Genomic DNA, 144,179 nt, shown 5'->3' with positions numbered 1-144,179 from the left:
TTTATTTCGGATCCGGAATCCCTCAACTGAAGCTAGCCAGCTAACTACCAGCTATCAGTCAGCAAACCATTGCCAGCGGTCATCAGCTAACCTTCAGCTCGTAAAGCTCTCGCCAGTTCGAACAACGTGACTCTAACCAGAGCATAACGGACCTGTTATTTTTGTCCCCGGATTCCTACCGCAAACTGAACATTTTCATCTGGATCTTCACAACTAGCTAACCGCAATCCCGGATGACTACTCCTGGCTAGCGTTTCCATCCCAGAGCAAGCACCAATTAGCTTGAAGCTAGCCCGGCCAGGGCTCCTGTGCTACCACTGAAGCATACTCCTGGGCTACAATATCGGCCTGCTAGCTACCTAGAGCTACTTGGAACCCTACTAATTCCACGGCTGGTCTATCGACGCCACCGCACGAAGAGGCAAAAACAGACTTACCCCCATCGCGACGTCCCCCCAATGGCTAACTTTCTAGCTCCTGCTATCTGCTTGCTTGCACCCAGTATGCTAACTGCTAAATTGCCGGGCCCTGGTCTGCTAACTGCTAGCTTGCCTGCCTGGTCTGCTAACTGCTAGCCCTTGCTAACTGCTTGCTTTCTAACCCGGTCTGCTAACTGCTAGCTCCTGCTAACTGCTTGATAACCCGGCCTGCTAACGGCTAGCCCATGCTAACTGCTTTCTTGCTAACCCGGCCTTCTAACTGCTAGCTTGCTTAGCTCCGGCCTACTAACTGTTTGAATCGCCGTGTTCCCAGCCAGCCCAACCACTCACTGGACCCATATGTTCACTTGGCTACGCATGTCTCTCTATAATATCAATATGCCTTGTCCATTACTGTCCTGGTTAGTGATTACTGTCTTATTTCACTGTAGAGCCTCTAGCCCTGCTCAATATGCCTTAAACAATGGGACTTTATATAATGTTTAATACCCTGAGTTACTGTTATGAAATTTATGAATAATGTCTAAATGATGTATACATTAGCGTAGAACTATAATTAACAGAATACCACCCTGTCACTGTATGATTGTATGAAACTTATTAGAATCCATAAAAGTCCACCTGATGTGTGTAGTTTTAGTCAAGAATTAGAACAAGGACTTTCTGTTACTTTTTAGTATGTAAGCAGGGTGCAAGTGTGAAATGGAGCTATCGTCAGACATGCTGGACTACTGTGTTCCTTACAGGACATTCTGTCCCCACCCAGGGAGGGGAGAGCCCTTGGGCTTGTAGTATATTGTTTAACAGGTGGTAGACAATGTATGAGTAGGAGAAGACTTGTGAACTATGTTGCCATTGTATCTGAGAGGAGGAGGGACATTAATGACGAAATGTGAGTTATATAGACCAATGTACCGGAAATTATAAGCAGAGCTCTCGAGAATAAATGATGTTGACTAAGTAGACTGGTCTCTGTCTGTTTCATTTCAATAAGAACCTTTCAAATTCTTAGTAACAGACAAAGTATTTTAATTTAATTGGTTAATGAACATGAGAACAAAATTCTCTTGACAGTTACTCATCTCATATGTATATACTGTGCTCTATACCATTACTGCATCTTGCCTATGCCGTTCAGCCATCGCTCATCCATATATTTATATGTACATATTCTTATTCATTCCTTTACACTTGTGTGTACAAGGTAGTTGTTGTGAAATTGTTAGATTACTTGTAAGATATTACTGCATGGTCGGAACTAGAAGTACAAGCATTTTGCTACACTCGCATTAACATCTGCTAACCATGTGTATGTGACTCATACAATTTGATTTGATTTGATTTGTGGTAACATTGTTGGGACACAAGATAGGTTCCCAAAACACTAAATCTGTCCAGTTCCTACAATGTATCAGGGTGCAGAAAAACTCTCAATGTTCTTTGAATGTGTCACGCCCTGGCCTTAGTTATCTTTGTTTTCTTTATTATTTTGGTTAGGCCGGGGTGTGACATGGGTGATTTATTGTGTTTCATCTTGTCTAGGGGTTTATTAGATTAATGGGGTTGTGTTCAGTTCAGGTTCTCAATCAGAGGCAGGTGTTTATCGTTGTCTCTGATTGGGAACCATATTTAGGCAGCCATATTCTTTGGGTAATTTGTTGTCTGTTTCCTGTCTTTGTGTTTTATTCACCAGTTAGGACTGTTACGGTTATCACGTTTATTGTTTTGTAGTTTGTTCATGTTTGAGGTTTCTTACTAAAGTACCATGAACTATAACCACCCTGCAATTTGGTCCGCCTCTCCTTCCCAGGAAGAAAGCCGTGACAGAATGCTATTCCTATATTCTCAGAATGATGAGAGAAAAAAAGAAACATGCACACTGCTCTTGCTTTTGTGAGTGTTCATAATTTTCACCCTTCTGTAGACATTGTTCCACCCACATCCGTTCAATACATCGAATGGGGTTGTAATCAAGGGGAAAATAATCAAGTCTTACCAAATATAACAATGTGCTTTTCATAAGTATTCTAATAAAGTGTGTACATAAAGGACATAGATTTATCAAGTACGTTTTCATAAATCATTGGGTACAGTGAAGAAAAAAGACAGAGTAATCTCAAATCGTGGCATTAATTCACATTTACAACATAACATGCTGTACATAACAACATTATTAAGACCTTTTGGGAATAATGTCTGGAGGGTGAAAATCTCTCTTTTGCTCAGAGGATTATTTATATCACCTCCTCTGTCTGATATCTTGACTTTCTCTGTTACAAAATCTAATGGTAGAAATGTCATGTTTTTGGTCATTAAAATGTACTGCGACTGGATAATCCCTGTTACTCCTGATTGAACTTTTATCTTCACTAATTCTCTGTTTGAGAGAACGAGAGGTTTTACCTACATAACACAGCCCATATGCACATTTAATCATGTATATAACATGGGCTGTGGAGCACATAATAATGTAATATATTTAGAACCGTGTTTATGTATGTGGATGGTAGAAATATTTGAACTTCATCATATTATTGCACTGTGCGCAACCTCTGCATTTATAGCTACCATTCGGAAGAGGGCTGGCAGTTGGCATGGACAAATTGGTCGCGTAATTTGCGAAATCTTCTATAAACAATAAGTGATGGGTTCTTAAAACCTCTTTGGGCTGAGATCCCGCTAACGGGATCGATATGACAACAGCCAGTAAAAGTGCAGGGCACCAAATTCAAAACAACAGAAATCCCATAATTAAAATTCCTCAAACATAAAAGTATTTTACACCATTTTAAAGATACACTTCTTGTTAATCCCACCACAGTGTTCGATTTCAAAAAGGCTTTACGATGAAAGCAAACCAAATGATTATGTTAGGTGAGTGCCTAGTCACAGAAAAACACAGCCATTTTTCCAGCCAAAGAGAGGAGTCACAAAAAGCAGAAATAGAGATAAATTATTCACTAACCTTTGATAATCTTCATCAGATGACACTCATAGGACTTCATGTTACACAATACATGTATGTATTGTTTGATAAAGTTAATATTTATATAAAATAATCTCAGGATACATTGGTGCGTTATGTTCAGTAGTTCCAAAACATCCGGTGATTTTGCAGAGAGCAACATCAATTTACAGAAATACTCATAATAAACATTGATAAAAGATACAACTATTATGCATGGAATTATAGATACACTTCTCCTTAATGCAACCGCTGTGTCAGATTTCAAAAAAGCTTTACCGAAAAAGCACACCATGCAATAATCTGAGTACAGAGCTCAGAGACCAAAACAACCCAAACTGATATCCGCCAGATATACGCCAACGTAACGGAACTTTTTTACTTTTCGTCTGGACCTAGTAATTGTGCGTCATGAATTTAGATTACTGGGATTCCTGGGAGTGCATTCTGATAAAGATCATCAAAGGTCCGTAGAAACATGTCAAACGATGTATAGAATCAATCTTTAGGATGTTTTTAACATAAATCTTCAATAATGTTCCAACCGGAGAATTCCTTTTTCTTCAGAAATGCAATGGAACTCAAGCTAATTCACGTGAACGTGCCTGTTCAGCTCGTGGCTCTCTGGCATACCTCTGACTAATTCCCCTCTCATTCGCCCCCACCTCACAGTAGAAGCATCAAACAAGGTTCTAAAGACTGTTGACATCTAGTGGAAGCCTCAGGGAGTGCAATTTGACCCATATACACTGTGCATTCGATAGGGAATGAGTTGAAAAACTACAAACCTCAGATTTCCCACTTCCTGGTTGGATTTTTTTTCTCAGGTTTTTGCCTGCCATATGAGTTCGGTTATACTCACAGACATCATTCAAACTTCAGCGTGTTTTCTATCCAAATCTACTATTAATATGCATATATTAGCAACTGGGACTGAGTAGCAGACAGTTTACTCTGGGCACCTTGTTCATCCAAGCTACTCAATACTGCCCCCAGCCATAACAAGTTACTTCAGCTGGCAAAGCTGGGTGATAAAACATGCCAGTGTTTCTTGACAGCCTCTCCCACTTTTGCGCAAATTCAAAGTATATGTGGTGGTGAACATTACAGAGTGTTCTTTCAATTTGAAAGTATTTTTTATTGTTATTTAATTTAAGAGCATAAAGATATTGATGAAGAGATACTGTGTAAAACTTTAGAGTACCTACACATTACATTGCAAGTTGGGGGGATTTTCACACCTACAGCAGCCGTGCTATTCGACTAATCGTTGGATAACAGATCGGCTCTCGGAACTCATTAACACGTGTTACTTTGTAGATATCTGTTTCGATCCTCTCTCATGCACACACACACACTTGCTGTCTTGACCTCTAAATGCTCGGCTATGAAAAGCCAAATGACATTTACTCCCATGGTGCACCCTCTATAATCACTGTTTATATTATTTGACCCTGCTGGTCATCTATGAATATTTGAACAGCTTGAAAAATGATCTAGCCTTTATGGCCATGTACTCCTGTAATCTCCAACCAGTTCGAATTTAAGTATAACTTTTGTACGACTGACAACTTTAGTGAGAGGTCTAATGCTGTAATATTTCATAATTTCTGCCCTCCGATTTCCTATTCATAATATAAATAGGAGCATGTGCACCTTCATCAGATGAACCGTAACATGTCGGCTAAAGCGATTTAATTCATGAATGCATTTGAAAGTTTTTAGTATTGTGACCGAACGATTATTATTATTATTATTATTAACCCTGCATTGTAATTATATAAAACCCCTTACATATTCAGTTTTAATTTACAGTAGTGATGGACAGCTGGAGGCATTTTGTTTATCACAAGCGTTAGAGTTCTTATGCATCGAATACATTGCAAGTTTGCCCATTTTGGCCTTGAGGCTACACTTTACAATAGGACAAATATTTTATTGAATTCGATTTAAAAAACAGTTTAAAATTAATATGTTTATGAAATAGCCTTGCTTGTCTCAGAGCAGCGTGAAACAGTGCTGAAATAGTTGACCACACACGGGTAGGCTATTGCTTCAAATTCTATTATAACAATTAGATGACTTTGGGTGTTCCAGTAAGCAACAATTTGCCTACTTTATCCCAATATTTCTGCCATTCAGTGATATTTATTCCCATAGAATTCATTATGGATCCATCCAGTTGTGGTTGGAAAACAATGCATTTGGTGGACTCGGTCAGATGGACTCACTGATGGTTGAAGATGATGAGCAATCACTCTAATCACAGTCAGAAGAAACTGTTGAGGAAACGTATTATTTTTTTTCATTTTTTTCCTGAACATTAATTATGTGTGTTCTCTTGTTTTGTACTGTTCTGTAGTTGCGACCCAGTGATTTGTCTGAACAAACAAAGCATTTTGCATCCTGCAGGCCCAGGCATAGATCAAAGCTGGCAAGACATTCCATGTCAGAGAGGTGTCTTTGGGACCACATTGTGTCTATTGTCCTGATAATATCCCTTGTGAAAAACAAGTGTTTGTAAACATGTTTTTAAAATGCCTCCAGGGCCGAAAGAGAAGTTCCTTATTTTTCCCCTTTCCACTGGCTTTTTCCATTTATTCCAATAGTAATTTGTTATGGATCCATTAATATATTTAAAGTCCCTAAACTCGGCAAGAGTCTATTGTCCTGCTGATAGTTGAAATAAACATCTGCATTTTGAAAGAGTATTTCTTTATCACTATTTTATATAACGAAAGCATACAGATGTTGATGATGTGACATGGAATCGGTACATCTTAAAAATCTTTCTGTCACACCTGCTCACGCTCACCCGCTCTGGCGCTCGAGGGCCCCAGGCTGCCCATAATTACACATACCTGTCAGCATCATTACATGTATCAGTGCTTATTGAACTTCCCTGGACTACTTCACTTTGTTGATTGCACCTCTATATCTGTATGTTGCTCAGTTGGTTTGCCATATCAGCATTATTGTCGTAATGTCGTTTTGCTCCCTCTGTCCAGACGCTGTTATTGTTTTGTTATATGTCCGTTGTTTCATTAAATGTTCACTCCCTGTACTCGCTCCTTTCCCCCTGCATCTGTCCTTACAGAATGCTGAGACCACAATTTGAAGCATGGAGTTGTTGTTTTTTGGGGTTGATGTCGGATCCAGGTGGCGCCACTGACACCACAATTTGAAGCAAAAGGGAGTTTGTGTTTTTTGGTGTTGACGTTGGATCTGGGTGCCACCACATCCCAGGTCAATGGAACCGGCGGTGCCTCGGCTGGCTCATCGGGCTTCCATGCTTTAGCTGGCTCGAGAGGTTTCCTTGCCTCGGTTGGTTCGGCAGGCTCCTATCCCACGTCATGCCTCAGCCCGGTTCATTAGGCTCCCACACCTCAGCCGGCTCATCAGGCTCACATCCCACGTCATGCCTCAGCATGATCGTCGGGCTCCCACGCCTTGACTGGCTCGTCGGGCTCCCACGCCTCAGCCGGCTCATCGGGCTTCCACGCCTCGGCCAGCTTGTCCAGCGCCCATGCCTTGGACGATCCATCAGGCTCACCCAGGTGGGATGCCAGGTGTCACCCCTAGAGTGAGGGGTACTGTCACACCTGCACCCGCAATGGCGCTCGAGGGTGCCAGACTGCCCATCATAGTCATGCTGGAGGGTTATGAAAGGATGAGCCTGCAGGAAGGGTACCACATGAGAGAGGAGGATGTCTTCCCTGTAATGCACAGCGTTGAGATTGCCTGCAATGAAAACAAGCTCAGTCCGATGTTGCTGTGACACACCGCCCCCAGACCATGACGGAACCATCACCTTCAAATCAATCCCACTCCAGAGTACAGGCCTTGGTGTAATATTCATTCCTTCAACGATAAACGCAAATCCGACCATCACCCCTGGTGAAACAAAACCGCGACTCGTCAGTGAAGAGCACTTTTTGCCAGTCCTGTCTGGTCCAGCCACGATGGGTTTGTGCCCATAGGTGGTGATGTTGCCAGTGATGTCCGGTGAGGACCTGCCTTACAACAGGCCTACAAGCCCTCAGTCCAGCCTCTCTCAGCCTTTTGCGGACAGTCTGAGCACTGATGGAGGGATTGTGCGTTCCTGGTGTAACTCGGGCAGTTGTTGTTGCCATCCTATACCTGTCCCGCAGGTGTGATGATCGGCTGTACCGATCCTGTGCAGGTGTTGTTATACGTGGTCTGCCACTATGAGGACAATCAGCTGTCTGTCCTGTCTCCCTGTAGCACTGTCTTAGGCGTCTCACAGTACAGACATTGCAATTTATTGCCCTGGCTACATCTGCAGTCCTCATGCTTCCTTGCAGCATGCCTAAGGCACAGTCTCATTCCTTGCCTACCAACTGTAAGCTCTTAGTGTCTTAACGACCGTTCCACAGGTGCATGTTCATTAATTGTTTATGACTCATGGAAAAAGCATGGGAAACAGTATTTAAACTCTTTACAATGAAGATCTGTGAAGTTATTTGGATTTCTGCTAATTATCTCTTTGAAAGACAGGGTCCTGAAAAATGGACGTTTCTTTTTTTGCTGAGTTTATATCACCAACAATGATACAAATGATCAGTTCACTTGAGACCAAACTAACTTCAGACACAAAAGTGAAATCTCTGCCTCTACTGTCCGAAACAATAGTATTTGAAAAGGTGTTGCGTGAAGGCTATCCTCATCAAAGGGATATCGAGATGACAATAAATTATAATGATCGGGCAGCACTGGAAAAATAATAAATTGGTCTATTACATGTCATTTTTTATTATTTTGTCTGCCATTGTCGGGGAAGGAGAGAGAACAGGTAGAATCCTGCAGATGTGTCTAATTGTGTGTGTGTGTGTGTGTCTGCGTGTGTGCATTCCACTCCAGCAGAGATTACAGGCCACATACAAAGAGCAATCATGCCTCCATTCAGCTGTTCCATTAGCAGAACCAGGAAGAGGAAGGAAGGGACAAACCCTGAAGAGGAGAGTGAAAGCTGGTGAATGGAATGACAGAGGGATGGAAAGGAGGAGAACCCAGAGGTAGAGAAAAAAGGTGGAGAGGTGGAAGAGGGTAGTTAATTATGATTATGCAGCTGGTTGAGACAGTACACACATGGGACGACTTCCAAAACATCCACTGTCCTGATAACTAAAGTCCATGTGTGTTTCTCAATATGCATACTCCCGTGCACCGAGTGCATTCTTCGAGGATTTTCTCTTAAGTACGTTTTATTAGGTTGAGAGTTTGTAGAAAGTATACATTTTTACATTTGAGAAGCACTACACAATCACATGCTACTGCTTTGCCTTTGACATTTGAGTAAATTGCATCATCAACATGTCAGCTGCTCATCTATGCTGGACTTTCCTGGATCCCGATTACCCTCTGTAACTACATATCAAGTATGATGTTTGACAGTTAAAGTTTGTAGAGCTGAACATCAGATGTTTGTAAAAATATTGCATTATTGTCAGTAAAGCAGTTGACTGTTAAGCCGTTGTGTTTTGTATTATATAGCTACATAGGAATTTGCTTAATGAAAGTAGCTACCTAGCTAGCTAAACTTGTTAACTTTAGCAAGAGACTTCTCATTTTTAACATTATATTCATTAGCTGGCTACTGTACCACAGATCATTATAATAGATCATGACCCTACTTGTCTACTAGCAAAGAGTAACTTGCTAGTGCTGTAGCTATAGGTTATCACATGGTCTAGCTACTAGCTACACACCCACCCTCGGTCAACCCTGTGAAAACATGCCAATATAACCTGATACTGACTAGCTACACTGCAAATAAATATTCTTTAACAACACATCCCTGACTTGCCCAATCTCGTTTGTGAAATAATTGAGTGTAAAAAGTCGCTAAATGCTATCAAAACGATAGAAACAGTTGGGGACAAAACTCCCCAAAGGTAGCCTGAAAAGAGGTCGAATTTGTCGCCAACCTCTTTTACCAATAAAGTTGCTCAATTAGAAACACTGGGCGGTAGTCGGGGAGACGACAGATGTGCGTGCCTCACAGTCACTTCAGCACAACTATGCCCTGTTACTTATCTAGGGTCAGAGGGAATTAGTGAGGAAGTTTCCTTCTTGGCAATATTATTTACAGCACTGTCCACATATTTAATTTCAGACCTTCGCCATTTGTGAAACCTATTGTATTTCTGGCTTCATAAACATCCCCTTTGGAGACATGAAAGAGATGCTGTCCCCGTAGCTTTTGTCTCGCCTTAGCTAGATGACTAGTTAATAAACAGAACTCTTGCAGTCACATACCCAGTTCTCCGTTCTCGATGACCTTGAATGTGGTCCACAGGTTTGTGACCACGTTCCTCATGCCCAGCGTGGACTCTGCCAGCTCGTCTAACCGCATGGTGGGAGAAACCTACTGCAACACAACCACAAAGATGTTAGAGAGAGGATCAACTTGGTAAACCCAGAACTAAAGTCTTGCGTAATTGGTGAGATGCTTGATTAAATTCCAGGTCCATAGATGTTAAGAGAAGGAAATAAGTGATGCTATAACGAGGAGCAGAACTGGATCAAGGAGCTCCGCCGCCTTTCTTTGCAAGTTACCGTCAAGTCTATCGATCTATTTTCCCCTCCCCTTCCGAAATTTGAAAGATGCTAACACCTGAGAAATGTAGATTTGTCAGGCGAATGGCTAAACAGACGACACAAGATAACTACATCAATAAACTTTTAACTTCATAATGATCAGCTAGCTATATGTGAATTGTAATAAATATAGCAAGCCAGCTAGTTTAACAGGCAAAAACAACCTACAATTAATGTTATGCAAGTTAAATAACTAGTTTTAATTTATCTCTGGCTAACTAGCTAACAATTCATCATGGCTAGCTATTAGTTTATTAACTTAAGGTATAGGGGGCAGCATTTTCACAGTTGGATAAATAACGTGCCCAATTTTAACTTCCTGCTACTCATGCCAAGAATATAAGATATGCATATTATTAGTAGATTTGGATCGAAAACACTCAGAAGTTTCTAAAACTGTTTGAATCATGTCTGTGAGTATAAAATAACTTATGTAGCAGGCAAAACCCCGAGGACTAACCATTCAGAATAGTTTTTTTCAGGTCTCTGTCTGTTCAGTGATTTCTCATTGGGAAACAATATTTTTTAGGAACTGATTTCAGTTCCTACCGCTTCCACTGGATGTCACCAGTCTTTGGAGTTTGGTTGAGGTTATTCCTTTGTGCAATGAAGAAGTACGGCCATCTAGGAATTGCGTAACACTGTTGAGAGTTGCGCAAGACTTGAAAAGTAACTTGGTTTGTTGTCTTCCTGTATTGAACACAGATAGACCCGTCTTCAATTTGATCGATTATTAATGCTTAAAAATACCTAAAATTGTATTACAAAATTAGTTTAAAATGTTTTGCCAAAGTTTACAGGCAACTTTTGAAATATTTTGTAGTGACGTTGAGCAATTTGGAAGCTGTTTTTTTTCCGGATCAGACGCGCGGACATTTTGGATATATATGGACGGAATTAATCGAACAAAAGGACCAATTGTGATGTTTAAGGGACATATTGGAGTGCCATCAAAATAAGCTTGTCAAAGGTAAGGAATGTTTTATATCTTATTTTTGCATTTTGTGTAGCGCCTGCAGGGTTGAAATATGTTACCCTCTTTGTTTACTGTTGTGCTATCATCAGATAATAGCTTTAAGCCTTTTCAAAATCTGACATGTTGGATTCACAACGAGTGTAGCTTTAATTTAGTATCTTACATGTGTGATTTAATTAAAGTTTGATTTTTATATCATTTTGTTTGAATTTGCCACGCTGCATTTTCTCTGGCTTTCGGCCAGGTGGGACGCAAGCGTCTCCTATACCATAAGAAGTTAAGGGGTTGCGATCCCATTTCCTTTTCCCTTTAGATCTATGCACACTACAGTGGCTATTGTAGGCAGGTAAACATGCCAAAATTAGCACATTATGTATTTCTTAATGTATAAGATAAAATATTATAGTCAGGCAACACATGAGATGTGAATGGGCAACATTTAATTCAGAAGTAGAACTTTTTTTCTTCTTTCGCTTCCACCCAAATAATGGCCACCAATAGATTTCAATACATTTTGCATATTTTTTCAAATCTGGTTGCATCATATTTCTGTGCATACTTCCGTTGAAACTTGCATCGATACATGCTTTGAACTGTGTTCAAGCAGAGTACGCATCCGAGAAGTGCCCAACGTGCTTCATTTCGCACACTTTGATTTAGACTCATACTCCAACTGATGCACGCTCCAATTTGCATGCTCAAAGCATGGTAGCATATTGAGAAACACCCCATTGTGGCGGCACTTTTGAAATGCTGATTTATGGCCCCCAGTTAAAGCACACTTCACTTAGTCTTGACAATAATCACTCTCAGCATTGGAAACGAGAAGGGCAGAGAAAGGTATTGAGGAATTTCTGTGCATTATGGTATTTATTTATCACTCTCTACAGGAAACTAGAAGGTCACAGCAGATTGAAGTATATCATAATGCATGGGCAGGGTTCACCTCTGACTTACTGTTCTTCAAAGAATTCAGAAAAATTACAGTGCTTGAATTCAATGTACCATAAGCTGTGATTGTGGTAATTTCAGTTATTCTTTTAGCCGGCGGCCAATGTTGTTGCACATCTCTCTTTCTTTTCCAAGTTAACAAATAAAATAAAGAGGGTTATTTTGCTTGTGCCCTCACACCAACTTAAAGTGCTTCAGATGCCGCATCGAGGGGAGTAGAATTGAAAGAAAAGATGTTTATCAAAAGATAACGAGGAAAAGAGGGAGAGGAAAAAAAACAAATGACGGCACTTAGTTTGTGTGGGCGTTTGTCCAAAGCTGGCAGGTGTGTGTGTATGTGTACTCCATGTTGCTCTTTGTGTGTTTCTGTGTGTGTCTGTGTCACTCTGTGTGTGCTTGTGTGCTTACATCTGTGTGTTTCTCCACCCTGTGAGTACCGCTGCAAAGTGAGGGTCTAATAGTTACCTCAACTGTGAGATACCGGTGCTACGCTAGGCACTAGTCTAATCACACTCCTACACAACAAGCCACTAACAAGGTCTAATGAAACAATGCCACATGGCAGACCTAGCCTTCGTTTCTGAGAGGCCCATTATTTACTAAAAGCTTTAAATGTAATATCTGACACTTCTCTTTTCCTCTTAACTTTGGTCTCTCTATCATGTTACCAGGTTACTAAAATCCTTCACTTTTTGTCCGCAACATCTTTGTCTAGCTCTCTTTCATACCTTAAGGGAACATTTTGACGATTGCCATATGGTTAGTGAGAATGTCCATATTGCGTGCGGCAGGGCTGGATCTTCCAGGAAGTCATCAAACAAACTCGCTCGGACATTCGGTTTCCGTTTGATAAAATATTCAAATTTTGGTCATTTTTCCGCTGTCCCGGGAAATTCCACAAGAGGGCGAATGGAATCGTATTGCAAATGTACAAAACATCACGAATCACGACGTGGCCTTATCTCCTAAACAAAGAAGAAACTTGGTGAGCATAGGTGTGGCATAATGGGCAGTTGGCCCCGAACAAGATGGTGTCTAGGCCTCAACAGTTTTTGAGTTATGGCCATTTTCTGGGATTGAAGGTCCAAAATGAAAATAGAGCAATAATTTTTCCGCTTCACGTCAAAGTAAAGGAACCTACGGTGTCAATAAAACTAATAGAACCAGCCATTTTATCTATCGTCATTTTTAAGAGAAATCGTACAATATCAAATTGGTGATGTTCAAAAATAGTTTTTTTTAAACAGATCCAGTTGCAGCGTGTACATACGAATCTTTTTAAAGTGTGCTTCGGAGCTCTGTGAGATTTCTGTGATTTTCTGAAATAACACACACGCACTAAACCCTCCTTAAATAAGTCAGTTCTTAACATAAAGACTTAAAACTCTAAATTCTATAATTGCCTACCCCAAGGAGGATATGTGTTCACTTTCAGCTTCCTGTGTAAACAGGAAGCGCCTTAAAATGGTGTCATAGGTGCTGTTTCAAAGGGTTAAAAAGGTCAGATCTTTTCAAAACTTCATATGTGTGATTAGGCAACCCCCATGAACTGTAAGTCAGTCATTTCTGCCAACAGATGTCTCCCAATCTGTGCAAGCCTAACCTTGACGGTGTGGCATTAACCCTTAACAGTAAAACAGGGTTTTTTGATCTCACAGATTACAATGACATCTCTCCCCATAGGAATACATTGCCTGCTCCTCTAAATTCAACCTGGAGCCTATGTGGGTTAATAATGCCTTATGAACCTGTCTTCAATGCTAATCCATCAGGCCACTATGATGTCTACCTGGGTCGATCCTAAGCTTCCTGAAGCAACCGTGGTGGTTAAATTCACACAAAAGGTATTTTGATGTACATAACCTGCAATGTGAAAATAACTGCATTCAACCCTGTGTAGATCAGTCAATTCTTAACATAAAGTCTTTAAACTCAGGATTCTGTAAGAGCATACACCAAGCAAGATATGTGCTTACTTATAGCTTTCTGTGCCAACTGGAGGTGCCTTTAATTGGGTCACAGTGTCTGTTTCGAAGGGTTAAAAAAGTCACATCTTTCCAAAACTTCATATGTTTGACTAGGTAACCCTCATGAACTGTAAATCAGTCACTTTCTCCCACCAGATATCAAAGAAAAGCTCTCACACACAACAAGGATGGAGTGACAAAGTGCTGTGCTTAAAGACACAGAGAGCAGGCAATGGCATTACCATAATCTCTAGGCCGTGCCGAGTTCAACGAGATATCCCGCTTGACCATAGCTCGCTCGGTCTAAGCGCAGCGACCATGAGAAAAAGTAGGCCCAAAATTGAGCCTGCCACTCAACGTAGTTTGCTTTTGGGTGACAGTGAGAGAACCGTTAGGGTGAGAAGCACAATTCGACCTCAGGTACGTTCCTGAGGTCCTCCCAATCTGTGCAAGCCTAACCTTGACTGTGTGGCATTAACCCTTAATAGTTAAAAGAAGGTGTTTACATCAAACAGTTTGCATTGACTTCTCTCCCCATAGGAATACATTGCCTGCACCCCTAAAAATTCAACCTGAAGCCTATGTGGGTTATGAATGCCGTATGAACCTGTCTTCGATGACAATCCATCAGGTCACTATGAGGTCTACCGTGTTGATTCTAAGCTTCCTGAATCAACCGGAAGTGATTAAATTCACCCTAAAAGAGTTTTTATACCCATAACCTGCAATTATGAAAATCACTGCATTCAACCCTGTGTAGATCAGTCAATTCTTAACATAAAGACTTAAAACTCAGGATTCTGTAAGAGCCTACCTCAATCAAGACATATGTTTACTTATAGCTTCCTGTGCTAACCGGAAGTGCCTTAAAGGGTGTCATAGGTGCTGTTTCGAAGGGTTAAAAAGGTCCGATCTTTTTAAAACTTCATATGTGTGATTAAGCAACCCTCATGAACTGTAAATCAGTCATTTTTCCCAACAGATGTCATTCAACAGTGAAAAAACATCACCAAATGGACATGATGAAATCAACACAACGAGTGATGGAGCGGAACCACTATCACTGCTCGGCCATCCCGAGTTCATCAGGCCAGTCAATTTTGCATTTCTGCAGTATTTTTGAGCATGTCAAATTCGTGATGGTACATGGCAAATGGACATAACATCCTGATTTTGCATTTTCAAATCTTTCATATTGCATCTGGACATTTCTTATGGCATTTGGCCAAAAAAAGTGACTTTTGACATTGACTTTTGACTTCCTATGAAATCATATGGCAAATGGACAAAACATATGCCTATGCACAAGTTATTAAAAAATATATATAATAATGATAATAAAATTTGACTAAAGTATGTTGATAAAGTTCTTATACATGTGTAATTGACACAAAAATCGAAAGTATTTCGAAAAAACGGTTCAGAAAGCACTTTTTTAAAGGTGTGATAAGGTTATTCAAAACTTTTGACTTCCTAGGAAATAATTTAGCAAATGGACAAAACATATGCCTTATGCACAAGTTAAAAACATTTTTTTTTTAAGAAAATGATAATAAAATATGACTAAAGTATATTCATACAGTTCTTAAACATGTGTAATTGACAAAAAAATCGAAATAAAAAAAATCTAACTTTTTTAAGATTTTACTTTTGGATGTTGACTTGTGTTACATTTGCAATATGAAAAACCACGGTGGAGCGCACTCGCCATCTGTTGGATTTTTAAATGCCAAGTTACACTTGGCATTTGCCATATGGCATTTGCAATCAACTTTGAAAGAAATGACGCCGAATTGAGTGGTATTCGTACATTTCAGGGGGGTGTTCCCTTATATATTTTAGTGAGGGAGATGTTTATTGGTTGGGGGTCTATAATGGAATTGACTGACAATTGTGTTAAAAAGGTAGAAAAAAACTACCACTTCCAACACTTTAACCACTTTTCAACCTCAGCAAGCTGCATAAGCTGGATTTAGGTGGATTTATTTGTTTTCCAGCTTATCTGAACAAACTGTTCATGAAGGTTAACAGGCATACAAACCCTCTCATCACCTTTTGTCTTTGTCCAACACCTTGCCTCCCTGGATCATTTCATAACTAGAAGATACACACACACACACACACACACACACACACACACACACACACACACACACACACACACACACACACACACACACACACACACACACACACACACACACACACACACACACACACACACACACACACACACAGAGACACAGACACAGACAGACATATATGAATGCATACATGTGCACACACACACACACACACAAGCGCACGCACACACACGCACAACGTTCCAGAGATCTTATTGTGTTTGTCAGTAGAGCTAAACAGGTTGACTGCTGTGGGGACTTTCTTGTAATTCCATCATGTGATGAAACTGTTCTCTGCTTGACTTGGTACTCATTGACACCTTGTTTTTATGTGCTGGCTCCTGTTACAATGATTCGGACTCTCCAGTACTACTGTAAATCGTGGTGAATCCTGTCGACAACGCCAAGTGTGACGTTCTGAATAAACAGAAATTCACGGACCATTAGAAAAAGTATAAACAAAGTTAATTCACCCACTGGGTCATACAGCTGAGAAGACAAACACATGTTCACACAAGCACATATATTTATACCGTCCTACTAGGCGGAGTCAACTCCTTGCACATCTAGACAACCAAAACATCTCTGTTGCTAGTCAGGAACTTAATTGGTTCTTCTTACTGGTGTAGTTATGGCCCTGCTTCATGCTAGAACCTTTGTGGCCGTGGAAGTATATGTCTGTAAGACAGGACTGCTCCTTCCCACTTCATCTGACCTGATCTCAGACTGAATCCTTCGCTCCTTCCTAATCCACGACTGTCCTCCCTTATCAGTGACTAAAACCAGACTGTTGCCCATGGCCTGGCCAGTCTTCAACTTCTTCACTCGAAGAGAGTTTCAGAGGGTCTTACCATTTTCTGGTCTGGTATTTTTAACCATTTCCAGGCGTGTAGCCACCTTTCTACCCTGTCTGGTCTATAGAGATTTAACTTATTTGGGATAGGGGGCAGCATTTCACTTTTGGATGAAGAGCGTGCCCAGAGTAAACTGCCTCCTACTGAGTCCCAGATGCTAATATATGCATATTAGTATTAGTATTGGATGGAAAACACTCAGACGTTTCTAAAACTGTTTGAATGATGTCTGTGAGTATAACAGAACTCATTTGGCAGTCAACCTAAGAAAAAATCCAAACAGGAAGTGGGAAATCTGAGGTTTGTAGTTTTTAAACTCAGCCCCTATTGAAGTTACAGTGGGATATTGGTTATGTGGTACTTCCTTAGGCTTCCACTAGATGTCAACCGTCTTTAGAAACTTGTTTGAGGCTTCTACTGTGAAGCGGGGCCGAATGAGAGGGGAATGAGTCAGAGGTCTGCCAGCAGCCTCGATCTCAGTCATGCGCATTTCACGTGAGCGGTAGCTCTCGTTCCATTGCTTTTCTACAGACAATGGAATTCTCTGAACATTATTGAACATTTATGATAAAAACTTCCTAAAGATTGATTCTATACATAGTCTGATATGTTTCTACAACCAGTAATATAACTTTTTGGAACTCCGCTGGAAGTTGCACGCTCGTTTCGATTTGTTTACCAAACGTCCTAACAAAAGGAGGTATATGGACATAAATGATGAACTTTATCGAACAAATCAAACATTTATTGTGGAACTGGGATTCCTGAGAGTGCATTCTGATGAAGATCATCAAAGGTAAGTGAATATTTATAATGCTATAGTTTGTAGAAACATGTCAAATGTTTTTTATAATCGATCCTCAGGTTGTTTTTACAATAAATAATCCATAATATTTCAACCGGACAGTAGCTTTTTCAATAGGAGTGAGAGAGAAAAGTGTCTGCTCCAAGCTGCTCGCGCATGCACAACTCTGCTGGCACCCAGCCATCCACTGACGCGAAGTTATCTTTCTCGCTAATTTTTCAAAATAAAAGCCTTAAACTATGTCTAAAGACTGTTCACACCATGTGGAAGCCATAGGAAAAGGAATCTGGTTGATATCCCTTTAAATGGAGGGAAGGCATAAAATGGAACAGGGAACTTTCAAAATAGAAGGCACTTCCTCTTTGGATTTTTGTTTATGAATAATGACTAAACAATATCTACATTTTAAAGAGAACTATAACTAATTAAAACTATATCTGATTAATAATATTAATTCATAAGGTAGGGATTGTGGAGCATGAAACGGGGTAATTAAATAAAATAAATACCATTCCAGCCAGGTTGGAAAGGACTGGAATTGTGGGTTTTAACAAAAGGCTAAGGTTTGAATATATTTCACTTGTGATTTCATGAATATGAATATTTTCTAGTAAGATTTTTTGTCCGTTGCGTTATGCTACTTAGTGTCAGTTGATGACAATTCTCCCGGATCCGGGATGGGTAGTTACAAGATTAACCTGTCTGGGAATGGATTAACAGCCAGTGAAATTGCAGGGCGCCAAATACAAATCAACAGAAATCTCATAAATCAAATTTCTCAAACATACAAGTATTAGGCCCCATTTTAAAGATAACATTCTCCTTAATCCAGCCACAGTGTCTGATTTCAAAAATGCTTTACAGCGAAAGCTCCACAAACAACTACGTTAGGTAACCACCACAGAAAAAGAGAGTCATGACACAGCCCAAACAAATGCTTCACAGAGACTTCTCAACGTCAACTGTTCAGAGTAGACTGCATGAATCAGGCCTTCATGGTCAAATTGCTGCAAGGAAACCACTACTAAAGGAAACCTATAAGAACAAGAGACTTGCTTGGGCCAAGAAACACAAGCAATGGACATTAGACTGGTGGAAATCTGTCCTTTGGTCTGATGAGTCAAAACAAATGTATTTTTGTTTCCAACCGTCAGGTGTTTGTGAGATGCAGAGTAGGTGAACAGATGATCTCTCTGTGTGTGGTTCCCACTGTGAAGCATGGAGGAGGAAGTGTGATGGTGTGGGGATGCTTAGCTGGTGACACTGTCAGTGATTTATTTTGAGTTCAAGGCACACTTAACAAGCATGGCTACCACTGCATTCTGCAGCAATACACCATCCCAGCTGGTTTACACTTAGTGTGTTTGCGGTTTTGTTTTTCAACAGGAAAATGGCCCAACACACCTCCAGACTGTGTAAGGGCTATTCGACCTGGAAGGAGAGTGCTGCATCAGATGACCTGGCCTCCACAGTCATAAGACCTCAACCAAATTGAGATGGTTTAGGATGACTCAGACCGCAGAGTGAAGGAAAAGCAGCCAACAAGTGCTCATGATATGTGGGAAGTCCTTCAAGACTGTTCAAAAAGCATTTCAGGTGAAGCTGGTTTAGAAGAATACCAAGAGTATGCAAAGTTTTCATCAAGGCAAAGGGTGGCTACTTTGAAGAATCTCAAATATAAAATATATTTTTAGTTGTTTAACACTTTTTTTGGTTATTACATGATTCCATATGTGATATTTCATGGTTTTGACGTGTTCACTATTATTCTACAATGTAGAAAATAGTAAAAAATTAAGATAAACACTTGAATGATTAGGTGTGTCCAAACTTTTGACTGGTAATGTGCATGTACAGTAATCAATAAATTCTAGTCTGGTAACATTAATAAATATATTTCAAGCTAGATTCCAACAGTACATAATAGATTATGTTATTTTGAAAATATAAACTCAATGCCATTTCATTTGATAGAGCCACACAATGTGCAATTACAGTTCTGTCCAGGAACTTCAACTCTAAATGATGCTAAATGGATGAACGTGAAACTATGGCAATGGTGTCTCTCCATAGTCTAGAAGTGGGTCTTATTTCTGAGGCTTTCTCAAGTTTCCTAAACTCATTTAGAAGTGGAGAGGTAAGTTCAGTTGGATTGTTCAGCGGATGGCTCACTACCAACTGAATAAATGGCTCGAACATACTTCCTTTTCAAAGCGTCAAAGCATTGTGGGGAACATAACCCCCCCACCCACTTTTTCCGCTATAATTTTCAGAGAACAATTTGCTTTGTGAGGGCTATGCATTGCAAAGAAGATTGGAGAAGAGAGAGAAAAGACACACGCAAACGTGCTTGCGCACACACACACACATAGTGTGTTTGGGTCTGATAAAAGGCCCTAGAGGCACAGAATGGCATTCCTAAATAGCCCAAACATCTCACTCATTTTATGTCACAGTGGTTGCGTGTCTATTCACTGGGCCCTCATTGGTTCGTCTTCATGGCTATTTGTCATGTGAACAACAGTGGCGTTTCTGAAACTGATTTGGAGGGAATGGAAGGAATGATCCTCCTGCTAGACGTTCCTGGGAGAATTAACATTCCCAACTGTTCCAAATCCCATTAGCCAGGCAGTGCTTCAAGTTCTACATTGATATCATTCCCCCAACCCGGTCTACACACTCCCGCTGCTTTTTATTCAAGTTGCGTAGTAGATTCAGAGGTGCAGCTTTTGGGTGTTTCAGGTCGGACACTATTAACGCTCCACTGGTAGTATGAGTACACTCAATGTTTTAAGTTCAAGACACTCACTGTATCAAGTTTATGACAAGTAGATGTAACTTACCCCAAACAGTTGTATATAGTTGTTGATGAGGTTTTGGATCACTCTGATCTCTGGTGTGTTCTGTACCTCAGTTTGGATCAGGCAGGAGGAGAACTCACAGGGCAGGTCTCACCTCTGGACCCCACACAATATAGAGAAACACACTTTTTAAAACACATGTAGTTCACACAGCTTCATACGCATACAAATGCATGTACTGTATGCACTTACACACACACACAAACTCCCTCCCCAGCAGCATGAGCATGTGTAAGAGGAACTAGTGCGAATGATTGGAGGAGATATGTAGCTAACCAGTGGAGGCTCCTCAGAGGAGGAAAGGAAGGACCATCCTCCTCAGTGAATTTCATTTTTTTTTTTATAGTGAGATATAAAACTACACTAAATGTGTTCTCACGTCACCAAGTAATTGATTAAAACATACTCTTTTGCAATGAATGTCTACAGTAGCCTCAACAGCACTCTGTAGGATAGCACAATGGTGTAGTCGAGGGACATCTAGGAGGCTCCTGGTTCACACCCTCTTCTGAAGGACGTCCTCCAACCTATCAGAGCTCTTGCTCTGAACTGACATGTTGTCCACCCAATCAAAGGATCAGAGAATGAATCTAATACTGAAAGAATACACTACAGCTAGCTAGTCCTGCAGTGCATAACATGTGGTGAGTTGTTTTGCCCATCTTAATCTTTTCTTTTTATTGGCCAGTCTGAGATATGTTTTTTTCTTTGCAACTCTGCCTAGAAGGCCAGCATCCCAGAGTCACCTCTTCACTGTTGATGTTGAGAATGGTGGTTTGTGGATACTATTTAATACAGGTGCCAGTTGAGGACTTGTGAGGCGTCTGTTTCTCAAACTAGACATTCTAATGTACTTGTCCTCTTGCTCAATTGTGCACCGGGGCCTCCCACTCCTCTTTCTATTCTGGTTAGGGCCAGATTGTGCTGTTCTGTGGAGTGAGTAGTACACGGTGACCCCAGAACATTTGAACGGTAGTGTATGTTGACTATGATGTTACGTTAGCTACTGTAATATGGTGACAACGGTGTAGGCTGTGTGTAGCAGTTATGATACGGTTTGGCTTGGAAAGGTTTTTTCACCTGGTCACATACTGCTGATGTGTTGTGCATTGAAGTCCACAAGCGAAGGGAAAAGGTGAGAGGAGTAGAGACGTAAATGCAAGAAGGAATACAATTTGGCTGGTATGAAAGTGAACTGTGTTTACGTTCGATCAGGGGTATATTCATTCTGTTGAAAACAAATCCTTAAAATGAAAGCAAACATAACGAAACGGGTATAAACACACCTGAATTTGTCCAAAAGGAAACTCTCTCTTGCAACTGTTTGACTAATGATAACACCATAGAAAAGCTTTGATGCAGGCAAAAGTGTGCAAGGCGAAATTGAATGTGTCACTGTTTGTCCATGTGTCACCGTCTGTCACCTCAAATGTATCTCTCGACCTGTGTGCACATACATTATAAACTTTAATTCATAGGCTAGGTCATAGCATCCTCATAACGGGTATAGGGATAATATGAGGATCATGCAGTAGCCTAAACCTATTGATGTTACATGGAACTGGGTGACTGGAATATGAATGACAGTCATCCAATGTGCTGTAATAGAAATAAGATGTAAAAAAAAAAATGTATCTTCCTCCCTCATTTTAAATGGCACCGACTGTGACTGAGCTAGAACACAATCCAAATACCAGAAAAATGCCCAATTAAGTCCCAAAATAATCTGCCTCATTACCATAATTACCATAGTAATAATCAAATGTATACACTGCGGCTTTGGAGGGGAACATCAGTCTTATAAGTGTCAGTGAGCAAGACATTATCAGGCCAGATCTTTTAATACCACTAGTAGTAGTTGTCACGTTCTGACCTTAGTTCTTGTGTGTTTTCCTTGTTTTAGTGTTGGTCAGGACGTGAGCCAGGTGGGCATTCTATGTTGTGTGTCTAGTGTGTCTATTTCTATGTTTGGCCTGATATGGTTCTCAATCAGAGGCAGGTGTTAGTCATTGTCTCTGATTGGGAACCATATTTAGGTAGCCTGTTTTGTGTTGGGTTTTGTGGGTGGTTGTTTCCTCTCTTTGTGTTTTCTGCACCAGTTAGGACTGTTTCGGTTTTGCCACGTTTCTTGTTTTGTAGTTGTGTTCATGTTGAGTTTTCCTATTAAAACCTTGGACACTTAGCACGCTGCATTTTGGTCCGCCTCTCCTTCGACAGAAGAATCACGTTATGGAACCACCTACCACAACAGGACCAAGCGGCGTGGTGAAAAGCAGCAACAGCAAGAGGCAGAACTATTTGGAAAAATGGAGTTGGGAGGAGATCCTAGACGGGAAAGGACCCTGGGCACAGCCAGGAGAATATTACCACGCTGCATTTTGGTCCGCCTCTCCTTCGACGGAAGAATCACATTACAGTAGTGAAATACAACTATTTTGTTTTTATATAATAGAACAAGATGTAGAAATATGTTGTATCTATGTCCAGATCTACTTTACTAGAAGACATGGGTGGGATAAAGTGGGAACAGCTGAATGCCAAACTATACATGTTTTCAGGGTGATTTTCTTTTCAATTTCACCATATCTGGTAACCACTGGACATCAGTCTGGTGCAAAACACATCCAAATTATTTGTTTTCCACTGTAGTGGCGCTGAAAGAAGTGGCACCCTGTGCCGACACAGCTTGGTATTATTCACACCCAGGGGAGGGTGTGTACTGTGCAGAGTGGTGTTATGGGTAGATGGAGTGACTTTTGCAGAGCAAGGGATTGTGTGTTAGAAGTGGCAATAAGAACAGGTGGCATTGCTATGCCAACATGCCTTTGTCTCTGTTGTCTCACTCACCGCCCACACACAGTTCAATGTGTGTGTCTGACACGTGCTTCTCTTTTATCTGATATTATGCCTTTCATCTGAAGTTGCTATTCAGGCTGTGAAAAATGTGTCTTTAAGGTATTTCAATTACATTTGAAGACATTTCCAAGTAAGTATATGGATTACTTTTTACTTAAACACAAATAGACTATTGGAATGTATTTGGAAAAACATTAGGAAAGTATTGACATGTATAAGAAAATACAAATAAACAAATTTGAACGCAGGTCTGTTTGGCAGCCACATTACTAGAAAATACTCAAATACACAGAAAATAAATATTTAAATAATATAATCAAATACACATGTATTTGAACCCAGGTGTGATAGGGTAGAATTAACTAGAGGGTATTTTGCAGTGCCACACTGCAGTCTTAATCTGCCCTGAACCTTCATTTGTAAAGTTGCTGCAGCAGGCCAGTCAGGGTCGTTCTGTTGATCTTGGGGACCACATTTTTACTCAGCTGATGGTTGCCTTGCGCCCTGATGTCCGTGCCAGTGAACAATTGCATCGCAGAATGCCGCAGCATAAATTCCACTTTGTTGAAACCATCGATGTACACAGTTCTGAAATATATGAATCAGTGGTATGACATTTTATTCCCTTTAACCTCTCTGGCACCAGTCGGACGGTAGCGTCCCACCTGGCCAATAGCCAGTGAAATTGCAGTGCGCTAAAATTCTAAATACACCATTCGTAATATTAAACATTCTTGTAAACACATGTGTCTTAAATCATTTCAAAGCTTAACCTCTTGAAGCTAGGGGGCACTATTTTTATGTTTGGAAAAATAATGTTCCCAAAGTAAACAGCCTATTTCTCATGACCAGATGCTAGAATATGCATATACTTGACAGATTAGGATAGAAACACTCGAATGGTTCCAAAACTGTAAAAATATTGTCTGTGAGTATAACAGAACTGATATTGCAGGCGAAAGCCTGAGGATAATCCAATCAGGAAGTGCCTCTTATTTTGAAACCTCTGTGTTCCTATGCAGGACTGTCCTCCATTTAAAGGGATATCAACCAGATTCCTTTTTCTGTGGCTTCCCTAAGGTGTCTAGTCTTTAGACATAGTTTCAGGCTTTTATTTAGAAAAATGAGCGTGAAGGATCACATTGCGTAAGTGGAGAGGTGGGGGCTCTCAGAGTGAGTTGGTGCACAATTGAGTAAACCGGCCATTGTTCCTCCCGCTGTTATGGAAAAACTACACACTTGGTTGATATATTATCAAATATATATTTTAAAAACTACCTGAGGAATAATAAGTTAAAAACATAAGAGGGCAACAGTACTTGTGCAAAGTTTCAGAATGATAACTTCCAAAATGAGTGTGCTACATGACATTTAACATGAAGTCACCCAGGTGTCCCACACAAGTAGCCCAAATGTACCCAAGTGGCCAAATTGGTGAAGTTATACATTTTGAATCGAATGACTATATGCAAAATACCAAAATGGTATTCTAACACACACCCCTCAAAAATGGAGAAAAAACATGAAAAAAAAGACATTTACAAAATAACACTTTCAATATTTGGAAGGCCCTCAGTCCTCTGCACAATATTGTGCTGCTGATGCCAGGTGCCATAGCAGTCTCTTTCTGCTGTAAAGCAGAGAGTCACCAAGCATGTGGTGTAGGTGATGGGGGACTTCATTTTGCAAAGAACACAGCGACGCATCCATGCGGTGCGCTTTTGGCCCTGAGGCACATGCAGAAATACATTTGGGCAGATGAACACCACTTGTGGCAGGAGCTGGATGAACCAGCTTCAGTGGGGGATGGACACCTTGGCACTGGGGGCTCCCATTCGGAGTCAGTATCACTGTGAAAGAAAATGTTCAGTTAGATGTTAGTTAGATGTTCAGTTGGTCTTCGAAATCCAAGTCAACAAACAGATTACCGACCATTTCGAATCTCACCATACCTTCTCTGCTATGCAATCTGGTTTCAGAGCTGGTCATGGGTGCACCTCAGCCACGCTCAAGGTCCTAAACGATATCTTAACCGCCATCGACTAAAGACAGTACTGTGCAGCCGTCTTCATCGACCTGGCCAAAGCTTTCGACTCTGTCAATCACCATATTCTTATCGGCAGACTCAGTAGCCTCGGTTTTTCCAATGACTGCCTTGCCTGGTTCACCAACTACTTTGCATCGGAGGGCATGTTGTCCGGTCCTCTGGCAGTCTCTATGGGGGTGCCACAGGGTTCAATTCTCGGGCCGACTCTTTTGTCTGTATATATCAATGATGTTGCTCTTGCTGCGGGCGATTCCCTGATCCACTTCTACGCAGACGACACCATTCTGTATACTTCCGACCCTTCCTTGGACACTGTGCTATCTAACCTCCAAACGAGCTTCAATGCCATACAACACTCCTTCTGTGGCCTCCAACTGCTCTTAAACGCTAGTAAAACCAAATGCATGCTTTTCAACCGTTCGCTGTCTGAACCCGCAAGCCCGACTAGCATCACCACCCTGGATGGTTACGACCTAGAATATGTGGACATCTATAAGTACCTAGGTGTCTGGCTATACTGTAAACTCTCCTTTCAGACTCATATCAAACATCTCCAATCTAAAATCAAATCTAGAGTCGGCTTTTTTTCCACAACAAAGCCTCCTTCACTCACGCCGCCAAACTTACCCTAGTAAAACTGACTATCCTACCGATACTCGACTTCGGCGATGTCATCTACAAAATAGCTTCCAATACTCTACTCAGCAAACTGGATGCAGTTTATCACAGTGCCATCCGTTTTGTTACTAAAGCACCTTATACCACCCACCACTGCGACCTGTATGCTCTTGTCGGCTGGCCCTCGCTACATATATCCCACCAGACCCACTGGCTCCAGGTCATCTACAAGTCCATGCTAGGTAAAGCTCCGCCTTATCTCAGTTCACTGGTCACGATGGCAACACCCACCCGTAGCACGCGCTCCAGCAGGTGTATCTCACTGATCATCCCTAAAGCCAACACCTCATTTGGCCGCCTTTCGTTCCAGTTCTCTGCTGCCTGTGACTGGAACGAATTGCAAAAATCGCTGAAGTTGGAGACTTATCTCCCTCACCAACTTCAAACATCTGCTATCTGAGCAGCTAACCGATCGCTGCAGCTGTACATAGTCTATCGGTAAATAGCCCACCCAATTTTACCTACCTTTACCTACCTCATCCCCATACTGTTTATATCCATTTACTTTTCTGCTCTTTTGCACACCAGTATCTCTACCTGTACATGACCATCTGATCATTTCCAGTGTTAATCTGCAAAATTGTAATTATTTGCCTACCTCCTCATGCCGTTTGCACACAATGTATATAGACTCTTTTTTTTCTACTGTGTTATTGACTTGTTAATTGTTTACTCCATGTGTAACTCTGTGTTGTCTGTTCACACTGCTATGCTTTATCTTGGCCAGGTCGCAGTTGTAAATGAGAACTTGTTCTCAACTAGCCTACCTGGTTAAATAAAGGTGAAAATACATAACAACAGGGCACATTGTCACAGAGCAATTCTCTGAATTAAACCCCCTGAAATCAGCTGTAACTCTGCCTGAAACGCTGCCTTACTTACTCAACGATTTGAATTATTCTATTATTTTCCTTAATGTGCTGTGCTGTAGAGAGAGAGTGCCAAAGCAAGAGAGATATAGTTCATGTTTTGCTAATTGATAAGATTGAATTTATGTTTGAAAGACAAGGGGTTGGTCTTTTTTACAAAACGCCTGGCACACTCCAATTTCCATTACTGTAGTCTTTCTCATTGGCCAGTGATCTTATCCTAGGAATAGCTTTGATTGGCTTTGATCGTAATGTTCTTAGGTTTTCTACAATGTATCAAATCAAATGTTATTTGTCACATGCGCCGAATACAACAAGTGTAACGGCGGTCGTCGGAAGGAGTGGACCAAAGCGCAGTGTGAAAAGTGTTCATGATTTCTTTTACTATCAACAAACACTCAAGCAAAGTAACAAAACGAAAGCGAACAGTTCTGTCAGGTAACAGAGACTAAACCGAAAATAACTACCCACAAACACAGGTGGGAAAAGGCTGCCTAAGTATGATTCCCAATTAGAGACAACGATAGACGGCTGCCTCTGATTGGGAACCACACTCAGCCAAAACAAAGAAATAGACAACATAGAATGCCCACGCCAAATTACACCAGGGCGTGAAACGCTTACTTAAAGCCTGTAACCAACAATGCAGTCCAAGAAATAGATATTCAATATTTAAATAAATATTTACTAAATAAACTAAAGTGAATAGAAAATCTATCAAATCAAAAAGTAACACAAGAAAATTACAATAACAAGGCTGTATACAATGGGTACCGGAACCGAGTCAGTGTGCAGTGGTACAGGTTAGTCAAGCTAAGGGGGAGGGGTGTCAATGTAAATAGTTAACTTCGCTTTCTTGGGCACAGGGACTTTGATGGTCTGCTTGAAACGTTTAGGTATTACAGACTCGGTCAGGGAGAGTTTGAAAATATCAGTTCTCCCACTTAAAAAGATGAAAGAGGCCTGTAATTTTCATCTTAGGTACACTTCAGCTATGACAGACAAAATGAGAACAAAAAATCCAGAAAATCACATTGTAGGATTTTTAATGAATGTATTTGCAAACTACTGGTAAACTTAAAACACAATTACTTTTTCACGTTGTTAAACTCAATCTAACTAACATTATCTCATCCATGTTCTTTGCTGTTGGCCATGAGCTGATCGCCTAGTCATTTATCACGGCTTGTTGTGCTCGTAAGTCCCACCCTTCTTCTTCTGATTTCAGCAATATGATCTACTGACTTGCATTGGATCTGCAAACAGTCCATTGGTTTCAGCGAATAGCAGATTGCTACATAGCTAGCCATTTGTGGGTCAACAAAATGTTGCAGTTGCAACATCAATTCATTAGCTAGCTAATTACCTGAATGACTAGCCATTGTCACTGGAACCTGCACATCTTCCTTCCTCAGCTGTCACAAATCCTGGTGTGCCCCAGGCTCTAGCAACTTTGATGTTGTAAAATTATTTTTGATTCCGTTTTGTTTTAAGATGTTTGTGTTTTGGCAAGTTGTTGGTATTATAATATATATTTTCTATATCTTGATGTGGTCCATTGTGTACAATTCAGTGTGTGTGGTTGTCTCAATAAAAAATAAAAACATCTTGCTCCTATTTGCCCATGTTTCTAGGAGATCCTTTGAACGGTAAAGTTTTGTGATTCTCAACTCACTCAATGCGCATTAATAACTGTTTTTTAACACCTCAAATGAATGTCACTTTAGTTAAGGTGTCTGTGTACACTCTTTAATGACATGAGACATGGTTATGATGCCACCATTCCATTAAATGTAATAATGTGATACAGAGGTTGGTAAATTACAAAACACACTGTAATGTCGTCTCATATGTAGACTTTTATGAAGCATGTAATAACAAATGACAGAAGTTGTCATGCAGACTGTGTAATAGCAATTGTTATTAACAGTTGACATAAGTGCATTTGACCACAGGATGAACAGTCATCGATAACACCCATTGTATGACAGCTTTTGGCAAATGTTATAATGTGTTAAATAGCTGTTGATTGCATGTTGGTTGAGCATCCGGTGGCAGACTAAATCTTGATTGGACATGACAAAATGCAAACATACAGATCAACATATGAGAATTCAACTTTTAACAACTTTGAATGAGTTCATTCATTTATGTAGTGTGTTTTCCTCATTCATCAGATTGCTTCCTAGTCCCTTTCTGTTCAGTTATTGTGTAATTGATGACTTTATTGCTCCATTGAAGACTTGTTTATCCCAATTAATCTTGCCATTGTGAATACATACACCATTCAGAATATTTGACAACAAAAAAAGACTCTAAATTACACATATTTAGTCCCATATCCATCCCATCCACATTCTTCTGTAAACCTCTAATGTGACACGTGAGCTAATTGGTCAGATGAAGGCATCAGGTGGAAGCTGTTTTTATTTTGGGCTGCTGCACTAGCTTCAGTAGGCTACATTATGCTTTCTCTGGAGGTTGGCAGTGACCCCCGTGAGGCCCGACATGGTCATGTGGCTCATCGTGTGCCTGTGTATGTACATGCACCTTGGCGTGTATGTGCATGGGGTAGAACAGCTGCCTGATTATATATCAGCTTGGCATTGTTCCCCCTAGCGTACTAGCACTGTGCAGGAGCTAGAGTAGCGCAGAGCCACCTGCTAACAGTCAATGTGGAGCCTGCTGGCTGGAAACAAAAAGAGAAAAGCACAGATATATACTTACTTGGGTGAATGGTGATGATGGGGAGTGTAGTGTGGGTGGCAGTGGGTTTGGGGTGACATCAGTTCCTGTCAGAAGCCCTCTCTCAGGCTGTCTATATATGAAAAGGGCCAATCCATGCATTACTGCCCCCCCCTACCTGTTTTTCTACCTATCTTTCTCACCATTCCTCTTCCAACTGCAGATTATGCCCCTGGAAGTTCTCTATCTCTCTGTTCTCTTTCTCTATCCTCTCCCCTCTTCTACACCCTCTCAACCTATTTTTCTTTCCCCCTCTCCCCTCCTCTCTCCTCTCCTCAGCATGAAGGCCCTACACTAGTCGTTTTATCTGTGGACTTGCTGGGCCAGTAATGGGATGCAGTCCCAGTTTGCAATACTTGTTCTAATTTTCTGTTTAAACTAATAATAGGTGTCTCTCACCTTACATGCACCAGGAGGTTTCATTAGTGTTATAACCGATAATATACAATTTGACTGTTCACATGCCCACTTTAATCTAGGTGTAGGATCCAAATTTGATCACCCTGGTGCAGGAGAACACTACTGCAATGCAGGACATTTTAATCTTGTAGTGTATTTCACTTTTAAAAAGGCTTCTGAAGTTTGTAATTTACACATTAATTAACATTTTCTATTGCTGCGGTATTGGCTCAAATTAACCTCTTGAGTGTATGGGGCACTATTTTGATGTTTGGATAAAAACGTACCCAAATGAAACTGACTATTTCTCAGGCCCAGAATCTAGAATATGCATATAATTGTCAGATTAGGATAGAAAACACTCAAAAGTTTCCAAAACTGTCAAAATATTGTCTTTGAGTATAACAGAACTGATATTGCAGGTGAAAACCTGAGGAAAATCCAACCAGGAAGTGCCTAAGAGAAACGAATCTCCCTGTTCCATTGCATGCCTATCCTCCATTTAAATGGATATCAACCAGATTCCTTTTCCTATGGATTCCACATGATGTGAACAGTCTTTAGACATAGTTTCAGGCTTTTGTTTTGAAAAATGCGCGAGAAAGATCACTTTGCATCATTGGCGCAGCATCGTCCGGGTTTGGCCGGAGTAGGCCGTCAATTTAAAAACTATTTGTTCTTAATTAACTGACTTGCCTAGTTAAATAAAGGTTCAATAAAATACAACATATACAAATATATAAATAGAGTAATCCCTTCATCCGTGTTTCCATGTTCCCATTCTTCTCACTCTGCAAAACTGCCTTTTGGGATTCCTGCAGATATAAGCTCAGCAAAACAAGGTATACAGTTTGTGCCCAAAAGCAACTTGACTGCATTTTAATTCGATCAGGCTTTCTCATTGCATATGGTGTTTTTCGTCTCGTATCCTACCAACGGCACATTAAAAACTGTAATATCTTATGTTTCACCAAGTGGCTGAACGAAAACACGGATAATATAGAACTGGCGGTATTTTCCATGCACCGGCAGAACAGAGAAGCTACGTCTGGTAAGATGAGGGGTGGGGGTGTGTGTCTATTTGTCAATAACTGCTGGTGTGCGATGTCTAATTAAAGAAGTCTCGAGGTATTGCTCGCCTGAGGTAGAGTACCTTATGATAAGCTGTAGACCACACTATCTGCCAAGAGCGTTCTCATCTATATTATTCATAGCCATCTATTTAGCACCACAGACCGATACTGGCACTAAGACCGCACTCAACCAACTCTATAAGACCTTAAGGAAACAAGAAAATGCTCATCCAGAATCTGCACTCTAGACCACTTTTACTGCACACACAGAGATGCATTCAAGCTCTCCCCCACCCTCTATTTTTCAAATCTGACAATAATTATATCCTCCTGATTCCTGCTTAAAAGCAAAAACTAACCAGTGCCAGTGACTCGCTCAATACGGAAGTGGTCAGATGACATGGATGCTACGCTACAGAACTGTTTTGCTAGCACAGACTTGCATAGGCTCCATCAATAAGTGCATCAACGATGTCATCCCCACAGTGACCGTACGTACATATCCCAACCAGAAGCCATGGATTACATGCAGCATCTGCATCGAGAGATCAGAGCTGCCGCTTTCAAGGAGCGGGACACTAATCCGGATGCTTATAAGAAATCCCGCTATGCCCTCAGAAAATCATCAAACAATCAAAGCGGCAGTACAGGATTACGATTGAATTGTACTACACAGGCTCTGAGGATCGTCGGATGTGGCATGGCTTAAACTATTAAAGACGAAGGGAAACCCAGATGCGAGCTGCCCAGTGATGTGAGCCTTCCAGATGAGCTAAATGCCTTTTATGCAAGCAACACTGAAGCATGCACGAGAGCACCAGCTATTCTGGATGACTGTGTGATAACGCTCTCTGTAGCCGATGTGAGCAAGACCTTTAAACAGATCAACATTCACAAAGCCGCGGGGCCAGACGGATTACCAGGACGTGTAATCAAAGCATGCGAGGACAAACTTCTCCTCGAGTCTGTAATACCTACATGCCTCAAGCAGACCACCATAGTCCCTGTGCCCAAGGAAGTGAAGGTAACCTGCCTAAATAATTACCGCCCCGTAGCACTCACGTTGGAAGTCATGCAGTTCTTTGAAAGGCTGGTCATGGCTCACATCAACAGCATCCTCCCGGATACCCTAGACCCAGTCCAAATTGCATACTGCCCCAACAGATCCACAGATGAGGCAATCACACTCCACACTGCCCTTTCCCACCTGGACAAAAGGAGAACCTATGTAAAAAGGTTGTTCATTGACTACAGCTCAGCGTTCAACACCATAGTGTCCATCAAGCGCATCACTAAGCTAAGGACCCTGGGACTAAACATCTCCCTCTGCAACTGGATCCTGGACTTCCTGACGGGCCGCCCCCAGATGGTAAGGGTAGGCAACAACATGTCTGCATGCTGATCCTCAACACATTTGGGCCCGTCAGGGGTGTGTACTTAGTCCCCTACTGTACTCACTGTTCACCCAGAACTGTGTGGCCAAACATGGTTCCAACACCATCATTAAGTTTGCTGACAAACAACAGTGGTAGGCCTGTTCACCGACAATGATGAAACGGTCTATAGGGAGGAGGTCAGAGACCTGGCACTGTGGTGCCAAGACAGCAACCTTTCCCTCATTGTGAGCAAGACAAAGGAGCTGATTGTCAACTACAGGAAAAGCTGGGCTGAAAAGGCCCCCATTAACATCGGGGGTCCCCAGATCCTCAAAAAGGTTAGACAGCTGCATCATCGAGAGCAATGGAGCACTGGTTGCATCACCGCCTGGTATGGCAACTGCTCGGCATCTGACCGTAAGACGCTACAGAGTGTAGTGTGTACGGCCCAGTACATCACTGGGGCAAAGCTTCCTGCCGTCCAGGACCTATATAATAGGTGGTGTCAGAGGAAAGCCCAAATAATTGTTTGAGACTCCAGTCACCCAGGTCATAGACTGCTTTCTCTGCTACTGCACGGCAAGTGGTACCGTAGCGTCAAGTCCAGGACCAAAAGGCTCCTTAACAGCTTCTACCTCCAAGCAATAAGACTGCTGAACAATTAATCAAATGGCCACAGGACTATTTACATTGACACACCCCCTCTATTTGTTTTGTACACTGCTGCTTCTCGCTGTTTATTATCTATGCATAGTCACTTCACCCTTACCTACATGTACAAATTACCTCGACTAACCTGTACCCCCGCACATTGACTCGGTACTGGTACCTCCTGTATATTGCCACGTTATTGTTATTTTTTATTGTTTTACATTTTGTTATTGTTTAGTTTATTTGGTAAATAATTTCTTAACTCTTGAACTGCTTGTAAAGTAAGCATTTCGCGGTAAGGTCGACACTTGTTGTATTCGACGCATGTGACAAATAAAGTTGGATTTGATTTGACTTTGGTAAGTTATTAGTGGAATGTTGTCCACACCATCTCTCACTCGGAGAGGGGGATGAGAGAGCGAGAAACAGGAAGAGAACCTTTTCTCCTTTCTTTTTTTATGCCACTCACACCTCTTTGTATTTAAATGGCAGTGCTCGTAACCTCGTCGTTCATTTATTAGCACTATATTTTCTGTATCTTCAAATGCATCACACACTGATTGACAAAGGAATCAATAATTTGCATATTCCTGAGATGAAGTGAGTCAAAAACTTTGGTGTCAAAACAGCGGTGGGTGTTTGTGTGTGTGTGTTTGCGCTTGCTTGTGAGCGTGTCTGTTGGTGGCGGAACAAAAAGGCAGATGGTAACGGTGACTTTGAAATCCAAAATTAGATGTGTTTTCATGAACTTCATGATTGTTAAGTATGTAAATCCTCTAAGTCAGACAATCATGAAAGACAGTTGTGTTCTTTCCACAGATCAACTCTGTCTCAGTTGATAGAAACCTGCTGTTTTTACGTTCATATACGTGTGTGTTTATATACATTGGCAGCTGCATTTGTGAATACAGTGCCTTGCAAAAGTATTCATCCCCCATGGCGTTTTACCTATTTTGTTGCATTACAACCTGTAATTTAAATAGATTTTTATTTGTATTTCATGTAATGGACACACACAAAATAGTCCAAATTGGTGAAGTGAAGCTAATTTGAGTTAGCCTGCACTGTAGCTAGATGTTTTTTACATTTTCGAAATGTATTTACTTTACCTTTATTTAACTAGGCAAGTAAGTTATGAACACATTCTTATTTTCAATGACAGCCTAGGAACAGTGGGAACTCTCTGTTCAGGGGCATAACGACAGATTTACTAGTCCAACGCTCTAACCACTAGGCTACCCTGCCGCCACTTACTTGAATAGGTTCTCCCAGCCATGGGGACGATTGGAAACAGAGCAGCAAAGTTTGTTATTCACCAGAGCGTTTTAGAGCATATTACTATTGAACTATTTACCCATTTATTAATAACCCACACAAGTGGCTCAGGTAGTGCAGCTCATCCAGGATGGCACATCAATGCGAGCTGTGGCAAGAAGGTTTGCTGTGTCTGTCAGCGTAGTGTCCAGAGCATGGAGGCGCTACCAGGAGACAGGCCAGTACATCAGGAGACGTGGAGGAGGCCGTAGGAGGGCAACAACCCAGCAGCAGGACCGCTACCTCCGCCTTTGTGCAAGGAGGAGCAGGAGGAGCACTACCAGAGCCCTGCAAAATGACCTCCAGCAGGCCACAAATGTGCATGTGTCTGCTCAAACGGTCCGAAACAGACTCCATGAGGGTGGTATGAGGGCCCGACGTCCACAGGGGGGTTGTGCTTACAGCCCAACACTGTGCAGGATGTTAAGATAGATTCCATCTTTTAGTTCTTGAGCTGTGTACACTGTGAACAGTTCCACTATTGTTTCAGTTGTACCTTCCTCTTCTTGTGCTGCGTCTGACACTTTGTGCGCTCTTGCTGTGCGTTTCGAGGCTTTACACACTCTCTGTAAATGTCCAACCTTTCCACAATTGTGCCACTTTTCAATATGGAATCGACATTCACTGTGCTGATGATTATCTCCCCCACATCTGTAGCAACTTGGCTTAGACCTTTGAGATGTGGGCTGCTTTGTTCTTGTGTAACCTTGAGGACGGGACTGAAAAAAGTGTGACCTTTGTGAGCTTTTTCCACCACGTGCATCACTGACCTTGTGAACACCTTTCTGACGTTCTGCATGTCCCGATAGCTCAATAGTATCCCTGTGGGCAAGCTCGAGTCCAAGTGCTATATCACAGGCTTTCTTAAAGGTCAGGTCCTTCTCTGACAGGAGCCTTCTGTGAGATGCTTCACCTGTGAGACCACATACAAACTTGTCTCGGAGAGCATCATCAAGAAATCGTGCAAACTCACATGTACTTGCCAGCCTTTTCAAAGCAAGGATGAAGTCAGCCACGGTTTCCCTTTGACTCTGGTGACGTTGGTAAAATCTGAAACGTTCTGCAATGAGAATCGGCTTAGGCTTGAAATACCTTGCAAGAGATTCAGTCAATTCTGCATAGTTCAACTCCACTGCTTTCATTGGTTCAATGAGACCTTTCAGCAATCCATACGCAGTTGGACCCAAAACACTGAGAAATACGTCTGCTTTCTTTCCATCTTTGATTTCATTTGCAGCCAGCCAACGCTCAAAATGCTCCAAATAGGAATCAAAATCCTCTTTTGTAGCCTCAAACTCTGGTACTCGACCAATGGTTGCCATTTTCACAGTTAATTGCTCAGTTTCCTTATATTCCTTAATTTTCTTAATTTTCATCTAATTCTTCACTTCAGAAGTTTCTGCAATTACTTCATTCACTGCACTCATTTGTATTAATGTACACACCGCGTTACGTTCCTTCTTCCTTTTTTCTTTCTTCTTGCCAATATTTCTCCACTGAGATCGCCTAATTTCAATTGGTTCATTGACAGTTTTTTATTTATTTAACCACCAGAGGGCAGTGTCGCTATTCTGGACTCCAATAGTCTTGCTACTTGGCAGCTCCTGAATACTATACTAGCAGTGCTAGCAGTGGTTAGCCTTCTATATTGGTGAAAGAAAAAAAAAATAACTGACGAATTACATAATTATTTTGAGTTTCATTACTCACGCAACATTCTTCCCTTCAAGCAATGTCCGTTTATGTAGTTTAATCGTCGTCGCCACTGTAATATTTGTGTTGTGGAGAAATGACCAGGCAGGAGACGGGAGTACAGTTAGTTTTTGTTTAGTCAAAACCCCTCGTGCTCTACAGTTCGCGGCACCCCAGTGCGCATGTGCATTTCCTATTAGGTGTAGTAACGTAACACTGCCGTAATGCATTACTGCTTAGTAACAGCACAGTAACTAATATAAACAGATGTAGATCCCAGATTCTACAGTATGATGAAATGATTCCCATAGCACAATTGTCCCAGCATCGTCCGGGTTGGGCCAGTGTAGGCCGTCATTGTAAATAAGAATTTGTACTTATCTGACTTGCCAAGTTAAATAAAGGTTTAAAAAAAAAACAGTGGAGCTCAACAAATAGAAGGTAAAGCTACCACTCAGTCTACACCGTGAAAGGAAACTATCCACCATTGCTTGGACTCACATGGTTGCAAAAGAGGACAAACCTACAAGGGATATTGAGGAAACAAACGGATGTGTTCAAAGGAGAACTTGGCAGTATGAAGGACATAACAGTTAAGCTGACCGTGAAACCAGACAGCAAGCCAAAATGCTTCAAAGCTAGATCTGTTCCATACGCCATAAAACCAAAAGTTAAAACTGAGCTAAACAGACTAGTCGAGATGGGAGTATTGGATCCAGTGAATGTTAGTGAATGGGCTACACCTGTCATTCCAGTCATAAAGGACGGATCACTCAGATTCTGTGGTGAGTTCAAAGTTACCATTAACCTAATCTTGATTGCTGAAAAATATCCACTACCCCTCATTGACGACCACTTTTCTGGTTTAACTGGAGGACAGAAATTCAGAAAGATAGGCCACCATCAAAGGTGAAGGCCATCGGGGATGCTCCATCCCCACAGAACGTCATTCAGCTGAGATCATTCTTAGGACTACTGCCGTACTACGCAAAGTTCGGGTCAAACCTTGCTAACATGTTTAACTTCTACAGAATCGGTGTTCCTATACCGGGGCAGTTGTTGCTAACGTGCGATAATATGACTAGAATAACATATGTATGTCTTATGTGCAGAAAGCTTACATTCTTGGTAATCTAACTGCACTGTCCAATTTACAGTAGCTATTACAGTGAAAAAATACCAAGCTATTGTTTGGAGGAGCGTGCACAACATCAAAAATCTTTTGTCACGGCAACTGGTTTGATACATTCACCTCTGAAGGTAAATAATGTACTTGCCATTCAGGAATCTTGCTCTGATTCGTCATCCTGAGGGTTCTAGAGATAAAAATGTAGGATAGTTTAGTTTGATAAAATGAAATTTTATATTAAAATGTAGGAACTGGGTTCTACAGTTTGAGCCCCTGCTGTTTCTGGTCGCACACCCAACCGGTCATCTAGATGTGTCAAGGTTAGTGTCTTCTCTGTAGGGTGTCACGTTCTGACCATAGTTCTGTTGTGTTTTCCTTGTTTTAGTGTTGGTCAGGACGTGAGCTGGGTGGGCATTCTATGTTGTGTGTCTAGTTTGTCCGTTTCTATGTATGGCCTGATATGGTTCTCAGAGGCAGATGTTAGTCATTGTCTCTGATTGGGAACCATATTTAGGTAGCTTGTTTTGTGTCGGGGTTTGTGGGTGGTTGTTTCCTTTCTTTGTGTTCGCTGCACCAGATAGGACTGTTTCAGGTTTTGCCACGTTTGTTGTTTTGTAATTGTGTTCATGTTTAGTTTCTCTTATTAAAAAACCATGAACTCTAACCACGCTGCATTTTGGTCCTCCTCTCCTTCCCAGGAAGGAATCCGTTACATAGGGAAGCTAATGATCCATCATGTATGACCTTCCTGGGAGTGTATAAATGTACATTTTGTATTACCATATCATGTTTGTATGTTCTCTACAGCTATGTACTTGAAAATGTATCAATTGACCAGTTTCGGCACATCTGTCCAGACTTGATTCAAAATGTTGTGCAGTAATATAATGCTTCATTCGATCAGTTTTAAACTTTGCATACACATTGCTCTCATCTAGTGGCCAAAATCTAAATTGCACCTAAACTCCTATGTCATTTATGGCCTTTCTCTTGCATTTCAAAGATGATGGAGCAAAAAATAAAATAGAAAATGCATGTTTTGTTTGTATTATATTTACCAGATCTACAGTGCCTTGCGAAAGTATGCGGCCCCCTTGAACTTTGCGACCTTTTGCCACATTTCAGGCTTCAAACATAAAGATATAAAACTGGATTTTTTTGTGAAGAATCAACAACAAGTGGGACACAATCATGAAGTGGAACGACATTTATTGGATATTTCAAACTTTTTTAACAAATCAAAAACTGAAAAATTGGGCGTGCTAAATTATTCAGCCCCTTTACTTTCAGTGCAGCAAACTCTCTCCAGAAGTTCAGTGAGGATCTCTGAATGATCCAATGTTGACCTAAATGACTAATGATGATAAATACAATCCACCTGTGTGTAATCAAGTCTCTGTATAAATGCACCTGCACTGTGATAGTCTCAGAGGTCCGTTAAAAGCACAGAGAGCATCATGAAGAACAAGGAACACACCAGGCAGGTCCGAGATACTGTTGTGAAGAAGATTAAAGCTGGATTTGGATACAAAAAGATTTCCCAAGCTTTAAACATCCCAAGGAGCACTGTGCAAGCGATAATATTGAAATGGAAGGAGTATCAGACCACTGCAAATCTACCAAGACCTGGCCGTCCCTCTAAACTTTCAGCTCATACAAGGAGAAGACTGATCAGAGATGCAGCCAAGAGGCCCATGATCACTCTGGATGAACTGCAGAGATCTACAGCTGAGGTGGGAGACTCTGTCCATAGGACAACAATCAGTCGTATATTGCACAAATCTGGCTTTATGGAAGAGTGGCAAGAAGATAGCCATTTCTTAAAGATATCCATAAAAAGTGTCATTTAAAGTTTGCCACAAGCCACCTGCGAGACACACCAAACATGTGGAAGAAGGTGCTCTGGTCAGATGAAACCAAAATGGAACTTTTTGGCATCAATGCAAAACGTAATGTTTGGCATAAAAGCAACACAGCTCATCACCCTGAACAAACCATCCCCACTGTCAAACATGGTGGTGGCAGCATCATGTTTTGGGCCTGCTTTTCTTCAGCAGGGACAGGGAAGATGGTTCAAATTGATGGGAAGATGGATGGAGCCAAATACAGGGCCATTCTGGAAGAAAACCTGATGGAGTCTGCAAAAGACCTGAGACTGGGACGGAGATTTGTCTTCCAACAAGACAATGATCCAAAACATAAAGCAAAATCTACAATGGAATGGTTCAAAAATAAACATATCCAGGTGTTAGAATGGCCAAGTCAAAGTCCAGACCTGAATCCAATCGAGAATCTGTGGAAAAAACTGAAAACTGCTGTTCACAAATGCTCTCCATCCAACCTCTCTGAGCTCGAGCTGTTTTGCAAGGAGGAATGGGAAAAAATGTCAGTCTCTCGATGTGCAAAACTGATAGACACATACCCCAAGCGACTTACAGCTGTAATCGCAGCAAAAGGTGGCGCTACAAAGTACTAACTTAAGGGGGCTGAATAATTTTGCACGCCCAATTGTTCAGTTTTTGATTTGTTAAAAAGGTTTGAAATATCCAATAAATGTCGTTCCACTTCACTTGTTGTTGATTCTTCACAAAAAAATACAGTTTAATATCTTTATGTTTGAAGCCTGAAATGTGGCAAAAGGTCGCAAAGTTCAAGGGCGCCGAATACTTTCGCAAGGCACTGTAATGTGTTATTCTCCTACATTAATTTCATATTTCCACAAATGTCCAAGTGTTTCCCTTCAAAAGGTATCAAGAATATGCAAATCCTTGCTTCAGGTTCTGAACTACAGGCAGTTACTTCCGGCGCCGACAGAGATGGCCGCCTCGCTTCGCATTCCTAGGAAACTATGCAGTTTTTTGTTTTTTTTACGTGTTATTTCTTACATTAGTACCCCAGGTCATCTTAGGTTTCATTACATACAGTCGAGAAGAACTACTGAATATAAGATCAGCGTCAACTCACCATCAGTACGACCAAGAATATGTTTTTCGCGACGCGGATCCTGTGTTCTGCCTTACAAACAGGACAACGGAGTGGATCCCATGCAGCGACCCAAAAAAACTACTCCGAAAAAGAGGGAAACGAGGCGGTCTTCTGGTCAGACTCCGGAGACGGGCACACCGTGCACCACTCCCTAGCATTCTTCTTGCCAATGTCCAGTCTCTTGACAACAAGGTTGATGAAATCCGAGCAAGGGTAGCATTCCAGAGGGACATCAGAGACTGTAACGTTCTTTGCTTCACGGAAACATGGCTCACTGGAGAGACGCTATCCGAGGCGGTGCAGCCAACGGGTTTCTCCACGCATCGCGCGGACAGAAACAAACATCTTTCTGGTAAGAAGAGGGGCGGGGGCGTATGCCTTATGGCTAACGTGACATGGTGTGATGAAAGAAACATACAGGAACTCAAATCCTTCTGTTCACCTGATTTAGAATTCCTCACAATCAAATGTAGACCGCATTATCTACCAAGAGAATTGACTTCGATTATAATCACAGCCCTATATATCCCCCCCCAAGCAGACACATCCATGGCTCTGAACGAACTTTATTTAACTCTCTGCAAACTGGAAACAATTTATCCGGAGGCTGCATTCATTGTAGCTGGGGATTTTAACAAGGGTAATCTGAAAACAAGACTCCCTAAATTTTATCAGCATATCGATTGCGCAACCAGGGGTGGAAAGACCTTGGATCATTGTTACTCTAACTTCCGCAACGCATATAAGGCCCTGCCCCACCCCCCTTTCGGAAAAGCTGACCACGACTCCATTTTGTTGATCCCTGCCTACAGACAGAAACTAAAACAAGAGGCTCCCACGCTGAGGTCTGTCCAACGCTGGTCCGACCAAGCTGACTCCACACTCCAAGACTGCTTCCATCACGTGGACTGGGACATGTTTCGTATTGCGTCAGATAACAATATTGACGAATACGCTGATTCGGTGTGCGAGTTCATTAGAACGTGCGTTGAATATGTCGTTCCCATAGCAACGATTAAAACATTCCCTAACCAGAAACCGTGGATTGATGGCAGCATTCGTGTGAAACTGAAAGCGCGAACCACTGCTTTTAATCAGGGCAAGATGTCTGGTAACATGACCCAATACAAACAGTGCAGCTATTCCCTCCGCAAGGCTATCAAACAAGCTAAGCGTCAGTACAGAGACAAAGTAGAATCTCAATTCAACGGCTCAGACACAAGAGGCATGTGGCAGGGTCTACAGTCAATCACGGACTACAGGAAGAAATCCAGCCCAGTCACGGACCAGGATGTCTTGCTCCCAGGCAGACTAAATAACTTTTTTACCCGCTTTGAGGACAATACAGTGCCACTGACACGGCCTGCAACAAAAACATGCGGTCTCTCCTTCACTGCAGCCGAGGTGAGTAAGACATTTAAACGTGTCAACCCTCGCAAGGCTGCAGGCCCACACGGCATCCCCAGCCGCGCCCTCAGCGCAGGCGCAGACCAGCTGGCCGGTGTGTTTACGGACATATTCAATCAATCCCTATACCAGTCTGCTGTTCCCACATGCTTCAAGAGGGCCACCATTGTTCCTGTTCCCAAGAAAGCTAAGGTAACTGAGCTAAACGACTACTGCCCCGTAGCACTCACATCCGTCATCATGAAGTGCTTTGAGAGACTAGTCAAGGACCATATCACCTCCACCCTACCTGACACCCTAGACCCACTCCAATTTGCTTACCGCCCAAATAGGTCCATAGACGATGCAATCTCAACCACACTGCACACTGCCCTAACCCATCTGGACAAGAGGAATACCTATGTGAGAATGCTGTTCATCGACTACAGCTCGGCATTCAACACCATAGTACCCTCCAAGCTCGTCATCAAGCTCGAGACCCTGGGTCTCGACCCCGCCCTGTGCAACTGGGTACTAGACTTCCTGACGGGCCGCCCCCAGGTGGTGAGGGTAGGCAACAACATCTCCTCCCCGCTGATCCTCAACACTGGGGCCCCACAAGGGTGCGTTCTGAGCCCTCTCCTGTACTCCCTGTTCACCCACGACTGCGTGGCCACGCACGCCTCCAACTCAATCATCAAGTTTGCGGACGACACAACAGTGGTAGGCTTGATTACCAACAACGACGAGACGGCCTACAGGGATGAGGTGAGGGACCTCGGAGTGTGGTATCAGGAAAATAACCTCACACTCAACGTCAACAAAACTAAGGAGATGATTGTGGACTTCAGGAAACAGCAGAGGGAACACCCCCCTATCCACATCGATGGAACAGTAGTGGAGAGGGTAGCAAGTTTTAAGTTCCTCGGCATACACATCACAGACAAACTGAATTGGTCCACTCACACAGACAGCATCGTGAAGAAGGCGCAGCAGCGCCTCTTCAACCTCAGGAGGCTGAAGAAATTCGGCTTGTCACCAAAAGCACTCACAAACTTCTACAGATGCACAATCGAGAGCATCCTGGCGGGCTGTATCACCGCCTGGTATGGCAACTGCTCCGCCCTCAACCGTAAGGCTCTCCAGAGGGTAGTGAGGTCTGCACAACGCATCACCGGGGGCAAACTACCTGCCCTCCAGGACACCTACACCACCCGATGTTACAGGAAGGCCATAAAGATCATCAAGGACATCAACCACCCGAGCCACTGCCTGTTCACCCCGCTATCATCCAGAAGGCGTGGTCAGTACAGGTGCATCAAAGCTGGGACCGAGAGACTGAAAAACAGCTTCTATCTCAAGGCCATCAGACTGTTAAACAGCCACCACTAATATTGAGTGGCTGCTGCCAACACACTGACAATGACACTGACTCAACTCCAGCCACTTTAATAATGGGAATTGATGGGAAATGATGTAAATATATCACTAGCCACTTTAAACTACTTGGCACCACACGTCCCGCTAGGGCACCTCCCCCCACTGCTCAACTGACACAGTAGCACACAGAACGCAAAAAATATTCTTAGAAATATTTAACCTCCACACATTAACAAGTCCAATAGCTCAAATGAAAGATAAACACCTTGTTCATCTAGCCACCAAGTCAGATTTCTAAAATGTTTTACGGCGAAAACATAGCAAATATTTATGTCAAACCACCACCAAAGATAGGAAAATTTACATAGCCATTTTGTAGAACAATAGATGCAATCACAAAAGCAGGATTAAAAGTAAAATAATTCAATAACCTTTTGAAAATCTTCATCAGATGACAGGAATAGGACATGTTATACAGTACATTTATGTTTTTTTCAATAATATGCTAATTATATCCATAAATCACGGTTTACATAGAAGGTCATGGCTAAAAAATGCTACAACAATGCCTGGAGAAATTATGGTAACTCTGCCAGATAACAGAAATACACATCATAAACATTGACTAAATATACATGTTCTACATATACTTAGAAAGATACACTTCTTCTTAATAAAACAGCTGTGTTACATTTATTTTTAACTTTACAGATTTCGTTCACTAGGCTATAATGTGAGTCGGCGCTCAGGAATTAGCATTTTGGCTCCTCCACAGAAACCCAAATTTAACACATAAATGTTCCCTTACCTTTGCTGTTCTTCCATCAGAAGACCTGGAAGGGTTTATACTTACCAAAAACAGCTTTAGTTTTGAAGTCTGTGTCTTTCGGTTATCAAACACGACATATTTCGGTTGAAATGCAGCCAAAAAGTAAAGTTAGTTCGCACCAAAACGTCGAAATTACATATTATATGTCGACTAAACTTGTCAAACTTGGTTCAGAACACAGCGTTAGCATGCTATATAGCTTCACCGCAATTCTCAGGACAACGAGAAACACACGCATCGTTTAATCAATCTTGAAAGAAAGACACCACAGGCGCAGAATGCGCGTGAGATCTTGCGCGACCGAAAGGATTCGGCCCGTCATTACTCTCGTGAGCGCGCGGGATTCACACAATGAGAAGCCCCATTGAAAGCGGACACCGCGCTGAAGGCATAGGAACTGTTCCCAGGACTGTAGGTGCTTGGGAAGGGTGGGGGCGATGACGTCAAAGTTGGGCCAACTTTTTGGATGACAAGAGAGAGTTTGGGAGAATGAGTGCCCTGAGAGTTCTGCTTTACTTACAGACATAATTTAAACAGTTTTAGAAGCTTTAGAGTGTTTTCTATTCAATAATATTTATTATATGCATATATTAGCAATTAAAAAAAAATGTTTTTGTCCCCCAACGGGGGCAGTATTCTGCCCTAGCCTTAACAGGTTTTAAACAATGCTACCTTATATAATGTTACTTACCCTACATTATTCATCTCATATGCATACGTATATACTGTACTCTATATCATTGACTGCATCCTTATGTAATACATGTATCACTAGCCACTTTAACTATGCCACTTTGTTTACATACTCATCTCATATGTATATACTGTACTCGATATCATCTACTGTATCTTGTCTATGCTGCTCTGTACCATCACTCATTCATATATCCTTATGTACATATTCTTTATCCCCTTACACTGTGCATAAGACAGTCGTTTTGGAATTGTTAGTTAGATTACTTGTTGGTTATTACTGCATTGTCGGAACTAGAAGCACAAGCATTTCGCTACACTCGCATTAACATCTGCTAACCATGTGTATGTGACAAATACAATTTGATTTGATTTGATTTGAGTTAGATTTGGGTATGTCATTTTAGGCGAAAATTGAAAAAATGGTCCGGTCCTTAAGAGGCCAGTCCATGAACAATGCCAAACAGTGGAAGTGGACAGACAGATGTGAGGAGGCCTTCAAGAAAGTGAAAACAGCCTTTACAGCCATTACAGTTGGCATGCGATGCATTGCCTTATGGCGTTGGTGCTGTTGTCTCATACATAATGCCATCAGGTGAAGAAAGTCCAATTGCTTTTGCATCACGGACTTTAAGTAAAACCGAGAGCAATTATGCAATTACGCACAGAGCATGAAGCGCTCACCATCGTGTTTAAAGTCAATTTAATCAGTTTCTGTTTGGCCGACGATTCACACTGCTGATTGACCATAGACCCCTCACCTCCATCTTTGGTACCAACACCGGCATTCCGTCACTCGCAGCCAGCCGCATGCAGCGACAGGCATTACTGTTATCTGCTCACCAGCACGATATCAAGTACAGAAGGTCAGAGCAGCATTGCAATGCAGGCGGCCTCTCAAGGCTTCTCTTACTTGTCACACACACTGAGCACTCTTAGGCTGAAATCTTCTACTTCAAGGAGCTGAAAAACACCCCAGTTACGTCTGTCCAAGTGAAACGATTCACCCACACTGATCCAGTCATGTCTGAGATCGTGGACATTGTCACTCGTGGGAAAGGAGGAGAGCTATTACCTATTAAGGAGAAACAAGCTCACAGTAAAGTCTGGATGCTTGCTATGGGGCTTTCGAGTCATCATACCGCCACACTGAGAAGACAGGTCTCCATGCAGGGTACTGTGGCGTGGAGCAAATGAAGGCAATTGCATGCAGCTACTTTTGGTGGCCAGGTTTGGATGCAGCTATCAAAGATAAGGCCAAATCATGTTCTGCATGTCAAAAGATGAGAAACATACCTCATGACGCTACACCCATGACACTTCCCAGATGAGCCTTGGCAGCAAGTCCACAGACTATGCAGGCCCACTCGAGGATTGTTTGTTCTGAGACGTAGTTGATGCACACAGCAAATGGCCTGACGTCAAGGTGATGAAGAGCACCTCAGCGGAGAGAACGATTGAAGTGCTACGCTCAATCTTCACGTCGCTTTGGATTGCCAATGCAATTTTTTTGCGATAATGTCCCCCATCTAGTATTTGAAGAGTTCCAGTCATTCATGGAAGCAAATGGATTTCAGCATATCAATTCAGCGGCATATCTCCCTGCAACTAACGGCCTCGCTGAAAGACTTGTCCAGACGATGAAGCCAGCTTTAAAAACAACACTCAATAGGAGCCTAACCACCTTCCTGTTGACCTACACAAACACCCTCCATGCTACAACCAAAGTGGCACCCGCATCAGCCATGATGAAAAGACAGCTTCGCACATGACTTGACCTCCTGGGGCCTCCATAGTACAGACACAACAGAGAGTACAAGTAGAGAGACGGAGTAAAGCTGGAAAGAGAGTTCTTGCTCTGAACTACTGCAAAGGTCCAAAGTGGATACCAGCAACATTGGTCACACAAACAGGGCCTGTGTCGTACACAGTTCACACACCGGAGAACATCATCTGGAGGAGACACATGAATCAACTGTTGCCAGGAACCAACCTCAGAGATTATTCAAGTGACAAACCAAGATCAGCTACTGGAGACATACCATGACTACGAGCCATCACCTGAACATCCACTGCAGAACCCTACAAATGTGGAAAGTGCTCCAGACTGAACCAGCCAGAGTGCCAACTCAGGGAAGAGTTGCACCCCAGTCTGGGCATACACCATCACCACTCAGAGACCTGTAGAATGACCTGTACGTCATCATTACCCTGCAAGAGAAAGACAACCACTTGAAAGGTTGAATATTTAGTTCAGACTAACCTCCAACATTGCAGCAGAATACACCCCAGGGTTAAGTCTGGGAACTGAGGCATTGTTGGGTATTGATATTCTAGTTTGTCCCTTTAGGGCACCTGTAACACCCACCCACTTATGTACATTTTAATGCTTGGAATGTTTTGTTCTGTGAAATGCATTAAACAATGCCCACGTTAGTTTCTACTCCCATCTCGTGTCCTGTCCTTATATTAGTTGTATAAGTAATACAGTGTGCTGTACAACAGAGTCTTCACTTTTTGTTTGTTAATGTACGTGGCTATACAATCAGGGATTGTGTCCTTCAATTGCTCTACCATAATCAGATCACACAGACCGTGGAAAGTCGTAACCACAGAGGCGGAACACCAGCGATTAAACTGTGAAGATAACTCTCGCGTAAACTCAACATGATTCGGTTTATCAGCCTTTTTTAAAGTTTTAAATTGTTGGTCCTAAGCCTTAGGAATCAATTTGTCAATCTGTAACACAGCCATTTTAACCGTATCATAGCTGACACTGTCGTCTACACCAAGAGTTGAATATGCTTCCTGCGCTTTACCAGTCAACACACACTGCAACATTAGAAACTTCTTGCGGATCAGTGGGACGCTACCGTCCCACCTGGCCAACATCCGGTGAAATTGCAGAGCGCCAAATTCAAATTAAATTAATATCAATATTCAACTTTCATGAAATCACAAGTGCAATACATAAAAATAAAGCTTAACTTGTTGTTAATCCAGCCACCGTGTCAGATTTCAAAAAGGCTTTATGGCGAAAGGAAACCATGAGATTATCTGAGGACAGCGCCCATGCACACAAATGCATAACAAATCATTTTCAACCAGGGAGTTGCGACACGAAAATCAGAAATAGCTATATAATATACGCCTTACCGTTGAAGATCTTCTGTTTGCACTCCAAAATGTCCTCGAAACAAATGACCCTTTTGTTCGATAAATGTATTCTTTATATCCCCAAAATGTCCATTTATTTGGCTCATTTGATTCAGAAATACATTGCTTCCAACTCGCCCAACATGACTAGAAAGTATCTAATAACTTACCTGTAAAACTTGGTCCAAACATTTCACACAACGTTCCTAAACCAATGTTATGTATCCTAAAATGTAAATAATCGATCAAATTAAAGACGGGATAAACTGTGTTCAATACCGGACGAAAACAAAGTGAAGCGCGTTCCTGGGTCCAAAAGACTTGAGTCCCTTTGTGTGACAAATGGAAAGGAAGGGAATACTTATTAATTTCTCAAAAGGAAAAACATCAACCAATTTCTAAAGATTGTTGACGTCTGCAAGCATATTTCTATTAAAAAGGGATTACCATAGAAAACTAATGGAAAACACATTGAGCTAAAAAAAACGTTTTCCCTGGATGGATTGTGCTCAGGGTTTCGCCTGCCAAATCAGTTCTGTTATACTCACAGACATTATTCAAACAGTTTTAGAAACGTCAGAGTGGTTTCTATCCAAATCTACTAATAATATGCATATCCTAGCTTCTGGACCTGAGTTGCAGGCAGTTTACTTTGGGCACGCTTTTCATCCGGAAGTGAAAATACTGCCCCCAAGCCCAAAGAGGTTTTAAGACAGAGAATCGTTATTGTCTTTACCGGTGAAAAATACCAAAGAACGCGCTCTCATTCACGCGCTTGGAAACACTACAGCCAAAATGGGAGCTACCTAGAAAAACGTCAACTTCTGGCGAATTTTTTCAAACACCAGCCTGAAACTCTTTCTAAAGATGGTTGACATCTAGTGGAAGCCCTGGGAACTGCAGTCGGGCACGATTTCACCCTGTTATAAAAGTGCCAGCCATTGAAATCAGTGGTAGGATGATTTTTTTTTTTAGGACGGTTTGTTCTCAGGGTTACACCTGCCATTTCAGTTCTGTTATACTCACCGACATTATTTTAACCGTTTAAAAAACTTTAGAGTGTTTTCTATCAAAATCTTCTGGGCCTGAGTAGCAGGCAGTTTACTTTGGGCACACTTTTCATCCGGAGGTGAAAATACCGCCCCCTATCCCAAAGAAGTTTTAAAGTGTGATCAGAATCAGGCCAAATATTAGTACCAACAACACGCTCAAACAACGAAAATAACGTCTCAGGGTCCTTACGGCAACAGCCGTAAGTTTCCAACAATATCAAATGTCTCCAGGGCATGACCGAGAGAGGAGCAACCCTAGTACAATCAGGGTCACTTTTCCAAAGCAAACTCTCCCCTGAGAGCTTTCCTTCCCTAATCAGTTCTAGCCGCTCTTGTTGCAGCTTGATGAAAGCACGCTCCAAATCCTGTTTAAATTCTGATTCCTATTCATACATAACTTCTTATGGCTGCAGGGGCAGTATTGAGTAGCTTGGATGAAAGGTGCCCATATCAAACGGCCTGCTCCTCAGTCATAGGTGCTAATATTTGCATATTATTATTAGTACTGGATAGAAAACAATCTGCAGTTTCTAAAACTGTTTGAATGATGTCTGCGAGTATAACAGAACCCATATTGGCAGGCAAAATCCTGAGTTGAAATCAAAACAGGAAGTCAGATCTGAGCTTGTCCCCAATGAAATCCCCTTGTGATATGAATGATGTTGCACTACCTAGGGGTTCCACTAGATGTCAACCATCAATAGAAATTATAATGAGGCTTCTATGTTGTTGTGAGAGTAAATGAGAGCAGAATATATCAGCTGTCCATCAAGCAGCCATTTTGTGATCCCACAAGATGGAAAACTCCGGTTGGAACTTTATTGAAGCTATATGTTAAAAACATCCTAATGATTGATTCTGTACTTAGTTTGAAATGTTTCTTCTTAACACGATCATGCTCTAGCTTAACACAATCATGCACCAGTTTAGCTTGTTCCAATGCTCACTCCCGAACCCGCTAATGCTCTAGTTTAGCTTGCTCCTGCTCTATTTGTAAAATAAGTAGTTCTTTCTGCTGTTCAAAAGAAAGCCTACTAAGTCTAACAGACGGAGGGGTCATTGTAGTGAAACGGGGAGACAAAATAACCATGCCTAACGTATTCCAAACATGTCGCTAAGCCTAACAGGGAAAAAGAGTCTAAAATAGTATAAAATATATTTAGATGTGGTTAACACTTTGTTGGTTAGTACATGAATCCACATGTGCTATTCCATAGTTGATTTCTTCACTATTATTCTACAATGTAGAAAACAGTAAAAATAAAGAGAAACCCCTGAATGAGTAGATATGCTGTATATATTTCCTTTATTATAATTTTTGGTGTAACATTTATTTATATATTTTTTGCTTCCTCATGTGCCACCCATGGGCCTGGGCCCAGGGGATTCAGCCCCAGTAAGTCCCTGCATTAATCTGGCCCTGATGTTTGCATGTGTATGTGTGTGCTCGTTGGTATATTTGTGTGTGCCTGTGTGTTGGTTTGAAGGCTACAGGATTATTCATAAATGGTGTAATTACAACAGTCCCTGTTGTCCAGTGGGAGAGTAGCAAGTAGCTACATTAACTGTACATCACAGTACCATAGTTTAAACCAGTCCAAGCATGTGTCTGTATTATGCAGAATGCCTCACCTCTGTCTCTCTATGGCTCATACATATTAACGTATGCAGAATAGATGCTCCACAACTGGCCTTACTCTGCATCTCCCTGCATGGCTCTGCACTACAGAAGCATGTGGGTGTCACTTTACATTAAATACACTGCTTGGATAATTTCATCTGGTATGGGACCTGCAAATCACAATGTCCACTGAGCATATTACCAGCTCGTCGGCTCACCTTTTTGAAATATTATATGCAAAATATGCACATAGATTTTGATGGAGGGAAAATTGTGCATCTGCTAGATGAAGTGGGTGGTTTGGAGTAGTTTCGGGTGAAGTTGGAGTTTGAATCTGTAGTGTTGACTAAGGGCATTGGATTGGGTTAGTTAGATGTTCTTCAAACCTAAACTTCTATTTTTAAATCTCTCTCTCTTTGTTGTTCTTATCATTTTTTGTTTTTGTTGACATTGTCAACTCAAGCATACATTGGTAACTTTTTTTCTCTCTATTTTGGCATGGAAAATAGAGGCCATGAGTAACTTAGTCATAAAGAATGACCCTGATTGGCCTATAGGTGACGTTGTTATAAGCAGTCTCACGTAAACCCTCATATCTGCCACCCCATTTGACCTAGCGACTTGAAACTGTGTATGTAGGTGTTACAGGAGGCTGACAAGGGGTGGGCGGCTCATAGTAATTGTCAGAATGGAGTCAATGGAATGGAAACCTCCAGCCTACCACTAGCTCGTCCTCCCCAATTAAGGTGCCAACAACCTCCTGTGGTAGGCGTCTTTCCTAATACTGAACACATTTGCGTGAAGGACCCATAAGGTTCGTCAGGATAGATTTTCCTCCACCTTGGACATTTTTGAAAAACCTTCAAACAATTCTTCCCATGAACCATAATATCACCAAATTCGGAATGTACTGTAGGCCCATGGTAGTGCTCTTACTTAGTTTCAGAAAAGTCAAGGGATTGGTTACAAGATGACTGAGTTGTTGATACATCAGGAACTCTGATTTTACATTTCAATTTAAATCCTTTGAAAATCCACTACAATCCACTACAAAAGGGTATTTCAGGCTTACTAGCCAGCGACAGTGTCTGAGGCTTAGCAAGACTGCTTCTAGACTTGGGAGCTCATGGGGGCTTCAGGAGCCAGTGGGTAAGATGATTCCACCTTGATGGCATAGCTCATCTGGGACTCATCAATGTGAACTGGACAGGACACAATGTCCTAAGCATGTTGAACAGAAGGAAGACAACAACAGAGGACTTCCCACTGGGCACACAATGTCATTTCAACGTGGACATGTGAGTCATTTCGGGGTTGAGACATTGATCAATGAGATTTCAACCTTTATTCACTTACTCAAAAAGACAGGCAGAGGTTTGTTGAATTCCATAATGTGTTAAGACTATGCTTTTAACCATCTAAAAGTCAAATGGAAAAACTGTCAGATTTATGCTTAATTTGTCATCTAAATGTGTTATCACTGCACTTTCAACCATTTAAAAGCACAAGAAAGTTCAAATGGGAAAACAATGTCAGTGTCACGTTCTGACATTAGTCATTTTATTATGACTTTGTTTTAGTATGGTCAGGGTGTGAGTTGGGTGGGTTGTCTATGTTCTGTTTTCTATGTTGTGTTTGCGTTTGGCCTGGTATGGTTCTCAATCAGAGGCAGGTGTCGTTAGTTGTCTCTGATTGAGAATCATACTTAGCTAGCCTTTTCCCACTTGTGTTTCGTGGGTGTTTATTTTCTGTGTGTTCCACAAGGAACTGTTTCGGTTTGTTATTTCACGTTTCGTTTATTGTTTCAGTGTTCGCTTGTTTAAATAAAGAGCATGAACACGTACCACGCTGCGCATAGGTCCTCCGATCCTTACTACTCCTCCTCGTCAACCGTTACAGTCAGATATTTTGTATTTATACAACCATTTAATGTTATCACTGTGCTTCATCTAACAGCACAACTAAATAACCTGAATTGTAGTTGAGATTACATTAAAAGTACATAGTGCAAGGGATCAAAGCTGTTTGCGATTCTGTCGATATATCTTGAACATGCACACTTTCTATGATTACATAATATGACTTTATTAGTTACAACATCTTCAAAATGTGGCTATGGATGAGTTACTCATTTTAAAGTAGAATAACAACTGTAACATTAGTTAGTAGGATAGCCTTAATAACTTTAGGCTATTTACTGTTTTACAAAAGTCATACTGAATTGTGTTAAGCTGACAACACAATCAAATATCAACAATTAAAGGAGATGTGTCTAATGCTTGGATATTTTCATTTTGGCCACTGGCTAAATCCTATTCAAAGATAAGAATAGGATTTAATCTAAACAAACTTTAAATGCATTTGAAATAAAGTTTTATTTTATTTAGTCATTAAAACTAGTTTTTCAACCACTCCACACATTTCTTGTTAACAAACTATTGTTTCGTCAAGTCGATTAGGTCATCTACTTTGTGCATGACACAAGTAATTTTTCCAACAAAGTTTACATACACTAAATTGACTGTGCCTTTAAACAGCTTAGAAAATTACAGAAAATGATGTCATGGCTTTAGAAGCTTCTGATGGGCTAATTGGCATCATTTGAGTCAATTGGATGTGTACCTGCGGATATATTTCAAGGCCTACCTTCAAACTCAGTGCCTCTTTGCTTGACATCATGGGAAAATCAAAAGAAATCAGCCAAAAAATTGTAGACCTCCACAAGTCTGGTTCATCCTTGGGAGCAATTTCCAAACGTCTGAAGTTACCATGTTAATCTGTACGAACAATAGTACGCAGGTATAAACACCATGGGACCACACAGCCGTCATTCCGTCTCAGGAAGGAGACAGGTTCTGTCTCCTAGAGATGAACGTACTTTGGTGCAAAAAGTGCAAATCAATCCCAGAACAACAGCAAATGACCTTGTGAAGATGCTGGAGGAAACCGGTACAAAAGTATCTATATCCACAGTAAAATTAGTCCTAGATCGACATAACCTGAAAGGATGCTCAGCAATGAAGAAGCCACTGCTCCAAATCTGCCATGAAAAAGTCAGACTACGGTTTGCAACTGCAAATGGGGACAAAGTTGCACTTTTTGGAGAAATGGTCTCTGGTCTGATGAAACAAAAATAGAACTGTTTGGCCATAATGACCATAGTTACAGTGGGGTAAAAAAGTATTTAGTCAGCCACCAATTGTGCAAGTTCTCCCACTTAAAAATATTAGAGAGTCCTGTAATTTTCATCATAGGTACACTTCAACTATGACTGACAAAATGAAAAAAAATCCAGAAAATCACATTGTAGGATTTTTAATGAATTTATTTGCGAATTATGGTGGAAAATAAGTGTTTGGTCACCTACAAACAAGCAAGATTTCTGGCTCTCACAGACCTGTAACTTCTTCTTTAAGAGGCACCTCTGTCCTCCACTCCACCTGTATTAATGGCACCTGTTTGAACTTGTTATCAGTATAAAATACACCTGTCCACAACCTCAAACAGTCACACTCCAAACTCCACTATGGCCAAGACCAAAGAGCTGTCAAAGGACACCAGAAACAAAATTGTAGACCTGCACCAGGCTGGGAAGACTGAATCTGCAATAGGTAAGCAGCTTGGTTTGAAGAAATCAACTGTGGGAGCAATTATTAAGAAATGGAAGACATACAAAACCACTGATAATCTCCCTCGATCTGGGGCTCCACGCAATATCTCACCCCGTGGGGTCAAAATGATCACAAGAACGGTGAGCAAAAATCCCAGAGACACACAGGGGGACCTAGTGAATGACGTGCAGAGAGCTGTGACCAAAGTAACAAAGCCTACCATCAGTAACACACTACGCCTCCAGGGACTCAAATCCTGCAGTGCCAGACGTGTCCCCCTGCTTAAGCCAGTACATGTCCAGGCCTGTCTGAAGTTTGCTAGAGAGCATTTGGATGATCCAGAGGAAGATTGGGAGAATGTCATATGGTCAGATGAAACCAAAATATAACTTTTTGGTAAAAACTCAACTCGTCGTGTTAGGAGGACAAAGAATGCTGAGTTGCATCCAAAGAACACCATACCTACTGTGAAGCATGGGGGTGGAAACATCATGCTTTGGGGCTGTTTTTCTGCAAAGGGACCAGGACGACTGAACCGTGTAAAGGAAAGAATGAATGGGGCCGTGTATCATGAGATTTTGAGTGAAAACCTCCTTCCATCAGCAAGGGCATTGAAGATTAAACGTGGCTGGGTCTTTCAGCATGACAATGATCCCAAACACACCGCCCGGGCAACGAAGGAGTGGCTTCGTAAGAAGCATTTCAAGGTCATGGAGTGGCCTAGCCACTCTCCAGATCTCAACCCCGTAGAAAATCTTTGGAGGGAGTTGAACGTCCGTGTTGCCCAGCAACAGCCCCAAAACATCACTGATCTAGAGGAGATCTGCATGGAGGAATGGGCCAAAATACCAGCAACAGTGTGTGAAAACCTTGTGAAGGCTTACTGTCATTGCCAACAAAGGGTATATAACAAAGTATTGAGATGCACTTTTGTTATTGAACAAATACTTATTTTCCACCATAATTTGCAAATAAATTAATAAAAAATCCTACAATGTGATTTTCTGGATTTTTTTCTCATTTTGTCTGTCATAGTTGAAGTGTACCTATGATGAAAATTACAGGCCTCTCATCTTTTTAAGTGGGAGAACATGCACAATTGGTGGCTGACTATATACTTTTTTTGCCCCACTGTATGTTAGGAGGAAAAAGGGGGAGGTTTGCAAGCCGAAGAACACCATCCCAACCGTGAAGCACGGGGATGGCAGCATCATGTTGTGGGGGTGCTTTGCTGCAGGGGGGACTGGTGCTCTTCACTAAATAGATGGCATCATGAGGGAGGAAAATTACGTGGATACATTGAAGCAACATCTCAAGACATCAGTCATGAAGATAAAGCTTGGTCGCAAATGGGTCTTCCAAATGGACAATAACCCCAAGCATACTTCCAAAGTTGTGGCATAATGGCTTAAAGACAACAAAGTCAAGGTATTGGAGTGGGCATCACAAAGCTCTTACCTCAATCCTATAGAAAATGTGTGGGCAGAACTGAAAAACTGTGTGTGAGCAAGGAGGCCTACAAACCTGACTCAGTTACACCAGCTTTGTCAGGAGGAAAGGGCCAAAATTCAACCAACTTATTGTGGGAAGCTTGTGGAAGGCTTCCTGAAACATTTGACCCAAGTAAAAAAATGTAAAGGCAATGCTACCATAACTCAAAATTGAGTTATGTAAACTTCTGACCCACTGGGAATGTGATGAAATAAATAAGTGCTGAAATGAATCATTCTCTCTACTATTATTCTGACATTTCACGTTCTTAAAATAAAGTGGTGATCCTTACTGACCTAAAACAGGGAATTTTTAATTGGATTAAATGTCAGGAATTGTGAAAAACTGAGTTTAAATGTAGTTAGCTAAGGTGTATGTAAACTTTCGACTTCAAATGTACATGTGCAACACCAGGCCATACACCTCAGCTTTCAATGCCCTGAATTCCAAGTATGGACAGCCCTGCCAGTTCATGCAGAGAGAAATTGGCAATGTCCTCAATGCGCCACATCTGAGGGTAGGAGATCACACAGCCTTCCAAGAATTAGCTTTCTCCATCCAATCCTGTTAGGCATGCTGTGGACATTGGAAGATGACCAGGGTGTTGAGTTCAAGTGTGGTTCACATGGACAGGTTTCTGGGTTTTTGAAAGAAAATCCATTTTTTGTACATTTAAAAAACATCAAATTGATCAGAAATACAGTGTAGTCATTGTTAATGTTGTAAATGACTACTGTAGCTGGAAACGGCTGATTTTTTATGGAATATCTACATAGGCATACAGAGGCCCATTATCAGCAACCATCACTCCTCTGGTCCAATGGCACATTGTGTTAGCTAATCCAAGTTTATCATTTTAAAAGGCTAATTGATCATTAGAAAACCATTTTGCAATTATGTTAGCACAGCTGAAAACTGTCGTGCTGATTATAGAAGCAATAAAACGGGCCTTCTTTTGACTAGTTGAGTATCTGGAGCATCAGCATTTGTGAGTCCAATTACAGGCTCAAAATGGCCAGAATCAAAAACCTTTCTTTTGAAACTCAGTTTTTTGAAAGAGTTTTTACTTGTTCTGAGAAATTAAGGCTATTTCATGCGAGAAATGTCCAAGAAGCTGAAGATCTCATACAATGCTGTGTACTAATCCCTTCACAGAACAACGCAAACTGTCTTTAACCAGAGTAAAAAGAGGAGTGGGAGGCTCCTGTGCACAACTGAGCAAGAGGACAAGTACATTCAAGTGTCTTGTTTGAGAAACAGACACCTCGCAAGTCCTCAACTGGCAGCTTCATTAAATAGTATCCGCAAAACGCCAGTCTTAATTTCAACATTGAGGAGGCGACTCCGGGATGCTGGCCTTCTACTTTTACTGAAGAATGGCAATTAGGTACTATTTTCACCACAGTGTTCATGTCCTGGGTTCAAGCAGCTGTCAAGGGAAAAGGTTAGGGAGTGGATCTCAGTTCAAGGTCGCTGCTGGAAGTGTGCGAGGAAAATCCCCAAAGGACTGCACCATCAACAAACCATGCAACACCTGCAAGGAGTTACACCTCATATTGCTACATGGGGTGAAACCACTCGTCCTTATGGTCATTACCTCATCCTATAGTGACAGGGGGGTCAGAGCCTCACAGTGTTGTTCTGATGGATGGCAAACCATACACCTTCCTCCGATTGCCATTTAGGCACGCCGCCCTCCTCTAGAACTGCCATCCATGGTGCTTTATTGGGCAGCAGAGCCACTTGCCTTCATCATCCTCCTACCTGACCCGGACCCAGTCACTCCCAACTTCCTCTTTATCGACAGCTTTCTGCCTCAAGCTTTCTATGCTGACAGTGTTCTCGTTGGTCAAGGCGCCATAGCCAAATCATGGCTGACCATATCTGGGAAAACTTCAACCCCACCTCAGACCAGTGGCCTGTCTGATTCCCTTCCCAGAGGTCAAGGATGACCCAAATTAAACCAGGCCACTTAGGACTAAGAGCAAAACCAGAAGAGACAGCTTATGGAGCAAATGCTCATTTTTCTTATACATTTTAGTAAACTGTCCCTTTTACTGCAGGCAACCTCTGAGCCATAGAGATGCATAGTGATCTCAATGTACCAATCCTCAATGGTGCGGCCCATGTTAGAGGCTTTTGGGAACTAGAGACCTCTATACATCTCTATGCTTTGAGTGCACCTACAATCAATTTCACTTGTTAAATACCTGTGTTCCTTTGTCTTTCAGTTCAGTGGCAAATAATCCATGCCTTGGAAGAACTCTCCAGCATTTATCCCTTTTATTTCCTTTATCTCTGTGTCCAATATCCAACGTGCATAACCCAACATATTGTTAAAAATTTTCCTTTGTTTTGTGTCAGTCAATCTTCATCTAAAGATGCACTGTTGGAAATAGTAGTAGAATGTTTGTATGGATAGTAATATTGGATATACTTTGAAATTAATATATTTTGTAAATGCTTTAGAGGAAATGTACGGTTTAAGAATTATAAGTTATATGTAATATGATTGTGTGAATTTATTTTATAATAAAAAATGTAAAAAATGGACCTTTATTTAACCAGGTAGGCCAGTTGAGAACAAGTTCAACTGTAGTAGCCTGCTCATCTTCCTTTTTTCACAGCTGTCACAAATAATTGCTTCTATTTATTTTTAACATATATTTTTTAAATATATATATATTTTTTTTATCTGGACGTGGTCCAATTTCTACAACTCAGAGCAGTTTGTCTCATCCAAATCAAGAAATCCTAAGTACATCTGTGCTCCCATTTGCCCATGTTTTTTTTAAATACTTTGAATGTTAAAATGTTGTGATACTATCAAACCATCCTGTGGGATAAGCACATTCATATTTTTTTATTTCACCGTTATTTAGCTAAAAAAGTTTTAACCTTTGTTATGTTGCAGTAGAAAATCGGTCACCTTTCACCATTCAACATGCTATGTATGATGTGATTGTTTGGTTCATCTGGACTTTGACCTTTGCTAACAGTGTGTCAGGTGGGCCCAGCATACCTGTGCCCTTGGTTGGAGTGCTCTCTGAGACACTGCGGCAGGCAGCGACCGGGAGTAAAGAGAAACACTCGAGGAAAAGACAAATTAATCAGAAATTAGGTGTGTTGTTTCACTCATGCTTTCAGGCAGTTTACTTCCCCCCTTGCACGGTCCTTCCTCCCTTCTTCTACCCTGACGACCTGAATGGGAGTAGAGGAGACGGAGTCATTCACCCATCTGCTCAAGACTCTGTAGCGCTCCAGGGGACTGGGTTTCTTGTCTATCCCTATACTGAATTAATCACAATGATAAAGGTTGTTATGTGTTTTGTTCACACTTATACTTAACACTTAGGAGCTACCTGTAAACATATTACATTGAACACAATCAACCCACCAATCACCAACAAATGAAGGAAAGGGATTCAAGGCATATTATGTCTCATATTCACTTTCCAAAAGTGTCTTCTACTGTCACTGAAAAACTTGACTGTAAAACACCATAGCATTTCCATTAACAAAGAGAAGCTCCAAAGTATGTCTCTGGCAAAACCTAATCCATATGTCCACAAATTGTATCTCCAAATAAATCAATCTCCACCCTATGTCTGCTCAATATAGCTCACATCAATGAGAGGGAGGCAAGGAGGCTACCAATTGGAGATGATGTCTCGATGAGAGGAGAATCAACTAGAAGATATTCTGCTTAAAGTCGTTCCTACCGCTACACGCTGTGCTTTTATTAAACCACCATCAGTGCCTTATGCATTATTAAGAGCTGTGGTGTAGCTATAGACCACCAAGCCATTAGCGTGGATGTGTATACACGTGTGCATGTGTGTGTATATAAGTCTGTGTGCATATGAGTGTGTTTGTGCATGTGTGTCTCTATTAGATTATCAACCCATTAACCAGAGAACCTCGAAATGCATCCAGGAGTACAAAACAGTACAAAACACTCAAAAATATCTTCTCTCCCTGCTCTTACAAGACCCATGCAGGCAGTATTTCCTCTTTTTGAGTTGAGAAGTTAAATGCGTCATTCAAGCCACCTCTGATTTTTTTAAACAGCCTCAACACACTCCAATAACGCACAAAGACAAATTTGTTAGGGTAATATATAGATGAAATATCAAAGTATTTATCGGTATTCATTCGTGTGACTGCATGGCCCTTGCTATCGGGAAGATGCATGAATGTGTGAGCTTTTAAACGAATCAAGCGACATAGTTAATTTGGAAGAAAGACCTCTCAAGTGCTGGAAAACAGATATCAGTCTCCACTAGTAAAGACCACAATTGAATGGTTGTGTACATTTGTCAGTCTCAATCTCACTCTCCACTTAATCAGTGTTCTTCACAAAGAAACAGACAGAGTAGCTGTATAAGGCTAACTAAATAGTTTATATTGTAACAAAAGTAAATTGAATATGTAGTAAGATTGCTCACGACGCAAAGCTGTTAGCTACTACAGCTTCCTATTCCACTAACTGAACCCCATCAGTATAAAGCAGAACACAGTATGAAGCTCACTGTTTGAACACCAAATCGTTGATTCATCAAATCAAAGACCCTCCACCGGTGCAAATCTACACAACGGCTCACTCTCCCCTCCCCACTCAGCCCTGTTCATTAGCCAGATACAACAACCACCAGAAAGCCAGAGAGGAGGTAGCTGGATACCTTGCTGTCTCTGCCTGGCCGGTTCCCCTCTTTCCACTGGGATTCTCTGCCTCTAACCCTATTACAGGGGCTGAGTCACTGGCTTACTGGGGCTCTCTCATGCCGTCCCTGGAAGGGGTGCGTCACCTGAGTGGGTTGATTCACTGATGTGGTCATCCTGTCTGGGTTGGCGCCCCCCCTTGGGTTGTGCCATGGCGGAGATCTTTGTGGGCTATACTCGGCCCTGTCTCAGGATGGTAAGTTGGTGGTTGAAGATATCCCTCTAGTGGTGTGGGGGCTGTGCTTTGGCAAAGTGGGTGGGGTTATATCCTTCCTGTTTGGCCCTGTCCGGGTGTGTCCTCGGATGGGTCCACAGTGTCTCCTGACCCCTCCTGTCTCAGCCTCCAGTATTTATGCTGCAGTAGTTTATGTGTCGGGGGGCTAGGGTCAGTTTGTTATATCTGGAGTACCTCTCCTGTCCTATTCGGTGTCCTGTGTGAATCTAAGTGTGCGTTCTCTAATTCTCTCCTTCTCTCTTTCTTTCTCTCTCTCAGAGGACCTGAGCCCTAGGACCATGCCCCAGGATTACCTGACATGATGACTCCTTGCTGTCCCCAGTCCATCTGACCGTGCTGCTGCTCCAGTTTCAACTGTTCTGCCTTATTATTATACGACCATGCTGGTCATTTATGAACATTTCAACATCTTGCCCATGTTCTGTTATAATCTCCACCCGGCACAGCCAGAAGAGGACTGGCCACCCCACATAGCCTGGTTCCTCTCTAGGTTTCTTCCTAGGTTTTGGCCTTTCTAGGGAGTTTTTCCTAGCCACCGTGCTTCTACACCTGCATTGCATGCTGTTTGGGGTTTTAGGCTGGGTTTCTGTACAGCACTTTGAGATATCAGCTGATGTACGAAGGGCTATATAAATAAATCTGATTTGATTTGATTTGATACAAGAGAGGCTTGTGAGGGAAGGAAGAGGGGGAGAAACTCCGGAGGATGGAGATGTAGTCCATTTTAGATTAGCGCCATCTACTGGAGTTTTGATGATTGTCTTTGATACATGAAGGTTTCTCAATCACACTGTCTAGTCTCAACAAGGACCTTGCTATTAGAGGGCTTCGGGTAAAAGCTAGATGCAGCCTACAAAGAACTCTCTCTCTCTTTGTGTCAACTGATTATTTAAGGACCCAACAAAGAGTACGTTTGACTGGATAATTTATTTGTTTCGAGAGGCTGTTTAATTATAGATGGATTGATTGTCAATTTGACAGATTGATTGACTGACTGACTTGACATCAAGTGATCGATTGCTGTGGTTTCACCGACTACACATTTGACGAACTGGATGTTGGCATTAGTAACTAACTGACTGATTGATTAGCTGACTGAGGATCAATGTTGCATCGGTCGACTCACCATCTTTGCCTCTCCTGTCCAGGGTGGCCTTGGCTAGGCCGGCAGAGCAGTATAAGAAGCCGTCCATGAAAGACGGAGCATCAGACGGAGAACTGGTCTCTGAGGTCAACTCCAGCTTGGGGAAATCAACACAGAGACATGGAGAAAGACAGTGAGTCTATACTGTAAGTGCAACATCACACAGACTCAACATAGATGAACATTAAGACCGTGAGTATATGTACACTACCAGCCAAAAGTTTGGACACACCTACTAATTCCAGGTTTTTCTTTATTTTTACTATTTTCTACATTGTAGCATAATAGTGAAGACATCAAAACTATGAAATAACACATATGGAATCATATAGTAACCAAAAACGTGTTAAACATATCAAAATATATTTATATTTGAGATTTTTCAAAGTAGCCACCCTTTGCCTTGATGACAGCTTTGCACACGCTTCGGATTGTCTCAAACAGCTTCATGAGGTAGTCACTCGGAATGCATTTCAAATAACAAGTGTGCCTTGTTAAAAGTTAATTTGTGCAATTTCTTTCCCTCTTAATGCGTTTGAGCCAATCAGTTGTGTTGTGACAAGGTAGGGGTGGTAAAGATAAGATAGCCCTATATTGTAAAGGTCCAAGTCCATATTATGGCAAGAACAACTCAAATAATCAAAGAGAAATTACAGTCTTTAACTGCCATGTTCAGGGGAAGAACAACAGATTTTTACCTTGTCAGTTCAGAGATTTGATCTTGCAACCTTTCAGTTACTAGTCCAACACTCTAACCACTAGGCTATCTGCCGCCCACCATATAAAGGTACCACAGATGACAGTCCCCCCCAGTTCTCTCTTTGCTGAAGCCATGAGTGCACATTTCAGTGCCCAAACAGGTCGAAAATCAGATTTTTTTCAGATGACCAGGAGGAACAAGAGAACAATGATTTAGAAGAGGAGAAGGTATCTGAAGGAGAAGATGGGGAAGAATGCAACCCAGAGCACGATGCATCATCTTCAGATGAAGAAGCAATCCCCCAAGCTGAAAGAGGGACATTTTTGTCAAAGAACAGCAAAATAACATGGTCCTTGTCACCATATGACAACCAGGGCAGGATGGCAGCACAAAATGTAGGATGACCCCAGTGCCCACAAGACATGCAGTTGCCCATGCCCAGGACATCGCCTCAACATTCTAGATGTTCATCACACCAGCCATCGAAAAAATTATCCTGAAGGGTTTCCCTAAATATGGAGACAACTGGAAAAGGATGGATGAGATTGACCTTCGTGCCTACATAGGGCTACTAATCTTAGCGGGTGTGTATAGGTCACAAGGCGAGGCTACATGTAGTATCTGGTATGCAGAGAGTGGAAGGGCGATTTTCTGAAAGACTGAAAGTCTTTCAAGCTTTCTCAAGAATGCAAAGATTGGATAACAGTGAGTCAAAACCTGAAAAAGTGTGAGAGACAAACTGGCGGCCATAAGAGAGGTCTGGGAGAAGTGGGTGGAGCGTCTGCCTTACCTCTACAACCCTGGGACTGAAGTAACAGTGGATGAGCAACTGGTTCCATTCAGAGGTACAGTTTAATTTTCATATCTGTAATGTAGGTGATTTTCACTGTTAATTTTATTATGTATTGCTGTAATATCTTTGATTTATGTGATTGTTTTCTGTGACACTGATACTAATTACTAATAGTAATCTCTTTGTCAAAAGGTTGCTGTCCTTTCCGGCAGTATATGCCCAGCAAGCCAGCAAAGTATGGAATCAAGATATGGGTGGCCTGTGAAGCACAATCCAGCTACGCTGGAGGCCTGGAGAAGAAGCAGGGGATGCAGGTTGCGCTTGATGTGACAAATGGACTGAGGGGTCGCAATGTCACGTGTGATAATTTCTTCGCCTCTTATGAACTGAGCCAGCACCTCCTGAAGAAAGAACAAGCCTGAGCTCCTCCCTACACTGAGAAGCCTTCTCATCAAAGTTTGCCTTCACCCCCATCACCACTCTAGTTTCTTACCTCCCAAAGAGGAACAAGAATGTGGTCTTCCTGAGCACACTGCACAAAACGGATGAGATCAGTGATCATGAGGACAGGAAACCAGCCATCATCCTGGACTACAACCACAACAAAGGAGGCATGGACAACCTAGACAAAGTGATTGGAATGTACAGCTGCAAGAGGATGACTGCATCATCTTCCATAACATCATTGATGTGTCCTCATACAATGCCTTTATGCGATGGAACAAGATCAACCCTACCTGGATGCCTGATAAGTGGAAATAGAGGTGTGGGTGTTCCTGGAGCAGTTGGGAAAGGAACTTGTAACGCCACACATTCAAAGAAGGGAGCACCCCCTCCCCCCGCACAGCAGCCTCTGCAGAGCTTGTGAAAGCTGTTCAGGGGGCTGAATCTTGTCCTGATCCACTTGAGGCTGCAGCTGGTACAGGCAAGAGGAGGAGTTGCCAATTCTGGCCCCCAAAGAAGGATTGTAAAACAAATACTTTGTGCTGCACATGTGAGAAATACATCTACAAAGTCCATGCACACACACGAGCATACTGTCCTACATTTGCTAATTAGAGTTTATTGATTTATGTTCTTCACTTTTTTGTTTTGTATCTATTATCTTATTTGTATTTATTGTTGTTGTTTATACACCTTCTGGGGGAGGCCAATGGTTAAAACATGGGCGAAGACTAGTATTTTGTAGTTGATCTCCTCATTGTACAGTATATAAGAATATATCACTATGTTGCCAAAGACTGTTATTGTTTCCCTTCAATAAAATGCATTCAAATGTCACGTTCTGACCTTTATTTCCTTTGTTTTGTATTTATTTAGTATGGTCAGGGCGTGAGTTGGGTGGGCAGTCTATGTTTGATTTTCTATGATTTGGGATTTCTATGTTTCGGCCTAGTATGGTTCTCAATCAGAGGCAGGTGTCATTAGTTGTCTCTGATTGAGAATCATACTTAGGTAGCCTGGGTTGCACTGTTTGTTTGTGGGTGATTGTCTATGTTGATGGCTTGTTTCAGCGCCGCTCGCATTAGCGTCACTTTTGTTTACTGTTTTTGTATAGTGTTTCAGTGTTCAGGTCTTTCTTTAATTAAACATTCAACATGAACACATATCACAACGCATTTTGGTCCTCCGATTCATCTCGCCTCTCCTCTTCAGAAGAAGAGGAGGACGACCGTGACAACTACTTTTCTGCACATTTTTGCCACTTTCTTATGCTATACTAGTGCATTTTAAAACATTTATGTTTACACCTATGCAGTACCTTTAGCAATAATAGTAATAAACCTCAACTTTAGTAAAGAAAACAATTATGACAGCTGTGTTGAAATAAAAATGAGTGGTGTCCACTGATCAAATGCTGTCTTTCTGCATTGTGAAGAGGGAAACCCCAGATATTCACAAAGTTTGGGATGAATAACAGGTTGTTTCTTCATGCAAAATAGATTTGTGTTTTAAAATTCAATTAAGCTGCTTTATTTTAGGGGTTTAGTGAAGGCAGGTAATGTTTTACCTTTATGACAAGGGGAGTTAAGACTATACAAGATTTAAGACATATTTCAGTCAGGCCAATCACATCAATATGATGATAAGTGATTAGTTAATTGACTAACTGCCTTGAAAGTGAGGGATCTAACATTAAGTAGCCCTATTTTAACATTTGAGATCACAATATATTTCAATGATGCCAGGAATGGAGGAGGTCTTCATTCCTAGATCGAGGCACAGACATGGTCTCAATGGGGATAGCTGAGCTGACTACACTGACTGTGCTAGTGGCAGACTCCACTAAGCAGGCAGGCTGGCTATCTCATTGTGGAGCTAGAGGCGTTAGAGCCCTGTCTATGTTCATAGATAAGATGAGAGCACCCCTCCAGCTAGGATGGAGTCCGTCACTCCTCAGCAGGCCAGGCTTGGTCCTGTTTATGGGTTAGTCCCAGAAAGAGGGCCAATTATCTACACATAATATATTTTGGGAGGAGCAGAAACCAGTTTTTAACCAGCAATTGAGTTGTGTTGTGCTGTAGAGCTCACCACTCCCCCTAACTGGGAAGGGGCCAGAGAAATTACTCGATGCCGACAAATCTTTATAGCTGATTTACACACTGAAGCTATTTTGTGCTTGGTGACCTCTGACTGTCTCATCCCAACATCGTCAGTTCCGACGTGGATAACAATATCCCTATACTCTCTACACTCGCCAGTTTTAGCCTTAGCCAGTACCATCTTCAGATTAGCTTTTACGTCAGTAACCCTGCCCCCTGGTAAACAGTGTATGATCGCTGGATGATTATTTTTTAAGTCTAATAATGGAGTCACAAATGACTAGGGTTTTCAATTTGTCAGAGCAAATGGTGGGAGGCTTTGGCAGCTCAGAAGCCGTAATGGGTGGAGGAGAGACCAGAGAAGGTTCGGCCTCTGACTCTGACTATTTGCTAAATGGGGAGAACCGGTTGAAAGTTTTGTCGGCTCAATGAGCGACACCAGTTACGCATTCCGACAGCATTTCCTTCCAGAAGCCATGAGAAAAAGCTGCAGGGAATTTATACTACCTGTATGCATTGGTGGCACAGACACTGTTTCATCCTTTCTTACACTTAAATTAACCTTGCCTAACGATTACGTATGAAGCTGGGCTTGTAGCACGGCTATCCTAAGGCGATAGTTCTCCTGTGTATTAGAAGTACAGCGACTGCAATTAGATAATTTGAATAATGTTAATGATACTACTTCGGCTGGTGGAAGCCTGTAGAACCATGTCCAGATTAAGCATCCGGGGTGACAAAGTTTAAAGAAAAAAGTTAAGTGAGGGAAAAATAAAAGTATAAAATGGTTATAAAAAACTGGAAAGTAAAAACCATAAAGTTGGCAGGTAGCAAAGTAATGTTAGCAACAAAGTAGCAACAAACTGCACATCAGCACATAAACATGTCCACAAGTTGTGACAGTCACATCTCAACATCAACTGTTCAGAGTAGACTGTATGAACAGGCCTTCATAGTTGAATTGCTGCAAAGAAACCACTACTAAAGGACAACAATAATAAGAAGAGACTTGCTTGGTCCAAGAAACACGAGCAATGGACATTAGACCAGTTGAAATCTGACCTTTGGTCTGATGAGTCTAAATTTGAGATTTTTGGTTCCAACCGCCGTGTCTTTGTGAGATGCAGAGTAGGTAAACGAATGAATGCATGTGTGGTTCCCACTGTGAAGCATGGAGGAGGTGGTATGATGTGTGGGGGTTGTTTGCTGGTGACACTGTCTGTGATTTTATTTAGAATTCAAGGCACACTTAACCAGCATGGGTGCCACAGTATTCGTCAGAAATAAGCCATCCCATCTGGTTTCCGCTTAGTGGGAGTATCATTTGTTTTTCAACAGGACAATGACCCAAAACACACCTCCAGGCTGTGTAAGAGCAATTTGACCAAGAAGGAGAATGAGTAGAGTGCTGCATCAGATGACCTGGCCTCCACAATCGCCCAACCTCAACCCAATTGAGATGGTTTAGGATGAGTTGGACCGCAGAGTGTAAAAATGTTTTGGATTACTACATGATTCTATATGTGTTATTTCATAGTTTTGATGTCTTCACTATTATTGTACAATGTAGAAAATAGTTTTAAAAAATTAAAACCCCTGGAATTAGTAGGTGGGAAGGGAAGGAAGACTATTGATAAAGATGAACAAACCAAAAATAACTCACCCATCATTGTTTTATTGGATTGCATCCAACTTTATTTCAATACTTCTGCTTATTGGTATTTTCTTTATGGGCGTACTGTTCCTGCAAAGCACCTTGGGATGCTTTTGAGTCCCTCCTCAGGAGCCTATTGATAACAATAATCCCAGCTGTGCTTCTCTATTTAAATATCTACCTTTTTATTTCTAAATTTATTTTTTGGCGCACTTATTTATTCATATATTTATTCCTGTCGCTCCGTCATGTAGTCCCAAGGTTTTTCGCACAAGATGTTTCATTAAAGTTTGGAGGCAGAGTGAAAACTATCGAGCCTCTTGAAAAATGAGAAGTGTTCCTCAATTCCGCATCTTTCTCTCTCTCTTTCACTCTCACTCCTTTTATTTTCTCATTCTCTCTCACTGTCTCTCGTTACTTTTAAGAGCTCCCCGTGTTCCTCTGTATCTTTCTCAAATTCAATTAGCTCCAATGCTTGGGTTAAATTTTGTTTTCACTGTAGATTCCGAGTCTCCATTGACTACTCACTGATGTGTATCTCACACAGGCATTGTCCAAATGAAGCTTCCAATTATGCTCAAAGTAAACCCAAAGGGGATCAATACCCATCAATGTTTGTCAGGTAAACAACAACATAACAACAAACAAGCCTTTAGCTACTGTAACATACTCAGTGTTTACTAGATCTGATAGCACCAGTGCCAATAGAGCTGCTTAGTGAGATACCCTGTGTTTGACTGTGTGTTTGGACCTTTACACAGTCCCTTTGGGCCCCTTAGATGACACTATATAGCACTGGCTCAGTGGCTTGGTCCTGTTGTTTGTGGCAGTCACAGCCCATCTCTAAGCTGTGCTGATTGGCTAACTCCCCAGTGAGGGCGGTGACATGACAGAGTGCTCAATTAGCTGTAGGGAGGGTCAGCGTGGTAACAGTTGTGTACCAATCCCAGACCACAAAAGTCTATCTGTGACACTGGCCTTTGGAACAGGACACTGTGATGACATACGCACACACACACGCACACACATACACACACACACAGACACTGCTCTGGCCTTGTAAAAAGTATGGCTCGGCAACTTCCAGGAGGGCTTAAAAACGCAAGGGGAATCAAGGAGTCTAAACGCACCTAGGTACACGGACACACACCTAGACACACAGACATTGAACACCCCATCATGTCCCCCTTGTCCCTTGCCAATACACACACACACAAACACACTCACGCTTACATAGGTGTTGCTGTGTTAGCTCTTCCTGGGAACAGCTCCCAGTGACCTCATCATGACCCCCTAATGAGCTGAGGGGGTTAGCTAGGGGACAGACAAAGGTGTGTGTGTGTGTTAAACAACAACAAACAAACCAGCACCTCTACACTGTCATTAATAACACTGTGGAGAAGGGAGCACAGAGATTAAAAGACACACCTGTTTGTTTGGTGCATGTGTTTATTTTTTATTACCCAGAGAATGCAGAATGCATTTTCTATGTGGCTGGAGATATGAGGCATCAGGGATGGTGGTGGTATGATAATAATTTCTCTTAAAGGCAAGGGGATGGTTGTCAGGGGAAAGAGTCAGAATCAAAGAGTTTAAATCAGTTGTTTTCTGTAGGCCTAATAATGTACTTTGCTTTTAACATGTCTGTCTCCAGTGGTGCTTAGGTATCACCATTAGGCTTGTAACTAACTATAATAGATATTGACTGAAAAAGAACTACAACTAAATTATGGAATCTTCCAAAAATGTGAACAAAAAAAGAAGGGAACCGCTGCTAAGGCACACAATAGTAGATGTTGGTAGACGGAAGGTGCACTTTGGTCATCAAAAAGAAAGGAGGACCAAGGCACTCTTCATATAATTAATTAAATTGCCTTCATTTGTAAGGCATATTCAATGGAAACCAAGTTTAAGAACTGACGTTTTTCGGCTGCATGGCCTTCGTCAGGGAGAACAAAGATATAACAATACAATGTCCTCTTATGTACAGCTTTTTCCAATTCATTGGACAACACCTAGTAAGCAATACTATTCTAATTAAAACGTTAAATACTATAGATATGTTATCAAGGCTAGAAGTTCAGAACCCCTAGAAAGGTAGTTCTAACCTTGAATATGACTGGGCAAAGTGCTAAGACTAGGAGAGCCATCTATTTTACAGTATTTAACCAGGTAGGCAAGTTGAGAACAAGTTCTCATTTACAATTGCGACCTGGCCAAGATAAAGCAAAGCAGTTCGACAGATAAAACGACACAGAGTTACACATGGAGTAAAAACAAACATACAGTCAATAATGCAGTATAAACAAGTCTATATACAATGTGAGCAAATGAGGTGAGAAGGGAGGTAAAGGCAAAAAAGGCCATGATGGCAAAGTAAATACAATATAGTAAGTAAAATACTGGAATGGTAGTTTTGCAATGGAAGAATGTGCAAAGTAGAAATAAAAAAATAATGGGGTGCAAAGGAGCAAAATAAATAAATAAATTAAAATTAAATACAGTTGGGAAAGAGGTAGTTGTTTGGGCTAAATTATAGGTGGGCTATGTACAGGTGCAGTAATCTGTGAGCTGCTCTGACAGTTGGTGCTTAAAGCTAGTCTTTGGCAGCAGAGAACTGGAAGGAGAGGCGGCCAAAGAAAGAATTGGTTTTGGGGGTGACTAGAGAGATATACCTGCTGGAGCGTGTGCTACAGGTGGGAGATGCTATGGTGACCAGCGAGCTGAGATAAGGGGGGACTTTACCTAGCAGGGTCTTGTAGATGACATGGAGCCAGTGGGTTTGGCGACGAGTATGAAGCGAGGGCCAGCCAACGAGCGCGTACAGGTCGCAATGGTGGGTAGTATATGGGGCTTTGGTGATAAAACGGATTGCACTGTGATAGACTGCATCCAATTTGTTGAGTAGGGTATTGGAGGCTATTTTGTAAATGACATCGCCAAAGTCGAGGATTGGTAGGATGGTCAGTTTTACAAGGGTATGTTTGGCAGCATGAGTGAAGGATGCTTTGTTGCGAAATAGGAAGCCAATTCTAGATTTAACTTTGGATTGGAGATGTTTGATATGGGTCTGGAAGGAGAGTTTACAGTGTAACCAGACACCTAAGTATTTGTAGTTGTCCACGTATTCTAAGTCAGAGCCGTCCAGAGTAGTGATGTTGGACAGGCGGGTAGGTGCAGGTAGCGATCGGTTGAAGAGCATGCATTTAGTTTTACTTGTATTTAAGAGCAATTGGAGGCCACGGAAGGAGAGTTGTATGGCATTGAAGCTTGCCTGGAGGGTTGTTAACACAGTGTCCAAAGAAGGGCCGGAAGTATACAGAATGGTGTCGTCTGCGTAGAGGTGGATCAGGGACTCACCAGCAGCAAGAGCGACCTCATTGATGTATACAGAGAAGAGAGTCGGTCCAAGAATTGAACCCTGTGGCACCCCCATAGAGACTGCCAGAGGTCCGGACAGCAGACCCTCCGATTTGACACACTGAACTCTATCAGAGAAGTAGTTGGTGAACCAGGCGAGGCAATCATTTGAGAAACCAAGGCTGTCGAGTCTGCCGATGAGGATATGGTGATTGACAGAGTCGAAAGCCTTGGCCAGATCAATGAATACGGCCTGAGAAACCTGAGAAAAATCCATTCAGGAAGTAGTTTTTTTTGTTTTTGTAGTTTTCCTATGCCTTCCACTAGATGTCAACAGTCTTTAGAAATCGTTTCAGGCTTGTATTCTTATAAATGAGGGAGTAAGACCAGTCGGAACGAGTGGACCCTAACGTGTAGCAGAGCTTTTTCAGGCGCATGTGCATTTCTTGTTTACCTTTTATATTGACAACGTTATTGTCCGGTTGAAATATTATAGATAATTTAGGCTAAAAAACAACCTGAGAATTGAATATAAACATGGTTTGACATGTTTCTATGAACTTTACGGATACAATTAGGATTTTTTGTCTGATTGTTTAGAATGAGTTTGAGCCTGTGGATTACTGAAGAAAACGCGCTAACAAAACGCAGGTTTTTGGATATAAAGAGACTTATTTACTCAATAAATGTATTCTGATTGCCACCATATGAAGATCAAAGGTAAGGGATTAATTTTATCTCTATTTCTGAGTTTTGTAACGCTTCTGCTTGGCTTGGTAAATAATTTGTCAACTGGGCTATGTTCTGGGCTAGGTATGTTCTGGGCTAGGTATGCTTTCGCGGGAAAAGCATTTTATAAATATGACACTGTGGTTGGTTTAACAAGAAGTTCATCTTTAAACCTATGTAAAATATGTTTTGTTTTCAGAATTTTTATAATGAACATTTCTGTAATTGAATTTGGCGCTCTGCAACCTCACTGGATATTGGCCAGATCGGACGCTAACGTCCCACGTACCCTAGAGAGGTTAGGAGTGGCCAGAAAAAAGCCATTGCTTCAAGAAAAAAATAAGCAAACACGCTTGGTGTTTGCTAAAAGTCATGCGGGAGACTCCCCAAACAAATGGAGGAAGGTACTCTGGTCAGATGAGACAAGAATGAAGCTTTTTTCCATCAAGGAAAACACTATGTCTAGCGAAACCCAACACCTCTCATCACCCTGAGAACCCCATCCCTATGGTGGTGTTAACATCATGCTGTGGGAATGTTTTTCATCGGCAGGGACTGGGAAACTGGTCAGAATTGAAGGAACGATAGACGTCGCAAAATACAGGGAAATTATTGAGGAAAACATAAAATATTTCAGTCTTCCAGAGATTTGAGACTGGGACGGAGGATCAGGCCATTTACTCTGGGCACATTTCATCCAAGCTACTCAATACTGCCCCTGCAACCATACAAAGTTAATCAGAGAGGCAACAAAGACACCAAAGATAACCCCGAAGGAGCTGCAAAGCTCTAAAAAGAAAAAAATAAGCAAATATGTTTGGTGTTCGGCAAAAGGTGTGTCGGAGACTCCCCAAACATATGAAAGAAGGTACTCTGGTCAGATGAGACTGACATTTAGCTTTTTGGCCATAAAGGAAAATGCTATGTTTGGCTCAAACTCAACACCTCTCATGACCCTGAGACACCATCCCCATAGTGAAGCATGGTGGTGGCAGCATCATGCTGTGGGAATGTTTTTCATCCGCAGGGACTGGGAAACTGGTCAGCATTGAAGGAATGATGGATGGCGTTAAATACAGGGAAATTATTTAGGGAAACCTGTTTCAGTCTTCCAGAGATTTGAGACTGGGACGGAGGTTCACCTTCCAGCAGGACAATGACCCTAAGCATACTGCTAAAGCAACACTTGAGTGGTTTAATGGGAAACATTGAAATGTCTTGGAATGGCCTAGTCAAAGCCCAGACCTCAATGCTATTGAGAATCTGTGGTATGACTTAAAGAATGCTGTACACCAGCGGACCCCATCCTACTTGAAGGAGCTGGAGCAGTTATGCCTTGAAGAATGGGCAAAAATCCCAGTGGTTAGATGTGCCAAGCTTATAGAGACACACCTCAAGAGACCTGCAGCTGCAATTGCTGGAAAAGGTGTCTCTACAGAGTATTGGCTTATGTGTTTGTCACACAATACAAAATATTTTGCACCTTAAAACTTCTTTGGGTTAGGGATCAGCATTTTCACTGTTTGGATGAATAGCGTGCCCAAATTCAACTTCCTGCTACTCATCCCCAGAATATAAGATATGCATATTTGGATAGAAAACACTGAGGTTTCAAAAACTGTTTGAATCATGTCTGTGAGTATAACATAACTTATTTAGCAGGCGAAACCCAGAGGACAAACTATTTGTTGTTGTTGAGGTCACTGTCTTTTCAAGGAGGTTTCATGGGGAATCCTGATTTCTAATTGACGTTCCTGCAGTTCCTACCGCTTCCACTGGATGTCACCAGTCTGTAGAAATTGGTTGAGGTTTTTCCTTTGTGTAATGAAGAAGTAGCACAGCTCAGAACGAGAGTCAGTTCATGTATACTTTTTGATAGAGGCGCGTGACCAGAAAAGTAGCGTCAATTTGTATTCCTCCTGTATTGAACACAGATCATCCCGTCTTCAATTTGATCGATTATTAACATTTAAAAATACCTACAGTTGTATTACCAAAGTAGTTTCAAATGTTTTGTCAAAGTTTACAAGTAACGTTTGAGATATTTTTTTAGTGACGTTGCGCAAGTTGGAAGCGATGTTTTTCTGGATCAAACACGCCAAATAAATGGACATTTTGGATATATATGGACGGAATTAATCGAACAAAAGGACAATTTGTGATGTTTATGGGACATATTGGAGTGCCAACAAAATAAGTTTGTCAAGGGTAAGGCATAAATTATTTTTATTTCTGCGTTTTGTGTCGCGCCTGCAGGGTTGAAATATGCTACACTCTCATTATTTACTGTTGTGCTATCATCAGATAATAGCAGCTTATGCTTTCACTGAAAAGCCTTTTTGAAATCTGACATGGTGGCTGGATTCACAACAATGGTAGCTTTAATGTGTTATCTTGCATGTGTGATTTAATGAAAGTTTGATTTTTAGAGTAATTTATTTGAATTTGGCGCTCTTCATTTTCCCTAGCTTTTGGCCAGGTGGGACGCAAGCATCCTGCCTATACCAGAGAGGTTAAAAGTGGTAGGTATGTGTAAATCAAATGATACAAACCCCGCAAAAATCTGTTTAAATTCCAGGTTGGAGGAAAAATACTAAGGGAGGTGAATACTTTCCCAAGCCACTGTAATTCACATTTGATATATCAACAACGATAAATACGTGGGTCAAAACTGTTGTGTCCCATGTCCACGATTTCCGATGATACCCCTATCCTTTTGAGACTTCGTGTCTAGCCCCGTCCTTTTGCACAAGTGGCAATTCATTGACAAATTTTCCATTTCTCAAGAGAGGTGTATTCTCATGTGGGCGTGGCTTGAGACTTGTTAAGTAAACTCACCTCATGCCCAACTCCCTGTTTGCCTCTACAGTAGGAAACTCAAAAATAAAATCTTAGTTTTGAGACAACAATCACTGGTGATTTGAGCCAAAAACGAATGGTGGACATTTTTGATGCGGCTATGACTATACCCCCCCACCAGGAAGAGACATCGCTTTTGATAGTCACTGTATGTATGAAAGGACAAAGCCTTTGATCATGTGACACAATTCACAATTCACAATTCACTATGTAAAGACTCAATAGCACATTGAAGCCAAATAAAGTCATTTAAGATTGCTTCTCATGGAGACATAACACGAGCAGTTTGAGCTACTTCAGGAAGTGACTTTGCAGGCTAGCAAAGTGCTGCCCCCTCTCATTGAGTAACTCAAGTTGATAGCTGACCGAGATACTGCAGGCTGTCATCAGCAGCAACATTTTCTTTATAACTTCTGTGTGTGATTTTAAAATAATTGGTTCAAGGATATACATCTTGTGTATTAGAAGCTATTATTGGTACCAGGTCTTATAAATTAATGTTGGATTTACACAAAGATTGACGTCGACGATTGTCATTTTTCCATTCACTGATAGGGGATCCTGTATTCTGCTAACAATGTCTGCAGTACCACAGTGATGCCTTGAACTTCCATGGCTTCAATGAGAGGCGGCAGTCATTCTCCCCTGCTATAGACCGACTCAGGGGCTGGGGATATGCAAATTCCCAGTGTGCCTTGGGGAAAATAATTAAGTGACTGTGTCACGCACATGCAAGCACTCACACACACACTATCCCCTCACACACACACACTATCCCCTCACACACACACACACACATACACAGGATTTGTGAATGAAACAAGACAAAGAGACAAACAGACACCTACAGGCAATGCTCAGCCTAATGAGGCAAGTGCTCAGCACCCGGGACACAGGGGTTATCCTAATGTTGGCCTGATGTTGAGGGAATGCCAGAGAGGAAGTTCCAAATGAGCCCCCCAGGAGAGATGAGAGGAAGGATTGGGGAGATGCTCTGTTATGGCTTAGTCTTATTTTATGTGCAAACAGGCACACACACACACACTCAGCTTCATTACACACACCTTTGATGTGTAACTTCTGTGTGTTCAGAAGTGTGTCTCCACACTCTCCAAGCAGCACACCTCCAAGTAACAGGCATCACCATGGTGACCAGGTGACCCATGCCAGCAATTAGGAGGCCCTAACAGCCTCGGAGCTGGAGAGTGTGCATAGATGCATCACTTACATTATGCAAATCATGGTCCCTGGGAAAGTAGTTCCTACCTTCAACAGAGCGGCCTTCTCGCTCCTTCACTTAATTCATTCTTATCAGCACAACATGCATGTCATGGGGGAATCATAACAGCGCAACACATCTGTAACATGCCTCCTACTGCAGTATGCTAAGGGATTTACTAGTGGAGCAGTATGGGCAATTCACGGGAGAATGGCAGAGAGAGAGAGATGGTGTAGAGGTATTATCTTCGCTCCATCGTTTCATAAGCCATCTCCCATTCGTTCTTTGCTCCTGCCTTCACTCTTTCATTCTCTATTCATGGGAGTGTATCTCCTGCTGCTCTTTTATGACTAGGAAGGCTGGCATGAGTGAGAGTTTTAAACGTCATTGGTTTGTAAAGTAAAAAAAGACAAGTCTGATTGTGTGTGGAGAGAAAGCAAAAACAGGTCTTTAGAATGTTTTGCAAATGTATTAAAAGTAAAAAAAATGAAATATCACATTTACATAAGTTTTCAGACCCTTTACTCAAGCAACTTTGGCAGAAACTACAACCTCGAGCCTTCTTGGGTATGAGACTATAAGCTTGGCACATCTGTATTTGGGGCGTTTCTCCCATTCTTCTCTGCAGATCCTCTCAAGCTATGTCAGGTTGGATGGGGAGTGTGGCTGCACAGCTATTTTCAAGTTTCTCCAGAGATGTTTGTCCGGGCTCTGGCTGGGCCACTCAAGGACATTCAGAGACTTGTCCCGAAGCCACTTCTGTGTTGTCTTGTCTGTGTGCTTAGGGTCATTGTCCTGTTGGAAGGTGAACCTTCACCCCAGTCTGAGGTCCTGAGCGCTCTGGAGCAGGTTTTCATCAAGGATCTCTTTGCACTTTGCTCCGTTCATCTTTCCCACGATCCTGACTAGTCTCACAGTCCCTGGTGCCAGGTTTCCTACAGATGTGACGCTTGGAATTCAGGCCAAAGAGTTCAATCTTGGTTTCGTCAGACCAAATAATCTTGTTTCTCATGGTCTGTGAGTCATTTAGGTGTCTTTTGGCAAACTCCAAGCTGGCTGTCATGTGCCTTTTGCTGAGGAGTTGCCTCCGGCCACTCTACCATAAAGGCCTGATTGGTGGAGTGCTGCAGAGATGGTTGTCCATCGGGTTCTTGGTCACCTCCCTGACAAAGGCCCTTCTCCCCCGATTGCTCAGTTTGGCTGGGCGGCCAGCACTAGTAAGAGTCTTTGTGGTTCAATACTTCTTCCATTTAAGAATGATGGAGACAACTGTATTCTTGGGGACCTTCAATAATGCAGGAATGTTTTTGTACCCTTCCCCACATCTGTGCCATGAGACAATCATGTCTCGGAGCTCTGCATACAATTCCTTCGACTTCATGGCTTGGTTTTTGCTCTGACATGCACACCTTATATGGACAGGTGTGTGCTTTTCCAAATCATGTCACAGGTGGACACAGGTTTTCAGGTTTTCCAAACCACCACAGGTGGACTCCAATCAAGTTGTAGAAACATCTCAAGGAAACAAGATGCACCAGAGCTCAATTTTGCTTCTCATAGCGAAGGGTCTGAATATTTATGTAAATAAGGTATTTCTGTTTATATATTTTTTTTAAATTTGTACACACTTTTTTATTTTTGGTTTGTCATTATGGGGGTATGGTGTGTAGATTGATGAGAGAGAAAATTATTTAATTCATTTTAGGATAAGGCTGTAACATAACAAAATATGGAAAAAGTCAAGGGGTCTGAATACTTTCCAAATGCACCGTAGATGAGGTTGTCATTAAAATAACCACCCAACTTATTATGTTACTTGTTACAATTATTTCATTTATTTTAGGATAAGGCTGTAACATAACAAAATATGGAAAAAGTCAAGGGGTCTGAATACTTTCCAAATGCACTGTAGATGAGGTTGTCATTAAAATAACCACCCATTTTATTATGTTACTTGTTAAGCAACATTTTACTCCTGAACTTATTTAGGCTTGCCATAACAATGGGGTTGAATACTTGACTCAAGGTTATTGACTCATTTCAGATTTCCGTTTTTTATTCATTTGTAAACATTTGGAACAATATAATTCCTCTTTGACATTATGGGATATTACGAGTAGATGAGTGCATTTTTTCTCCATTAATTTAAACTTCAGGCTGTAACACAACAAAATGTGGAAAAGGTCATACTTTCTGAAGGCACTGTACATGACCACTGCCTCGACAATATCAGTATTATCAGCCTCGCGTGTCTTTTTTATTAAAGAAATACATTAACTGAAGCAATGAATCTATTAAAATTGAATCTTCTTTCTTTTTCTTTTCTCTGCCCCACTCTAAAAAGGGGAGGAACTCTGTACTTTAAAATGACATAATGAACCTACATTTATATATTTTTTGACTGCGTCCAGCTCGCTAATAAAAAACAAAATTAAAGCTAGACAGCTAGAGCAACGGAAATTCCATTTGCTAAATTTTTACGGAGAGGAAATATAACAGGTTGAATGTGGCTGAAAGTGGCCCCTGGGCAAAATTAGTTTGACTACCCTGCTTTAGATAGTATATTTAAGTTTCACACTTAGGTAAAAAAATATTTGCAATTTGAAATGGACTGTGAAATCCCCTGAATAGATTTTAAGTGTTGTTGAGAGAACCACTTTTAAACTGAATGCAGGGTCCATGCTATACAACCAATTAAAATGTAATTTCTCTCTCTGTCTGTCTCTCTCCATCTCTTTCTTAATCTCTAATCGATAAACACAATAGTGTATCTCCCCAAAACCAGAATGGAGAGTTAGTGTGGAGTGGTGATAGTGTTATTCTGCCCAGCTTTGCTTTAATCTAAAAACATGGAGCGAGTGTGTTTTATCGATCAACTAGAAACCGGCGAGAGCTGTCTGAAATTAGGCCCAGGACGCTATGTATTCACACAAATACCGTACACACACACACACACACACACACACACACACACACACACACACACACACACACACACACTGATGGACGGACACACACGAAACAACTTACGTGACACACGTAAACACACACATTTATTCTATAAACATACACATACATTCTATAAACACACAAACAAACACACAGAGGTAGTCTACAGTGCACTACGAAAGTATTCACCCCCCTTGGCATTTTTCCTATTTTGTTTTATACAATCTGGAATTGAAATAGATTTTTGAGGCGTTTGTATCATTTGATTTACACACATGCCTACCACTTTGAAGATGCAAAATATTGTCTCTCGTGAAACAAACAAGAAATTAGACAAAAAATAATAATTTGAATGTGGCTAACTATTCACCTCCCCAAAGTCAATACTTTGTAGAGCACCATTTTGCAGCAATTACAGCTGTAAGTCTCTTGGGGTATGTCTCTGTAAGCTTGGCACATCTAACCACTGGGATTGTTGCCCATTCAAAACTGCTCCAGCTAATTAAAGTAGAATGGATGGGTTCTGCTGGTGTACAGCAATCTTACATATTTTCAATTGGATTGAGGTCTGGGCTTTGACTAGGCCATTACAAGACGTTTAAATGTTTTCCCTTAAACCACTCGAGTGTTGCTTCAGTAGTATGCTTAGGGTCATTGTCCTGCTGGAAGGTGAACCTCCGTCCCAGTCTCAAATCTCTGGAAGACTGAAACAGGTTTCCCTAAATAATTTCCCTGTATTTAACGCCATCCATCATTCCTTCAATGCTGACCAGTTTCCCAGTCCCTGTGGATGAAAAACATTCCCACAGCATGATGCTGCCACCACCATGCTTCACTATGGGGATGGTGTCTCAGGGTCATGAGAGGTGTTGAGTTTGAGCCAAACATAGCATTTTCCTTTATGGCCAAAAAGCTAAATGTCAGTCTTATCTGACCAGAGTACCTTCTTTCATATGTTTGGGGAGTCTCCGACACACCTTTTGCCGAACACCAAACATGTTTGCTTATTTTTTTCTTTGTAGAGCTTTGCAGCTCCTTCGGGGTTATCTTTGGTGTCTTTATTGCCTCTCTGATTAACTTTGTATGGTTGCAGAGGCAGTATTGAGTAGCTTGGATGAAATGTGCCCAGAGTAAACGGCCTGATCCTCAGTCCCAGTTGCTAATATATGCATAGTATTATTAGTATTGGATAGAAAACACTGAAGTTTCTAAAACTGTTTGAATGATGTCTGTGAGTATAACATAACTCATATGGCAGGCAAAAACCCGAGAAGAAATCCAAACAGGAAGTGGGAAATCTGAGGTTGGTCGATTTTCAACCCAGCCCCTATTGAATACACAGTGGGATGTTAGTTATGTTGCACTTCCTAAGGCTTCCACTAGATGTCAACCGTCTTTAGAAACTTGAATGAGGCTTCTACTGTGTTGTGGGGTCGGATGAGAGCTCTTTGAGTCAGTGGTCTGACAGAGTGCCAGGTCCTAGTCATGTGCATTTCACATGATAGCGACCTGCTTTCCATGGTATTTCTACAGACAATGGAATTCTCCGGTTGGAACATCCTGAAGATTGATTCTATACTTAGTTTGACAAGTTTCTTCGACCTGTAATATAACTTTTTGAAGTTTTCGTCCGATGTTCGAATGGACCTGCACAAGTGTTTGGATTTGTGTACTAAACGCACTAACATTTCTTAACAAAATACTCTAATCTTGGTGTTCCAGAGTGCAGAATAACTGATGAATTTTAAAACGCTCAACACCAGTTGAATATGTCTGGTGTCAGTAAACGTCGGCAACAAAGCGTAATCCAATAGTTGCCAGCAGCACTGTTTCAGTCACCATCACTCTGGGTAACATGAAAACTGCCTAACCAGCTCTGCTAGGGGGAGTAAAATGGTCAGAGTGGGGTGTTCTCTCATTACGAGTCTGGAAATAGCTAGCCAATGTTAGCCAGTTAGCTTGCGTGCTTGACTGTCATTGTGAGGTCAGAGCTTTCAGAACAATCATACTTATTGGCAACAGCGTCCAGTGTGCACTCAACGAGAAACACACTGAATTTACGAACGGACAATCTGACAGCACAGTTGCAGTCACCAACGCTCTGTATAACAAAGCAGCCTAACCAGCTCTGCTAGGGCGAATAATGTTCAGTGAGCTGTTCTCTCTCTCTTTGATGTCTGGAAGTAGCTGGCAAGTTAGTAAAGAACACACGGCTCACACCTTAAAGATATGGCTGGGTCTAAGGCTTAAGAGGGTGTGAACAATGCTGAATGGGTGTAGACAAAGAAGGGCTCTTCAATAGTAGCCCAATAGTAGTACCAAAATAATGAAAGATGGTTTCCTCAAAAGTGAGTTTACAAATTCAACTTTCAAAGCATAATTACTTTCCCAATGTTTCCTCAAATGCAGTGTATGATATACCATTTTGTAGAGTCTCTACTTTTATCCAATATAATAAACAGAAATGTAAATGTTGCTACATAAGACCAAATCCAGGTGGTGAATCCCCATATCTCGCAGTAGTTAAGGGCTGCTGTACCAGCAGAGACTCTGGGTTCGCGCCCAGGCTCTGTCGTAACCGGCCGCGACCGGGAGGTCCGTGGGGCGACGCACAATTGGCCTAGCGTCGTCCGGATTAGGGTAGGGTTGGCCGGTAGGGATATCCTTGTCTCATCGTGCACCAGCGACCCCTGTGGCGGGCCGGGCGCAGTGCGCGCTAATCAAGGTTGCCAGGTGCACGGTGTTTCCTCTGACACATTGGTGTGGCTGGCTTCCGGGTTGGATGCGCGCTGTGTTAAGAAGCAGTGCGGCTTGGTTGGGTTGTGTATCGGAGGACGCATGACCTTCAACCTTCGTCTCTCCCGAGCCTGTACGGGTGTTGTAGCAATGAGACAAGGTAATAGCTACTAAAACAATTGGATACCACGAAATTGGGGAGAAAAACGGGTAAAAAAAAATAAAAAAAATAACAAATACTCTAAGAACAATATCCTCTGCAGCAGGGGTAATTCTAGGTCTTCCTTTGCTGTGCAGTCGTCATGAGAGCCAGTTTCATCATAGCTCTTGATGATTTGTGCGGCACTTGAAGAACATTTGTCTTTAAGTATTTATTGACTGTCATTTCTCTTTGCTTATTTGAGATGTTCTTGTCATAATATGGACATGGTATTTCACAAAACAGGGCTGTCTTCTGTATACAACACAACTGATTGGCTCAAAGACATTAAGAAGTAAAAATATGATATATATATATATATATATATATATATATATATATATATATATATAAAATATATTTAAAATATGTTTTTTTTTGTTTAACACATTTTTGGTAACTACATGATTCCATATGTGTTATTGGATAGTTTTGATGTCTTCACTACTACCTATTCACAACACAACTGATTGGCTCAAACACATTAAGATGGAAAAATACAAAATATATATATATAAAAAATATATAAAAAATATGTTTGTATTTGTTTCACACATTTTGTAGAAAATAGTCAAAATAAAGAAAAACCCTGGAATGAGTTGGTCTAGCCAAACTTTTGATTGGTACTGTCTATGGAAGTACATTAGTGCATACAAAAATGGGTTAAATATGGGTAAATAAAAGAGAAAATTTCCTTTCTGATGTCTCAAAGATATAGGACTGACTCTTCAAAACAAACTTTTTGAAAAGTCAGGGGTTCTAAAATGCTATATCAAATAACTAATTGATCATTGGTATGACCATCTTAAAACAATTCCATATGTTACTCTCATAGAAACCCAGCCCTGGGCCCTTAGACTGTAGGAGGGTTCTTTGACTGTACAAATTATTTTAGCTATGTTTATTAGAAATGTGAATAGCAAGGCAACTTTCTTTATGACTCAGTTATAATGAAAATGCAACTTTTTACACAAATCATGTTGTGACATTTAATAAAATGTAATTATACTTGCTAAATTTTTGTTATTAATATGACTCATTTGAAATTATGAGAACAACACTTCAGATAAATTGTATAATTGCTAAGCTCAACTGTCGACTAAACTTCACTATCATTATCACAAACAGCATGCTGTTTGGGAAAAATATAAAGTCAGACCACCAACTGACGAAGAGCTTAGTTGGCATTCACAAAGCACTCCACCTTCAACGGTGTTAACAAGTTGAGATTATTGTTTGACAAAGTTTGAGTCTGAGGACGAAACACATTACTTTTGTAACGCATTTCCCCCAGCACTGGATGACACATGAAATCAAATTTCATTTGCATAGATACCTTTTCAGCAGTGTTAGTCGATCCAAGTTCCTCTCCCTGATGTCTCCTTCTAGGTAATGAAAATAGCTGGAGCTTAGGAACAGCACTTTTTGCTATAGTGTTAGGGGGCTGAATTTTCTAAGTCGTCCATTTTCTGAAGGGAAAATAAAACAATTATGGTTAATTACAATTAGTAGAATGAGTCTCCTCCATGTTGTGTCAGACCTTCCCTTATAGACACTTCAGGCCATTCCACTGTCACGACTCTATCACAGGGACACGATACAAACAAGAGAGCTGCTCTTGGCACTTTTTCTCCCCTCATCTTTTCTTTACCTGTGCTTCCTTTTTTATTTACTCTACCCTTCAATCGTCAGTCACATGAACCGTTTCCCTCCATCCACCCACCCACCTACTTTGGCCTTCTGTTTGTTAACCGTGATGTATTGTTCAGTACACTGCTGTTCATTGTCCTCGGAAAAGCTGAGGAACTGAAAAACTTTAGCCTTCAGTTTAGTTCTGAGGGTGTGCGTTTAATTGTAGAATGTTTAATCGCTACGACAACCTGAGGGGCGTGTCACAGCTGCTGCTTTGGAACAACCTCTGCAGGAGCAAAGTCACCCGAATGCCTAGAAACGTATGCATGTAACAAGTGACTGGTGAGAACAAGGGAAACAGTGTGGGCTGTGCCAATTCATTCATCATACTCTGTTACATCCACCCCGGACCGGGTTCACGCTGTTTACAACCTCCCCCAGTAGTTGTGGGGAAGTGCTACAGACGTGAATTTGATGCAGAGGTGAGACTATTCTAGCGTAGCATCGAAGTAGGCAGTGCCAATGCCCTCTGTATTAAAGCTTGGGCTGGAGCTGATGTTGTTTAGTTAGGGCAAGGTTTTGGAGATGATTTGGGAACAATAACTTCAAGGTTGCAACCCCATAGAAAACCTTTGGAGGGAGTTGAAAATCCGTGTTGCCCAGCAACAGCGCCAAAATATCACTGCTCTAGAGGAGATCTGCATGGAGGAATGGGCCAAAATACCATCAAACGTTTGTCCTCTGTCATTGCCAACAAACGGTATATAACAAAGTATTGAGATAAACTTTTGTTATTGACCAAATACTTATTTTCCACCATAATTTGCAAATAAATTCACAAAAAATCCTACAATGTGATAGTTGAAGTGTACCTTGAAGTGTACCTCTCTCATCTTTTTAAGTGGGAGAACTTGCACAATTGGTGGCTGACTAAATACTTTTTTGCCCCACTGTATGTATGTATGTATGTATGTATGTATGTATGTATGTATGTATGTATGTATGTATGTATGTATGTATGTATGTATGTATGTATGTATGTATGTATGTATGTATGTATGTATGTATGTATGTGTGTGTGTGCGTGCATTTGTGCGTGCGTGCGCGTGTGTGTGTATATATGTATATATCTAAATATACATATATACACACACACTACCTTTAAAAAGTTTGGGGTCACTTAGAAACTTGCTTGGTGTAATGTACATTTAGTCAGAAGTGGGTTTTATGCACTGGGAAAAAGTAATCTATGTGCATGTGGGTGTGGTCACTGACTAGTTAAGACTTTATATGAAAATATTTATAATCTAACATCACATTTAATCATACACAGTACCGTTCAGAGTTTGGGGTCACTTAGAAATGTCATTGTTTTTGAAAGAAAAGTTTATTTTTTTGTCCATTAAAATAACATCAAATTGATCCAGTTAGAGGGTGCATTATCAGGTATTAGAGAGTTGAGATATCACGGGCAACAACGGTTTCTACCACAAAACCACAATACCAATACCCACCGTGGTCGAAATAACTGTAAGTACGTCGCCATCAATATGATTATCGCTACAATCGACCTGATTGCTACGTTCCTGCACCCAACCCACACAAAGTGTCAGAGCACAAGGGTAACAAAGGGTTCAGTGACGATCAAAACGTAGACCAATGTTCTCTCTAGAAGTTCTACTACATGGAGCATTAACCTGTCTAGGAAACAGGTTCCGCTAGTTGAACCCCACCAAACATTCTGCTGAAAAGGAAGAAAAGATTTGGGAAATTAGGGAAATTCAAAAGTATTTTTTAGAAATATTTTACTCTAACACATTAACAAGTCCAATACAGCAAATGAAAGATAAACATCTTGTTAATCTACCCATCATGTCCGATTTTTTAAAATGTTTTACAGCAAAAACACAACATATATTTATGTTAGATCACCACCAAATCCAAAAAAACATTCATGTTTTGTTCAATAATATGCATATTTATATCCACAAATCTCGGTTTACATTGGCGCCATGTTCAGAAATGCCTCCAAAATATCCAGAGTAATTACAGAGAGCCACGTCATATAACAGAAATACCCATCATAAACTTTGATGAAAGATGCATGTTTTACATATAATTAAAGATACACTTATTCTTAATGCAACCGCTGTGTCAGATTTTTTTTTTACTTTACGAAAAAAGCATACCATGCAACATTTCTCCGCTATGTTGGAGTCAACAGAAATATGAAATTACATTTGAAATATTCCCTTACATTTGATGATCTTTCATCAGAATGCAGTGCCAGGAATCCTAGTTCCGCAATGAATTGTTGTTTTGTTCGATAATGTCCATTACTAGTGTTCAATTAGCTACTTTTGCTAGCACATTTAGTTCACATGTCCAAAAGCTGGCCCCGGTCCAGGCGAACTCGGACGAAAACTTCAAAAAGTTATATTCCAGGTCGAATAAACTGGTCAAACTAAGTAGAGAATCAATCTTCAGGATGTTATTATCATATATATATCCAATAACGTTCCAACCGGAGAATTCGTTTTTGTCTACAGAGTAATGGAACGCATGGCGATATCATGAGCAATGCGCCTGACCAGGAACTGGCATTCTGCTAGACCACTGACTCAAATAGCTGCCATCCGGCCCCACATCACACTAGAGGCTTCATTCCACATTCTACTGACTGTTGACATCTAGTGGAAGGCGTAGGAAGTGCGAACAGATCCATATAAAAGTTAAAGTGAGAATAATGTGAGAAAAGGGTAAAAGATAAATCACTAGGACTATATCTGGAATTGCCGGACACAATGGGCCTAATTTTAAAATGACCGTACGATCAATTTTGATCTTAAGAATGACTTACGTAGAAAACCACATATAAGCAGTTATTTATAAAACCTTACCTTGATGTGGAAATTATTTTAACTCTACCCAAAGTCTAGACATGACGTAAGTGATTTTCCTGCTGGATATGTAGCGGTATTGCAGTTTGGGACACATATGCGTCCAAGCCTGTGGTGAGCTTTGCACTTGAACAATTTATTAAGAATGATCAATTAACTTATTATGGCTGCAGGGGCACTATTGAGTAGCCTGGATGAAAGGTGCCCAGAGTAAATGGCCTGCTCCTCAGTCTCAGTGTCTAATACACTGCTCAAAAAATAAAGGGAACATTTAAACAACACAATGTAACTCCAAGTCAATCACACTTCTGTGAAATCAAACTGTCCACTTAGGAAGCAACACTGATTGACAATAAATGTCACATGCTGTTTTGCAAATGGAATAGACAACAAGTGGAAATTATAGGCAATTAGCAAGACACCCCCAATAAAGGAGTGGTTCTGCAGGTGGTGACCACAGACCACTTCTAAGTTCCTATGCTTCCTGGCTGATGTTTTGGTCACGTTTGAATGCTGGCGGTGCTTTCACTCTAGTGGGAGCATGAGACGAAGTCTACAAGCCACACAAGTGGCTCATGTAGTGCAGATCATCCAGGATGGCACATCATTGCGAGCTGTGGCAAGAAGGTTTGTTGTGTCTGTCAGCGTAGTGTCCAGAGCATGGAGGCGCTACCAGGAGACAGGCCAGTACATCAGGAGACGTGGAGGAGGCCGTAGGAGGGCAACAACCCAGCAGCAGGACCGCTACCTCTGCCTTTGTGCAAGAAGGAGCAGGAGGAGCACTGCCAGAACCCTGCAAAATGACCTCCAGCAGGCCACTAATATGCATGTGTCTGCTCAAACGGTCAGAAAAAGACTCCATGAGGGTGGTATCCCGACGGGTAGCCCGACGTCCACAGGTGGGGGTTGTGCATACAGCCCAACACCGTGCAGGACGTTTGGCATTTGCCAGAGAACACCAAGATTGGCAAATTTGCCACTGGCGCCCTGTCATCTTCACAGATGAAAGCAGGTTCACACTGAGCACATGTGACAGACATGACAGTCTGGAGACACCGTGGAGAACATTCTGCTGCCTGCAACATCCTCCAGCATGACCGGTTTGGCGGTGGGTCAGTCATGGTGTGGGGTGGTATTCCTTTGGGGGGCCATACAGCCCAGAGGTAGCCTGACTGCCATTAGGTACCGAGATGAGATCCTCAGACCCCTTGTGAGACCATATGCTGGTGCGGTTGGCCCTGGGTTCCTCCTAATGCAAGACAATGCTAGACCTCATGTGGCTGGAGTGTGTCAGCAGTTCCTGCAAGAGGAAGGCATTGATGCTATGGACTGGCCCACCCGTTCCCCAGACCTGAATCCAATTGAGCACATCTGGGAAATTATGTCTCGCTCCATCCACCAACACCACGTTGCACTACAGACTGTCCAGGAGTTGGCGGATGCTTTAGTCCAGGTCTGGGAGGAGATCCCTAAAGAGACCATCCGCCACCTCATCAGGAGCATGCCCAGGCATTGTATGGAGGTCATACAGGCACCTGGAGGCCACACACACTACTGAGCCTCGTTTTGACTTGTTTTAAGGACATTACATCAAAGTTGGATCAGCCTGTAGTGTGGATTCCACTTTAATTTTGAGTGTGACTCCAAATCCAGACCTCCATGGGTTGATACATTTGATTTCCATTGACCATTTTAGTGATTTTGTTGTCAGCACATTCAACTATGTAAAGAAAAAAAGTATTTAATAAGAATATTTCATTCATTCAGATCTATGATGTGTTATTTTAGTGTTCCCTTTATTTTTTTGAGCAGTGTATATCCATAGTATTATTAGTATTGTATAGAAAACACTGAAGTTTCTAGAACTGTTTGAATGATGTCTGTGAGTATAACAGAACTCATATGGCAGGCAAAAACCTGAGATGAAATCCAAACAGGAAATGAGAAATCTGAGGTTGGTCGATTTTCAACCCATTCCTTATTGAAATGCCACTGGGATATGAATGAAGATTCACTTCCTAGGGCTTCCACTAGATGTCAGCCGTCTATAGAAATTTGAAGGAGGCTTCTACTGTGTTCTGGGACTGAATGAGATGGGAATGAGTCAGACTAGTGGCAGTCAGCCATTTCCCGGTCATGCGCATACCACATGATATCTTCCTGCGTTCAGTTCCTCCTCAAGACACAAAGGAATTCTCCGGTTGGAACTTTATTGAAGATTAATGATAAAAACATCCTAATGATTATTTCTGTACCTAGTTTGAAATGTTTCTTCGACCTGTAATATACATTTTTAAAGTTTATGTCCAAAGATATGGTCGACCAGCACCAGCGTTTGGATAGGTGTACCAAACGCGCTAAGAAAAGTAGCTAAGTGGAAATAAATAACGGACCTTATCGAACAAATCAAGCATTTATTGTGGACCTGGGATTCCTGGGAGTGCATTCTGATGAAGATCAAAGATAAGGCAATATTTATCATGTAATTTCTGGTTTCTGTTGACTCCAATATGGCGGCTAATTTGACTATTGTTTTAAGCGCCGTATCAGATTATTGCATGGTTTACTTTTTCCGTAACGTTTTTTTGAAATCTGACACAGCGGTTGCATTAAAAGGTGTGAGGAATTAATTGCCAGACTCAAGGTGTTTGAATTAAAAACAGGATGCAATGTTCTGTAGAGAGGTGGTCGGTCGACCCATGTGGAGTACTGACCAACAGAGATAGAGAGGTGGTCGGTCGACCCAAGGGGAGTACCAGAACCCGCCTGCGAGTTGATAGAAGAGTGCGAGGAGGGATACCGGAGAATGGAGTTGGCGAGGAGTATGTGGCAATGCAGGCGTTTGGAGGAGCGTGTCACCAGTCCGGTGCAATCTGGGCCGGTCCTACGCATCAGGCCTCCAGTGAGTATCCCCAGCGCGGTACGTCCTGTGCCTGCTCCTCGCACTCTCCCTCAAGTGCACCTTCCCAGTCAAGTACGTCCTGTGCCTGCTCCCCGCACTCGCCCTGAAGTGCGTGTCACCAGTGCCACCTGTGCCGGCCCCACGCTTAAGGCCTCCAGTGCGCCTCCCCAGTCCAGAGCTTCAGGTGACGGTCCCCAGTCTAGAGCTTCCGGCGACGGTTCACAGTCCAGAGCTTCCGGCGACGGTTCACAGTCCAGAGCTTCCGGAGACGGTTCACAGTCCAGAGCTTCCGGCGACGGTTCACAGTCCAGAGCTTCCGGCGACGGTTCACAGTTCAGAGCTTCCGGCGACATTTCACAGTCCGGAACCTCATGAGATGGTCCACGGTCCGGAACCTCCTGAGACGGTTCCCGGAGCCTCTGGCGACGGTTCCCGGGCCGGAGCCTCCGGGCGACGATCCACGGTCCGGTTCTTCCGGCGACGATCCACGGTCCGGTTGCTCCGGTGACGATCCACGGTCCGGTTCTTCCGGCAATGATCCACGGTCTGGTTCCTCCGGCGACAATCCACGGTCCGGTTCCTCCAGCGACGATCTACGGTCCGGTTCGTCTTCATCTCCTGTATATCTTTATGGAGTAAGCCAAGTACGTCTAGTTTCTTATTTATTTATGTTAGCAGGTGAAAGGCATAGATATTGAGTCCAGCTGTTTTATTTTTGCACTTGGTTCTCCACGTTTACAGAGGTGTGTGTTCGGATGATCCAATGTTCACAGGTTTGGTAGTATTTGTCAAGCCTTAAATGTGTTTTGTGTTTTTTATCTAACTTTGATGTTATTGCTCACGAGTGAGCAGATCAGCGTCCGTGAAAAGTGGTATTATTTACAGTAGTTAGTTTCATGAGATATTTGGAGCCTCCATATTCAAGCCGCCATCTTAGCTCTGATTCCAGACTTTTTTTCCTTTCCCACCTCTTTCTCTTTTTCCTTGTCAATGCCAAATGGTTTTGCAAAAACCTTTTAAAAAGCCACCATTTTTTGCCGCCCTTTTCTTTGTCCTCTCACTCTTTCTTTTGTCTCACTCAAAACCCCAACATATTCTTTTTCCTTTTCTCCTTTTGAGGCAGCACTGCTCGACGACCACAATAAAATGTTTTCAGCATGATCGGTAAATAGAGGAAAAGGAGAGTGACGGGCTGGTGGATTTAGAAAGTCAAGCCACCACGCTCAGGGGCTGAAGTAGTGGCAGAATAAAATGTCTTCTTCGTTTTAAGGAAGTGCTTTGCTTTCAACAGTAGGCCATTAATAATGGCATTGACCTGTGTGGTTGTGAGGCGTCCCATGGTTCCACGGTTCTGCTCTGATACTCCTTAAAAGCTCCGATGGGGGAGCCTCTCACGATTATCACCTTACATTTTTTTATTTTACCAGGCAAGTCAGTTTAGAACAAATTCTTATTCACAATGACAGCCTACTCCAGACGACGCAGGGCCAATTGTGCGCCGCCCTATGGGACTCCCAATCACGGCTGGATGTGAACCAGCGACTGTAGTGACACCTCTTGCACTGAGATGCAGTGCCTTAGACTGCTGTGGAGGCAAAACATTTAAGACTCATTGCTGCTTTGACCTTGAGGGTAATTTTCTTCACTTTTCATTAAATCTTAACGAGACCGAATATGCCCTGTTTTGTCTCTTCTGCAAATCAAGTTATTATTGTGGACACTACATTTTTTCTTGTCTTGCATTTTAGCCTCGGTATGGACAGAAGGTTTCAATGCCTTTTTAATCTGAAGCATACTTATAATAGAAAGACTGCTGTATATGTTCATTAGATGAAATTCATCGGAACAAGACTGTCCAATATGACCTAAACCCCGCCGCATCCCAGTAGTTAGATCTCACTCAGGAAAAATATGAGCAATATTCTCCCTTAATTCCCAGAATACTTTGTGTTATTTTTAGATGTCACATTTCTGGAAAATAATAGGAAAGGAGCCCACAGATGTCATTATGGTGGAGAAGATGAGATAATATCTAGGAAGTGTCACATCTCAAAGACTACCTTTTTCTGGGAGAGAGACAGCTCAAATTAACCCGGTCACCATAGCCATGATTACTCTGTCTCCCTTTGTCTATTCTGCTCAACCAATCCCATTACTGGAACAGAGGTCGTTGGTAACTTCCCACCAATCAGAAGTTGGTATAGGTTACAGGGATACTTTGGGATTTTGGCAATTAAGCCCTTTATCTACTTCCCCAGAGTCAGATGAACTCATGGATACCATTTTTATGTCTCTGCATCCAGTATGAAGGAAGTTGAAGGTAGTTTTGTGAGCCAGTGCTATATAACTGCATGCATGCATGTTACCATAGATTTCCAGTCATTGCACTCACCGTAGTTAGCAGTTGAGCTAACGATAGTAAGCAACTTCCTTCAAGCTGCATGCAGAGACATAAAAATGGTATCTACAAGTTCATGTGACACTGGGGAAGTAGATACAGGGCTTCATTGACAATATCCTGAAGTATCCCATTACGTTTCAGAATGGAGAGCTGTGATTAGACACTTTGGATTATATGATCAGTAACCATAATGGAACGTTGTGTGTCTGTTCGTGCATACCTTTTCTCTCAGTCTACCGAACTTTTAAGCACAGGTCCAGCAAGTTTAATGCATGCATGCGCGAACACACACAAACTTCAACTGTAAACAGAGGGAAAAGCTAGAGAGAGGTGGCGAGGGCAAGACAAAGTGAAGGCATGCACTACAATACTTTCTCATTTAAAATGCAGTTGGGTTAGAGAGAGGTGATATGTGCATGAAATGACCCTGAGAGCCCTTGTACCCTGGCACAGTAGGAGAACCCCTTACCCAATTGTCACGAGGTACCCCCCCCCAATACATAACACATGGTTGAAAATGCAGTAAACTGACATGCCTCAACCCCTCAACACCTTTCCAGGAACGAAGAAATAAAAAACATTTTTAAAAAAAAGTGCTTTGATCACAGGCAAAATACATTTGGCTTTCTTTTATCTTTCGGGGAAATTGAGTTTATGGCATCTATAACCTTCTATAACATAGCACTTTGAAAATAATCTTGGAAACTAAGGCTAAATCCAAATGGCTTCGGCCTCTCTCACTCTCTCACCTTCAAATACCAATTTCTGCCCACAGGGAGAAATGCTAATGTCTCAAAGGAGTTGCGGAGGGATTCTGCTTGCCTCAGTAACGTTCCTCTCAGACTTTATTGGATATTATCCATAATGTATCGCATCTGTGATTGATTGCAATTTACATGTTGTATAAAACAAATGGCCGAGCCTGTACAGTACATCACGAGAGGACTGTGGACTAATATGTGTTAAATTAGACATGCAGGTGTCTACTCTATATTCCTTTCTCTCCCTTGTTCTTTTTGCTCTGTGCCTACTAATGGAGGGGGGTATTATGCCCAGCTATTTGTGAAAGACGAGATAACTTTTTGGCCAAGAAAAATCCCTCTGGAACAGCCCCCCATAACGCTCCACCCCCTAACCCCCCACCTGACTACTCCTGCTACACTGGGTAATAAGTGAACAGTACAAGTTCAACATATAGTTCCTTTAGGAACCAGCCAACTGAGCTTCACAAACACTCAACCTACCCCCTAATCGTTCCTCCCTACACCCCTCCACTTTAACCCCCCCAGTGCCAATTTCAAATTATGCCCATAAAAAGTCCTTGTCTATCTCAAAAGCATGGTTTTATGAATGTGTCTAGCCCACCGTGACCCCCAGACCACCCCCCCAAAAAGCAGGGCTGTGAATGCTAGGGGACAGGAATACATTGGCTGGATTATGAGAGGGTGATACAGTGGGGCAAAAAAGTATTTAGTCAGCCACCAATTGTGCAAGTTCTCCCACTTAAAAAGATGATTGAGGCCTGTAATTTACATCATAGGTACACTTCAACTATGACAGACAAAATGAGAAAAGAAAATCCAGAAAATCACATTGTATGATTTTTTGTTAATTTATTTGGAAAACAAGTTTTAATAAGATTTATTTTTCTCATTTTGTCTGTCATAGTTGAAATGTACCTATGGTGAAAATTACAGGCCTCTCATCTTTTTAAGTGGGAGAACTTGCACAATTGGTGGCTGACTAAATACTTTTTGCCCCACTGTATATAGGACATACAGAGGGGAAAGTAACAAAGTAATAACTGACTGACACTATTGGGCCAACCCACACCGAACTTTTAAGCACAGGTCCAGCAATTATGGTGGTACAACTAGACTCTGCTTGGCTCCGTATTGTCAAAAGAATACAACAATCAATGGCATGGACATGGAAAATGGAGATGAGTAGTTTGACCCAAAATCTAAATTATAAGGCTCTGACTCTATAAACAAAAGACTCTATATTCTGATTGACATATTAATCAAAAAGCAGGCATTGAACTTGATTTTAGGCAATCTCAAATTTTACTAAGCTAACATATGGAATTGTTTTAAGATGCTCATACCAAGGATCATTTAGCTATTTTATATAGAATTGTAGGACCCATTAAGGTATCAAAAAATGTATTACACATTTTATGTGGGCTAAAACATTTTGGCCTCACTGCTATTAGCTCATAGAAATACATTGAATAACAGCTTCATACAACAGATAGTTAAAAAATATAAAGGAATTTAACCAGTTATTTTAGGAACTAAACTATCTCCATATACAGTATACAGCACATTCGGAAAGTATTCAGACCCTTTGACTTTTTCCACATTTTATTACATGAAAGCCTTATTCTAAATTGTTTTTTATTTTTTATTCCTTCATCAATCTACATACAATAAACCATTATGACAAAGCAAAAACAGGTTTTTCTAAATGTATACAAAATATTAAAAAATGAAATATCACATTTACATAAGTATTCAGACCCTGTACTTTGTTTAAACACCTTTGGCAGCGATTACAGCCTTCAGTCTTCTTGGGTGTGACGCTACAAGCTTGGCACACCTGTGTTTGGGGAGTTTCTCCCGTTGTTCTCTGCAAGCTCTGTCAGGTTGGATGGGGAGCGAAGATTTAGGGTCGTTGTCCTGTTGGAAGTTGAACCTTCTCCTCAGTCTGAGGTCCTGAGTGCTCTAGAGCAAGGTTTCTTCAAGGATGTCTCTGTACTTAGCTCGGTTCATATTTCCCTCGATCCTGACTAGTCTCCCAGTCCCTGCCGCTGAAATAAATCTCCACAGCATGATGCTTCCAAGACCATGCTTCACTGTAGGCATCAATCTTGGTTTCATCAGATAAGATAAACTTGTTCCTCATAGTCTGAGAGTCCTTTAGGTTCCTTTTGGCAAACTCCAACTGGCTTCCGTCTGGCCACTCTACCATAAATACCCGATTGATGATGCAGATGCTAAACTACAGGACTGTTTTGATAGCACAGACTGGAAATTGTTCCGGAATTCTTCCAATGTTATTGAGGAGTACATCACATCAGTCACTGGCTTCATCAATAAGTGCATCAATGATGTCGTCCCCACAGTGACCGTACATACATACCCCAAACGGAAGCCATGGATTGCAGGATTACAGGATTACATCCACACTGAGCTAAAGGGTAGAGCTGCCGCTTTCAAGGAGCGGGACTCTAACCTGGACGCTTTAACAGCTTCTACCTCCATAAGACTCCTGAACAGCTATTGAAATGGACTACCCAGACTATTTGCATTGTCCTACCCCACCACCCACCACCCCCGTCCCCTTATTTACACTACTTCTATTCTCTGTTTATTATCTATGCATAGTCACTTTAACTCTACCTACATCAAATCAAATCAAATGTATTTATATAGCCCTTCGTACATCAGCTGATATCTCAAAGTGCTGTACAGAAACCCAGCCTAAAACCCCAAACAGCAAGCAATGCAGGTGTAGAAGCACGATGGCTAGGAAAAACTCCCTAGAAAGGCAAAAACCTAGGAAGAAACCTAGAGAGGAACCAGGCTATGTGGGGTGGCCAGTCCTCTTCTGGCTGTGCCGGGTGGAGATTATAACAGAACATGGCCAAGATGTTCAAATGTTCATAAATTACCAGCATGGTCGAATAATAAGAAGGCAGAACAGTTGAAACTGGAGCAGCAGCACGGCCAGGTGGACTGGGGACAGCAAGGAGTCATCATGTCAGGTAATCCTGGGCATGGTCCTAGGGCTCAGGTCCTCCGAGAGACAGAAAGAAAAGAGAAAAGGAGAGAATTAGAGAACGCACACTTAGATTCACACAGGACACCGAATAGGACAGGAGAAGTACTCCAGATATAACAAACTGACCCTAGCCCCCCGACACATAAACTACTGCAGCATAAATACTGGAGGCTGAGACAGAAGGGGTCAGGAGACACTGTGGGCATGTCTCATAGCAAAGTGTCTGAATACTTATGTAAAAAAAATACATATTTTATTGGCAAAAATGTATAGAAACCTGCAGTCACTTTGTCATTATGGGGAAATGTTTGTAGATTGACGGATAAAATGTTTATTTAATCTATTTTAGAATAAAGCTGTAATGTAACAGATTGTGGAAATAATCAAGGGGTCTGAATACTGGTACAGAAGACGCTCCAAGATACACAGGCAAGTAAAATGGTAATGAAATGTGTAATTGTAAATTCGGAGCATCTACGAGAAACTGGCCTCTGTCACGACTTCCGCCAAAGTTGGCTCCTCTCCTTGTTCGGGCGGCGTTCGGCGGTCGAATTCACCGGCTTTCTAGCCATCGCCTCTCCATTTTTTATTTATCCCTTAATTTATCCCTTTATCCCTTTATCCCTTAATTTTGTCTTGTTCCCTGCACACCTGGTTTTCATTCCCCAATAACACTACATGTATTTATTCCTCTGTTCCCCCTCATGTCTTTGTGTGTGATTGTTTCGTGTTACGTGTCATTTTTGACGCGCTAATTCTGGTGTGCGTTTATTCCGTGTTTTATATTCACGAGGTATGTTTATTTGTTTGTACTTTATTGTTGTGACTGTTTGTGAGTTTTGCACTTTGGCATATTGGATGGAGGTTTCAACGCAGTGGCGTCCGTCTGTTGGTTTCTCCTGCCTAAATAAAGTGCGCACCGGTTCACAACTCTCTGCTCTCTTGCACCTGACTCTGCTCCCAGTACGCACACCATTGAGAGCCTCTCTGGGCTCCTGCATTTATCAGATTCCTCTACATATTACACCCTATGGGAGATAGTGGACATAAAACAACATCCACCACCGTTTACTTTGGCGAGAAAATGAAACATTGCATTGAGGTGATTTTCCAGCCATATTTTCCTATAATGCTCTCATTATAGGTCAACAGATGGACAGTAGGATGGTAAGACTGAAGTATAATATTCTATAGATTGACAAAAGGCGATTTCAATTCCACTTTGAAGCCCCTTTCTGTCTCTCACTGCTAAGGCAGAGACAGAGGCACAGAGGCTCGGTAAGGCACGAGTAAAGCCAGGGGCTCTCTTTATCGCTCTGCCTTCCAGCCCCAGAGTGGTTCTGGAAAGTGATTAGTAGAGGCATCCCACGTGGGTCAGTATCTGCAGGAGGAGATCAGTGGAAGATATTTGAAAGTGTCTGGAGTCCCTTTGTGGTAGAAGCCTATGAGGCACAGATAGGAGGGATGGATTAATTTGAAAGGAGAGATGTTAAGGTAGAGAGCGAAACAAGGGATAATTGTTGTGGTTGTTAATAAACAGTACAAAAGTTTAACCAGGTTGAAATAAAAAACTGTGAAGATTGTGTGTTCCTCTTCATTTGAATTCAATGGAAGCAAAACCATAACTGGGAAAAAACGCTCAAAACAATGTTCACAAATCGAGGTCAAAGACTTCAGGGAGTATAACTTCTAAATACACCATAGTAAAAAAATGACGAGCTCTCTTGCTCTCTCTCATTGGAAAAGTAATAGGAATATGATATAAGGAGGCAATTTGCTACATTGAAATCAGTAAAGGACTTTATGGTGCTAATTATGCTTATTACTGTGTAATTTGCTCCATCCCCTACAACTTCATTTCAAACAATGCTCAGGTCCCATGCAGGCTGCAAGTTGGGGAACCCTGCCATAGGAGAACACTTTGAAGAGCCCTTTTTAGTTGCAGGTAGAACCCGTTGGGTTCCATGTAGAATATTCTTCGACAGAGGGTTCTACATGGAACCCTTTTGGGTTTTAACTGGAACCAAAAAGGGTTATCCTATGGAGACAGATGAAAAACCCTTTTGTAACCCTTTTTTTCCTAAGACTGTACTGTATTTTGCGAAATATGCAGCACTGCAATATTCTCCTAAACTAAAGATGAGCATGCTGCGGAATGACTATTGATTTATGAATGGATGAGAGAGCCATATCAAGACATATATGGGTTTGATTTGATGGAAGATTGTTTCTTCTCAGCAGGTTACCATTTAATCTCCAATATGCACACAGTTTTTATTCTACACTTTATAAATGCATTATTTAAGTTGATGCATCACATATAGTAGAGAGAGAGACAGAATGTTGAATGAAATAGAAATATGTATTTCGTACTGCCTAAACACCATTGGTGAAGGCCACAGTGCAACCCTACAGCAACAATAATCATGTTTGAAGCTCTTTTAGTCGGCTTTTCATATTTTCTTTCAGTTGCTAACCCCACACAAAAGGAAGAGGTTCCCCTCTCTCAATAGCCTATTTAATGTGTAGGTGTTAGGAGAAGGAGGATCATTCACAGCCAAGCACTGTGTGCTGGAGAGAGGGGCTGCGTTCGCTAGCCTTAGTGAGCGAATGAGATGGGCAGGTTTATAGCGTTGCTGTCTTCTGTGTACGTTATCCCTATTGTTGAAAAAGTCCAGGATCACTCCAGCAATAAATTCCCCCAGTAATTTGGAGGTTGTAAAATGAGTGGGGGACATGGACAAACCACTTTGGATGCAATGTAGCATTGAACTATGTCACACAGGTCTTCAGCTTGTTCTTTAGCACCCATAATAAGATCATAAATGTTTCTCTATTTCACATTATTAATCTATCTGGATCATAATGGGATACGTAATCTTATGAATAGATACATTAATTATGGATTCATGCAAATATGAGAGGTTGTAAATGTAATATACAGAAATTGTGTGTGAGCCAATGTTCGTACTCCCACAGAAATCGGATTAGCTTAATAACAAAATCACCATAAAAATCTGTCAGTTTAAGCTAGAGATTTCTCATTTTACAACATCCGCCGATGTTTCTCTTCCACATCTGCTGTGAAAGGTGACAGTGATATTGCGATGTTTGTCAGACCATGAGACATCGATCTTCTTACAAAATCATTTGTAACGTCCGAACGGTTTGGTCTACATACCGTTCGGACGCTATGGAAAGATGAGACTCTCACGAACATGATGGTGTTCACTGTTTTGCTCTACAACCCCCACAAGGGCGTTGGAACTATTCTGAAGTAGGTATAGCTGATCTGCCAACTTCTGTCTATAGCATCTGAAGAGTTTGGATAACATTAATATGAGCCCTCTGTGGAAAGGTGAGACTCGCTGTGTCATGGCGTTGGCCTGGCAGGTAGGTTTATGACAGTCATAAATACCTCTTCCCCCCTTTTTCCTCTCTCTACCCTACTGATGTTACATTTGCAAAACCCTTGGTTAACATAGAGATTCTGGAAACATCAGAAGGTGGGGGGGAAATTAACTATATTCTGGTAATCCGACCAATTGAACATGTGCGGTTGTACTTAATGAATATGATGTCAGTTCGGTTGTCATATGAAACATTCTCATCAATGATAAGATGATATAAACTCTACAGTGGAAAGTCTACACATCAGAGTTATCGGATTCACATGGAATTGTTGTTCAATTTAAATGTTTGAATATGACATTATTTGTGATGGGATGAAATGTGATTTTAGCTTCTAAAATGTGAGATTTGGGTTTTCATTAGATAGGGCTCTGCTCAATCAGTGGCCCGCCCCTGTGAAGGGACGTGGGCTGTAAAACTTTTCAAACACGCCCTCCTCTCCACCCCCTCCTCTCCCTTCCTATATAAGCCCTGGACTACAATATAACCTCCTGTTCCGAGGATGTGGGGACGACGGTCCGATGTCAGAATGGTTCAGATAATAACTACAGAACGATGCCAACATCAGTGTGAGCTTTGGTTGCGAATGGTATGAACTTTGAACTCTTACTCACTACAGAAGTGATACCTCCTAGACGTTGAGTTAGCAACAGCCGCTGCAAACGAGGGTTAGGAAGAAACAGACAGAGTATCCTGTCTATCACACAACAACGTTACACCAAACATATCCAATTGACAACCAGAGACATTCTTCAAAGGACAAAGGACTCGGTTGGACAACACGGACATCCATCTACCACCTACCGAAGCGCAGCTCAGAGTAAATATTTATTGCATTTTCGTTTTCCAAATGGGCGGTAATTTAGAATGCATAAGATACTGTATTTACGATAGCACAGCTTCGCCCTTTGTTCCTCAGTCTTCCCGCTCTTTCACTCAAATCCAGACCCTTTTCTTTTGTGTAACAAGCTGTCATATCTGTTCTGCCCGATAGGGACATTTTCCTTTATGACGTCATTTGTAATCAAGTTATGATTTAATTCTGTGTAATTCTGTGTAATTAGTTAGGTATTTAGTAAATAAATAATTAAACCCAATTTTCTATTGCTGATTCAACTTGTTAGCCAGGGTTCATGCAGATAACCAAGAAATTACAACTTTCATATGAGACTGAATTAAGATGATGATTAATATTGACTACTATTGATGTAAAATATTACTAGGTCGATAAAAAATATATATCATTTTTTATTTTACCCCTCTTTCTCCCCAATTTCGTGGTTTCCAATTGTTTAGTAGCTACTATCCTGTCTCATCGCTACAACTCCTGTACGGGCTCGGGAGAGACAAAGGTTGAAAGTCATGCGTCCTCCAATACACAACCCAACCAAGCCGCACTGCTTCTTAACACAGCTTGCATCCAACCCAGAAGCCAGCCGCACCAATGTGTCGGAGGAAACACCGTGCACCTGGCAACCTTGGTTTGAGCGCACTGCGCCCGGCCCACCACAGGAGTCGCTGGTGCGCGATGAGACAAGGATATCCCTACTGGCAAAACCCTCCCTAACCCGGACGACGCTAGGCCAATTGTGCATCGCCCCACGGATCTCCCGGTCGCAGCCGGTTACGACAGAGCCTAGTACAGTGCCCTTAACCACTGTGCCACCCTGGAGGCCCCATATTACTAGGTCTTTAAGAGTTTATTCGGAAGATAACAGCTCTATAAATATTATTTCGTGGTGCCCGACTCTCTAGTGATTTACATTTACATGATTAGCTCAATCAGGTAATATTAATTACAGAGAAATTATTTTATAGAATAGCATGTCATATAACTTAATCCGGCACAGCCAAAGACACGACAACAGGAACATATACATGTTGGTTGTTTACATTTTTTTTTAAATGTAATAACACATATGGAATCATGTAGTAAACAAATGTATTTTATATTTGAGATTCTTCAAAGTAGCCAAAGCTGCCTTGATGACAGCTTTGCACACTCTTGACATTCTCTCAACCAGCTTCATGACATAGTCACCTGGAATGCATTTCAATTAACAGGTTTATCTTGTTAAAAGTTAATTTGTGGAATTTCTTTCCTTAATGCGTTTGAGCCAATCAGTTGTGTTGTGACAAGCTAGGGGTGGTATATAGAAGATAGCCCTATTTTGTAAAATACTAAGATCATATAATGGCAGAACAGCTCAAACAAGCAAAGATTAATGACAGACCATCATTACTTTAAGACATGAAGGTCAGTCAATACGGAACGTTTCTTCAAGTGCAATCGCAAAAACCACGAAGCGCTACGATGAAACTGGCTCTCATGAGTACCGCTACGGGAAAGGAAGACCCAGAGTTACCTCTGCTGCAGAGGATAAGTTCATTAGAGTTTACTGCACCTCAGATTGCAGCCCAAATAAATGCTTCACAGAGTTCAAGTAACAGACACATCTCAACATCAGCTGTTCATCGGAGACTGCGTGGATCTGGCCTTCATGGTCGAATTTCTGCAAAGAAACCACTACTAAAACACACCAATAAGAAGAAAAGACTTGATTGGGCAAAGAAACACGAGCAAATGTTTAAAGGTCGTAATAAGAACATTTCCCAGGACATAGACTTATCTGATATTGGCAGAAAGCTGAAATTATTGTTAATCTAACTGCACTGTCCAATTTGCAGTAACTATTACAGTGAAATAATACCATGCTATTGTTTGAGGAGAGTGCACAGTAATGAACTTGAAAAGTTATTAATAAACCAATTAGGCACATTTGGGCAGTCTTGATACAACATTTTGAACAGAAATACTTTGGATCAGTCTAAAACTTTACACGCACACTGCTGCCATCTAGTGGCCAAAATCTAAATTGCGCATGGGCTGGAATAATTCATTATGGCCTTTCTCTTACATGTCAAAGATGATGATACAAAAAAGACAAAAAATGCATGGATTTTCCTTTGTGTATTATCTTTTACCAGCTCTAATGTGTTATATTCTCCTACATTCACTTCACATTTCCACAAACTTCGGTGTTTCCTTTGAAATGTTAATCTGTAGAAACTATGAGTACAAAGGTTCAGGACATTTGTGAAACATCATATCACAGTTTAAAAATACTTTATATGTCTAATATAATCAAAACTGGGTGTTGTTCAGAGATAGATGGGAGGGGTTAAGGGAAGTTGAAAGGTGTGATTAAAAATAACAAATAAACAAGATAATTCATGTAAATGTATACTGTGTCTGTAAAATGTACTGTATATAGTATGTACAGTATAAGCTGGAAGTGGAAACCTTAGTGTTGTCCATTCGTTTGCTCCATTTAGGGGAAGGATGATAGGGTTAGGGTGAAACAATGAAGAAGAAAAGTAAATAGAAAATATCTATTTACCAAAAAATATTTGCGGGATTGTAAATTATGCAGACAATTACATTGATGGAAGCCACAATCTATCTTCAATATTAAAGCTGAAATATGCCGTTAATTATTTAGGTCGTAAGAGTCACCACCTTTGTGAAGGGGGAGTACATGGGTTGCCTTTCAAACCTTGGGGATGGTACCAGTCATAATTGTTAGGTATAAAATATGGTTTAACGATTCAGAAATAATGGGGGAAGAGCGCTGCAGCAAAAATGGATCAATCATATCATCTCCTGTGGACATGTTGCTATGTGAACACTGACCGCACATTACCATAGCAACATTGAAACAGAGGTTAATTTAGTTGTATGCACAATACATTTCACCCCATAGACCATGTGACTCCCTTGGTTGTTAGGTTGATTGTATTCATCATGATGACTACTAAAGCTTTCAAATGACTTCTCACGCATTTTTAAATGTTAAGTCCCCTATGAACTTTTGTTAAAATTAAATGGTTTTATCAAGGCGTATCAAGGTTATTCACTTGGAAATCAACTTCTTCGCGATTGTTCTGTCTGACAGCCGCACTTTCCTGTTTCAATTTAGTTTTCTTCAGATGACTCTGGGGTGTCGGGTTACATATCCACAGCCTTTGGAGGCTCGGGAGTCCCGCCTGAATGCTCATTCACTGACATTTACAATAAATTTGATTGAATAGACGCATTTACTTCCACAATTTCTCTCGATATGTCTTTCTGGCATTATGATGTCACTGATGGAACGTTTTTCCTGTCTTCCTTCATCAGTCTGACACCTCAACTGCCTTAGAAAAGGATGACAAGGTGATGTGGCGAGCCAGGGATATAAAACTGCTAAATGAGATGCTCATTTAAACCTACAGTATATGCTGGTGAGAAACCACCCAAAACTGCTCTAAGTCCTCTTAAGGGTCAAATGGGTAGGTGTCTGGGTCACGACCCGGGCCACTCTTCAGTTAACATGGCGAGGTCCTTTGGAGGGTGATACATTAATTCAATCCACAATGAAAAGGTGGAGCATGATTAGTCACTTATTTGTTGCATATGTGGACATGACTTGCTTCTATTTGCATTTTGTGTTAGGTATGTGAGCTGCAGGTTTTTATGAATGTTCAGTGACACAAAGGTCACCTCCCTACCTTATGCATATTTAAATGGTTTTCTTTCTTTTCAATATACATTTTTATTAAGTTTTCTGGTTTTTCAATCAACCAACAAAACACATTCCACATTCACAGATGTGACAGGCTTTAAAAAAAGAAAAAGTCAAAAAATAATAATACATTTGAAAAAATAAAAATACAATTAAAGTGGTATATATATATATATATATATACATACATACATACCTACATACATACACACATATACATACATATATACACACACACATACGCACACATACTCAAAAACTAAATTAAAATCAAAACACACAAAAAACATATAACACTTGCAGCAGCACTTTCAAGGTTCTTATCAGCTATTTCAAGCATTCGCTGAGACGACGGGCCAATAATTCGTTTTTAGGTTTTACAGTACCTTACACAACATGTATCTGCGCACTTCCCTAGTCACCCCGTTCACTCTGTCCAGTTTGAAATATAGTTGAATAGTGGAGACCAGAGTCTATCAAACTTGGGCTGTCTCTTGTGGAGGTCATAAGTGAGCTTTTCAAGAGGAAGAAAGTCAACAATCTGGTCAATCCACATTTTAAATGTAGGAGGGGTATTTGAGGCCCACAATAGAAGAATACATTTCTTAGCAAAGTATGTAATAGTCATAAGCAAATTTTCTCTTTCAGGATCAAGAACAAAGTCCTGCTGGGCATTAAGAAGATAGATACACAGGGTCATATCAAACTGTACCTCTAGTATTTTCTGTGCAGCAGTATGTACAGATTGCCAGAATCTGGCAATCTCTCTACAGCTCCAAAATACATGCATATAGGTTCCACTTTCAGAGGTACATCTTTTACAGTTAGGAGACATATCTGTTTTCATTCTATGGAGTCTCAAAGGAGTATAATAACATTTGTACAAAAATGTGTAATTAGATTCTTTCATTTTTACACTGGTAGAGGAGCAGTATACCCTGTCGCAAACCTCCGCCCATAACTCACCACTGATAGTCAGACCAAGGTCCTTTTCCCAGATTTTTTTCAAAGGAGTAAAGGAGGAGCTAGACACCTATAGATGTAAGATATTTAGCCTTTAATGGATTGTGCTGTGACAAGAAGGGTTTCAACTTCATTCAACTGAGTTCTAAACCTCCCCTTGGAGGTAAATGAGGAAATTACACGTCTAATTTGAAGATATTTGAAAAAATGGGATCTTGGCACATCAAATTCACTGCAGAGCTCTCGAAATGATTTCAGTGTAGTGGTTTTCTGATGAAACAGGTCTGAAAAGGTCCTGATTCCTAGAGTATGCCAAAGATTAAAGTTGGCATCCCTCAGGGCTTTTGGCAAGTCTGGGTTGCCTACTATAGGCGAGTGAGAACATATTTCTTACAGTCCCTCCACGCTAGTAGGGTGCTGTAAATCACAAAGGTTTTGGCTATGTTGCCCACTTCACTAAAGTTATTAATGAATATAATTGAGCTTAAGGGCAATGAACCACAGGATTGGGCTTCTATCTGAATCCACGTTGACTCTTGTCTGTTTGTGATCCATGTTAGCATGTTGCGGATTGGGGCAGATCAGTAGTACAATTGAAGGGAGGGAAGGGCAAGACCACCCTTAGATTCAGGTTTCGATAGAGTGGAAAACTTAATCCTAGGTTTTTTATTGCCCCATATAAATTTGGTGATGCTTTGGTTAGTTGTTTTGAAGAAGGAAACTGGGAGATAGCATGGGAGCATCTGAAATAAGTAGTTCAGTCTAGGGAGGACGTTCATACGGATTACATTAATTCTTCCTACTAAGCTAATTGGGAGGGAGATCCAGGCTTGGAGATCGTTCTTGATTCGGTCCAGGAGTGGAAGATAATTTTCCTTAAAAAGGCCATTCAGATCTGGTGTTATGAAGATCCCGAGGTATTGAAACCCCTGTGTTTTCCATTGGAAAGGACAAAGTGTCTTCATAGAGCTGGTGAGTGTAATATTGAGAGGGCAGACAGTGGATTTGTTCAAATTGATCTTATAACCTGAAAACTTGCCATACTGAGCAATTGTGTCTAAAATGAGAGGGAGGGATTTCTCAGAGTTGGATATGTAGAGCAAGACATCATCCGCGTAAAGCGAAATCTTGTGCTGCAGGCCGCCTGCAGAAACACCCATAATACTTGGATTGCTCCTTATCAGCTCTGCCAGAGGCTCCGCCCCCAACAAGTAGAGCAGCGGGGACAGCGAGCACCCTTGTCTTGTGCCCCGTTCCAGAGGGAATCTGTCAGAGTTCAGTCCATTAGTAGTCACCATGGCATTTGGATGAGAGTATAGTGATTTGATCCATTTAATACAATTTGGGCCCATATTGAACTTTTCTAAGACTGAAAACAGAAAGCTCCACTCCATCCTGTCAAACGCCTTCTCAGCATCCAGTGAAGCCAGCAGGACAGGGGTCTTCTGTGCGTTTACTTGATCAATAATATCAAAAAGACGGCGAATGTTATCAGAAGAGTAAAGTTAAATGGTTTTCTGAATAATAAAAGGAATGGTTTCTTCAGATCATAAAATCATGAAAAAAACACAATACCAAGTTCACCAACAAGCAACAAGGTCACAGCTAACTATGGGTGTTTTTCAATATGTATACTACTGTTCTCCACACTATCATGCTCCGATTGCATTCTCCAAAGGTGTTCTCTTGGTTACTTTCTTGTGAGGACAAGAGTGTAGAGAATGCATAAAACATTACATTTCAGAAGCACCCACACTCCATCTACTGTATTACCTCACGGTGCGCCTACCCATTTACTGAACCTTCTTCCAGCTAGGACAATGGCAACAATAGATGAAACAACATGATATACACAAAGCAAACATTTTACTTCATAATTATCAGCTAGATATATGTGAATTTTAATATTGTCCCTGGCCAACTGGTTAAACAGACAACAATGACTTAAAGCTAATGTTATGCAAGGTTTATGTACCAATTATTTGTGGCTAGCTAGCTAGCCAGTTAGCCCTAATGACATACTATGGACTTACACTGAACCTTCTTCCAGCCAGGAAAATGGCAATAGAGATTAAATAAGATATACACAAAGCAAGCATTCTGCTTCACAATTATCAGCTATATGTGAATCGTAATAATGTAGCTAACCAGATTACCTAAAACTAATGTTATGCAAGTTAGATGTCAATACTTCTAGGGTAGCTAGCTAACAATTATTTGTGGCTATCTGGCTAGCTAACAGTAGTAGCTAGCCAGTTAGCACTATTGACTTCTTATGGGCTTGTGATCTATGGTTTGTAGGCAGGTAAACATCCCACAATTAACACAGTATGTATTTATTAACATATCAAGATAAAATATTGGCGTCAGATAACATATGAGATGTGAGTAGACAATATTTCATTCCATAGTCTGAGTGTATTTTCTCTCGCTTGAGCTCAAATAATGGCCACCTTTGTTTAGGAAATGTAGTTTTTTATGTGGTTGCATCAAATTTCTTTGCATACTTTCCGTTGAAGCTTGCATTGATGTATGACAAGACAGTGTCTTGCAAAATAATTCATCACCCATGGCATTTTACCTATTTTGTTGCATTACAAACGGTCATTTAAATTGATTTTGATTATGATGTCATATAATGGACATACACTAAATAGTCCAAATTGGTGAAGTGAAATTAAAAAATTAACTTGATTATTTTTTTTAAACAAAAATTCAAAAGTGGTGGGTGCATATGTATTCACCCTCTTTGCTATGAAGCACCTAAATAAGATCTGGTGCAAACATTTACCTTCAGAAGTCACATAATTAGTTAAAGTCCACCTGTGTGCAATCTAAGTATCACATTATCTCAGTGTATATAGACCTGCTCTGAAAGGCCCCAGAGTCTACAACACCACTAAGCAAGGGTCACCACCAAGCAAGCGGCACCATGAAAACCAAGGAGCTCTCCAAACAGGTCAGGAACAAAGTTGTGGAGAAGTACAGATCAGGGTTGGGTTATAAAAAAATATCCAAAACGTTGAACATCCCACAGAGCACCATTAAATCCATTATTAAAAAATTGAAAGAATATGGCAGCACAACAAACCTGCCAAGAGAGGGGGCCATCCACCACAACTCTAGAACAAGGCAAGGAAGGCATTAATCAGAGAGGCAACAAAGAGACAAAGCTCCACAGCGGAGATTGGAGTATCTGTCCATAGGACCACTTGAGCTGGGGTTTACTGAAGAGTATCCAGAAAAAAAGCCATTGCTTAAACCTCTTGGAACTCTAGGGGCAGTAATGTCATTTTTGAAAAAAAAACGTTCAGGTTTTAAACAGGATATTTTGTCAGGAAAAGATGCTAGAATAGGCATATAATTGACAGCTTTGGATAGAAAACACTCTAACGTTTCCAAAACTGTAAAGATTTTGTCTGTGAGTATAACAGAACTGATGTTGCAAGCGAAAGCCTGAGAAAAATCCAATCCGGAAGTGCCCCAGGTTTTGAAAGCGCTGTGTTCCAATGAATCCCTATATGGCTGTGAATGTACCATCAATGAGCTTACGCATTCTACGTATTCCCCAAGGTGTCTACAGCATTGTGACGTAGTTTTACGCATTTCTGTTGAAGAATAGCCGTATGGGGGCACAATGCGTAAGTGGTCACATGGTGGCTCCGAGAGAGATTCTCATGTAAAGTACAGAGGTAGCCATTACTCCAATCGGTCCTAGAGAAAAAGTAATTGTCCCGACGGATATATTATCGAATAGATATTAGAAAAACACATTGAGGATGGATTCTAAACAACGTTTGCCATGTTTCTGTCGATATTATGGAGCTAATTTGGAAAAAAGGTTTGGCGTTGTGGTGACCGCAATTTTCGGGCGATTCCTCAGCCAAACGTGAGCTGTTTCGCCTACAAAAATAATATTTTGGGCAAAAATGAACTTTGGCTATCTACCTGGGAGTCTCGTGAGTGAAAGCATCCGAAATCCATCAAAGGTAAATGATTTAATTTGATTGCTTTTCTGATTTCTGTGACAAGGTTGCCTGCTGCTAGCAAGGCATAATGCTATGCTAGGCTATTATAAACTTACACAAATGCTTGTCTAGTGTCTGAGATGACAGGGTGATTAACAAAAGGCTAAGCTGTGTCTCAATATATTTCATTTGTGATTTTCATGAATAGGAATATTTTCTAGGGATATTTATGTCCGTTGCGTTATGCTAATTAGGGTCAGGCGATGATTACGCTCCCTCATGCGGGTTTGGGAGTCGCTAGAGGCTAAAGAAGAAAATGAGCAAACACATTTGGTGTTCTCCAAAAGGCATGTGGGAGACTCCCCAAATATATGAAAGAAGGTACTCTGGTCAGATGAGACGGAAATGTAGCTTTTGGGCCATCAAGGAAAATGCTATGTCTCTCATCCCCACAGTGAAGCATGGTGGTGGCAGCATCATATATCCTAACATTTCCTAAGAGACTTGCAACTGTAATTGCTGCAAAAGTTGTCTCTACAAAGTTTTGCCTTTGGGGGGTTTAATAATTATGCACGCTCAAGTTTTATGTTTTATTTCTGTCTTATTTATTGTTTGTTTCACAACAAACAATATTTTGCATCTTCAAAGTGGTAGGAATGTTGTGTAAATCAAATGATACAAACCCACCAAAAATCAATAACAGAAAAATGCCAAGGGGGTTGAATACTTTTGCAAGGCACTGTAGATCAGGCTCCTTTCCAAACTTTATTTGAATAGACAATATTCACTGAACATTTTTCTTTGAATGTAAAAGTAATTTTCTTCTCTTTTTTTACATCTATGTTCTAATAGATTTGGTGAAAGTATTTTTTAGGCCTATAAAATAAGCACTGAATATGCAAAGTGAGCAAGAGTTTTGAAACCATAGGTCACTTCAAGTGCAAAACTTTAGGGTTGAGCAACCCTTCAAAGTTGTTCAATGTTGTGTAAATCAAATGATTACAAACCCTCAATAAATCTATTTTAATTCCAGATTGTAAGGCAACAAAAAAGGAAAAATGCCAAGGTGTTGAATACTTTCACAAGCCACTGTAAAAACAGAGTACGCATTTGAGAAGTACCCTCTGTGCTCCATTTCTATACTTCGATTTAGACTCATACTCCGACCCTCCTGTGCTCCAATTTCTGTGCTCAGAGCACCCGTAGTATGAATTGAGAAACAACACAAAAGCCACATCCTGTTTGTTCTTTGAATAAATGGGTTCAGGAACAAGTGAGCAAAAAGTGACGAGCGATGCCATTGAAGCCATGGCATACGCTAGAAGGTACCTACAAGAACACACTTGAAATAAGGACACCTCCACAACTTTTCTACGGAGAAGACATTTGTGCTGAACAGTCAATAGACAGTGTCTTTGAAGGGAAGGGAAAGTACAAGGAAAGGAAAGGGAACAAAGCTCCTTTCTACTCTAGCTGGTAGCTAGCTCTAAACAATGACAGCATGTCCTTGAGTTATAAATATATAATACACCTCAGGTGGCACCGGGAGACTGAATTTTTTGATTGGCTTTCATTATAAATCATTCATTACCACTCGCATCAATGATTAATATTCTAAGAAACCTGAATCCTATAGGTAAATAATGTCACACGTCGGAAGGTTAACATTGTAAACCTGCACAGACAGCAATTTTTGAACTTTTGATTGTGGGCTTAGGTTATCCACTCCCCATGCATGCTTTTCTTTGTTTTTTTCTCTTCTTTCCCTCTCTCCTCCTTATACAAATGTTTAATTTAAACAATTCTTAAACGAAGCTGCCTGACAGATGCTGAATTATGCAATGCTAAGAAAGAACACTAAGAATGTTCTGTAATGTTCAAATTTGTAGAGTTTATTTATCATTAATGAGCATTGATTTTTTTCCACACCAGATTTGGTTTTTAGCCTCTATGCATGATGAATCTGGTATGTGTTCATAATGACATGAGCACAATGGCCTGGTAGAAGCTACAAGCCAATTTATTTCACAAAAACCCCATTTAGCAAAAATCCATGTGGAATACACGTTGCTCTATTGTTTTTTTGGGGATTCGTTATACAACTGCTAAGGTCCTGTTATTTAGTCAAAGACATTCTGGCACTAACAGCAAGGTTTTTCAGTGTATTACAGTTCAGTTCGCCTATGCTAATCAAACAAGACATACAGTGGCAAGAAAAAGTATGTGAACCCTTTGGAATTACCTGGATTTCTACATAAATTGGTCATAAAATCTGATCTTCATCTAAGTCACAGTAATAGACAAACACAGTCTGCTTAAACTAATAACACAAACAATTATACATTTTCATGTCTTTATTGAACACACCGTGTAAACATTCACAGTGCAGGCTGAAAAACATATGTGAACCCTTGGATTTAATAACTGGTTGACCCTCTTTTGGCAGCAATAACATTTTCTGTAGTTGCAGATCAGACCTGCGCAACAGTCGGGAGGAATTTGGGACCATTCCTCTTTACAAATCTTTTTCAGTTCAGCAATATTCTTGGGATGTCTGGTGTGAAAAACTCTCGAGGTCATGCCACAGCATCTCAATCAGGTTGAGGTCAGGACTCTGACTTTGTCACTCCAGAAAGCGTATTTTTTTCTTCTGTCCTGTTGCATCACCCAACTTCCGTTGAGCTTCAATTGGCAGACAGCCTTACATTCTCCTGCGAAATGTCTTGATAAACTTGGGGATTCATTTGTCCGTTGATGATAGCAAGCTGTCCAGGACCTGAGGCAGCAAAGCAGACCCATACCATGATGCTCGCTCCACCATACTTTACAGTTGGTGTGCTGTACCTTTTTTTCTCAACACAGTGTTGTGTGTTCCTTCCAAACAAACAACTCAACTTTAGTGTCATTTGTCCACAGAATATTTTGCCAGTAGCGGTGTGGAATATCCAGGTACTCTTTTGCGAACTGAAGACGTGCACCAATGGTTTTTTTGGACAGCAGTGCCTTCTTCCGTGGTGTCCTCCCATGAACACCATTCTTGTTTACTGTTTTACTAAACTCATCAAACAGAAATGTTAGCATTTTTTAATCTTTTTTTAATTAGGCATGTCAGTTAAGGACAAATTCTTATTTTCAATGACGGCATAGGAACAGTGGGTTAACTGCCTGTTCAGGGGCAGAACGACAGACTTGCCAGCTCGGGAGTTTTGAACTTGCAACCTTCCGGCTGCTAGTCCACCACTCTAACCACTAGGCTACCCTTCCTCCCCAGCATGTTCCAGAGATGTCTGTACGTCTTTAGCTCACACTCTAGGATTCTTCTTAACATCATTTGGCATTTTGCGCTGTGCTCTTGCTGTCATCTTTGCAGGACGGCCACTCCTAGGGAGAGTAGCAACAGTGCTGAACTTTCTCCATTTCTCCATGGCACAGCGGTCTAAGGCACTGCATTTCAGTGCAAGCGGCATCAATTCAGACCCTGGTTCGGTTCCAGGCTTTATCACAACCGGCTGTGATTGGGAGTCCCATAGGGCTGCGCACAATTGGCCCAGCGTAGTCCGGGTTAGCGTTTGGCCAGGATAGGCCATCATTGTAAATAAGAATTTGTTCTTAACTGACTTGCCTAGTTAAATAAAGGGTAAATAAAAACGTGGACTGAGGAAAATCAAGGTTTTTAGAGATACTTGTAACCCTTTCCAGCTTTATGCAAGCCAACAATTCTTAATCTTAGGTATTCTGTGATCTCTTTTGTTCAAGGCATGGTTCACATCAGGCAATGCTTCATGTAAATAGCAAACTCAAATTTTGTGAGTGTTTTTTATAGGGCAGGGCAGCTCTAACCAACGTCTCCAATCTCGTATCATTGATTGAACTCCAGGTTAGCTGAGTCCTGACTCCAATTAGCTTTTGGAGAAGCTTTTCCAACCCTCACTGTGAATGTTTACATGATGTATTCAATATAGACAAGAAAAATACAATAATTAGCATGTTATTAGTTTATGCATACAGTTTGTCTATTGTTGTGACTTAGATGAAGATCAGATCAAATTTTATGAGCAAGTCCTGCAGAAATCCAGGTAATTCCTTAGGTTTCACATACTTTTTCTTGCCATTTTAAATATCTCATCAAAGAAAACCACAGTGAGCTCTTGATTATAGTGTTTGTTGACCCCTGTAATTGCACTTGACTGCCTGACTCTACCAGGAGACCAGTGTGGGGATGACAGTTACATTCCAGCAAGGCAGAGGAGGGTCAGAGGTCGTCGACAAACCTATGTTTAGCATCCATCAGCTCGTGGAGTGAGGCACAGTGGCACTGATGCTTAACTCACTCACAGCTCATTTATGAAATCAGTGTAATCTTTTAGAGCTTCACCAATGTTGCTTTATCTTGGCCAGGCCGCAATTGTAAATGAGAACTTGTTCTCAACTTGCCTACCTGGTTAAATAAAGGTAAAATAAATAAAAATAAATAAAAAATGTTGATTGAGTCGGACTTTGGTCTTATTTGAAGATGTGGACGTATGTGACTGCAGAGTCAACTCCGACATCTTGAGTGCTGCTGAGGCTGCATCTGAGGTGTTTAGTGCTTTGTCAGTGAACACAGTATTTGTTTGTGTGTAGTCTCTCTTGGTCACCTGCAACTGCTCTATAAGCACTGTGTCACTTAGTGCAACATCAGTCCCTTCGAGAACCTAAACCTTTGAACTTGAAAACACTCGGGCTGAACTGAATTCTTGGTGATAAATGTTTTCTGTTCACGGTTGTTTCTCTTTCCAAGCCGGCTTTATCTCCCATTCCATCTCCTCTTATGTCTCCCAGCGACACCACAACTTTCATTGATGTACAGGGTTGGCACTCCAGCGTCCAATAAAAGTGCTTCAGCGGGCGATAATACAAGTGAGAGCTTCGGCAATGAGGACCACAGACTCACACTTTTGTCTTGTTAATGTGTGTGATGCTTCGCAAATAATATTTACTATACGGGGCACCTATGAAATTGCATTGTCATAAAATGTACTTTTAAATAAATGGTTTAAAAATAAAAAAATATTTCACCTTTATTTAAACAGGTAAGCTAGTTGAGAACGAGTTCTCATTTACAAAAACCGGCCAAGATAAAGCAAAGCAGTGCGACACAAACAACAACACAGAGTTACACATGGAATAAACAAGCATACAGGTAGTCATCTAAACTTCTCTGGCAGGATTATATGAAGCAGGAGGAGGAGGATGAGCTGGGGGAAGATGACAGGAGGGAGAAAGAGGTTTGTGTGGTGCCCAATAGAGCTGATGTTCACAGAGGGAGAGGTAATGGATCTTCTGTGATATAACACCAGCTCTCCCATTTGAGTTTTGTTTTATTTTACTACATTTTCTTTTGCCAGAGCAGTGGTGTTATTAAAGAGGGTTTTTTTATAAAATAGTTTTGAAATGTATTTTTTATCTGGCTAATTTAGTACTGACCACTAGCAAAAAAAAGAATTGTGTTAATGTATTTTTTGGTGTGTGCGTTTACAGTATGTGTGTAGGCAAGTGTGGGCTCCAAGGCTTAGTTGGGGCTGACTACTGTAAAAAATCAATACCTAAATGCAAACTTGATTTAGGGCTAAAATCCCCTCTCCACTCATGCCATATTTTTACTTTAAGGCCAATTGGGTGATGGGTGATTTTCCATACAGCAGGTCTATGATATGCCTTTAGGCTCCATTAGGCTCCATTTGTTTATTTGAGATATGTTGGGTTGCTATAAGAGTCCCCATGAAGGCCATCTCCTCTATAAACACCCATACTTCAGACACGGTCACTCCACAATACCATCAGAAGCCTCATTTTCTCAGGGTTCAAATCTCTGGGAGCATTTTTAACCAGCTGAAGGTGTGACGGCTAGGGAATGTATACAGTACATGCTGTATAGTACTTTCTCATCGCTAATATATCTATTTCACTCCTTTCACCAGCCAGGAATTTCCTACAACTACATATACATGGCTCAACACTAAAGGTTTGTACTTGACGTGATCTGTAGTTTCAAACCTCTTGCTCGCTTTGCATATGCAGTGCTTACGTTTTGGCCTAAAAAATACTGTCACCAACTCTATTAGAACATAAATGGCAAAAAACTAGAAGAAAATGACTTGTACAAGCAATGAAAATGATCGGTGAATATTCAAATAAAATATGGAAAGGAGCCTGAACTACAGTGCCTTGGCTTTTTCCAATTTTGTTGCCTTTCAACCTGGAATTAAAATTGATTTTTGGGAGGTAATGTATCATGTGATTTACACAACATGCCTACCACTTTGAAGATGCAAAATATGTTTTATTGTGAAGCAAACAAGAAATAAGACATAAAAGAAAAGAATAACAAGAAAAAAAAACATAAACTTGAGCGTGCGTAACTATTAACCTCTGTGGGGTAGGGGGCAGTATTTTGACATCCAGATGAAGAGCGTGCCTAAAGTAAACTACCTGTTACTCAGGCCCAGAAGATTGGATATGCATATTATTGGCAGATTTAGATGTAAAACACTCTAATTTCTAAAACTGTTAAAATTGTGTCTGTGAGTATGACAGAACAGATATGGCAGGTGAAACCCAGAGGACAAAGCAACTCTCCCCCTCCAAAAAAATCTGTTTACCACTGTTTTCAATGACTAGTACTATAATTATGAGCCCAAGTTCTCCCAGATGGCAGTTCCTAGGGCTTCCACTAGATGTAAACAGTTTTAGAAAGAGTTTCAGGCCGGTTTTTGGAAAAATGACCCAGAAATGGTAGTTTTTCTAGGTGGCTCCCATTTTGGCTGTAGTGTTTCCAAGTGTGTGGAGGAAAGCGCGTTCTTTGTTAGTTATCTCCAGTAATATTCTCTGTCTTAAATTGTATCATTTATTTGCGTATTAGGATACCTAAGGTTTGATTATAAACGTTGTTTGACTGGGATTATTTTTGTATGCATTTTGATGGAGAGAAACTGAGTGGATTATTGACTGAAGTGCACCAGCTAAACAGAGTTTTTATGGATATAAATTAGGACATTATCGAACAAAAGCACCATTTGTGATGTAACTGGGACCTTGTGGAGTGCCAACAGAAGATCGTCAAAGGTAAGGGATTTTTTATATCGCTATTTCTGACTTTTGTGTCGCACCTGCCTGGTTGAAATATGATTTTCATGTGTTTGTATGCGGGGTGCTGTCCTCAGGTAATTGCATGGTTTGCTTTCGCCATAAAACCTTTTGGAAATCTGACAAAACGGCTGGATTAACAAGAAGTTAAGCTTTATTTTGATGTATAACACATGTTTTTAAGAATGTTATATATTTAAATTAAGTATTTTTGAATGTTGGCCAGGCGGGACGCTAACATCCCACGTACCAGTAAAAAGCTAACCTTCCAAAGTCAATACTTTGTAGAGCCACCTTTTGCAGCAATTATAGCTGCAAGACTCTTGGGGTATGTCTGTATGAGCTCGGCAGATCTAGCCACTGGGATTTTTGCCCATTCTTCAAGGCAAATCTGTTCTAGCTCCTTCAAGTAGGCTAGGTTCTGCTGGTGTACAGCAATCTTTAATTCATACCACAGATTCTCAACTGGATTGAGGTCTGGGCTTTGACTAGGCCATTTCAAGACATTTAAAAGTTTTCCCTTAATAAATCCTGTTGAGGCTAGGGGGCAGCATTTTCACTTTTGGATGAAAGGCATGCCCAGAGTTAGCGGCCTCCTACTCGTTCCCAGATGGGAACATATGCATAGTATTATTACCGGTGGATAGGAAACACTCTGACGTTTCTAAAACTGTTTGAATTATGTCTGTGAGTATAACAGAACTCATATGGCAGACAAAAACCTGAGACAAATCCAATCAGGAAGAGGGAAATCTGAGGTTTGTAGTTTCATTTAAGTGATTGCCTACCCAATATGCTATGTCTATTGGGCCAGATTGCAGTTCCCAAGGCTTCCAGCAGATGTCAACAGTCTTTATAAAGTTTTTTGAGGCTTCTATTGTGGAAGAGTGTTGAATAAGAGCTGTTTCAACAAGTGGACTAGGCTGTGGCCATTCAGTTGTTTACTGCGCGCTCATGCCAAAATGGCGGCTATTTCTTTGGGTTCTGAGCGCCGTTCTCAGATAATTCTTTTTCCGTAAATAAAATAAAAAAATCTGACACAGCGGTTGCATAGAGGATCTTTAATTCTGTGAATAACAGTTGCATCTTTTATTAATGTTTATTGTGAGTATTTCTGCAAAATCACTGGATGTTTTGGAATCAAATCATTACTGCACGTAACGTGCCAATGTAAACTGAGATATTTATGATATATATGCACATTACCGAACAAAACACACAATACAAGTACAACATGATGTCCTATGTGTGTCATCTGCTAGAGATAATCAAAGGTTAGTGGTTAATTTTATCTATATTTATGCTTTTCTGACTGTGAAATATCACTCTGTGTGTTTTTGAATTTGGTGGTCATCTAACATAAATATATGTTGTGTTTTTGCTGTAAAACATTAAACAAATCGGACACGATGTTTATCTTTCATTTGCTGTATTGGACTTGTTAATGTGTGAAAGTAAAATATTTCTAAATAATATTTTTTTCAGCTGAATGGGAGGGGGTGTTCACTTTAGGGAACTCCTTGTGCCCCCCTAGCCCCAACAGGACCGCCCGAGTGTTGCTTTAGCAGTATGCTTAGGGTCATTGTCCTGCTGGAAGGTGAACCTCCGTCCCAGTCTCAAATCTCTGGAAGACTGAAACAGGTTTCCCACAAAAATGTCCCTGTATTTAGTGCCATCCATCATTACTTAAATTCTGACCAGTTTCCCAGTCCCTGCCGATGAAAAACATCCCCATGGCATGATGCTGTCACCACCGTGCTTCACTGGATGGTATTCTCAGGGTGATGAGAGGTATTGGCTTTATGCCAGTCATAGTTTTTTTCTTGATGGCCAAAAAGCTACATTTTCATCTCATCTGACCAGAGTACCTTCGTCCACATATTTGGGGAGTCTCCCACATGCCTTTTGGTGAACACCAAATGTGTTTGCTTATATTTTCCTTTAAGCAATGGCTTTTTTTCTGGCCAATCTTCCAAAAAACCCAGCTCTGTGGAGTGTACGATCTCCGCTGTGGAGCTCCTTCAGGGTTAACTGTTATGTCTGCAATCCCCTTAACGGGATAAGTGTTATCAGCAACCGCTGAATAGCATAGCGCTACATTCAATTAATATTACAAAAAATATTTATATTCATGAAATCACAAGTGCAATATAGGAAAACACAGCTTAGCCTTTTGTTAATCCACCTGTCGTGTCAGATTTTGAAAATATGCTTTACAGCGAAAGCAATCCAAGCGTTTGTGTAAGTTTATCGATCGCACGACAAAACATTATGTACACTTAGCATTCAGTAGCTTGGTCACGAAAATCAGAAAAGCAATCAAATTAATCGGTTACCTTTTGATCTTCGGATGTTTTCTCACGAGACTCCCACAAGAACAAATTATTTTTATATAAAAAAATACCTCTGTTTGCTTGGCGCATTATGTTCAGAAATCCACAGGAAAAAGCGGTCACGACAACGCAGACAAATTCCAAATATTTTCCATAATGTCCACAGAAATATGTCAAACGTTTTTTATAATCAATCCTCGGGTTGTTTTTAAAATATATAATCGATAATATATCAACAGCAAATGTCTTTATCAGTAGGAGAGGGATAAGCAATGGATAGAACACACTGAAGTTTCTAAAACTGTTTGAATGATGTCTGTGAGTATAACAGAACTCATATGGCAGACAAAAACCTGAGACAAATCCAATCAGGAAGAGGGAAATCTGGGGTTTGTAGTTTCATTTAAGTGATTGCCTATCCAATATGCTATGTCTATTGGGCCAGATTGCACTTCCCAAGGCTTCCAGCAGATGTCAACAGTCTTTATAAAGTTTTTTGAGGCTTCTATTGTGGAAGAGTGTTGAATAAGAGCTGTTTCAACAAGTGGACTAGGCTGTGGCCATTCAGTTGTTTACTGCGCGGTCATGCGGGCGAGCCGGGCCTTCTTTTTCCTCTGTAATGAATACACTATTGTCTGGTTGGAATATTATTGAAGGATTGATTGTAAACATCGTTTGACATGTTTCTACAAACTGCTATGGAAATCTTTTGACTTTTCGTCTGGATTTTGCAATCGCGCATTGTGCCTTTGGAATAGTGAACTAAACGCGCGAACAAAATGGAATTATTTGGACATAAATATGAACGTAATCAAACCAAACAAACATTACTTGTAGAAGTGGGAGTCCTGCGAGTGCATTCCGACGAAGATCAGCAAAGGTAAGTGAAGATTTATAATGCTATTTATGACTTTTGTGGACTCCACAACTTAGTGGGTGGCTTGCTTATGGCTTGCTTATGGCTGGCTTGCTCTTGCTTTTGCTGAACGCTGTTCTCAGATTGAATATTGTGCTTTTGCCATAAAGCTTTTTTGAAATATGACACAGCGGTTGCATTTAGAACAAGTTTCTTACATTTTTTACATAGAATTAATCTTTCATCAAAGTTTATGTTATTATGTTATTATGTTATCTGATGTGGCTCTCTGCAATTTCTCCGGATGTTTTGGAGGCATTTCTGACTATGGCGCCAATGTAAACAGAGGTTTTTGGACATAAATATGAACATGATTGAACAGAAAATACATGTATTGTGTAATATTGAGTCTTGGGAGTGTCATCTGATGAAGATCGTCAAAGGTTAGTGATTCATTTTATCTAGATTTCTGCTTTTTGTGACACCTCTCTGGTTGGAAAATGGCTGAATGCTTTCTGTGACTTACTGCTGACCTAACATAATGATATGTTCTGCTTTCGCCGAAAAGCCTTTTTGAAATGGGACAATGTGGTTGGATTAATGAGATGTGTATCTTTAAAATGGTGTAAAATACTTGTATGGTTGAGGAATTAAAATTATGAGATTTCTGTTGTTTTGAATTTGGCGCCCTGCACTTTCACTGGCTGTTGGCGAGCTGAGACTCTAGCGTCCCGTTATCTTTTGGGGATGAGTAGCAGGCAGTTGAATTTGGGCATGCATTTCATCCGGATGTGAAAATACTGCCCCATGTCACCATGAAGTTAATGGATATTTGTGAATGGTTAATAATCTGTTTTGATTTAGATGTGCGTGGTATTTTTATTTGGATTTAGTGAGTTTTTCATGGTTTAGAAAGGATGCTGTACACAAAGGAAGTTTCTATTGTCAGAGTTTTAGTTGCACACGTAAATTCTCATGTACTAAAAAATCCAATGTAAACCTGATACACAAAATGTTTGAAATAATGTTTGAGGTATATGAAAACAAATACTCACTTAATAGGGCTAACTGACCTCTGTTCTGACTTCCTGGTGAGACGTGATCATCCTCATTGGGCTATGTAAACACTAATGATTTGAAGAAGTTTGTAATTTATCTATATTCCTACGTGTGATTCGGACCACGAGAAGGACAGAGAGAGAGCCCTGCCCCTGAATGAGGGACACCTGTCTCTAGTCTATTTTAGCATTAACTCAAGCCAAGGGATACAATCATTTCCTTATTGAGTTATCAAGAGTTGTAATTCTAATTTGATTCAGGGAATAAAAGTTTTTTTCTCTGGTAAATGTATGAAAATGTCACACTTTTCTCTGGTTCTTACTTCAGTGCTCAATAAGATTTTGGATGACAGCAAACTTCAGATATTGTTTCAAATCCTCTGGCTGGAGGAACAAAGTTATCTCTGAAGTTTTGTCACACATGATATACAGACAGAGTTCACCATTTTGGAGCCTGCATCACAGCATGCCTGTTTGCAAAGCCTCCCTTTCTCCCCTTTTCCACTCTGCTCTCTGCTTTTCTCTCTACCTTCTCATTGATATTTCTATGTATGTCTCGCTCTACCCCATAACTTGTTATTTTCCCACTTCCCATCAACACCTCACTTTTCCACAATTTTTTATTTCGTTTTTTTCCACTATCTTCTCCTTGGTTCTCCCCTCTCTATCTCTTAATTGTCTCTCTCTCTCTTAATTGTCTCTCTCTCTCTCTCACTCATCACCCCTCCGTAGTCCCCTGGAGCTCAACACTCCCCCTGCCTACAGCCCAGAGATAGCTATTCAATTAGCCCACGCTAGATTAAAACCTCTTAAAGCTAGGGGGCAGAATTTTCACTTTTGGTAAAATAGCCTGCCCAATTTCAACTTCCTGCTACTCATGCCAAGAATATAAGATATGCATATTATTCATAGATTTTGATAGAAAACACCCTTGAAGTTGCTAAAACGGTTTGAATCATGTCTGTGAGTATAACAGAACTTATGTAGCAGGCAAAACCCAGAGAACTAACTGTTCAGATTTTTTTGCTTCTTATGCTTTCGCCGAAAAGCATTTAAAAAATCTGACATGTTTGCTGGATTCACAACGAGTGTAGCTTTAATTGAGTATCTTACTTGTGTGATTTAATGAAAGTTTGAATTTTATAGCATTTTATTTTAATCTGGCGCTCTGAATTGCCCCTGGCAATTGGCCAGTTGAGACGCTAGCGTCTCCCATATCCATAAGAAGTTAAGGCAGGGTGGACCAGCCATGGCTGTTTGGGCTCGCAATCATAGGACAAACTTGCCAAAGTAGAGCACCCCAATATCATCATGTCAATAGCTTCACGGAAAACAACAAAAAAGTGACTATTGGATTATGGAATAGAAGCCACAAGGTGATTGAAAGAGTATAGTGAGGCAGTTTGACCTAATGAGTCCAACCGTAAGGCCGACGCGCTTTGGACTTCCAACCCCTTTTAAACATTGTGTGTTTGAGCTGCAGACATCTGTATTGTTACTTAGATTGTAATTTCCTCAAGTAAAAGTAAAAGTAGCCCTCGTAAGAAACTAGAGAAAAAAGTATCCGATCAGAAAACTACTTAAGTAATTTTTTAAAAACCTAATGGTAAACTGTGACAACAAAAAAAGAACAAGAACTTAGTGCAATTGATTTGACATTAATTTATTCTTTCACTTTTAAAACTCCAAGCCAGTGAAGGGGGAGTAGGTGGGGGGGTCGGGTAATTGTTTCATGATGATCATACCATGAATTATTTAGCTATTTGATTTAGAATTGTAGGACCCCTTTAAGTATCAAAATAAAATATTTGAAATTGATTTGATAAATTTATGCATTTGGCATTTACTACTATAGCCCATAGAAACACATTGAATAGCACATTCATAAATGGCAAAAAGACAGTCAAAAATCATCTTAATTATTAAGGAATAAGGTTTTTGAGTGGCTGTCATATATGTAAGAGATATAAGAAAGGTGTTATATCTATCTTAAACTGACAGATTTTAATGCAGATTTTAGATGCACGTGAGGATGCGTCAATAGACTCACACACCTGTGGATCCGAGGAAGAGTAGCGGCTCTGCAGTGGTGTAACGTACTTAACTTTCATTAAATCACACATGTAAGATAGTAAATTAAAGCTACACTCGTTGCGAATCCAGCCAACATGTGAGATTTTAAAAAGGCTTTTCGGCAAAAGCATAAGAAGCTATTATCTGATGATAGCACCGCAGTAAACAAAGAGGGTATCATATTTTAACCCTGCAGGCGCTACAGAAAACGCAGAAATAAAATATAAAACATGCCTTACCTTTGATGAGCTTCTTTTGGTGGCACTCCAATATGTCCCATAAACATCACAATTGGTCCTTTTGTTCGATTAATTCCGTCCATATATATCCAAATGTCCATTTATTTGGCGCGTTTGATCCAGAAAAAAACTGCTTCCAAATTGCGCAGCGTCACTACAAAATATTTCAAATGTTGCCTGTAAACTTTGCCAAAACATTTCAAACTACTTTAGTAATACAACTTTTGGTATTTTTAAACGTTAATAATCAATCAAATTGAAGACGGATCTATCTGTGTTCAATACAGGAAGACAACAAACCAAGCTACTTTTCAAGTCTTGCGCATCTCTCAACAGTGTTACGCAGTTCCTAGATGGACATACAGTGCCTTGCGAAAGTATTCGGCCCCCTTGAACTTGACGCCCTTTTGCCACATTTCAGGCTTCAAACATAAAGATATAAAACTGTATTTTTTTTGTGAAGAATCAACAACAAGTGGGATACAATCATGAAGTGGAACGACATTTATTGGATATTTAAAACTTTTTTAACAAATCAAAAACGGAAAAATTGGGCGTACAAAATTATTCAGCCCCCTTAAGTTAATACTTTGTAGCGCCACCTTTTGCTGCGATTACAGCTGTAAGTCGCTTGGGGTATGTCTCTATCAGTTTTGCACATCGAGAGACTGAATTTTTTTCCCATTCCTCCTTGCAAAACAGCTCGAGCTCAGTGAGGTTGGATGGAGAGCATTTGTGAACAGCAGTTTTCAGTTCTTTCCACAGATTCTCGATTGGATTCAGGTCTGGACTTTGACTTGGCCATTCTAACACCTGGATATGTTTATTTTTTAACCATTCCATTGTAGATTTTGCTTTATGTTTTGGATCATTGTCTTGTTGGAAGACAAATCTCAATCCCAGTCTCAGGTCTTTTGCAGACTCCATCAGGTTTTCTTCCAGAATGGTGCTGTATTTGGCTCCATCCATCTTCCCATCAATTTGAACCATCTTCCCTGTCCCTGCTGAAGAAAAGCAGGCCCAAACCATGATGCTGCCACCACCATGTTTGACAGTGGGGATGATGTGTTCAGGATGATGAGCTGTGTTGCTTTTACGCCAAACATAACGTTTTGCATTGTTGCCAAAAAGTTCAATTTTGGTTTCATCTGACCAGAGCACCTTCTTTCACATGTTTGGTGTGTCTCCCAGGTGGCTTGTGGCAAACTTTAAACAACACTTTTTATGGATATCTTTAAGAAATGGCTTTCTTCTTGCCACTCTTCCATAAAGGCCAGATTTGTGCAATATACGACTGATTGTTGTCCTATGGACAGAGTCTCCCACCTCAGCTGTAGATCTCTGCAGTTCATCCAGAGTGATCATGGGCCTCTTGGCTGCATCTCTGATCAGTCTTCTCCTTGTATGAGCTGAAAGTTTAGAGGGACGGCCAGGTCTTGGTAGATTTGCAGTGGTCTGATACTCCTTCCATTTCAATATTATCGCTTGCACAGTGCTCCTTGGTATGTTTAAAGCTTGGGAAATCTTTTTTATCCAAATCCGGCTTTAAACGTCTTCACAACAGTATCTCGGACCTGCCTGGTGTGTTCCTTGTTCTTCATGATGCTCTTTGCGCTTTTAACGGACCTCTGAGACTATCACAGTGCAGGTGCATTTATACGGAGACTTGATTACACAGAGGTTGATAGTATTTATCATCAGTAGTCATTTAGGTCAACATTGGATCATTCAGAGATCCTCACTGAACTTCTGGAGAGAGTTTGCTGCACTGAAAGTAAAGGTGCTGAATAATTTTTAATTCAGTTTTTGATTTGTTAAAAAAGTTTGAAATATCCAATAAATGTCTTTCCACTTCATGATTGTGTCCCACTTATTGTTGATTCTTCACAAAAAAATACAGTTTTATATCTGTATGTTTGAAGCCTGAAATGTGGCAAAAGGTTGCAAAGTTCAAGGGGGCCGAATACTTTCGCAATGCACTGTACTTCTTCATTGCACAAAGGAATAACCTCAACCAAATTCCAAAGACTGGTGACATCCAGTGGAAGCGGTAGGATCTGAAAACAAGTTTCTTAAGAAATATTGTTTCCTAATGAGAACAAAAAAAAAAATCTGAACGGTTAGTCCTCGGGGTTTTGCCTGCTACATAAGTTCTGTTATACTCACAGACATGATTCAAACAGTTTTAGAAACTTCATAGGGTTTTCTATCCAAATCTACTAATAATATGCATATCTTATATTCCTGGCATGAGTAGCAGGAAGTTGAAAAATGGCACGCTATTTATCCAAAAGTGAAAATGCTGCCCCCTATACCCTAAGAAGTTAAGTTTTTGTATTATAAATGACTATTTATATTTTTGACAACTTTTAGTTCACTAAATTACTTTTCCCTGACATTTTGAATGCTTAGCAGGACAGTAAAATGGTTAAATTAACACACTTATCAAGAATTTTACTGGGTGACTTTCACTTTTAATTGAGTCATATTCTATTAAGTTAGCTTTAATTTTACTGAAGTATGACAATTGGGTACTTTTTCTGCCACTGCGGCTCCGTTAGCAGCAGCTACTGCGATCCTAATATACAGTGCATTCGGAAAGTATTCAGACCCCTTTTTCCACATTGTGTTACATTACAGCCTTTTTGTAAAATGTATCAAATAGATTTTTTTCTCCTCAATCTACCCACAATACCCCATAATGACAAAGCAAAACCATGTTTTTAGAAATGTATGCAAATGTATTTTTAAACAAAAAAAACGTAAATATTAAATTTACATAAGTATTCCGACTCTTTCCTCTGCACTTTTTTGGAGCACTGTTGGCAGTGATTATAGCCTGCAGTTTTCTTGGGTATGATGCTACAAGCTTGGTACACCTGTTCAGGTTGGATGGGGAAGGTTGATACACAGCTATTTTCAGGTCTCTGCAGGGATGTTCGATTGGGGTCAAGACAGGGCTCTGGCTGGGCCACTCAAGGACATTCAGAGACTTGTCCTGAAGCCTCTCCTGCTTTGTCTTGGCTGTGTGCTTAGGGTTGTTGCCCTGTTGGAAGGTGAACTGTCACCCCAGTTTGAGGTCTTAAGTGTTCTGGAGCAGGTTTTCATCAAGGATCTCTCTGTACATTTCTCTGTTCATCTTTCCCCTCAATCCTTACTAGTCTTCCAGTCCCTGCCGCTGAAAAACATCCCCACAGCATGATGCTGCCATCACCATGCTTCACCGTAGGGATGGTGCTAGGTTTTCTCCAGATGTGGCGCTTGGCATTCAGGCCAAAGAGTTCAATCTTGGTTTCATCAGACCAGATAATATTGTTTTTCATGGTCTGCGAGTCTTTAGGTGCCTTTTGGCAAATTCCAAGTGGGCTGTCAAATGCCTTTTACTGAGGAGTGGCCACTCTACCACTCTGGCTGATTGGTGGAGTGCTGTAGAGATGGTTGTCCTTCTGGAAGATGATCAGGATGCACCTGAACTCAATTTTGAGTCTCATATATATATTTTATCAAGTATCCTATTGAAATATTCAATGCCATAGTCTGGTTTCTACACCAGAAGTTAATGGTTATCTGTAGGAAGAATGTATATGGTGGATGTAATTAAGCTTGGCATGTATTGAATAAAGGAAAGGCAATCACATGGTTGCAGTCACTGGTAAGGGTGGAAAGATGTGGGTTAGGGATGAATAGGGGCCGAGGTTAGGTTAGGTCACATTAAGGGAAAAGGAACAGTTTATTGCCCACATCACATAACTTCCTGTCTAGCAGTGTAATGGTTAGAAGGAAGGAGGATGCTGCACCCAAATTGGGATATGCTACCACCGGTGGAAACATGTCTTTGTCTTATGCAGCTGTATGACCCAGTGGGTGAATAAACTTGGTTTGAGCTTTACTATGAGTCTGTGAGTTTTTTACTCTGTTCATTTAGAACCAAACAGTACTTAGGCCTTCTATTCACCTTTATTGTTGGGTGTATTTCTGTTGTTAGGTGTTCTCATGTTTTACTAAGGTCGATGAAAAAAGTTAACAAAAACAGAATAGCATGATATCATAGAACAAAAAGTGTCTCAATTGAAAATGTGAAAGTTTTTAATGCTAAATTCAATGTTTTGCAGTCAAAAAGTGATGGTGTTCCTTGGATTCCTTTGATGTCCATGTGGCGGTTGCCGATTGACTGTGTGGCTCTTTAAATATGTATTTATGGAGAGGTAGCGATATCAATAGAGTCCTTAAAGCCTTAATGCTTGGTTTTCCTAGTGCAAGACAGGCTATTGAATCATTTAGTGTGTTTTGAGAGATACTTTTGAGCATCATTGTCTTTCTTCTTATTATTCTATTATGTCGAGTTGGCATTGAAGCCAGTCGTTGGATTTGGTTTCCATGGAGACATCACTCCGTCTGGTTGGTGCTGAAACGATACACAGTGGATGAATAATAATAAGATGAGTGAAAAAAGCTACTCATTGCTGAAATACCCAGAAGAACACAAATATATTTGGAATTGTAGAATTTGTCTACATTAGGAGTACATTTATGACTTGGGGAAGTTTGTCCAAAGTAGATTTTAAATGTAATGATTTTAATTTGTGCTCTAGGCAGGGCAGTGGAGGCTCGTCAGAGGAGGAAGTGGAGAACCGTCCTCCTCAGTGAATTTCATAAACATTGAAAAAGTTATCCTTTTTAGATAAACCTATACCAAATATATTTACATGTCACCAAATAATTGATTAAAAAACACTGGTTTGCAGTGGTCTACAGTAGCCTCAACAGCACTCTGTAGGGTAGTACCAAGGTGTAGCCGGAGGACAGCTAGCTTCCATCCTAATCTTGGTACATTGACATCAATACAAAACCTAGGAGGCTCATGGTGTTCACCCCCTTCCATAGACTTACACAGTAATTATGACAACTTCAGTAGGACGTCCTACAACGTATCAGGGCGCTTGCAGCATGAACTGACATACTGTATCAAAGGATCAGATAATGAATCTAATACTGAAAGCATAAGCTACAGCTAGCTAGCACTGCAGTGCATAAAATGTGTTGAGAAGTTGACTCAAAGAAAAAACATAATTGAACAGTTTTCAACAAATGAATTTCTTCAAAAAAGGAGAAGCAATATAGAGAGAAATATTTCATTTTTTTCTCACTTTCAATTTCACTTACTTAGCTAGGAAATGCAAATGGCTAGTTAAGTTACTAAAACTTCCGCTAAAACCGAGTGATGTTATGTTAGCTAGCTGGCTGGCTATGACTTTCCAACACAACCCTGGAACTCTTCCAAGTCAAGGTCAGCTTTTGGTTTTATTAATTGACTGCCACCGGGGCTGTCACATTACGGCATAATTGTAGTGGGTTTACGAACACATTAGTTCTATTAGCTATGTTGACGAGGAGGTTAATTTAGCTGATATGGCGACAACAATGTAGGCTGTGTGTAGCGGTTATGACATGGTTTGGCTTGGAAAGTTTTTTTTGCCTGGTCACATCCAGTTGATGTGTTGTTCATTGAAGTCCACAAACGAAGGGAAAAGGTGTGAGGAGGTGAGTGCATAAAGGCTAGAAAGAATATATGCATGATCAGGGGTGTATTAATTCTGCCGATTCTGTTGAAAAACGTTCTTCAACGGAAGCAAACGAAACTGAGATAACAAATACCTCCAAAAAATGTTTTGAAACTGTTTAACTAATGATTACACCCTAGATAAGCTAGATGCATGCAAGTATATGCAAGGCGCTAGTGAATATGTCACTGTCTGCCCATGTGTCATTTTCTGTCATTTCAAAAATCTCTCGACCTGTGTGCACCTACAATGTAAACTTTCATTCATAGGCTAGTTTGTAACAACCTCATGATGGGTATAGGGAAAGTTGAAAGTCATGTAGGAGCCTAAATCTGTCAATTTTACATTGAACTGGGTGAATGGAATATGAATGACAGTCATCCAACATGCTGTAATAGAAGGCCATGATCATTAAAACAAATATTACTGCCTCATTATAAATGTCACTGACCACCACTGAGGCAGGGTAAAGTTATTGTTTCGCTGTCATTGGTTCTGTCTTATGGATAGAATGAGAAATGTATGATTTTGCAAGTAAAAAATGAATTTACAAAAGCTTTGAAACTAGAGTAAAAAATTGTCCTTTGGTGGTGAATGTCTAATTCTGATAAGAGATTGTAAGAGATGGTTGTGCAAGACACCATAAAGGTTGATCTACATGTGGCACAAACTTAATCTCGATGTCATTTGAAAATATATTTTGTCCTCTAAAACAAGTAATACATTTCATTTTGCAAGATGTAAATAATGAAATGTATAACTCATTTTAGAGCACACAATCAAATCAAATCAAATCAAATGTATTTATATAGCCCTGATATCTCAAAGTGCTGTACAGAAACCCAGCCTAAAACCCCAAACAGCAAGCAATGCAGGTGTAGAAGCACGGTGGCTAGGAAAAACTCCCTAGAAAGGCCAATACCTAGGAAGAAACCTAGAGAGGAACCAGGCTATGTGGGGTGGCCAGTCCTCTTCTGGCTGTGCCGGGTGGAGATTATAACAGAACATGGCCAAGATGTTCAAATGTTCATAAATGACCAGCATGGTCGAATAATAATAAGGCAGAACAGTTGAAACTGGAGCAGCAGCACAGTCAGGTGGAAGTTGAAACTGGAGCAGCAGCATGGCCAGGTGGACTGGGGACAGCAAGGAGTCATCATGTCAGGTAGTCCTGGGGCATGGTCCTAGGGCTCAGGTCCTCCGAGAGAGAGAAAGAAAGAGAGAAGGAGAGAATTAGAGAATGCACACTTAGATTCACACAGGACACCGATTAGGACAAGAGAAGTACTCCAGATATAACAAACTGACCCCAGCCCCCCGACACATAAACTACTGCAGCATAAATACTGGAGGCTGAGACAGGAGGGGTCAGGAGACACTGTGGCCCCGTCCGAGGACACCCCCGGACAGGGCCAAACAGGAAGGATATAACCCCACCCACTTTGCCAAAGCACAGCCCCCACACCACTAGAGGGATATCTTCAACCACCAACTTACCATCCTGAGACAAGGCTGAGTATAGCCCACAAAGATCTCCGCCACGGCACAACCCAAGGGGGGGGCACCAACCCAGACAGGATGACCACAACAGTGAATCAACCCACTCAGGTGACGCACCCCCTCCAGGGACGGCATGAGAGAGCCCCAGCAAGCCAGTGACTCAGCCCCTGTAATAGGGTTAGAGGCAGAGAATCCCAGTGGAAAGAGGGGAACCGGCCAGGCAGAGACAGCAAGGGCGGTTCGTTGCTCCAGAGCCTTTCCGTTCACCTTCCCACTCCTGGGCCAGACTACACTCAATCATATGACCCACTGAAGAGATGAGTCTTCAGTAAAGACTTAAAGGTTGAGACCGAGTTTGCGTCTCTGACATGGGTAGGCAGACCGTTCCATAAAAATGGAGCTCTATAGGAGACAATGAGGTTTTAAACACACATACACACACACACCTATTACACCCCCCCCCCACTCCCCAACCCAGAATGCACGCACACACACACATTTTCTCTTCTGATATACCCTGAGTAATTTTCATGCTGTTTCTGATTTCTGTTTATCAGCAGCACTCCAACCATTCATTACAAGAGCTCCTTCAGTCCCTTACAGGGCCCGCGAGACTGCTTATCACACACGACACCACTTGATTGGCTTAATTCAAACCTATTAACCAACAAATGTGTGTGTGTGTGGGGGGGAAGCTGTCAGTTGAGTTCAGTAGACCCCCTTCCCAAAAATCTTTGAATTATTTATTTGTTTCTTACTTTTCAATCACCTCCAGTCACCCGAGCTCTGAGCTTTATGAGAGGAGTTGATTGGTGATTAATTCCTTCTCCAGATAAGATAATGTGATTATTCTGGGGGTGTAAATGTGTTTTTATTGGCGCAATACTCTAGACACATGAATAATGGGTTTTGAATAAAGTAATATAAAATAAAAAGTATTTAGACCATAGCAGACAATATTTTGGGGAAATTAAGGCATAGATACATTTTTTACAATTTACTTAACTCGGCCCAATTTGATATGCACCAGATGCATTCTTGTAGTGTAGAACTGACCAAATGTGTGCATGTGGATCCATAATCATTCTAGTTAACCCGTGCTTGAATCACCAATGTTTGTTTTTTGTCTCCATTTTCAGATGTCATTGAGAAGCGTTTCTAAAATTTGCAGGCTTCATGGCTCTTCAGTGGTGGTAGGACTAAATATTCTTAAATTTCATTCTAAAGTGGACCGCCTGTCTGTACATTGGAGTTTTTGTTTTATTCATTGTGTTATGTTGAAAGCAGTTCCTTCCTTTTGACATGCGGACCATCTTTCAGTGAAATTGGAAGTGTAGAGTCTGTGCTGTAGTAGTATCGAGCAGGTACTTGGTGCTGTGTTTGCAACACTTTTTCAGGATTTTAAAAGGTGAGTGCTAAATATTCTGCCACTAAATTTGTCGAGTTTTTTCTCTCTCAGAATAACAAGTTGGTAAAAGTCAGCTCCAGTTTAGTTCAGAATCTTGGCGAATCTGGATCGTGCACTGTTTATATGAGGTCAGTGTGACATTTACATCACCCTCAAGTGGTCACACACGTGACCCATTTCAGGAAACTAGGCATATGTCGCAAGTCACGACTTCAGAAGGAGAGCCATTTGTTTTTTTTTGTTTTTTTTATCAAAATGCATTTTTTTTGCAGAAATGCCTTCTTGAACATGTTAACTTTCATGTGCCTTAAATATGAATAAAGTTGTTACCGTCCCCCAAATATGAATAAAGTTGTTACCGGACGCTACCGTCCCACCTGGCAAATTCCAGGAAAATTGCAGAGCACCAAGTTCAAAACAGAAATATCATAATAAAAATTCAAAAAACATAATGGTGTTATAAATCGGCTTAAAGAATAACTTCTTGTTAATCCAACTGTTGTGTCAGATTTCAAAAAGGCTTTTACGGTGAAAGTGTACCATGCGATTATCTTGTATCTGTATTGCTAGTACTCTATGGGATGGGATTATTGTTACTTGTTTCGCTAGATAGCTAACGTTAACGTTGCATGTCTAAAGAAAAGACAAAGTTAAAGCTTGCTGTTAGCTAGCAAATGTTAGCTGAGGTTCGATTGCTGGTTTGCTACCTAACATTAACTTACGTGTATGAACTGTGTGTAACATAAGTGATGTTTTCTCAGAATGCCATTTCACATTGCTAGTTAGCTACTGCCCAGTCTGTCTTTACACATCTCAGTGAAAGGTGTTAACCTACCTCTCATATATACAGTTGAAGTCGGATGTTTACATACACCTTAGCCAACTACATTTAAGTGATTGTACATTTAATCAAGGCTCCCTTTATTATTTAGTTTTATAACTAAAATGCTTGACTGTATTTAAAGTTTTATGACGGTCGTACATATCTTGCAGGAACTCTCTCTCCCACTCTGCAGAAATGGAAGTTAAAAATCCCTTTGTTTACAACAGAGAGAGATTTTCAGTACGATAACATCAAAAGTTGGCACATTGAAACAATATTTCTAATGTAAGTAATGTGGTAAATGGTTTGTGGACTCTAAACAATCATGTCAAATAAGTTGTTCTTTTGTGATATAATTAAGGGCAGTTTAACCAAATAATAGTAACTATACTATATGAAATGGCATCATGTTCTTTGCAATGTAATATGAAAGGGCTGCAGTGAGGTCTTGAGCATGTTTTGACGTGGGTGCATAAGTTTGTTTTGATATGCAGTTGGGTAAACGGTTAACAGCACAAATGTTTTGCATGTTTATCCATTTAATGTTTCAGAACAAGTTATCCTGATTATTGATTAACGTCCCAGTATACGTCCCAGTTATCGGATTTATATTTAAATGTTGTGGAACTTATATGATTAAATATGAGACTATTTGTGAGAAGATGAATTGTGATTTTAGCCATGTAAATTATAATCGTTTTTTCATTTTTTTATTTTATTTTTAATTTCACCTTTATTTAACCAGGTAGGCTAGTTGAGAACAAGTTCTCATTTGCAACTGCGACCTGGGTGTGGGTATAAAAGTTATACCCACACCCATGTAAGAACAGACATTATGTCGGCGTCAGGGAACGCTCCCTAAATCCAGAGTACATAAAGCCCTCGTGACAAAATTCACATCAGACCAGTACACGGACGGGAAGCCACACGTGTAAAATGGTTAGACTTCACGTTAGACCAGCATGACCGACAGCGTGAGCTGAAAGGTATTGAAACTTTCAACAGAGAAGAAGAAAATCACACCAGACGAAGCAGGCGGACAGTGTTGAACCGGAAGTTATGAATGGCTAGACTCTACCAGACCAGTATACTTGCAACACGAGCTGAATATGTCACAAATGGTCAGGAACTCTCAACGAGTGAAGAAGATAAAGAAAACACATTCACAGTCTGCAGCTGTATATGCAAAATAGTCCTGTGAACCCGACCGAAGACGAGAAAAGAAGTTACCTATCAAACGACCATTGGTAGAACTCTGGAAGGTCTATTCTAACAGATCATCCGAGACCGACCTACTACAACTACAAAGGACATGTTGACCTCTGGTGGACAACTAGAAACTTACACAACCAGAGACTTTCTGTCGAATGACTCCCTGTTTACGAATCAAGTGATTTCACCAGAGAGAGAAGACAAAGACATCTAAGCGTAAATACAGTGGGGTAAAAAAGTATTTAGTCAGCCACTAATTGTGCAAGTTCTCCCACTTAAAAGGATGAGAGAGGCCTGTAATTTTCATCATAGGTACACTTCAAGTATAACAGACAAAATTAGAAAAAATATCCAGACAATCTAATTGTAGGATTTTTAATTAATTTATTTGCAAATTATGGTGGAAAATAAGTATTTGGTCAATAACAAAAGTTTCTCAATACTTTGTTATATACCCTTTGTTGGCAATGACAGAGGTCAAACATTTTCTGTAAGTCTTCACAAGGTTTTCACACACTGTTGCTGGTATTTTGGCCCATTCCTCCATGCAGATCTCCTCTAGATTAGTGATGTTTTGGGGCTGTTGCTGGGCAACACGGACTTTCAACTCCCTCCAAAGATTTTCTATGGGGTTGAGATCTGGAGACTGGCTAGGCCACACCAGGACCTTGAAATGCTTCTTACGAAGCCACTCCTTCGTTGCCCGGGCGGTGTGTTTGGGATCATTGTCATGCTGAAAGACCCAGCCACGTTTCATCTTCAATGCCCTTGCTGATGGAAGGAGGTTTTTACTCAAAATCTCACAATACATGGCCCCATTCAATCTTTCCTTTACACGGATCAGTCGTCCTGGTCCCTTTGCAGATAAACACCCCAAAAGCATGATGTTTCCACCCCCATGCTTCAGAGTAGGTATGGTGTTCTTTGGAAGCAACTCAGCATTCTATGTCCTCCAAACACGACTAGTTGAGTTTTTACCACAAAGTAAAAAATATTTTGGTTTCATCTGACCATATGACATTCTCCAAATCTTCTTCTGAATCATCCAAATGCTCTCTAGCAAACTTCAGACGGGTCTGGACATGTACTGGCTTAAGCAGGGGGACACGTCTGGCACTGCAGGATTTGAGTCCCTGGCGGCGTATTGTGTCTGATGGTAGGCTTTGTTACTTTGGTCCCAGCTCTCTGCAGGTCATTCATTAGGTCCACCCGTGTGGTTCTGGGATTTTTGCTTACCGTTCTTGAGATCTTGCGTGGAGCCTTCAGATCGAGGGAGATTATCAGTGGTCTTGTATGTCTCCATTTCCTAATAGTTGCTCCCACAGTTGATTTCTTCAAACCAAGCTGCTTACCTATTGCAGATTCAGTCTTCCCAGCCTGGTGCAGGTCTACCATTTTGTTTCTGGTGTCCTTTGACAGCTCTTTGGTCTTGGCCATAGTGGAGTTTGGAGTGTGACTGTTTGAGCTTGTGGACAGGTGTCTTTTATACTGATAACAAGTTCAAACAGGTGCCATTAATACAGGTAACGAGTGGAGGATAGAGGAGACTCTTGAAAAATAAGTTACAGGTCTGTGAGAGCCAGAAATCTTGCTTGTTTGTAGGTGACCAAATACTCATTTTCCACCATAATTTGCAAATAAATTCATAAAAAATCCTACAATGTGACTTTCTGGATTTTTTTTCTCATTTTGTCTGTCATAGTTGAAGTGTACCTATGATGAAAATTACAGGTATCTCTCATCTTTTTAAGTTGGAGAACTTGCACCATTGGTGGCTGACTAAATACATTTTTGCCACACTGTATATACATTGCAATTATTTTCGAATGAGCGGTTGTTCATGTGCAAAGTATTTACATTTCCATGAGCATATTATTCAAATGTATGTACGATAGTTGAATTCCTTTGTCTCTCCTCATCCCACTTTTTTCCCCCACCCCTTTCATTGTGTGACAAGCCATCATATCTGGTTAGTCCACTAGGGACTTTTCATTGCATTATGTTAGTAATCAACATATAATCTATCCCGTGTGTGTGTTTATGTAATTCTGTGTGATTATTTAGTTAGTAAATACAAATTTAAGCCAATTTGTTTATTGCAGATTCATCATTTAGACTAGGGTTCGTGCGGATTTGAAGTCAACAACATTTAGAATGAGACTAATATGTGGTATATAAAGTATGACTTTTATGATAACGATATATTCTTGAGTTAATACGGGAAACGGTCATTCATTAAACAAACTTTTCCCGTGGTGCCCCAAGATTGCTAATGAGTTAATTGTTACCAGATTAATTTAATCACAGAATAATTAAACATAGTTAATTTATTTGATAAATTAACCGTCATCACATTAATGATAGTCATGTCACGACAAGATGAAACATTTATTCAACATCTACAGAGTTGGGGAAACACATGTGGACCTTAGTTGTGATAACTGCAGTGGCCAAAACAAGAACAAGTTTGTGCTCTGGTATTTTGCCTGGTGGACCATGCACAAGCTCCACCACAGTCTGGACCTTCACTTCCTGATCACAGGCCACACCAAGTTTGCTGGTGCTTCGGGCTCATCAATCAGCTCTTCAGAAAGACCAGAGTGAACGCTTTGTCTGAGATTGCTGGTGTTGTGAAGGACAGCACTGTGACAGGGTCAACATCCCACAGCTGGTAGGACTGGAGGATGGTATGGTGCTGGTGGAAAGCTATGGCTTGCAACAACACCTGACTCCGTACTTCAGGCCGCTACCACAGATCAAGCAGTACCAGCACTTCACTTGAATATCATTTGCATTGCATTGTATGAGGTTATTCTTCTTATGTCAACTTTGGAGGTGAATTGATGCTGTGCAAGGTTGTAATGTCTTCTAAAAATGTTGAGTTATTTCCTGTTTTACAGCTTCGATGCTCTCGAGTCTGGTGTTGTTGTCGCCAAGGAGCGTTCGGACTCAGTAGGGACCAGGTTTCAGCTGCTGTGCAAATCTGACATCCTTCCTCCCATAGATGGTCTGCCTGTACAAGAACTACCTGAACTGGACACAGCTAGACAAACTTATATTTTTGAGAAGATCAGGGAGTTTTGCGATGAAGAGTCTATGGACATCACATGCCCTTCATCAAAGTCAAGGGCAGGACAGAAACAGAATCTCCGAATATAGATTCCTTTGTTCATGCATGGTTCGGATGGACCAGTCATCAGCACAATCTGCAGTGCCTCTATTCAAATTACTCTCTCCTAACACACACAGTATTTTACTGGGGGACTTTTACTTAAGGCATTTTCTATTAAGGTATCTCTACTTTTACTCAAGTATGACAATTTAATACTTTTTCCAACACTTTTTCCACCACTGGATAGCATTTATTTCATATGGCCCATCAATTTAGACAAGTGTGTCTTGGTAAGTGTCATCTAATATTTATAAAATATTTTTTATCTGGATACTTTCTGTTTACCTGGTGAAGCGGGTGGGGCAGGCCTAAGAGGATGTGAACAAAGCTGAAAGGGTTTAAGAAGAGCTCTCCAGTAGCTACCAAAACATTCAAAGACCCTTTCCTCAAAAGTGAGTTTACAAGTTTATCAACTTTCAAAGCAGAATTACTTTCCCATTGTTCCTCAAATATGCAGTGTATGATATACCGTTTTGTAGCTCTGAGTCTCTGCTTTTATCCAATGTTAAAAACACAATTTCAAATGTTGCTACATAAGACCAATTTGAGCCGGCCAGTCTCATATTCACACACACACACATATGGTAGTAAGTGGTGGTTGGTATTGGCTTGTTGCAGCACTTTTGGTTCGGGATTTGAAAAGTTGAATGTTTGAATGATTTTGCCACAAAATTTGTCCTCTGTTTCTTCTCTCTCAGACGAAGTTGGAAAATGATGGCTCCAGTTAAGTTCAGAATCCTGTTCACAATCAGAGTGATCTCTTTGACCACCCCTTGTAAATGCTTTTGTACCCTGCTGCCGGAGCGCCAAGTCTAGGACCAAAAGACTCCTTAACAGACATAAGACGGGTGAACAATTAATCAAATGGCCACCCGGACTATTTACATTGACACCCCCCTCTATTTTTACACTGCTTCTACTCGCTGTTTATTATCTATGCATAGTCACTTCACGAATGACCTCGAATAACCTGCACCCCTGCACATTGACTCGGTACCGGTACCCCCTGTATATAGCCTCGTTATTGCAATGTAATTTTCTTCTGTTAGTTCTTCATTTACATCATCATTACATCATTTATTTACTTTACTTCGTAAATATTTTCTTAACTCTATTTCTTAAACTTAAGTTGCAACTCTTCTGTAATACTATAGGGCATAGACACAACAAAATTGTACATGCAACCTCTACATAAGCCAAAGAAAAACTGTTATTTGTTCAATGCACTGTGGTGAATAGCCACTTGTTTGACCAGTTACCATTGTGTGAAGTGTTTCTCTATTTTACAAGCGGATATAGATTTCACTGTGATCTGAGAAGATACAATAACTGTTATTCCCCACTTACTCTGCAATTTAGTGTAATTTGAGAAATTGCGCCTAAAGTGAAAAAGCAAATGTGAATAGGTGTGTGTGAGTGTGTGTGTGTGCACTGCATTCAACCTGTGGGACTAACAAAGATGTGGTAAACACATACAGTACATGGACCAATTGACCAGGATGTTGAATTGTATTAATTGACAATTACATTAAACCAAAGTTAGAGAGTAGTAAATGCAAGTTGGCAATCTAGGTGCCTCTACAATTTCATGGTTTTTCATTTCCTCGGATGGGGCCACAGTGTCTCCTGACCCCTCCTGTCTCAGCCTCCAGTATTTATGCTGCAGTAGTTTATGTGTCGGGGGGCTGGGGTCAGTTTGTTATATCTGGAGTACTTCTCCTGTCCTATTCGGTGTCCTGTGTGAATCTAAGTGTGCGTTCTCTAATTCTCTCCTTCTCTCTTTCTTTCTCTCTCTCGGAGGACCTGAGCCCTAGGACCATGCCCCAGGACTACCTGACATGATGACTCCTTGCTGTCCCCAGTCCACCTGGCCATGCTGCTGTTCCAGTTTCAACTTCCACCTGACTGTGCTGCTGCTCCAGTTTCAACTGTTCTGCCTTATTATTATTCGACCATGCTGGTCATTTATGAACATTTGAACATCTTGGCCATGTTCTGTTATAATCTCCACCCGGCACAGCCAGAAGAGGACTGGCCACCCCACATAGCCTGGTTCCTCTCTAGGTTTCTTCCTAGGATTTGGCCTTTCTAGGGAGTTTTTCCTAGCCACCGTGCTTCTACACCTGCATTGCTTGCTGTTTGGGGTTTTAGGCTGGGTTTCTGTACAGCACTTTGAGATATCAGCTGATGTACGAAGGGCTATATAAATACATTTGATTTGATTTGATTTGATTTGATGGTTTCTAGCATTTAAAGCACATGCTTAACCCGCCATTATCGCAATCAATATTGGCCACTGTCTCGTTGGGGGCTTGAAACATCACCCCTTTAAATCCAGTAAGCCAAATTTGTACAATGACGTATAGGCCTAGTTGCCTTGTCGCCAAGTCTTGTGACCACGCTTAAGTAATAAGATGCGGGAGGTTATTTTGCTGAGGCAGTTTTTTCTTGTTATAGTGTAGTCTCTTAGGTATGGCAAATTACCAACAACACAGTGTAGATGGACAAATGAGGATATAGTGCTCTGAAATTTGTATTTAATTGTTTAGTTTTAAAAAACTCCAGAGAAACCTTTTGAGAAAGTGGCTCAGAACACAGTTCTCAGCAGATTCGATTTATGATTTTAGCTTGTTCTCATTTTTTGTCCAAGTGCAGTCAAAAATGTTATTTCCCTGTGTTTTTTTATATATATATTTCCACTCTGAGGTTGGAAAAATACTGTGAAATTGTGAAAAGTATGATAATGCCCTTTTAGGGTAAGACATGTTTGAAAAAAAATGCTTGACATTTTTGGCTGTTTTGGTGGGATGGGGTTTTGGCCTTCCATGGTAAATTAGTTAATAGACCATTAACCTCTGCGCGCAGAATCCGCGAGCGTGCTACAATTCCACAACATACGGTGATCGCTACATAAATAGTCATAAAATCGTTTACCTTTGACGATCTTTGTCTGTTTGCAATTCCAATGCTCATTGTTACACAATGAATGATCTTTTGTTTGATAAAATCCGTTTTTATGAAACATTTTGTGAACCGCTTGTGTCGTGAATACTGTCTCATTCCATTTTCGACGACACATTCCAGGTAAATAACCCACACAAAACGTGACTTTTCCAGTCATGTTTGGTTTCACTGCAATCAACTGGTTTGTTTGTAACACAATCAAATGTGATGGGCCATTTCGCGGGACGTATTGCCTGAAAGAAACCGATTTGAAGACAACAAGTCATGACATCATTGTGCACCAATGATCTGCCCACTGTTTCGTTGATTGACTGTCTTTTATCCCAATGACCACTGATCGTCTTGAAATCTAGCTTGGTAGATAGCCAATGAGCTGAGCTAAATGGCAATAGGCCATGTTTATGTGTTGCAAGACCAACCCATGTAGTAAGCTCCAGCGTAAAGTAAGTCATTCGCTATTGAAGTTTCATACCGGAAGGAGGAACACATATTGCATTGTTTGGTAAACGAGCAGATTCAGCTGTTTATATATCAATAATTATGGCAACTAAGTCAGGGAAAGCTAAATCTAAGTCTAGATATACAGATGTACACACAATTTTACAATAAATTGATTGGGAAGTTGAGACAGAGACTGTTGTAGGACGATTCATTTAGCGATTGTGGAGGAATATTTTTTGAACGGGAGAGGACATCGTTTTGGACTGGTAAGTTCTTATCATGATAATGCCCTTGTTTGAAATTAATAATTTAAAATATTATATGTGATTTTTTGGTTTATTTTAGAAACAATATATAAACATGTAATGTCATGAAATGTGAGATGTTTGTGTCTGCTACCCCACCCCAACCCACATGAAATAGCCTATTTGAGGCTGTTGAGGGGAGGGCAGGCTCACAGAACAATGGCCAAAGTGAAATAGAGACAGTAGATACAGCTGGTCTGTTGTAATATAATAAAGACAGTAGATCTAGCTGAAATGTTATAATATAAAAGAGACAGTAGATCTAGCAGGTTATAATAATGTATTCAACCTTATGTTCCCTGTACTCTCTCTATATATATCTGTTTATTATACCTGTTGATACAGGGCTCATATGTGAAACTATTCTAACTGAACATTTTCTTTCACAGTGACACTGACTCCGAATGGGAGTCTTATCCGGTGTCCTGTGTGAATTGAAGTATGCTCTCTCTAATTCTCTCTTTCTCTCTCTCAGAGGACCTGAGCCCTAGGACCATGCGTCAGGACTACCTGGCATGATGACTCCTTGCTGTCCCCAGTCCACCTGGCCTTGCCGCTGTTCCAGTTTCAACTGTTCTGCCTGCGGCTATGGAACCCTAAACTGTTCATTTTTACTCTTGAGGTGCTGTCCTGTTGCACCCTTTACAACCACTGTGATCTCCACCCGGCACAGCCAGAAGAGGACTGGCCACCCTTCATAGCCTGGTTCCTCTCTAGGTTTCTTCCTAGGTTTTTCCTAGCCACCGTGCTTCTACACCTGCATTGCTTGCTGTTTGGGGTTTTAGGCTGGGGCTATATAATTAGATTTGATTTGATAGAGGACTGAGGGTCTTCCAAATATTGAAAGTGTGTAAATAGTTACCCATGTTATTTTGTAAATGTATATATATATATTTTTTCATATATTTTTTTATCAATAATTATTATTTTTTCTCTATTTTTTTTTGGGGGGTGTGTTAGAATACCATTTTGGTATTTTGTATATAGTTATTTGTTTCAAAATGTATAACTTCACCAATTTGGCCATTTGGGTACATGTGTGGGACACCTGGGTGACTTCATGATACATGTCATGTAGCACTCTCATTTTGGAAGTTATCATTCTGAAACTTTGCACAAGTACTGTTGCCCTCTTATATTTTTCACTGAACTTGTCCCCATCATCCTATCTGAATGTTTGTTTTATCTTGTTCATTTTAAAGATGATGATACAAAAAAAAAAAAAAAACGTATGGTTTTTTTTCATTGTTTTATCTAAACCAGATCTATTGTGTTATATTCTCCGACATTCAATTCACATTTCCACAAACTTCAGAGTGCTTTCTTTCAAATGGTACCAAGAATATGCATATCCTTGGTTCTGTGCCTGAGCTACAGGCTGTTAGATTTGGGTATGTCTTCAGGCGGAAATTGCACAAAGTAGGGCGGAGCTCTAAGAGGCTTTAGCACATGTTCAGTTTACCCTTCCAACTCAGACCAGTCCCAGACTGTCTTAGCAAAATTTGAGCAAGGTATGCTATACCAATAGCCAAAACATCAGAAGAACTGCCAGACAAAAAACTGTATGGTAGACGCATGCCATTACCTTTAAGGTAGACCAGCAACATCATATACAGTGGGGCAAAAAAGTATTTAGTCAGCCACCAATTGTGCAAGGGAATACCTGACAGTTAAAATTCCTCAAGCATACAAGTATTTTACACAATTTTAAAGATAAAATGCTTGTTAATCCAGCCACAGTGTCTGATTTGAAAAAGGATTTACAGCGAAAGCTCCACAAACAATTATGTTAGGTCACCACCAAGCCACAGAAAAACACAGCCATATAAAAAAAAAAATCACTAACCTTTGATGATCTTCACCAGATGACACTCATAGGACTTCATGTTACACAAGTTTACATTGGCGCGTTACGTTCAGTAGTTCTAAAACATGCAGTGATATTGCAGAAAGCCACATCAATTTACAGAAATACTCATAATAAACATTGATAAAGATATGACATTTCTACATGGAACTTTCGATAAACTTCTGCTTAAAGCAACCGCTGTGTCAGATTTCAAAACTTTACGGAGAAAACAAACCATGCAATAATCTGAGTACAGCCTTTAGATAACAAAGCAGCCAAAAAGATACCCACCATATTGGGTAGTCAACATTACTCAGAAATAGCATATTAAATATTAACTTAGCTTTGATCATGATCAGAATGCACTCCCAGGAATCCCAGTTCCACCATAAATTTTATTTTTTATTTTTTATTTATTTCACCTTTATTTAACCAGGTAGGCTAGTTGAGAACAAGTTCTCATTTGCAACTGCGACCTGGCCAAGATAAAGCATAGCAGTGTGAGCAGACAACAAAGAGTTACACATGGAGTAAACAATTAACAAGTCAATAACACAGTAGAAACCAAAGGGGGAGTCTATATACAATGTGTGCAAAAGGCATGAGGAGGTAGGCAAATAATTACAATTTTGCAGATTAACACTGGAGTGATGAATGATCAGATGGTCATGTACAGGTAGAGATATTGGTGTGCAGAAGAGCAGAAAAGTAAATAAATAAACAGTATGGGGATGAGGTAGGTGAAAAAGGGTGGGCTATTTACCAATAGACTATGTACAGCTGCAGCGATCGGTTAGCTGCTCAGATAGCTGATGTTTGAAGTTGGTGAGGGAGATAAAAGTCTCCAACTTCAGCGATTTTTGCAATTCGTTCCAGTCACAGGCAGCAGAGTACTGGAACAAAAGGCGGCCAAATGAGGTGTTGGCTTTAGGGATGATCAGTGAGATACACCTGCTGGAGCGCGTGCTACGGATGGGTGTTGCCATCGTGACCAGTGAGCTGAGATAAGGCGGAGCTTTACCTAGCATGGACTTGTAGATTACCTGGAGCCAGTGGGTCTGGCGACGAATATGTAGCGAGGGCCAGCCGACTAGAGCATACAAGTCGCAGTGGTGGGTGGTATAAGGTGCTTTAGTGACGAAACGGATGGCACTGTGATAGACTGCATCCAGTTTGCTGAGTAGAGTGTTGGAAGCCATTTTGTAGATGACATCGCCGAAGTCGAGGATCGGTAGGATAGTCAGTTTTACTAGGGTAAGCTTGGCGGCGTGAGTGAAGGAGGCTTTGTTGCGGAATAGAAAGCCGACTCTTGATTTGATTTTCGATTGGAGATGTTTGATATGAGTCTGGAAGGAGAGTTTGCAGTCTAGCCAGACACCTAGGTACTTATAGACGTCCATATATTCTAGGTCGGAACCATCCAGGGTGGTGATGCTAGTCGGGCATGCGGGTGCAGGCAGCGACCGGTTGAAAAGCATGCATTTGGTTTTACTAGCGTTTAAGAGCAGTTGGAGGCCACGGAAGGAGTGTTGTATGGCATTGAAGCTTGTTTGGAGGTTAGATAGCACAGTGTCCAAAGACGGGCCGAAGGTATATAGAATGGTGTCGTCTGCGTAGAGGTGGATCAGGGAATCGCTCGCAGCAAGAGCAACATCATTGATATACACAGAGAAAAGAGTCGGCCCGAGAATTGAACCCTGTGGCACCCCCATAGAGACTGCCAGAGGACCAGACAGCATGCCCTCCGATTTGACGCACTGAACTCTGTCTGCAAAGTAATTGGTGAACCAGGCAAGGCAGTCATCCGAAAAACCGAGGCTCCTGAGTCTGCCGATAAGAATATGGTGATTGACAGAGTCGAAAGCCTTGGCAAGGTCGATGAAGACGGCTGCACAGTACTGTCTTTTATCGATGGCGGTTATGATATCGTTGAGTACCTTGAGTGTGGCTGAGGTGCACCCATGACCGTCTCGGAAACCAGATTGCACAGCGGAGAAGGTGCGGTGGGATTCGAGATGGTCAGTGACCTGTTTGTTGACTTGGCTTTCAAAAGACCTTAGATAGGCAGGGCAGGATGGATATAGGTCTGTAACAGTTTGGGTCCAGGGTGTCTCCCCCTTTGAAGAGGGGGATGACTGCGGCAGCTTTCCAATCCTTGGGGATCTCAGACGATATGAAAGAGAGGTTGAACAGGCTGGTAATAGGGGTTGCGACAATGGTGGCAGATAGTTTCAGAAATAGAGGGTCCAGATTGTCAAGCCCAGCTGATTTGTACGGGTCCAGGTTTTGCAGCTCTTTCAGAACATCTGCTATCTGGATTTGGTTAAAGGAGAACCTGGAGAGGCTTGGGCGAGGAGCTGCGGGGGGGGCGGAGCTGTTGGCCGAGGTTGAAGTAGCCAGGCGGAAGGCATGGCCAGCCGTTGAGAAATGCTTATTGAAGTTTTCGATAATCATGGATTTATCAGTGGTGACCATGTTACCTAGCCTCAGTGCAGTGGGCAGCTGGGAGGAGGTGCTCTTGTTCTCCATGGACTTCACGGTGTCCCAGAACTTTTTGGAGTTGGAGCTACAGGATGCAAACTTCTGCCTGAAGAAGCTGGCCTTAGCTTTCCTGACTGACTGCGTGTATTGGTTCCGGACTTCCCTGAACAGTTGCATATCACAGGGACTATTCGATGCTATTGCAGTCCGCCACAGGATGTTTTTGTGCTGGTCGAGGGCCGTCAGGTCTGGGGTGAAACAAGGGCTGTATCTGTTCTTAGTTCTGCATTTTTTGAACGGAGCATGCTTATCTAAAATGGTGAGGAAGTTACTTTTGAAGAATGACCAGGCATCCTCAACTGACAGGATGAGGTCAATGTCCTTCCAGGATACCCGGGCCAGGTCGATTAGAAAGGCCTGCTCACAGAAGTGTTTTAGGGAGCGTTTGACAGTGATGAGGGGTGGTCGTTTGACTGCGGCTCCGTAGCGGATACAGGCAATGAGGCAGTGATCGCTGAGATCCTGGTTGAAGACAGCGGAGGTGTATTTGGAGGGCCAGTTGGTCAGGATGACGTCTATGAGGGTGCCCTTGTTTACAGAGTTAGGGTTGTACCTGGTGGGTTCCTTTATGATTTGTGTGAGATTGAGGGCATCTAGCTTAGATTGTAGGACTGGCGAGGTGTTAAGCATATCCCAATTTAGGTCACCTAACAGAACAAACTCTGAAGCTAGATGGGGGGCGATCAATTCACAAATGGTGTCCAGGGCACAGCTGGGAGCTGAGGGGGGTCGGTAGCAGGCGGCAACCGTGAG

The 144,179-nt window shown here is 41.1% G+C and overlaps 1 pseudogene; it reads left to right on the top strand.

Annotated features, from left to right (window-relative positions):
• Positions 1-56,698: 56,698 nt before the first annotated feature.
• Positions 56,699-136,054, top strand: LOC109906768 (piggyBac transposable element-derived protein 4-like; annotated as a pseudogene).
• The last annotated feature ends 8,125 nt before the right edge of the window (positions 136,055-144,179 follow it).

The sequence above is a fragment of the Oncorhynchus kisutch genome, linkage group LG16 (assembly GCF_002021735.2).
Source record: "Oncorhynchus kisutch isolate 150728-3 linkage group LG16, Okis_V2, whole genome shotgun sequence".
NCBI lineage: Eukaryota > Metazoa > Chordata > Actinopteri > Salmoniformes > Salmonidae > Oncorhynchus > Oncorhynchus kisutch.
The sequence above is the reverse complement of the archived record's forward strand: the minus strand, read 5'-3'. Positions and strand labels throughout refer to the sequence as shown.